Source organism: Triturus cristatus, chromosome 12 (genome assembly GCF_964204655.1).
Source record: "Triturus cristatus chromosome 12, aTriCri1.1, whole genome shotgun sequence".
In the NCBI taxonomy this organism is placed as follows: Eukaryota; Metazoa; Chordata; class Amphibia; order Caudata; family Salamandridae; genus Triturus; species Triturus cristatus.
This window is the reverse complement of record NC_140595.1, coordinates 802,857,351-803,001,529: the sequence shown is the minus strand read 5'-3', so window position 1 is coordinate 803,001,529 and position 144,179 is coordinate 802,857,351. Positions and strand designations below refer to the sequence as shown.

The 144,179-nt window shown below is 46.9% G+C and overlaps 1 protein-coding gene across 2 annotated transcripts; it reads left to right on the top strand.

The window, feature by feature from the left end:
• Positions 1–33,788: 33,788 nt before the first annotated feature.
• LOC146782902 (beta-1,3-galactosyltransferase 5-like) lies at positions 33,789–100,652 on the top strand. Of its 2 annotated transcripts, none has more exons than XM_085637832.1 (3): positions 33,789–33,979; positions 94,432–95,036; positions 99,707–100,652. In XM_085637832.1, the coding sequence occupies exons 2-3, from the start codon at positions 94,445–94,447 to the stop codon at positions 100,165–100,167; spliced, it is 1,053 nt and encodes a 350-aa protein (XP_085493958.1). In that variant the 5' UTR covers positions 33,789–33,979; positions 94,432–94,444; the 3' UTR covers positions 100,168–100,652. The 2 variants fall into 2 exon arrangements, with proteins under 2 accessions (XP_085493958.1, XP_085493957.1); XM_085637831.1 differs by lacking the exon at positions 33,789–33,979 and adding an exon at positions 70,293–70,426.
• The last annotated feature ends 43,527 nt before the right edge of the window (positions 100,653–144,179 follow it).

Below are 144,179 nucleotides of genomic sequence, written 5' to 3'. Positions count from 1 at the left end.
TAAATTGTTTATAAAGTGTAAAATGTTTCACCATTGCCGTTTGTGTGTCTCCAAGGCACAAATGTATGTCAAATGCGCTATCATCGGTTATTTAAAATTTTTAATTAATTGGACAGTTTGGTTATTAGTACTGCCTCCCACCCAACCCTCTCCCCCTATACACTGCTATATGCAGTATGGTCGCTGCTTCAGCAAACCGAGCATTTTGCATCACTTGGTGCGATGAGCAGGGAGGCCAAAGAGTGAATGAGCAGGTATTGTAACCAGCTATATGGACATGTGACTGTGCCCCCTTTTACAGTGTTATACTCAATTTGGTGTCAGCGCAAAAAAACAAAACAGGCCGCATTTCTTGGGGCGCTCAGCAGAGAGACAACAAAGTTAACGAGCAAATAGTCTGAACATCTTTACAGTCTGGATTACTTGGTACACTCAGCAAAAAGGCCAAACAATTAATGAGCACGTATTGTACACATGTATATCACCACCCAATAGGCACTACTTCACCTATGCAGCATAACAATGTACATACTTTATGCTGCTAACTTGTTTATAAAGTGGCAAACGTTTAAGCTTTAGTTAATTATATGGCTACAAGGCATACATTTATGACAAATGAACGTGTTCTTTGCCAAATATATACACATATTAAAGTAGAGCCAGGCAAATCCCCTAAACTGCAGCTTCTAAACACTTTAATTTACAGCATGCTAAAACACGTCGTTTTTTTTGTGTGCTAAGTTAGTGCCTGCCTTAGCGTCCTTTTTTAAAATATTATTACTGATTACATTGATGTTTATAAAATGTACAAGGTTACAGCCCCTGCTGATCGTATGCCTTCTAGACAGAAACACACGTCTTTATTAGCAGCTGCTTACAGTAGTTCCGTGTTTTACGAGATTACATTTTATTGTACTGTGATGTTGTTTTATAGCCTAGCGTGTGAAGTTGATAAAGTACAAAGGTTTCAGTCTTTGATAATTATCTTCCTTCCAGGCACAGACACAGGTATTTTTTTAAAACAAAAAATAAACCCTGCACCCAGGATAGCGGTGGTTTCATATCACCTTTTAGGGTGTATGTGGGTCACATCCTAAACCCGTTGCACCAAGACCTGCTTTGGACTTCATAGGCCTATTATTTTGGTAAAGTTTGGTGCTGGACCTGTGTAAGCTTTGACCCTGTTCGTTTGTATAACAGGTATTTTTTTAGCTGGCGTGATTTTTATACAGTTCAAAGGTTACAACCCCTGCTGATCCTGTGCTTTTTAAGCACAAACATACAGTTGTTCAATAGCAGCTGATTAGTGTTTGTCAATGTTTTTAAGGTTGCATTTTAGCGTACTGAGTTGTTGTTTTTTAAGCCAAACTCATGTTAATAAAGTACAAAAGGTTTCCGCCTTTGATCATTGTGTGCTTCCTAGGTACATACATATATAGTTTTGAACTTTTTTCCTAATTATTTTTCGACTGTGTAACTTTTGAGCCAAGCACAAAATGTAAGAAAAAGTACAAAAACGTTCGGCTTCTGCCCATTGTGTGCTTCTCAGGCACACAAAAACACGTTTTTTACTAATTTGTTACTGCAAAGCCTGCCAATCATATGCCTCTAAGGTCCATACATACATTTTTTGTAGGCGCTGCTTCATTTAGGTCCGTGCTGCATAAATACATATAGTTTTTCAGCATGTAACTACATTTATAAATAAGTCTTGTTATTATTCGAATCCCTCTAAGTATAGCTTTCTGCTATTTTACATTTTACCCCATCCAACAGTTTTAAAACACTACCCTTCCACCCCACCCCCCCCCCCCCTCCCCCCTTTTACAGTATTATACTCAGCCCGGTCTTGGTGGAAGCCGCCAGAGTCAGTAAAACTGTCGGCCAACCATAAAAAAATGCATCTTTCTTTTATTTTCGCCGTTACTCTAAATATCCTGCTTATAGGCTGCACACTTATACCACAACTTTGTGACTCAAGGGAAAGGCCAAGGAGGTAACAAACACGTACGCTCTGTTCTCGTAGCAAAACCACCAAACAATTAACGTGCAAATTGTCTAAATAATTTAACAGTCTGCACCATGTGGTGCGCTCAGCAGAGACGCCAAGCAGCTAATAAACAGGTATTTAAAACACCTATATAGACATGCAATGGCCACTGCCTCACCGATTTAGCACAGCAGTGTACACAGTTTATACTGTTTAATATTTAATAGGGAGACATAATATTACAAACACATCAAACACCGTGGATGAGAAATTTGGAGGCAAAAAAGGGGGGAAACGCATACCACACAGCAGCGTTACAATGCAGAAGCATATACACTTGTGCTCTTTTTGTCAGCTATGGTGCTTTCAGTCCAAAGAAAACTTTAGGGAATAATTCCCCTAACTTTCACAAGGGTTAGGTGTTTTAAAGTGTCTGCTGTTTGCTAACTTCCAGCAAAAGCTGTAGTGTCTTCTGAGCGTCTAGTGAGTAAAGATAAAGGCCAAAACAACCTAAAGTAGCTTGTTTAGGATATACCTTATACACCGGCAACTGATTAATAGTAAACAAGCAACTCATAGCTCCCTAGATAATATTAGTACACATAGGTACATCTTATTAACTTTAATGATTAACACATTTGCTCTTATGTACTTGGTGTCGCATCTATGTTTGCATTATTGCTATAAATTGCACTTTTTTATTACTGTGCTGTTTTAATAGGAAGCGTGATGTTATGGAAATACAAAATGTCTCACACACAGCTAATTGTATATCTCTATAGTAGAAACGCTTACATTTTTTAGTTACTGCTTACTTTGGGTCTACCTTAGCCAACTAAATATAGTTTTGTAGCATGTGCCTAGAAATCTGGAGCAGTGATCGTCTGATTAGTATCCCTGGAAGTACAACATCCGCGACTTTTTATTTCTGGCCTATTGAACAATTTTCACACCAGTACTGCTTCCTCTCTCCCGCCCCCACCACCCCTTTTAAATTATTTTACTCAGCCCCGTCTTAACACAAACAGCCGGAATCAGTAGCAGCCTTAAGGAACCATAATAGATGCATCTTCCTTCCATCTACACCAATACTCCAAATATCCTGCTTATTGGCTGCACACGCCTCCACTATCGCTCTGTATACTTAAAACAAAGCGTAGAGATACAAGGAAAAGATAATATTACAAACTAATAAAAAAAACACAGACGATAAATTTAAATCAATCAATCAATCAAAGACATTTCTAGAGCGCGCTACATACCCGTAGGGTCTCAAGGCGCTGGGGGGGGGGGGTGCCGCTACTGCTCGAACAGCCAGGTCTTCAGCTTCTTCCTGAAGGAGAGGTGGTCTTGGGTCAGGCGCAGGTCGGTCGGGAGGGAGTTCCAGGTCTTGGCGGCCAGGTAGGAGAAGGACCTTCCTCCTGTAGTCGCTCTTCGGATGCGGGGGACGGCGGCGAGGGCGTGGCTGGCAGATCGGAGGTGGCGTTTGGGAGCGTAGAAGTTGACTCGGCTGTTGAGGTAGCTCGGGCCTTGGTCGTGTAGGGCTTTGTGTGCGTGGGTGAGGAGGCGGAAGGTGACTCTCTTGCTGACGGGGAGCCAGTGGAGGTCTCTCAGATGTCCGGAGATGTGGCTGGTTCGTGGGATGTCGAGGATGAGTCTGGCTGAGGCGTTTTGGATCCGCTGGAGTCTCTTCTGGAGCTTGGCGGTGGTGCCGGCGTAGAGGGCGTTGCCGTAGTCCAGTCGGCTGGTGACGAGGGCCTGGGTGACGGTCTTCCTGGTCTCTGTGGGGATCCACCAGAAGATCTTCCGTAGCATGCGTAGGATGTTGAAGCATGACGAGGAGACGGCGTTGACTTGCCTGGTCATGGAGAGGGAGGAGTCCAGGATGAAGCCCAGGTTGCGTGCATGGTCTGTCGGTTTGGGTGCGGTGCCCAGGGCGGGAGGCCACCAGGAGTCGTCCCAGGCGGAGGGTGAGGAGCCCAGGATGAGGACCTCCGTCTTGTCTGAGTTCAGCTTCAGGCGGCTGGTCGTCATCCACTCGGCTACCTCTTTCATCCCTTCTTGTAGGTTGGCTTTGGCGGCGGCGGGGTCGTTGGTCAGGGAGAGGATCAGCTGGGTGTCGTCGGCGTAGGAGATTATGCTGAGGTTGTGTTTGCGTACGATGGCCGCGAGGGGGCTCATGTAGACGTTGAAGAGGGTGGGGCTCAGAGAAGATCCTTGGGGGACGCCGCAGACGACTTCGGAGGCCTCTGACTTGTATGGTGGTAGGCGGACTCTCTGTGTTCTACCGCCGAGGAAGGAGATGATCCATTCTAGCGCCTTGTCCTGGATTCCGACGTTGCTGAGGCGCCGTACTAGGGTGCGGTGGCAGACCGTGTCGAAAGCCGCGGAGAGGTCTAGGAGGATGAGGGCCGCTGTTTCTCCATTGTCCATCAGGGCTCGGATGTCATCGGTGGCGGCGATGAGGGCGGTCTCGGTGCTGTGATTGGCTCGGAAGCCGGACTGAGAGGGGTCGAGGGATCCGTTTGTCTCGAGGAAGGCGGCCATCTGCTTGTTGACGGTCTTCTCGATGACTTTGGCTGGAAACGGGAGAAGCGAGATGGGGCGGTAATTCTTGAGGTCGGTGGGGTCCGCTGTTGGTTTCTTGAGTAGGGCGCTGAGTTCGGCGTGCTTCCAGCTCTCCGGGAAGGTGGCGGTGTTGAAGGATGTGTTGATGATGTCTCGCAGGTGGGGTGCGATGACAGCGTCGGCCTTGTTGAAGACGTGGTGAGGGCAGGGGTCAGTCGGTGATCCGGAGTGGATGGAGTTCATCGTGCGGATGGTGTCTTCGGTACTGATCGGGGTCCAGGCGTGGAGGGTGGTGGTGGGGGGTGGTTGTTCGGTCATGCTGTGCGTTGGTTGGTTGTCGAAGCTGCTGTGTATGTCTGTGATCTTGTTGTGGAAGTATGAGGCGAGGGAGTTGCAGAGGTCTTGCGATGGGGTGATGTCGTTGTTTCCTGCGCTGGGGTTGGAAAGCTCTTTCACGATGTTGAAGAGTTCCTTGCAGTTGTGTGCGTTGTTGTCCAACCGGTCCTTGAATGCTGTTTTCTTGGCGGCGCGGATCAGCTGGTGGTGCTTCCGGGTAGCAAGCTTGAAGGAGGTCCTGTTGTCCGGTGTCGGTTCCCTTTTCCAGACTCTCTCGAGGGCTCGGCAGTTCTTCTTGGAGCTCTTGAGTTCGTCGGTGAACCATGGGGCCTTCTTGCTGCCGGGTCTGCTGGGCGCGGTCCTCAGTGGGGCGAGTTCGTCCGCGCAGTTGCTGATCCACTTCGTGAGGTTGTCGGCGGCCTGGCTGGGGTTCGCTGAGCTGGCAGGAGGGTGCTGGCTCAGGGAGGTGGCGAGCTGGTCTGCTGTGATCTTGTTCCAGCTTCTGCGGGCGGCCTGTTGTTGGTGATGGTGGGTCGGCGTTCTCTTGAAGGTGAAGTGGACGCAGCTGTGGTCCGTCCAGTGAAGCTCTGTGGCGTGGCTGAAGTCGATGTCTGTGCTGGATGAGAAGACGGCGTCGAGAGTGTGTCCGGCAAGGTGGGTGGGGGTGGACACCAGTTGCTTGAGTCCCAGGTTGGCGAGGTTGTCGAGCAGGGTGCTGGTGTTGTGGTCGTTGTTGTTCTCCAGGTGGAAGTTGAGGTCTCCCAGGAGGATGTAGTCAGCGGAGGGGAGGGCAAGCGGGCTGACGAAGTCGGCGATGTCCTCGCTGAATTGGGTGCGTGGACCAGGGGGTCGGTAGATCAGGGTGCCTCTGAGGGTGGTGGTCGGGTTGGTGTGGATCTGGAAGTGCAGGTGTTCGGCGCTGGTCAGGGTGTTGTCGGTGCTGGTCGTGAGACGGATGGTGTTCTTGTGGTAAATAAAATAAATATTACCTGACTGAATTTCGTACGGAGTCTTAAACTAAAGTAAAATAGCTCAAAATAACAAGAGGCAGAATCCGTGGTATAAGAGGTTTTCTAATGGGCTTTATTCCATTCAAAATGGCCGACTCGAGTCGCGGCCCTCAGGTTCCGTCACCACGAAGGTTCAGGAAGTGAAGTACAATAATTTATTAACAGACATGTATTTTTATAATAAGTACATTACAATGAAACGAATGTAGAAGGCGTAACATTTGATAAGAAAAATGACGTGACAGTGACATAATCGAAACTAGGCGTAATAAGGAATAAAAGAAACATGATTGGCTTGCATTATCAGACATAGGTGGATCTATAAGATAATACTTGGCATAGATGCGCGCGCAGCAGCATGACGTGTAATTGACGTGTAACTAGGGGGTGAAGGGGACTTGACATTTAGCTCTACATGTGGAGACGAGAAGTCTGGGGTCAAGTCATCCTAATCCCAGATCATATCTAACATCCTATGTTTAAAGAACTATGTTATCCACAAGGAAGAACTCTCGGACAGAATCTATTCTATACTGACTGTGTGCGTGTACAAGCGTCTAAGTGTCTATATGAGATGCGAGGGGCAGAAAACTTTCCATGGCAACAGGGCTATGAATCACTTGCAGGAGGACGGAGAAGCTGAGTCCTTTGCTTGTGAGCTAAAGGAAATGTTTACCTAAATCACTGGACAGGAATGCATCGGCTGGAGAGCAAAATAGATAATTCGAAGGTGAAATACAACTTCTTGGCAGACAAGCGAAAACTGGCCGAGGCAGGCACCGTTAGCTGCACAGGGAGTAGGACAAAGTTCATGGATACAGATGCGAGCTCAAACTGAAGCTGTCAGAGACAGAGAGCAGGGAAAGGCTTTGAGGACAGAATCGGGCCTACTCGCCTGAACTGTAAAAATGGAGTAACTTAGCCATATAAAGTCGGTGGCCTTTCATACTTAGGAATCGAATATCCAGCCCATTGATGGCGGGTCTGACAGAGAACATGTTGACGGTAGACACACATATGTTTGCGTCTTAGAAACTGGGACTGGAGGGAACATACATGTACTTGTAACATGCGTATAGAACCGTTGGGGTCCAAGATAGGGGACATAACTGACCAGGAAAATCCACATTTCCACATTCCCTCCTTGTCCCCTTCTTGCCCTTCACGAGACATCAATCTTCATCATTCCATCGATTTGCTCATGGAGCATCATTTCTTCTTCTTTCTTCTTCCGGGATCTTGAGCCAAAACCTTGATGTGGAATACACGATGTGGCACACAGACCACAAATCGCTGGTCCACATTGCAGGCATAGACAACAACTGAAAAGCATAAGAAGGCCAATACCTAGGAGGGATAGAACTCTCCATCCCCAGGCTGATATCACACTCCAAAACCACCCGGACCACGTCCAAGTGCCTGGATTCTCGTGTATCTGGCTTACAATCTTATGAAGGCGTGTTATAGCTTTATATACAGATGGCGAATTTTCTGGTATGAAAATGCAGCAGCTGGATCCGATGACCCTGCAAGCTCCGCCCCTATCGGCCAGGATGACGTCAAGGACAAGACGATTCTGGAGAACAACAATTCTCATCACTGATTGTTCCTCTGTCAGATTGCCTAGGGCGGCTATAGTCTCGTTTACTACAGCTTCAAGAGTCTTGGTGAGTCTGCGTATCAGCTTACTATTTGATATTGTACCTATATAGGGAAAGATACCTTTATTGAAATCTACATACTTGTCCCATGCCGTCTCAGTATAATCGACAACTGGGAGATCTCTTCGCTCTCTATTGTGTACTAAATGAACATTTCGATAATAATCAGGGGGAGCTAGGAAAACAGGTGGCAGAAGGAATGCTATATAACAGGTACCATCCCAATCTAGAGGCAGACGCATATATGCCGTCTGACCACATATAAAGTAAGAATGGCGAGAAGCTCTAAATGAAGATTTGCCTTGATCACTATATTCTACTGTAGTAACACATTGGCTATGGCCCATATGTATGGAACCAACTTTTCTTACACATAATTCACCCTTTACTGGAAATACTGACATAGTGGGCAGAATTAGTTCAACTTCGGATTTGACATTCAAAATCATAAGATTAGGCGTAAAATTACCTAATTTATACACTTCATTTTCTAAATCAGTTCCTGTTCTACTGGGGTAACCCTCCTTATTAGGGTGACAGACTTTGAATAAAACTAGATTCAGATTTCCCCATATCCAATGTTGTTGATAAACTGCTGTGTCTGGGTCTATGGATTTTAATAAACTAAACCATGCTCCACAGGAGCCATTGTGTGTGAACGGATGTGGAAAGAATGGCAGAACTCCTTTGTTATTCTGATAGGGAGGAAGTCTGCCACACACCCAACAATTGGTCGCATTACTAGTCTGATGGGAATGATGTAACATACTAATGAATGTGTTATTGCGCAGCGCAAGTCTATAGGACAACTCATGTGGCGGTAGGTCACTAAAAGAATGTTCATCAGTTATATTGAGAACACGTTTAGAAACAGGATAATACATATGCAACAATATACTTGCAATAACTATTAAAAAACTCAAGGAAAACAAAATTAATAAAGTCACAATACAGTGGTTACGCAGTAATTTACAATAAGTATGTCGTTTCATTATGATTCTGGACTCTACATCATTCAGACCTAAGGGATACATGTCGGGACAGATTCAACCGCTTCACCTTGGAGAGGACTTAAACAATCAAATCGTCCGACAGTTTAGATCTGGACCTGAGTTTCTGTTTATAGCACTGAGAGTCATTCAGTTCAACAAAAGGAAGTTTTGAATCAGTCTGTGAGGGAGTGCAGGGCACAGTGTCTATATCTGAAGGTAGTCCATGAAATTTTTTTATATGGGTGGAATGCACCCATCCTTTCCGTCCTTCGATCTTCACAGCTGTTCTGGTCGTCAGCAGGACCTGCTTAGGCAACTTCCACCTAGGATCCAATTGGCTTTTCCTATCAAAATTCCGAACCAGGACAAAGTCCCCGGGGACCACGTCATGGGGTTTCACCTCAGTGTTGTCAGGAAAAGCTGCAACCACCTGTGAACGAGAAGATTGTAGTGCAGACATCAAGGAAGCCAGGTAATCTGTCAGCATATTACAGTCAACATCAGTTATTTTACGGGGTATAGGCGTCCCCCACATATTCGGTGGTCTACCAAAGATCACCTCATACGGGGATAGCCCTGTTCGAGAGTGTGCTACCATTCTCATGTAGAATAGCGCAACTGGTAAGGCTACTATCCAGTCCACACCTTTTTCCTGACATATTTTAGACAATCTGATTTTTAAAAGTTGATTATGTCGTTCCACGAGACCTGCTGCCTCGGGGTGTCGGACACAGTGGAATTTCCACTGATATCCCAACAAAAGTGAGACATGTTTCATTAATTCGGATGAGAAAGGCTGGCCGTTATCTGAATATACAACACGTGGTAAACCGTACCGTGGGAAGAATTCTCGAACTAGCTGCTTGGCAGTAGTCGGGGCAGTGTAATCTGATACGGGATACGCCTCTGTCCAACGGGAGAGAGCGCAGACAACTACGAGGACATATTTAAATCCTCGACAACGTTCCATCTGAATATAATCCATCTGGAGGACTTCAAAAGGATGGTCAGGAGGCTGAAATCCACCCTGCTCTACGGGAACACTCTTTCCTGGATTAAACTGACAACATATCATACAGGTACGAACTTTTTGTTTAGCTGCTGCTCGTAAATGTTTGTTGAACCAAATGTGCTGAATGCTGTCTAGCATAGCCTTCTCTCCTAAATGTGCTGGACTGTGAACTGTAGCTATAATGGCTTGAACCATGGAATCGGGGAGAAACCATACAGATTTCTCCTTCGTCATCCATCCTTGATCTGTCTGGATCCCTCCTAATTCAGTCCATTTCTTTATTTCTTCTGCTGTGGCATGTGTCTGTATGTCAATTACGTCAAGTGCGGGATCCTTAATTGTCATACACTGTGTTGGTGTCTGAACTATTGGCTTTGTCATGTCTAATGTGCGATTCTGAGCAGTCTGTTTAGCTGTTCTGTCAGCTAAATCATTGCCTTGAGAAATGGTATCAGTAACCTTCGTGTGTGCTTTACATTTCATAATCGATATAGCAGTGGGTAAATGTATTGCGTCTAACAAGGCATGAATGAGGGACCCGTGTTGAATATGTGTTCCATGAGAAGTTAAATAACCCCTCTCCCGCCAAAGCACTCCGAAGTCATGTACGACTCCAAATGCATAACGTGAATCAGTATATATGTTGACTTTCTTGTCCGTGGCTTGAATACAGGCTTGTGTTAGAGCAACAAGTTCTGCTGCTTGGGCTGACAGAATATCTATACAATTTGTTTCAATAACTTCAGTGTCTGTTGTGACTGCATACGCGGCCACTAAATCTCCTTTACTTGTTCTCATGCATGATCCGTCTACATACAACGTCAGGTCTGGATCTAACAATGGAACGTCTGTCAAGTCTTGTCTAGGTTTCGTCTTTATTTCAATGATTTCAACACAATCATGAGCTAGTGGGTCGGTTCCAATTACAGGTAATAGTGTAGCAGGATTCAATGTATTACACCGTCGGATCTCTATGTGTGGTTGAAACAATGTCAGTTCATAACCAGTAAGTCTTGCTATGGTCAAGTGTTGTGTTTGTGTTCGGTTCACAAGAACCTCTACTGCATGTGGTACTTGTACTGTCAATGGGTGTCCTAAAACTATGGCATCGCTTTGTCTGATTGCTAAAGCTGTCGCTGCCACTGATTTCAGGCATGCAGGCAAAGCCTGAGCTACGGGATCTAATGTACTGGAAAAATAAGCACATGGCTTGCGTGATCCTGCTTGATCCTGAGTGAGTACTGACAAGGCAGTACCTTCGCGTTCTGTAACAAAGAGTGTAAAATGTTTGCAATAACATGGTGTTGCTAAAACAGGTGCTTGACATAAAGCTTCCTTTAGGCTTTCAAAAGCTTGTGTATGTTCCTGAGTCCAAGGGAGAACAGTCGATGTGGCTGCCTCCTGTGTGGTTAACTGAATGAGTGGTTTTGCTAGAAATGCGTACTGAGGGATCCACTGCCTACAATATGAAGTGAGGCCTATGAAAGCCCGCACCTCCTTTTGTGTCTGGGGTATTGACATGTTAGCAATTAACTGGATGCGATCTGGTGTAAGCTGCCTTCCCTCCTTGGACAGCGAGTGACCAAGATAAATAACTCGCTGAACACAGAATTGCAGCTTAGAAGGGGACACCTTGTGCCCCTTGTCGGCTAGGAAATGTAAAACTGTCAGAGAAGCTTTTTCACATTCTGGCTCGCTTCTCGCGGTGATCAGCAGATCATCGACATATTGAAGCAGTGCTGTATTGACTGGCATGTGGATACTGTCAAGTTCTCGTTTCAGTGCTTGGCTGTAGATGCTGGGGCTTTCTGTAAATCCTTGGGGAGCGCGTGAGAATTTAAAACTGCGCCCATTTAAACTGAATCCGAACAAGTATTGGCTTTCCGGATCTATTGGGACGCTGAAAAAGGCATTCTTGAGATCAATTACAGTAAAGAATGTTGCTTCGGAATCAATTGCTGTCAATAATGATGATATATCAGGGACCACAGGGAATTGTGGTACAATACACTTGTTTAGTTCACGCAAATCAATAACCAATCGGTACACTGGTGGAGCAGTAGGATCAGTTCGTTTAAGAATCGGAATTATCGGTGAATTACATACATTGGAGTCTGTTTCTACAACTACTCCCTGGGCAATCAGCTCATCAATGATTTTCAGCAAAGCCACTACAGCATCATGCGGTAACTTGTATTGTCGCATTCGTGGCAGTACCACTCCTGCTTTCAGTGTGACTCGATAGGGTGTAATGTTCATGCAGCCAACATCCGTAGGGCCTTGTGCCCATAGATGTACTGGTAAAGTCTGTAGTCGGGGATCCATGTCTCTAGACACATAGTGACCTTTAAAATCACGTAAAAACAACCTTACTCCTTCCGGAGAACAACATATTATGGCTCCTAGTGCTTTCAGAGTTTTAATTCCTAACAGATTTTCTGGGCATGATTTAGTAAGCAACAAATCTGTAGTTCGTGTCAAAGGTCCTATCGTAAGTGGTAGAGGCTTTGATACTTCATTAACAATAGGTTTTCCTGAAAAACCAAGGGAAACATTTTGAGAGCCTGAGAGGGGTGCCCCTGGAACTTCGCTACGTTTTATAGTTGTTCGACTTGCCCCTGTATCGAGTAAGAATTTTCTATCTTGACCTAATAATTCACTATGTACATAAGGTCCTTCTTGATCTACAGGAATCTCGATAAGTGGTAAGTCAATTTCCCTCTCTAGGCTGGTTCATGCGTAACGCTGGTATTCAGGGTATTCATACTGTGCAGTCTGATACAGTTGTCGTGTTGCGGTTTGTGTGGCAGTAGCAGGCAACGGTGGTGCAGCTGGCACAAACTGTATGGGTTGCTGTGAGGCTGGCATGGACTGTCCATGCTGCATAGCTCCTTGTTCATTCTGATCTTGTCTAACTAATCGTGGTCTCTCCTTTGTAATGCCTGTAGCTATATTACGTTTCAGGACTGGACAATCGTGTACATGATGGCCCAGTTGTTTACAGTAATTGCAGGTTCCTTTTACAGGAACTGCAGAATCACCAGAATGTGTCACACCCTTTTTGTGACCATCTGCTGGTACTGTCTGAGAAACTAGCATTTTCATTTTTGTATCCTTCATGCGTCTATGCTCGTGTTCTTGTTCATCCCTAATTCTATTGTGATGATACTGTAACATTTGTAGCATTTGCGACGGAGTGTTACTTTGCCAGGTACTCTCGAATTTCAATATTCTATTCTTTACTGGAGGTAATGCATTTTCCACTAATTTTGTCACAAATAAATGTGGATATGAGTCACTACTTGCTTTTATACCACTATTTATACCAAAACATTTTTCAAATCGAGCATAATAATCACTTGTGTCTTCATCTTGCTTTTGTTTACAGGCTGTGATTGCACCCCAATCTTCCTTTTTTGTAGTTAATAAACGTGGCAGTACCTGTACTAGTAAACCTGGTAATAGTTTGACTTTATCCCCGAGCCCTGAACCTGCGGCTCGGCCCCTTTCTTCCTCTGCTAATGCTGTCCAGTCTATCTTTTGGTCTCCCACTTCCCACTCTTTTTCTTTCAGTTTTTCATAAATGCCAGCAGGCAAAAGCACCTTTAATATCGTCATAATATCAGGAAAGGTGTACTCTCCCATCAGTAACATGTCTTTAATTTCTCGGTGGAAACCCGCTGGGTCTTTATCATGGCTAGGTACTACTTTCTTCATTTCTAATAATTCCATTTTTGATATAGGTGTGTAAACAAATACACGGTGAAACTCATTGTCTTCGCCTTTTATTGGGTGCACTTCTCGTAAAGGATTTTGTCTATCCATGTAGTACAGTGCTCTTTCTCTGGGGGCCAGGGAGAGAGAATCTGGACTTACAAAAAGGACATACTGTTTACGTGACACTAATATCTCTTTAATTAGCTTGTTACTAGAACCTCTCCATCTATACGTAAGTAGTTCCATTAATATATCAGGTAAAGGACCAGGATCAGCATGTTGGCTCTTATATAATATGAGGAGTTGCTGAATCATATAGATTCCAGCTAAACGTTGTTCATCTGTACTGAGATTGAGAAACGTTTGTGCTACGGTCTCATCACCATATTTTTCAGGACTAACGATCCAGTGAACGGCTGATCTGGCTAATTCTTGCTCATCCATGGAATCGAGGAGGTGGTAACCCCTTCGTTCTCGTAGTATTTTATCTGCGGCTTGAAACGAATGTTCAGGAGACTTCAGATTTATTACAGGCGTTGGATACGTTCTGCTATTATTTGGACATACAGAATGTATGGGATCAGAAAAACATCTAGTATTTTCACAGGATCTTCCTCTGCCTACATAGGCTATGGTCTCTGACTGTCTTGCAGAGTCCCCTGATTCGGACACTTCATCTTGCTCAAACTCGTCTGTTCCCAATCTCTCTTCATGAATACGCTCTATTTCTTTACGTATTTTTCGGCACATGGCTATTATACAATTTTGCTTATCGTGTCTCCCTTCTGATATATTCTGACTCCATCTTGTAAGAGTAAGCATTACGTTCATGTCTACCCCCGGACGATCTTGATTTCTGATCACACAGTTTATGAGGAAACGTAACAGTTCCCCCTGTATTTCTACTTTCTGGAATTCCATAGCTCTGTTAATACATCCTGGATCTCGTCCTGTTTGAACAAAATGATATATGTTATCCAGATGCGTAATCATCCCTGGTAACCTTGCTAAATACTCTGCGGCTCGCCTAATTCGCAATGATGCCAGAACCATTTCATCCTCTTTACCAACCACCGGGTCATATCTACAATTTACAAGGAGTTCCTTAAGCGCACGTTCACTTACGAACTTAGGTGTACGTGAATGTGCTGACTCTTGAAAGACAAGTTTATTTATTCTAGGTGGTGTAAAAGTACTGCTAGCACCTCCCGTGGCCCCATCTGGGGCGTCGGGTGTGAATGGGTTCGTTGAACGTGATACAGCAACTATGGGTGTCGATACCCCTGTAGAGTCGACCGCGGAAACAGATGCGGAAACAGATGTGCTTGCCGATGCTTGTATCGGGACTTGCTGTTGCACGGGGACAGATACCTGATCCTGACGTTGAATCCCTCCGCCAAACGGTCTATGTGGTGTGGCGTTAGCATACTCGGGGGCTGCATCATCTAGATATGAGGAAAGGAAAACATCTTCTGCGGTTCTGGGATGCCCCTTTGGATGTACCTTAATTGGAAATAACGGGGGTGGCAAGTCTTTTGGCACCTCCGTAACAGCCTTAGGTAGTCCTTCGGCTAGAAGGGGATACATACCATTCATAAGAGCATTTCTTTGTCTATTTACTTGTTCTGATTTCACTCGGATACCTTCCTCAATTAATAGATTTTCTTGAACTTTATTTGAACTTTCTTTACTCCTCTCTTCTTGTCTACGTGCTTTTTCTGTTCGTCTATGAGATTCTTTACGCCATAACTCAACAGCGTCTTTCTGTGACTGTCTGACCTTTCTTTTCCATAACTCTTCCTCCACTTTCATGATGCACTCTGCATCCCAGGTTCCCGTTGCGGGCCACCTTTGACTTTCCGGTAATCCCTTGGTATAATCTACCCATAGATCAAGAAACAATATGGCATCTAAGCCATGTTTATGGTACATGAAATGTCCTGGAGTGTCTCTAGGAGGAATAGGAACTGCTTCTTCAAGCACCCCTTTTCTGGTAGTAATCTGTCTTAACTTCGAGAAGAGCGGCATATTGACAACTGATCTGATACTTACTCTTGAACTTACTTAATACGAGAAACACAATAATGAACAGTGAACAATGAACAGTCATTCATACCACAATATGCAAGACATTTTCTGAATACTTTAAACATTAAACATTAAACATTTTAACAATGATCGACAATGATGACAGTCTGCCTAACTAATCACCACGCTGAATTCTTGACAATAACTGAATACTTCGGAATACTTGATATACTGCTAAACAGTACATATACACTGCTAAACAGTGCAGACCGGATTTGTGTACCCAAATCCGTCTTGACCGGCACAACCTATGTGCGCGTCAACACGCCTCCTCGGCGATGGTACTCACCGAGTAGCTCCTTGAAACGGAAGGCCTCAGAGAATGGACAGGACTCGATAACTACGGACATCGGACCCTCTGGACGTCGGAATTTCGGAAAACCTGGTGGGCCTCTGTATACCTCGGATCTTGCTCTCTCAGCTAGGCTCTGGTCGGGATACTTCGCACTTCTCACCGCCTCGTCTGGGTTGATCGCAGCCTCAGTCGCCCCCGCTTGACCGGAGGGAGCTTACAGGAAATCCTGCTGGTACGCGTTTATGGTCCGTCCAGCTGTGGCAGGAGACCGGGCCTGCAACGCACCGCCGGCGCGTGAGATGAGAAAGTGTCCCTGTTCGGGCGCCATTATGTGGTAAATAAAATAAATATTACCTGACTGAATTTCGTACGGAGTCTTAAACTAAAGTAAAATAGCTCAAAATAACAAGAGGCAGAATCCGTGGTATAAGAGGTTTTCTAATGGGCTTTATTCCATTCAAAATGGCCGACTCGAGTCGCGGCCCTCAGGTTCCGTCACCACGAAGGTTCAGGAAGTGAAGTACAATAATTTATTAACAGACATGTATTTTTATAATAAGTACATTACAATGAAACGAATGTAGAAGGCGTAACATTTGATAAGAAAAATGACGTGACAGTGACATAATCGAAACTAGGCGTAATAAGGAATAAAAGAAACATGATTGGCTTGCATTATCAGACATAGGTGGATCTATAAGATAATACTTGGCATAGATGCGCGCGCAGCAGCATGACGTGTAATTGACGTGTAACTAGGGGGTGAAGGGGACTTGACATTTAGCTCTACATGTGGAGACGAGAAGTCTGGGGTCAAGTCATCCTAATCCCAGATCATATCTAACATCCTATGTTTAAAGAACTATGTTATCCACAAGGAAGAACTCTCGGACAGAATCTATTCTATACTGACTGTGTGCGTGTACAAGCGTCTAAGTGTCTATATGAGATGCGAGGGGCAGAAAACTTTCCATGGCAACAGGGCTATGAATCACTTGCAGGAGGACGGAGAAGCTGAGTCCTTTGCTTGTGAGCTAAAGGAAATGTTTACCTAAATCACTGGACAGGAATGCATCGGCTGGAGAGCAAAATAGATAATTCGAAGGTGAAATACAACTTCTTGGCAGACAAGCGAAAACTGGCCGAGGCAGGCACCGTTAGCTGCACAGGGAGTAGGACAAAGTTCATGGATACAGATGCGAGCTCAAACTGAAGCTGTCAGAGACAGAGAGCAGGGAAAGGCTTTGAGGACAGAATCGGGCCTACTCGCCTGAACTGTAAAAATGGAGTAACTTAGCCATATAAAGTCGGTGGCCTTTCATACTTAGGAATCGAATATCCAGCCCATTGATGGCGGGTCTGACAGAGAACATGTTGACGGTAGACACACATATGTTTGCGTCTTAGAAACTGGGACTGGAGGGAACATACATGTACTTGTAACATGCGTATAGAACCGTTGGGGTCCAAGATAGGGGACATAACTGACCAGGAAAATCCACATTTCCACATTCTTGTGGATGATGGCGATGCCTCCTCCCATCTGGTTGGCGTTTCGGTCCCTCCGGACGATCTTGTAGCCCTCTGGGATGGCGATGGCGATGTCGGGAGCTGAAGAGGCGTTCATCCAGGTCTCCGTGAGGAAGGCAACGTCAGGGGCTGTGGCGTCGAGGAGGTTCCAGAGTTCGATGGCGTGTCTGTGGACGGAGCGGGTGTTGAGCAGGATGCACTTGAGGTGGGTACTGCTGGTGTTCGGCTTGGTGGGTGCGGGGCAGGATCGGATGCATGAGAACTTGCAGGCGTGGCAGCTGAAAGGTCCGTTGGTACGTCCAGGAGTGGCTTGATGGCATTCTGGGTGTCGGCCGGTGTTGAGAGCGCTGAGGGTGGCGGCTGAGTACGTCAGGCGTGTAGGTCGGGGTCTTCGAGGTCCAGGGGTCCTGGCACTGGGCGCGGTCCAGGCGCGGACGGGCGTAGACGGGCTTGCCTTTGGCGCGCCTTCGGCGCACAATCGGCGCGCCCGCTGCGCGTGACCGCTGCGCGTTCGCACGGTCGCCATATAAGGCGAAGTGCGCGGGTGGGCGGGGCAGCTGGGAGGCGGGAGCGGGGAGGGAACAGAAAGAAAAAAGGGGCGTGGTCAGCGGTGGTGGCGGGAAGCGGGGAGCGGGGAGGGAGGACGGCGCGGTGGGCGGGCAGGCAGGCAGGAGGGCGCGAAGGGCTGAAAAGACACGAACAAAATGCAGGCACAAATGTCAGGAGAAAAGAAAAACAGTTGACACGGGGAGAAGAGCAGTTTAAGCAAGCACAAATTTTTGACAAAACAAGCGAGAACAGACGCTATGAAAAAAAAAAAAAAATAGTTAACACGGGGAGAAGAGCGGTTAAGCAAGCACAAATTTTCGACAAAGCAGGCGAAAACAGACGCCAGCGGCGTCAGCCGGCAGCGAGGCAGAGGGCAGGCAAGGGGGCACACACAGCAGTTGGTGGCCGTGCGGCGCGGGGGTGTCCCACAAGTGGGTCACACTCACCTGCGTCGCACGGTCGCCATATAAGGCCAAGTGCGCGGGTGGGCGGGGCAGCTGGGAGGCGGGAGCGGGGAGGGAACAGAAAGAAAAAAGGGGCGTGGTCAGCGGTGGTGGCGGGAAGCGGGGAGCGGGGAGGGAGGACGGCGCGGTGGGCGGGCAGGCAGGCAGGAGGGCGCGAAGGGCTGAAAAGACACGAACAAAATGCAGGCACAAATGTCAGGAGAAAAGAAAAACAGTTGACACGGGGAGAAGAGCAGTTTAAGCAAGCACAAATTTTTGACAAAACAAGCGAGAACAGACGCTATGAAAAAAAAAAAAATAGTTAACACGGGGAGAAGAGCGGTTAAGCAAGCACAAATTTTCGACAAAGCAGGCGAAAACAGACGCCAGCGGCGTCAGCCGGCAGCGAGGCAGAGGGCAGGCAAGGGGGCACACACAGCAGTTGGTGGCCGTGCGGCGCGGGGGTGTCCCACAATATGGGCTCAAGAATTTGCGGTGAGGCATACTACGCAGCAGCGTCACTATGCACAAGCATATCCACGTATACTCTTTTTATAAACTGTGGTGCTTTGGGTCAAAAATAAACTTTAAGGAATAATTTTGATAGCTTTCATTAAGTAAAGGTATTTTAAAGTGTCTGCTGTTTAGTAACCTCAAACAAAAGCTGTAGTGTTGTGTAACAAGCATTTGCATAGCCAAGAGGTCTCGCCTTTGGGAGCTTATAACTGTTTAGCCATGCAACGGTTGATATTGTTGCACCAAGGATATTGTGCTGCAGAACTAAATACTTATAAGGTCCCAAAAGCGAGACCTATTGGGTATGCCAATGCTTGTTTTAATTGATGAATTTAGGGGCATATTATCAAGCACAGCGTTAAAATTATCGCCGCTATAGCGGCAGAAAACTGCCGCTAAAGCGGCGATAGTGGGCTTGATAATATGCAGCAGAGAATTCCAATAGAAGCCCATGTTGACACCAGAACATGGGCTTCTATGGGAATTCTCAAGGGCATATTATCAAGCCCATTATCGCCACTTTAGCAGCAGTTTTCTGCCGCTAAAGTGGCGATAATTTTAATGCCGTTTCTTGATAATATGCCCCTTCGTTTTTTAAGAAACTTGCAATTGGTTCTGAGTTTTTTAATCTTGTTGGATTCTGAAATCGCTGCTGTAATATATTTGTCTACACGCTATGCTTTTATGATTTTTCTAAATCGAATAACGTTTTTATGACTAACTGACTGAGCAGGAATAGTTATTGTAACTCCTTAGTATCCCCATAACCCCTAAAATTATTTAATTGGTAGTGGGAGTAGCAAATGTAATAATTTTAGTGTATAACATGCTGAATATAATATGTTATATTCTACTAGTATTGATAGATGTAAAACTGTAACTATTGTATTTTTCACATACATCATTATTATTGGTTTGTCATAGGATAGTAAATGCTACCATTTTTTTAGTCTTATAAGTTTCTTTATTTAGATTTTCATATTTTATTAAATGTATATGTTTTTTTAAAAACTTTTGATTGAGATTTAAGGCACCATTGCAAATAGCCCCAACGATGTCCAACGGCTCCCACCTTATGCGCACAACTCACCCCATAGGCATCACTCTGCTCTCAAAGAGACACTCCTTTCCCCAGTGCACACAGGATTCCGAGTCACTGTCATCAGCATTTGCCCCCAGTCAGTAGCCGCCGGTCTGGTGCCCCAGAACGTCATTCTCTCAGGGTTTCCATCCATGTCCTAACTACGGGTCTTTCACATGTCCCAAATTTTCGCGAACTTGTTTGCCAGGTCCTTGCCTTGTAGATCTGTTCTTTTGCCCTCATACACCAGCCCATATTATGTTTCCAGTCCTCCACTTTCGTGACTCTAGTACCATTCCATTCTTGGATCACATCCCGCCTAGCCACCATTTTCATCATATTGCAGAATAGAATGGTACATTTGTTAAATGATTATTCACCCTAGATTCCTAACATAATGAATTTTGGCGTAAAGTTTAGTGTGATATCTATGACCCAGGACACTTTGGGGTATATTCACAAGAACGTGTGATATCTACCGCAAGAGTAGCTTAACGCAACTCTGAACATCGCAGCCCATTGCGGGAAAATAACCCTGTGATAACGTGGAATTCACAACAAGGCGATACCATGCGATAGTCTGCCTCAACCGCGGACAATGTCCGCGATACAATCACCTTGATGGAGATAAAAACACAAACCACAACACAAAAAAACCTGCGATGGGCCAAAGCGCGAGGAGGAAATCAGCGATAAGCAGTGCCAGGCCTGCAACACACACCTGGCAGGCGGGAAAAATCACCATAAAAGTAGAAAAAACACCTAAACTGACCAACACCCAAGCACCATGGAGGTAGCCGGAGTAGACGCAGAGGACGAGTGCAGCACAAGCACCCCGGACGACCAGCCCGGGACCTCAGGACAGGGAAGGGCAAGGACAAGAAGAAGAGGAAGACAAAGTTCAGTTCGCAGGCGTACAGGATCATAGTCACGGAGGTGATGGAACATCATCAACAACTGTTCGTCACCTCCAACATGTCATTGGGCACCAAAACTGGAATATGGCGGGACATCGTGGACAAGGTGAATGTCGTTGGAGAGCACAAGAGGATAATGGGCAAGGTCAAGATGTGATGGAATGACATCAAGAGAAAGACCAAGGAGAAACTCGCAGCCAACCAGAAAGCAGCAATGCAGACTGGATGTGGGGACCCAGTGCCACAGCTCGTGCTGGATGACATTGAGGAGCTGGTGTCGACAGTCATCAGTGTGGATACTGTGGCCGGAGTCGGGGGACCGGACACTGCTCGACAGGACACAACACAAGCGCAACAGGGTGAGTGACCACCAGGTACTGGGGGACAGGTGGAGATGGCCACAATGGCACACATGCACAATAAATCAGAGCACAGTGCACACCCTCAATGACTCTGGGTCATCGCCCAGATCCATAGACTGTCACAATGTACAATGCCATGCTGTCTGAATGTCAACATGTACCATGTGGCTACATACATGTGGACACATTTCAACACACTATCTCCCCTTCACATTGCAGGGCCACCGTCAACACCCCCTGCAGAGCAGTCCCACTGATGACAAGGAGGATGACCCCAGCATTGACGCATAAGCTCTCCTAGACATCATTGACATCATCCGCGACTCACCTCCAGGATCAGAGCTGACCAGCTGCATCGAGGAGACCCCACCCACCACCCAAACCACCCAAACCACCCAGCAGGAGGCACCCATGGCCCGGCAGTCTCCCAAGACCCCCAGGAACATCACATGGCCTTCCAACGCCGTATGCTGAAGGCCCAGAAGGAGACGGCTGAGCAGGTGCGGGTGGGGTTCGACCTCATGGCCACCAAACTGGACACCATCCATGGGTGTCTAGGCCCGCTCCATGGTCTCCAACGAGCCCTGACTGACATTGCTGGAGTCCTGACGCGGAGAGAAGAACACCTGTCCGCTCAGAGGGGCACCAGCGATACCAGCCGTGAGCTGGCACACATGCGGAGGCTCATGGAGGACATGGTGCGGATGGAGGCGGAAAAGATGGCAGCCACCGCTGTACATCAGCGAAATGTAGCTGGGATCTACCATGCCCTGCAGATTATTATCATTGCCTTGCTGCCACAAGGTGTGGCGCAGATGAATGCTGCTGCCCCCACATCATCCACATATCCGCCCCCAGGTGTGCCATTGCCTCACAGTGCGGCAGACGTATCCACTCCGGCACCTGATGTGTCAGTGGCACACAGTGCCTCAGCCGGTACTGCAACATCCACAGGTGGAGCAGAGCACACATCCGGGGACAAGGACGTGGATGGTTTGTGATCAGGAGGCACTAGCATTCATTTCCGCCACCTGGCCTGTTTCTGCTTGGTGCTGCACATGGCCTCCTGACCGTCCACTGACCCCCGATACACTCCGATGCACTCACCTTGGACAGCGACATGGACTGCCATATCCTGTTCGATGACCAATGACACGGCGAACAGACTGCGGACTGTACCCTTCCTCTTCCGCAGTACTTGTCATTCCCGAATGGACTCTAGCTGGCCCTCCATGGGCCCATATTGTGTAGTGTGCTCGGCATTGCCCTGTACCGCTCCAGCTGCAGAACTGCACTGGATGTGCAATAAACATCCAGTGACACACTGCTGTGTCATGTCTTTCATCATTCATGTATGAATGTGTGGATGAATGTGGCGACAGTGATTTCCCTTGTGTCAATGATGCTCCTCCTGTGGGATGCCAGTCAGAGGGTGCTACATTGCATATTGTGTACCGGGTCCCATGAACACTACAACAGGGACACATGCATCAGTCACTTCCATGTCCAGACATGGACTGAACCATGCCCAGAGCCCATAAGTCATTTTTGCAGGCCCTATGCTGGTCCAGCGTACGGCAGGCCAGACCACTCCGCTTACGCTCTGAGGGGGGGCCCTCATTGCTACCCGTCGCAGGCATACACGCTGGTGGTGTGCAGGTCACTGGTCTAGTTTTTGTCCGCATGTCACAGCCACTCCCTGATGGCAGGTTTGCACGCACACCACACCCATCCGGCACAGGCGTCACAGGTCATGTGACTCCGCCAACATAAGGGGCCAACGATGTCACATTCCCCTCTGCCGGTGGTGACTGGATGACGGACGCTCCACGGTTCTCAATCATAAAGGGCACATGAGTTTTTGCACACAGGGTTAGTGGCACCCGAGGCCTTGCGGCCGTCATGGGCCTACCACCTCGTGGTGCTGACTGGCGTTGCACAGGGTTAGTGGCACCCAGAGCATTGCGGCCAGCATAGTCACCCCCCACAGGACGGTGACTTTGGGTGCACTGAGTCAGTGGCACCTTAACCGGCTGAGCGGGTTTGCAGCCTGCGATGATACCTTGTCCCGGCGGTTCAGACAGCTCAGGTTTTGGGTGCCCTGGTGGGCCACAGTGTAGGCCAGAGCCAGCGGGCAGCGCGGGCCTACCGACACGCGGTGTCGCTTCCGGGATCTCAGAGTTAGTGGCACCCATTGGGCTGAGCGGGTGTGCAGCCTGCGATGATGCCGGGTGCACTGGTATGTCCTATGCCATGGAGTAATCGAGACAGCACCAAACGTGAGACCTGGTGGCCTGTGGAGCGGGGCTGCAGGGTGTTGAGGGTGCCATGTCCGCGGGCCCTGGGCTTGTGGCTTGCAGCGGCACGTGATGGGACCTCCTGTCTACATGCCGGTGGTGGAAGGTGAGCAGTGAGGCCTGGGTGTGCATGGGAGGGCGTGCTCCGATGGGCAGCGGGAGGGGCTGGGGTGCCTCTGCCTGGCTGTGCAATTGTGTGTAATGTGCCAATCATGTATCTGGACTCTGTTTCAGATGACGGGTCTATCTCAGATGTGTGACCTGGTAGACATACCGGTAAGTGGTTGGAGACACACCGGTGGCAGCAGGTGAGCAGTGTGGCCTGGGTGCGCAGGGGCGGCACTCTCTCTCTCTCTCTCCCTCTCTTCTTCTCTCTCTATCTCTCTCTCCCCCCTCTCTTCTTCTCACTCTCTCTCTCCCCCTCTCTTCTTCTCTCTCTCTCTCTCTCTCTCCCTCTCTTCTTATCTCTCTCTCTCCCTCTCTTCCTCTCTCTCTCCTTCGCTCTCTCTCTGACCTTTGATGTGCGCAGGACACACCTTCTCATCATGATTTTTGTCTTGCAGGCTGTGACCTACGGATTGTCCCGAGGGGAGCCGCCATGTGTGTTCATTTCATTTCAGTGTTCATGTTAATAAAGTTTCATTTGTTGCTTCGAAAGTGAATGTGTGATGCTCATTTTTGTGAAGACACATGCATGTCACCAGTTGTGATTGTGCGACATCAAGCGGATTATTTTGGATGTGTTTAGGTGTAGTTGATGTGGCATGTCTTTAGTCGGGGGGTGCCAGGGAGGGGGGTCCTCGGGGTGGTGGTGGCGGGTGTTGTTGCCCTTTCGGCCCTCCGGGCTGCATGTTCAGTTGCCCGGGTGCATCTGTTGCCCTTCCGATGTGGCTATGGGCTTTGCTCCCTTTTGTGGTGCAGGCTGTGGTCTGACTTTGCACCAGGTCAGAGCAGGTGTTATTTTCCTGCTACTAACACACCTTATCACCTGTTTTGTGTTCCTTTCACAGTTCTGGCTGGTCGTTGTGAATGTTGTGGAGTGGTGTTGTCACTGCTTTTGGCACGGTAATGCCTACTCTGCATCTCATTAGCGATAGTTGCGGGGGTCATCTATGGCGATGTTTTTTGCAGCGGCTTTTGCAGGTAAACTGGTGATGTGGGCTGTTAACACCAGCTTGTGAATGGGGCGATCAATTTATCGCAACTTTGGCTGCGATAAAGTGCTGTTAATTCGGCGATAGATCCTTGTGAATATCCCCCTCTGTTTCCTACTTGCATCTAGAACAACCGCAATTCTGGACACTCCCATATCATGTAAATCAATTTGCCATGCATCAGGCAGCCCCTCAAGCACCTTTCAGATGAGCATTGTCCCATAGCAAAGAGATGCAGACCTCGTATAATATGCCCTGTGAAGTATTTTGAGTTGGACAAGTATAACATTCACCCAGAAGGCCACCACACCAGGGTAGCGACAGGCTTCTCCCCAATTGCTTTCAAGCCTACCTAGGTCACCTTCTTACCTCTCTCCTAGGTCCCGTGGGGGTGTGGTACTGTTTGTCAGCAGGGTATATTACACCACCGATATGGCATGTCTGTGTAGGGGGTTGCAAAGAACTCACTCTAAACTCCAAAGGGCTCACATCCGGGATTTCCTCGACCTGCCCTATACATCCCCTAACGCAGGTATTGGCTCCCCACTAGTTTGTATTCCACCTGTAGTGTTTGAAAGGGGATCGGGCCTCTGAGGGGACAGGTCCCCAAGCTTCGAGAACCCCAACAGGTCCCATTTAGTCCCCTCTTCTAGTCTCTGTAGAGGCATTGATATCTCTGCCTCCCATGGAGGAGTTTCCAGAGTGAGAACTGCCTGCAATTTGATACTTTTTGTGGCTCTTCTCGAAGCATTGACTACCATAGCTGTGGGAGGAGTGCATCAAGCGCCCTTTGCCATATAGTTGTTTAATAAAGTTCCCCAGCGCCATAGCTCTCCGATCCACCGCAAATCCTTCATGAATGACCAATTGTTAGCCAACACCAGCAGTGCTTCCCAAAAGTATAGACGAAGATCCTGGAGAGCAATAGCCCAAGCGAACACCTTTCTGGTCAAGGCTGACAGCAAAATCCTCGGGCACCCCCATCTCACAACAACAATCCTGTTGTGGCTACCATGAACTTGAAGAAGCCGTCCCAGACCTTAAACAAGGAATTTTTAATGAGTATAGGTATCTAGGTAAATAGATCATCTTATAAAGTGCTGCATGTCTCAGCAGTAATAGTGGTAATTTACGACATCTATCTACATCATCCCCGTATTCTCCCAACAGCCTGCCTACGTTATTGCCATAGTATAGCTGGCGATGTGTGGTGACGTAAATGCCAAAGTACCAGAATCTCAGCTCCTCAATTGGGACCGAACAGCTCCAACTCTTGCTGGACCACTATCCCCCAAGGGGGTAGAGACAAGAATTATCCCAGTTTTATGTGGAGCCCAGAGTAAGAGCCAAAGGCAACAAAAATCTCCCACATCCTCTCAAGGCATTTATCTGGCTTGGTCAAGTGTAATAAGACATCGTCCAAAAACAGTGAGACAAAATTTTCCAGGGCGTGTTCCCCTTGAAGGCCATGCCCGAGGGAATCTCTTTGGATCAAGCTCACCACTAGTTCCATGGTTATTACAAAGAGTAGCGGGGATAGTGGACAGCCCTGCCTCCTCTCCCTCTCCAATGCAAAGCTTGCCGAGATGGTAATGTTAACCGTGATACAAGCCGTAGGGCCAGTAATAAATAGCTGAACCCAAGCTCGAAAAAAGTGTCCAAAACCAACCCCACGTTTGGGCTGTCATCAACACTATAGCCTTGAAGAAGACCCGCCATGACATCATTGAATTAAACTGTTGTCAGGGTCGAAACGTCGGCGTTACACGTTGGCTCAGCTACTTTAAGTCTCATGGTTTAGATTAATGAGCATTCCTGCCATCTACCGGAGACATTGATATAATTTGTTCTGACCATTTTTCCTCATTTGTAAATCCAGTCCGATCATTTGTAAATATTTTATGCTTATACTTGTATATAATGCGTTCACATCACCAGTTACTGAGCACTCACTTCACTGTAATATATGTCACTGTTTGGTTTGATAGCCTTAAAATACTTAAAAACTTAAAAGTTAAAATAAATCTTCTGATTGCATTTTTCAGTAAAAAGTGAAACTGACAGTCTATGAATTGAAGTGAATTGTTTTGTATAAATTCTTTGGTTTGGTTTGTCTTCCATTGGCATCAAAGTTGAATGATATCTTTGAAATTGTTCATGACTTTGTGAAGAAATCATTCCTTTACCTAACAGAACCGCTGTAGCTTTTCTGATAAATACTCAGGTTCTGAGGCACACAGGGTTTCCCCATTGTGATTGGCAGCATTTAAAATCACTCAAAAACAACCCAATTTCCGTTTTTATCCACATTTAAAAATAAATACAGACAGGAAAATAATGGTTTTCTGTCTATATTCATCTGTCAAAATCAGTAAAAACTGAAAATAGGGAGCCTTAATCAAGATGCATGTCTAAGATTTAGAAAAGAGCTTTGAGTCTATGTTAAGAAGGGCAATCAGGCCGTAGGATGCACCTCTACTCGGCTCCTTACCAGGTTCTTGAATGACCATTACCACTGCCTTGCCTATAGTCTGCATGTCTTCTTTGGACTCCTCGCAGTGATTGAACAATTTTGTGAGTCTTGGTTAGGCGTTTTATTCGGGTTCAGGGATTTGATGACTAGTCTGACCTCTTCAGGTGTGATAGGGTTCTTGCCCCCTAGCTGATGGAGAGTGCAGGTAGTGTGTTGGGTGGGGTGTTGAAGTATTTATGCCTTTAGTTTCTGATTCTCAGTTTTCAGACTCTGAACTTCAATTTACGGAGTATAAACATACGCCCAACAGCTGCTGCTATGAAGTGGCCTGTAATAACTGCTTTGAAAGGGTCTCGGACTCTGGACGGGGGTCTTCCCCCTCCTCATTGAGGGAGAAGTATTCATCAATGTGTTTGACAATTTCCTGCTAGGTGACCATGTCCCTCAATAAAGCGGGGTGGAGCCATCAGCCTCTGTAACACCTTTGCTCTGATATGACAGGAGCATGATCTGAGACTGCAATGGGATCTATCTCCGCTGAGTAGAGCAGACCCAGAAGAGATGTACTCAGTAGTATGTAGGCAATAAAAGAATGAGTCCTATGGACATGGGAGTAAAGGTGATGTCTTGTGTTTCTCTCGCCAGACATCTCTGAGACTAAAGTCTCCAATGCTGTTTTTAAATCACTTCAACAAAAAGATTTCCTCCAAAACTGTATTAAAGTCCCTGGTGAATGCAATCTCACCCCTGTACATCCCTGTACTCCCCCAAAAGGTTCAAGAGGAAGGTGTTGTGCACCACATAGGGGGCATAGACCATTACTAGTGTGATGGGTCATCCCCCTAGTGTCCCCACAAGCACAAACATCTACCAGTCTTGTCAGCTTTGGAGTGTGAGAACGCCAGAAGCAGCCCGCATCGCACCAGGAATGCAATTCCACTCTGCTTCGTAGAAGCTGATGAGTGGTAGGCTGTCAGGTTTGCTGTGTGTTTAAACTGCCCCTGGTCCCACCAAAGAAGGTGAGTCACCTGAAGCCTAATTTTATCAGGGTTAGAGTTGCAAAGTGTATGGACCATTATGTTGTCGAGGAGAAGGGCTGTAGTGCTCCGAAAGTAGCTAATGTGATGTGTGTACCATAGTTGACAAAACACTGTGTTAACATCTCTTCCCCCTCCATGTCCCCATTAACTAAACACAAAACAGATAATAAGGAAAACACTAAAACAAAACATTAGCAAAACTAAATAGAGGGAAATAATTTCTAACAGAGATCGAAGGGTAGGACCAACCAGTGGTTCCTCATGTCCTCAATCAGGGGCAAAGAGGCTCTCCTGTACAGTGAGGGTTGCCACACCCAGATCAGTCCAAGGCCACCCAGGCATAGTCTGCCCACCATAAAGGGATTCTCCCCTCCATCTCTTCAAACCTTATAAATAAGGCTGTCAATGAGTTTCTCTATTCCCACCTTAGGTTTTTCTAACAAACATTGAACTTTCACCAGTTTCAAAGGAACAAGTCCTGCTCCAGGTCCATCAACTGACCATTTGGGCGGCTCAAAATCCTCCTTCATAGGTGGGGCATCCTGTTTTAAGTATCATTGTATCTGGGCCTTGGAAGGTAGATATTAGGTGGCAGTGGCACTGGAGCTGTTCTTGATCCCCTGGGTTAGTATCATGACTGCGATGATTGACCCCTTGGGCGGCTGGGCAGCCAGGGGCACTTCTTTGCCTAAGGCGTAACGGCCCTGTCAACCTACTCTCATCCTCCCATTATCATTAAACAGTGCTGATGCTCGTACAAGCCGGTTTGAGCCTCTGCACATGTTTAATAGAAACCTACCTGAGTCTGGCCCCCTGTGCATGTGCAGGAACATCTAGCACTGAGCCTTGTTCAGCCCTCTGATCCCTACTGAAATACATCAGGACCAGCAGCAGAACAGAATTTCAAAACCCCTCTGAATGCAGAGCTTCGCCACCCTGACTCACTGGAAAAGAGCAATCATCAGAGACTTGCCTTTCATGCTACTCTTTCTTTTATATTATGAGGATATCTTCAGGATTATAAGAAGTTGGTGTTGTGAACTGTTAATTGAAATGATAACAATATTGCTCATCATCATTATCAATAGCATTGTTTATGGTTAACTGCTTTTAATTTACCCAATAAACACTGTATTTTGCCCTGGGCAAAGAACCTCGCCTAAAAATGTCTGCAAAGTGAGTGTTTAAATACCCACTTAGCAGAGATTTTTATTTTCATGTCAGGTTAATTTTTGGTTTTCAGATGCACGCAATTTTCAAGAAACTTAGTTCAAAGATGGTTGATGGGTATAGAAACCATTAGACAGAGGTCATCTTTTTTCACTTACCTTTCCCTTGTCTGTTTTCTTTTGGTGTCTGCTGCTCGTAAGGCATGGCTGGAATGTTTGCTTGTGACTTCTCTCTCTTCTTCTCCTGGGACGGTTCCTTTTAGCCTCGGCTTGGGTCCCTCAGATTGCTTCACTTGGCCTTGAATTCAGTGAACTCCACTCTTTGCTTTATAATTGTTTCTCACACTTGTGGCCAAGGAGCCAACAGCCCCCGCAGCGGGTGAGATTACGGAAAGTGATGTTGCCTTTTGGCTATCCCGCTTTATACTGGGTAAAAAGTGACACTAATCCTCTCAGTAACCTCAAGGCTGCGGTGTGAACTCATAGCTCTCCTACCGCTTCTGGGGTCCAATAAGTGCTTCATTTTTTAAAACCATAAGTGCCAGGGCTCTCTTCATGAGACTACTGCAGCTCGCCCTACCCAGTGCTGTCAATGACAGTACCAACACAACTTCTAGCAATCACACTCCTATAAGTGTGACAATTTAGACTCTTCCAGGACCCAAAGCTATAAGAAAAGATTGGACGCAAAGTATTAGTCAGTTATAATGTATTTTGAATTAATAAACAACTTGTTGTGCTTATCTCTAAATCAGACAAACAGTGTCACCATATGCCAGACAGCCATAAGTGCCAGTGTTGACAATTAAGTGCTGATGCCAAGCACGGGAACCCACCGCCATATATTGAGCATTAGGTCCAATCCATGTTTGCAGCCCTCATGTTGTCGCTGCTCAAATATACATATTTGGCATGCATCCTGTTTCTTTATTAGCTTTAAATCTTCAGGCTTAGATGGTGGATAATGAGCCATGGGTTCATTCCTCATTTTCCCCTTGACATATTTGATCCTGGTAAAATCACACATTCATGAGTGATGTCAATGACCGTGTTGTGAGTGATGTCATATGTGAGGTCATAGGCAGTACATTGCATGGACATAAGTTATAGTTAGCTCGGCTAGCTAGAAATGCTGAATTTCACTGGTTTTGTACAAGTGAAATGTGAACCTAACTATAACGTTCCTTTAACCGTTGGGTTTTTCAGTGAATTTTTAAGGTTTTTTAAACTCTATTTCCTAACTATAACGTCCCTCTAACATTTAGTTTTCCATAGGGGTGGGTGGAGTTTGTGGAGTCCTCCTACGCAGAGTTCCGCTTGCGGGTGAATTTGCCAGAGCACCCGTTCACGTTGTGTTGGGGATGTGGAGTATCTACGCGCGTTCCAAAATCTCATGTGAACGGCCCTACGCAGTTCTCAAGTGTGTTCTCACGTTCTAAATCACACTCGAACAGCACCATGCATGGGCACGGCCATCTTATTTTTCTGCTCTCTTTATGGTGCTTGGGCCTAAATGTTATCTGTGCATGTGGCGCACCAGCCAGGTTCTTTGCACCACTAAGCAGCTGAAGCACCACTGGGAGGACATTCTGGACTGGGAACAGGACCTGCTCGACCTGCTAGATGTCAACCCTGCTAGGGTTCGGTGGGAATCATTTATTTGTTGTGTTTGCGTTCTGCAATGCTAACATTTTTTTTCCGAATAGCATGCTGCTCACACTCAGAGGTGAGTTACGTTTAGTTTACGCTGGTATATTATTTTGTGATCCAGTTTCTAGTTTCTGCTTGGCAGGTACTCAGCACTACCTAATCACATTCATCAGACGCTCGCTTTGGCTAATTAATTAAGGAGCCATTGCAGACTGTTCTCCTGTCACTATACTTTGTTTATGTAGCTCATACAGTTCCAGGTTATTATGAAATTGAATTCACAATGATGTGAAGTATGCATCCATGCACTGAAAAAAGGGAGACTGAGTTGGCTCACCAAGGGTGTTGAGAAATGGGAATCGATAGAATCAAAGTTCATTCACCTGCAATACATTACTTCCAAATGTAGTTTTTGTTAAGGAGATTTGGAATATGGATTTAACTACAGTTGATGGACTCGAGTCGAAAAATTAGTAGTACTCTAGGTGATCTGTTTTAGTGAATGCATTGCTTTTCATAAAACATTTTGTGCCGATTATTAATTGAATCACTAATCTATTTTTTTAAAAATTATTTTAATTGCTTTCATCAGCACCCAAGGGCAACAAGAGGGATGTTTCTGAGGGTCCAGGAAAAGCTAGTCAGCCGGCGCCGACCACCAGCACCGTTGCCGAGATGATTGTTCTGGATTGTTGTGTTCTTAGGTTAGAATCTTTGGGTATTGGAATGTTAGTGCTGCTTATCATGAAGATTCAGATAGCAGGCCCAAGTAAGCTAGTATTTTAAATAAAAAATCACCATATATGTTTGTTGAGAAATCTTTCCTTTTCCTGCTTATGCCCAGCTCTAACACAGTTCAGTTCAGGAGAGAGTGGCCATACTCATCATAGACCACCCACACCACCAACCCCCCTCCCAAATTAGTTTGCTGCAGACTGGTTCATTCATAGCTACAGAATACCTGCAGTTTCCCATGACAGTGCAGCAAGGGTAGAAAAAAATGTATGAGGTCCCACTCCCATTGCATTTGCCAGCCAATACCCTACGTGTTTTCATTGATCATTATTCCATGTCTGGCTTGTCTAACTTTGTGAACCAAGCAATCAAATGCCCAGAGTGATATTTGAAGATACTGACATGCTACAGGGATGGATGGGCGAAAGGATGGTTTGAAGAAGGGGTTGCTATTGAATGGGTGGATAATGGATTGGAAAGTTTGGCAAAAGACTGGATGAGAGAAAGTAAGGCATAATCATGGTGGCTATGGGTGAATTAGAATGAAATTAGAATGAAAGGATGAATGACTATTTGGATTAGTTGGATGAATAAGCAAGGCAGCTCTTCTTCTCATCATGAGGAATATTGCTGCTCACCTACTTTGCTTACTTGGTTGATGTAGGGTTATCAATATCATTCAATGCTATGGTTCTAAGTGGGGGTCATTTATTTTTATTCTTTGTTCTACACCATTGACTCACTGTATTTTTCAAGTGATTCAGATCTACCATACCTATCATTCATCATCCCCCCTCCCCACCCATGGTATTTTTGCCAATTATGATCGAAGTGCAGACTGAGTCAATCAATTTGTGACTGCAGTGATGGCTGTGTAATGTGTGTCTGCTCCAGTTAATGCGGCATTTACAATGTTTTCAATGCATTGCAAACCAAACACACAAGTTGTGTTGTCTCTTGGGCCACTCAGTAACCTCTTACTGCTTCACTCCTTTATTTTATCCTAAGTTCTTCCTTCCTAGCCTACCAAATTGTAAAATCTATTCTTGCCATGTGCCACATTTAATTCGATACCCATGTGAAGTGATTTCAGAATATATTTCATAGTTTCCTATAACAGATTTAATTTACACTTGTTCAGAGATTTTTCCCTTTCAAATTATACTGTGACTGAATAAGCCACAGATGATAAATTGATGATCAGTTTTGTGGCCCCTTTATTACGTATCTTAAAAAAGGCTCAACTCCCTCTCAGTAGAGAAAATCAAGTTTTCTTTCCTTGGTTACTTCCCAGCAAATTAATTTGTTGGAAATACATGGTGGCAGGCGAGGCCACAGAGTAAAGTGGGAGTAAGTGCATGATTTGATGTCAAGTTTGGCGTATAATAGGATACACAGTGATGAATGTGCCAAATAAAATCTATATAGCCAATTCCTTTATGTGTAGTACAGTCCATTAGATTCATTTTCCTCAACGTCTACTTATGGCAGACAGGATAATATACTAATCCACATTTCATACATGAGGTGTGTGACGTAGTATCTAATTTATTATTCATATGCCTCTTTGGCGACAGGGTAGAAAGAGAAATGCATTTGGCGAAAATCAGGGCCATTCAATTAAAAAACAGATATTTGTCAACTACAGCTGCAGACAGTAGCAAACTAGCAGACATGCTAGCTAGCAATGAGCTTGGCTTCCTAATTTTATCACAACACACAATTTGTACTCCATGTAGTGTATAATGCCATACACATTAATGAGAAGTTATTTATTTTTCAACTCAAATTGTTTGACTCTGTTTATAGTTACTTGATAAGCCTTTAGAAGAAGAAAACTAATGAAATCACAGTTTTTTAAAAATCCTGTGATGTTATTATCTGCCTGTTAATACTTTTGTGGCACACAGTCAGTGCTTGCATTATGTGTGGGTAAAACATAAAATTGGCCTTGTGACTCTTCTAATCACAATCACATCAAATACATTCCAATGGCCCTAGGGGACCAGCAATTTACTGCTACTATGCCAACCAGGAATTTAAAACAATTGTTTGCACAGGGCATTATTTACAATTTGTCTTTTTTGTTTTTCTCAATATAGCTGCTCCTGTTGGTCTAGCCAGACCACCCACAAGGCAGGAGATAGCAACCTGCATGCGGCGGCAGAGACTGGAGCATATCCATCTTGAATACCGGCAGCTGGTGGTCCTGGAAGAGGAGAAAATGAGTGCACAACAGTCGGGTTCCAGTGCAGCCTGTCCATCTCAGCCTCCTAGCTATCCCATTGCTGGCACCAGCCAACTGCTGCCACCCCACCACACTGATAACAGGCCATTTTGCTGCATCCTGTAGCGGCTGGACACCATCGAGGGCAAGTTGTTTAGGTGGAGAAGGTGGGTTTCTTTGTAAATAATTAAATGGGAAAACTATTTTTATCTAAATTTACGCAGCCTGTTTATTATGTGCTTGTAACTTAAGAGAGAGCATAGCACTAAGTTATAGAGTATAGACTTATACTTCTCTAACCATTACGGGGAATGCTGACAGGATGGCCTATTTTGTGTACAACTATCTAGATAAAAAAGTAGCAGTTAATTTATTTCTTACTAAGTTAAATTTCATCCATACTAGTTGTCTTACCTGAATATACATGCAGCAATAACAGGGGAGGCATCACAACTCCACAAGCAAGGCCTCGCTTCCTATTCCACCCAGGTGAGCTCCAACTGTAGGATTGATCTGAATGATTGATTGATTATCCATTAGGCAACGAAATGGAAGTAGAAAGACTGAGTTAGTTTGTTATATATTTATCAAAGATTTACAAAGATTTACACCACCTAAGTACAAATGTGATGACAAAATGAAAATGCCTGATTGTGCTAAAATAGAAAAAATAGCAATACTAATAAGATATGGCTAATGTAGAGCTAGCAGTATTATTTGTGAAATCCTCAAGTAAGAAAAAATGGACTCAAAGTCTGGAGTAGACAAGCTTAGGTTAGGCGTTTACGGTTAGGCAACATAAGGCCTGAATGATGATGCTGACGACTGATGTTATTCATGCTATATCTAAAATATGGAAAAATTTTAATGTGCGGGCTGTAATGGGTAGGTGTGGGCTACTGCTTTGAAGATTCTACAGTAAGTTGGTATTGCTTTCACCACATCCGCTCCACCAAATGTGTGATACAGTGATGGTGACATTCAAGCCACACCTCAATAAATCACATAGCTCGGCGGAAGACGGTTAGGAGTTTGATCAATGGATGAGTAAAGGGATTTGAAAAAAGGTTTGACAAAGACAAACACTACAACACAAGGCCATCATTCATCTGGGCAATAAGCAGCAGCACATCATTCACCATCAGTCTGTTGTTAGAAGGAAACAAAGGAATGAGTATGAGAGAATACAGATAAATGAATTGCAAACAGTCCTTCTGCCCGAGACCCAATTTATCAGATATCTAAATGTTCTGTCTTCTAGGTTGGGGAGTAAACCCACCCACCCACTACTCTTAGTCAATATGATTGTTAAAAGGAAATGATACTCTATTGCGAAATTGGGTGGTGCATCTGCATTCTCCTCTGGAATGTCCACTCTTTGAGACCTGGCTCCACTGGTCTAGTAGGTAAGCAGGAGTGTTGTTGAGTTCAGCTAGCTTTTGCCTTTTGTTCGTGAAGGATACTAGAAGAAGTAATGTGGTTTGTAAAAGAAAAACTGTATTTTAGAGAAGGACAGAAGGAAGGTAAGCTTCATGAGAAGAGTATCAAGAAGACTTAAAGGCAGAGCAAAAAAATATAAAAGGGGGACTCCGAGTATCACTTTTGCCACAAGTCCAACATACATACACAGAGCAGGATTTCACAAACGCACCCCTCTCTATTCTACACAGCTGAGTACTGGGCCTCAGACTCTTGGTTTACCCTTGATCTGAAGTCGATAGATACCATATAACTTATTGCTTCTAGCTGTTGACGAGGTAGTCCTGCAGCTACAGTCCCGCCATGAGTTCTTCCATGAGCCTCCTCCTGACTCCGAGTAACGTCGTCCTAGACCAGTCATCCTCATCATGAATCATGATGACCCAGCAAGATAGACATGGAGTGCACTGCTTTTGAAGATCAAGTAGAGAAACAGAATTGCAGTATTTTGGAGAAGTTTTTGTTTTTTAACTAAAGTGACTGTTCTGGTCTCTGAAGAACCATGAAAAAAAGAACACCCTACAACTAAATCTGGCTAAGTGTGAAAGGTTTGATCACCTACAGGGAAAACAAATGAGCACCCATCACTCAAGCCACAAACAATGCAAATCAATAATCATCTCAAGAAATTTCTCATATTACATTTCAAAACACCCTCCCTCACTTTCCACCTCCACATCAATCATCAACCACAGCCACTCAATAATCTGATCACTTATTGGTGCAATGGTTGGTTACCTGTTCCACTCCAAGCTCGGTGGGAAGTACATTTTCTCCCCTTTAATGCAAACAACAGATTGGAATTTGTCAGTCTTGTAAGTAAAACAATTGTCTGGGGCAGCCATCCTAGATGATGAAAAAAACAGAAGAATCATATGAGCGTACCATTCAGGTTAATGCATTTTTGCTAAGTAGCTTTGTGAAAGTCAATCACCTCCAGGGAAAAAATGATCGCCCACCCCTCAGGCCCCAAGCATTGCAAATCAGTCATCTCATGCAAGTTCCAACGTTACAGTTCAACACAACACCCTCCCTCATTGTCTGCCACCACATGAATCACCAATCAACTTAAATCATCACTCACACAGTCAGTCACTTACTAATGCAATAGTTGAAGTTACTTCTTCCAATCCAGGCACAGGCCATAATTATCGATTTGAATGAAATAGAATTGCACAATGTGAAACCAGAAATCCTGCAATCAATACCGGTTTCCTCACCTGGCAAAATTAAGTGATCCTTACCAATTGTTTTTTTTCATTGTGTCTCCTTTTTCCTCATTATCACATGCAAGAGCATCTCAAAATACATACGTTCGGGATATGCACTGTTCAAAAACTTCCCTTGTGTTTGAATTAAGAAGCTCTAATGTTGTTCATGTATAATAACAGCCCAAGCCACCCAGAGGGTTCGATGTGATAACTGACTTCCCTCTAAGTTCACTATTGGCATTGTTGTAGGGTGGGAGTAGGCATGAATGTTTCTTCGTTAATTGTTGAAAACTATCACGTTAAAAAAAATGCTTCTCAATACACTGATATAATCAGATGTACTAAGGTGAAATGTTAATGAAATACACTTATTTTGCATTTTGAAAATAATTTGTCATATTTTTTTTATATTGCTGAAAGTTAGTTCTCTCTCAAGTAAAATGTAGTCCAGTGTGGTCGTTCAGCAGGTGGCCGCATGTGAAGGTCAGGAGGGCCGCATGCGCCCCAGGGCCATACTTTGAGTATCACTGATCTACACCAGTAACGGCAGTTTGTACTTGTACTGACTTGTAATTCTGGATAGAAATTGCCTCTATTGTCTACATAAGTCAATTTTGTTATAAGTTGAAGTTCTCTTGTTGGATCCATAGTGCACATTTGTTTTAGACTTTATTTTCAGTTTTACAACATCAAAAAAATGGGGAAAATCCTTATCATGAATGTAATTACAATATAACATTGATCAACTCCAAGGCAACAGACTGAAGTCAATCCTTACTCCACACAGTAACCAAAATTTCTCTTAATATATCATATATAATAAAGAGTATGGGTATTTAATGCAAGTTACAAACATTATAGTGCACCAGTGGATTACAGTGTACAGTGCAGTAGCGGCTCGTGGAGGGAGTGTTGCGGGGCGGTGGGGCAGGGCGGGGGAGGAGCAGGGTGGGGGGGTACTAAACTACGGAATATGGACAAACAGAGGTACGTAAACAAACAAAGAAATAAAACGAATTTCATTGAGTGCGCTGCATCACATTTGGCAATGCAGTGCACCAGGGGCGTAACACAGGCCCCCGCAGCCCCCGCAGTGCGGGGGGCCCCCGCGCTCCAGGGGCCCCCAAACTCAGTCTCAGCGGGGCCATCGAAGCAAGCCTCAAGTCTGTGCGCGCACCATTTAATTCATGATTGAAGTTCAATCATAAATAAATGGTGCGTGCGGCCCACGCCACAGTCAGCCGCACGACCTCTCCATTATTTAAATGGTACAGTGTTTGGTACCGCGGCGGCGCGGCCTCTAATTGGCTGGTGCGCACGCACACCCCCGGCCACCGAGGGACTTTCACTTTTTGCGCGCGCGGCGCGCGGGATAATAAAAAGTCTGTGAAGACTACAAGTGGAAATATAGCAAAAGCGGACTTGGGGGCCCCTGGAATTGCTACGCTTCACAGGTAAGCAGGCCCGGTTCTAGAGAGGGGAACGGGTGGGCCAGGCCCACCCCACCCAAACGTGAGCTTCGGCCTTCGTAGTGTTACAACAAACAAATGATGGACGGAATGCTGACAATGCAGACATTCTCCCCCAGTCAAGAGATCTGGGTTAAATCCATCGTTCTTTTGCCCACTACGCCACCCCAGTTCAGACATGGCCATATGCAAATTAGTCTTGACCCTGTGCCTCATGGGAACAGTCCAGACCGAACTGCCAAGCCATGTCTTCCCTGGACCGGAATCAAGCATCCTAGGACCGGTTTCTGGCTATCAGCCGTCATCAGCCAGGATAGCTTGACTCCAGTGGCGTAGTGAGCACGGGTCCCACGTCTGGGAATACCCATCCCACTTAGGGCGAAAAGCGTTACAACAAACAAATGATGGACGGAATGCTGACAATGCAGACATTCTCCCCCAGTCAAGAGATCTGGGTTAAATCCATCGTTCTTTTGCCCACTACGCCACCCCAGTTCAGACATGGCCATATGCAAATCAGTCTTGACCCTGTGCCTCATGGGAACAGTCCAGACTGAACTGCCAAGCCATGTCTTCCCTGGACCGGAATCAAGCATCCTAGGACCGGTTTCTGGCTATCAGCCGTCATCAGCCAGGATAGCTTGACTCCAGTGGCGTAGTGAGCACGGGTCCCACGTCTGGGAATACCCATCCCACTTAGGGCGAAAAGCGTTACAACAAACAAATGATGGACGGAATGCTGACAATGCAGACATTCTCCCCCAGTCAAGAGATCTGGGTTAAATCCATCGTTCTTTTGCCCACTACGCCACCCCAGTTCAGACATGGCCATATGCAAATCAGTCTTGACCCTGTGCCTCATGGGAACAGTCCAGACCGAACTGCCAAGCCATGTCTTCCCTGGACCGGAATCAAGCATCCTAGGACCGGTTTCTGGCTATCAGCCGTCATCAGCCAGGATAGCTTGACTCCAGTGGCGTAGTGAGCACGGGTCCCACGTCTGGGAATACCCATCCCACTTAGGGCGAAAAGCGTTACAACAAACAAATGATGGACGGAATGCTGACAATGCAGACATTCTCCCCCAGTCAAGAGATCAGGGTTAAATCCATCGTTTTTTTGCCCACTACGCCACCCCAGTTCAGACATGGTCATATGCAAATCAGTCTTGACCCTGTGCCTCATGGGAACAGTCCAGACCGAACTGCCAAGCCATGTCTTCCCTGGACCGGAATCAAGCATCCTAGGACCGGTTTCTGGCTATCAGCCGTCATCAGCCAGGATAGCTTGACTCCAGTGGCGTAGTGAGCACGGGTCCCACGTCTGGGAATACCCATCCCACTTAGGGCGAAAAGCGTTCCAACAAACAAATGATGGACGGAATGCTGACAATGCAGACATTCTCCCCCAGTCAAGAGATCTGGGTTAAATCCATCGTTCTTTTGCCCACTACGCCACCCCAGTTCAGACATGGCCATATGCAAATCAGTCTTGACCCTGTGCCTCATGGGAACAGTCCAGACCGAACTGCCAAGCCATGTCTTCCCTGGACCGGAATCAAGCATCCTAGGACCGGTTTCTGGCTATCAGCCGTCATCAGCCAGGATAGCTTGACTCCAGTGGCGTAGTGAGCACGGGTCCCACGTCTGGGAATACCCATCCCACTTAGGGCGAAAAGCGTTACAACAAACAAATGATGGACGGAATGCTGACAATGCAGACATTCTCCCCCAGTCAAGAGATCTGGGTTAAATCCATCGTTCTTTTGCCCACTACGCCACCCCAGTTCAGACATGGCCATATGCAAATCAGTCTTGACCCTGTGCATCATGGGAACAGTCCAGACCGAACTGCCAAGCCATGTCTTCCCTGGACCGGAATCAAGCATCCTAGGACCGGTTTCTGGCTATCAGCCGTCATCAGCCAGGATAGCTTGACTCCAGTGGCGTAGTGAGCACGGGTCCCACGTCTGGGAATACCCATCCCACTTAGGGCGAAAAGCGTTACAACAAACAAATGATGGACGGAATGCTGACAATGCAGACATTCTCCCCCAGTCAAGAGATCTGGGTTAAATCCATCGTTCTTTTGCCCACTACGCCACCCCAGTTCAGACATGGCCATATGCAAATCAGTCTTGACCCTGTGCCTCATTGGAACAGTCCAGACCGAACTGCCAAGCCATGTCTTCCCTGGACCGGAATCAAGCATCCTAGGATGCTTGTTTCCAGTTCAATGAGGACCTGGCTTGGCAGTTCGGGCTGGACTGTTCCCATGGGGCACAGGGTCAAGACTGATTTGCATATGGCTGGGTTCAAACTGGAATGGCATGGTGAGAAAAAAACGATGGATTTAGGCCCAGATCTCTGTACTGGGGTGAATGTATGGCATTGTTCTGCATTCTGTCCATCAATTGTTGTTTTTGCAGTTGTCACCCCGAGTGGGAAGGGTATGCTCAGACGTGAGTCCCTTGCTCTCCATGCCACTGGAATCAAGCTATCCTGGCTAACGAGGGCTGAAAGCCCGAAACCGGTCCTAGGATGCTTGTCTCCAGTCCAGGGAGGACCTGGCTTGGCAGTTCGGGCTGGACTGTTCCCATGGGGCACAGGGTCAAGACTGATTTGCATATGACTGGGTTCAAACTGGAATGGCATGGTGAGCAAAAAAACGATGGATTTAGGCCCAGATCTCTGTACTGGGGTGAATGTATGACATTGTTCTGCATTCTGTCCATCAATTGTTGTTTTTGCATTTGTCACCCCGAGTGGGAAGGGTATGCTCAGACGTGAGTCCCTTGCTCTCCATGCCACTGGAATCAAGCTATCCTGGCTGACGAGGACTGAAAGCCCGAAACCGGTCCTAGGATGCTTGTTTCCAGTCCAGGGAGGACCTGGCTTGGCAGTTCGGGCTGGACTGTTCCCATGGGGCACAGGGTCAAGACTGATTTGCATATGGCTGGGTTCAAATTGGAATGGCATGGTGAGCAAAAAAACGATGGATTTAGGCCCAGATCTCTGTACTGGGGTGAATGTATGACATTGTTCTGCATTCTGTCCATCAATTGTTGTTTTTGCATTTGTCATCCCGAGTGAGAAGGGTATGCTCAGACGTGAGTCCCTTGCTCTCCATGCCACTGGAATCAAGCTATCCTGGCTGACGAGGGCTGAAAGTCCGAAACCGGTCCTAGGATGCTTGTTTCCAGTCCAGGGAGGACCTGGCTTGGCAGTTCGGGCTGGACTGTTCCCATGGGGCACAGGGTCAAGACTGATTTGCATATGGCTGGGTTCAAACTGGAATGGCATGGTGAGCAAAAAAACGATGGATTTAGGCCCAGATCTCTGTACTGGGGTGAATGTATGACATTGTTCTGCATTCTGTCCATCAATTGTTGTTTTTGCATTTGTCACCCCGAGTCGGAAGGGTATGCTCAGACGTGAGTCCCTTGCTCTCCATGCCACTGGAATCAAGCTATCCTGACTGACGAGGGCTGAAAGCCCGAAACCGGTCCTAGGATGCTTGTTTCCAGTCCAGGGAGGACCTGGCTTGGCAGTTAGGGCTGGACTGTTCCCATGGGGCACAGGGTCAAGACTGATTTGTATATGGCTGGGTTCAAACTGGAATGGCATGGTGAGCAAAAAAACGATGGATTTAGGCCCAGATCTCTGTACTGGGGTGAATGTATGACATTGTTCTGCATTCTGTCCATCAATTGTTGTTTTTACATTTGTCACCCCGAGTCGGAAGGGTATGCTCAGACGTGAGTCCCTTGCTCTCCATGCCACTGGAATCAAGCTATCCTGGCTGACGAGGGCTGAAAGCCCGAAACCGGTCCTAGGATGCTTGTTTCCAGTCCAGGGAGGACCTGGCTTGGCAGTTCGGGCTGGACTGTTCCCATGGGGCACAGGGTCAAGACTGATTTGCATATGGCTGGGTTCAAACTGGAATGGCATGGTAAGCAAAAAACGATGGATTTAGGCCCAGATCTCTGTACTGGGGTGAATGTATGACATTGTTCTGCATTCTGTCCATCAATTGTTGTTTTTGCATTTGTCACCCCGAGTCGGAAGGGTATGCTCAGACGTGAGTCCCTTGCTCTCCATGCCACTGGAATCAAGCTATCCTGGCTGACGAGGGCTGAAAGCCCGAAACCAGTCCTAGGATGCTTGTTTCCAGTCCAGGGAGGACCTGGCTTGGCAGTTCGGGCTGGACTGTTCCCATGGGGCACAGGGTCAAGACTGATTTGCATATGGCTGGCTTCAAACTGGAATGGCATGGTGAGCAAAAAAACGATGGATTTAGGCCCAGATCTCTGTACTGGGGTGAATGTATGACATTGTTCTGCATTCTGTCCATCAATTGTTGTTTTTGCATTTGTCACCCCGAGTGGGAAGGGTATGCTCAGACGTGAGTCCCTTGCTCTCCATGCCACTGGAATCAAGCTATCCTGGCTGACGAGGGCTGAAAGCCCGAAACCGGTCCTAGGATGCTTGTTTCCAGTCCAGGGAGGACCTGGCTTGGCAGTTCGGGCTGGACTGTTCCCATGGGGCACAGGGTCAAGACTGATTTGCATATGGCTGGGTTCAAACTGCAATGGCATGGTGAGCAAAAAAACGATGGATTTAAGCCCAGATCTCTGTACTGGGGTGAATGTATGACATTGTTCTGCATTCTGTCCATCAATTGTTGTTTTTGCATTTGTCACCCCGAGTGGGAAGGGTATGCTCAGACGTGAGTCCCTTGCTCTCCATGCCACTGGAATCAAGCTATCCTGGCTGACGAGGGCTGAAAGCCCGAAACCGGTCCTAGGATGCTTGTTTCCAGTCCAGGGAGGACCTGGCTTGGCAGTTCGGGCTGGACTGTTCCCATGGGGCACAGGGTCAAGACTGATTTGCATATGGCTGGGTTCAAACTGGAATGGCATGGTGAGCAAAAAAACGATGGATTTAGGCCCAGATCTCTGTACTGGGGTGAATGTATGACATTGTTCTGCATTCTGTCCATCAATTGTTGTTTTTGCATTTGTCACCCCGAGTGGGAAGGGTATGCTCAGACGTGAGTCCCTTGCTCTCCATGCCACTGGAATCAAGCTATCCTGGCTGACGAGGGCTGAAAGCCCGAAACCGGTCCTAGGATGCTTGTTTCCAGTCCAGGGAGGACCTGGCTTGGCAGTTCGGGCTGGACTGTTACCATGGGGCACAGGGTCAAGACTGATTTGCATATGGCTGGGTTCAAACTGGAATGGCATGGTGAGCAAAAAATGATGGATTTAGGCCCAGATCTCTGTACTGGGGTGAATGTATAACATTGTTCTGCATTCTGTCCATCAATTGTTGTTTTTGCATCGGCATTCGTAGTGACATCGCAAAGGCCAATACAAAATGACATATTTAATTTAAACCGTTACTCCTAACATTGTTTTCTTTCCTATTCTGGGGGTTGAGTGATTTGGCCTGGGCTCTTTCTCACACCCATGCCCAATCACCCAACTCCTTTTAGAAAGGTGGGCTGTGTCCTGCATGTAAGGGGCATAGCGAAGGGGACAAGTTCTTTATCTGGCACTTTTGTCTACCGTCCTGCTGTGTGGATATTTCCTTTTCTGTTCAGCGCTAGAGAAAATAAGTTTGTTTATTCCTATTCACGTTTCCTGACCCTTGCAGCTGCATATCAGATCAGGCTGTGACAAAAAGTGTAACCAATGGAGTAGGTAAGAGAATGTCTTACTATTTGCTTTTATTTTTTATATCTGCACATGCTTCGTGTTTTTATCATCATCATGGCCATGGATGCAAGACAACAATAAAAATGTCCACATAACTGGTGATTAATGATCCTGCTGGAGAGCAATCCTTTGCCTGTTGGTAGTTTTAGAATGCAGATAGGCTGTATTTTATGTGGATAGCTCAGTGGGATACTGCCTTTGTCACAGAGATTCTTGTGTAAAAAGAGTTTGGGCCGATATACATTTTTATTAGTAAAGCCAACCCCCAACCACTAGGGTATGCTTTAAATCCTGGGTTTGTGCCTCCCCAGCCCAAACCCTCTTTAAATATACTACCCACCAGTATGGATGACATGTGATTCCTACACCTTGTAATCCTCATTGGCTTATGTGGCATTCCCTATAGACTGATTTACATATGATTTTTTGTCTCTGTATAATGTGTGCGTGGTGTAAAGTACTGTGACACCCTACACTGATATGAGTAGCGCTATACAACAAATGAAATGCATATGAGAGAGGCATCGGAAAGATGAATGGCACTGTTGGAGGGTGGTAGTAATGGTATCTGCAGAGAAAGAGGTCATTGGTGGGGCGCCATAGAAGACTTTCGCACTAGCGCTAAAGCCGGCGCTGTCATGGCCTTTCTGGTTTTATTTAATTAGCAGTCAGGTCATTAGTGCAACTGTGGAACATGTTAAAGTGAGTGCTAATTATATTTACTACTATAGTCAATGTTTTTCAAGTTTGAAGGTGATTTTACTAAGGTTTTATATGGAAATAAGGCAAGTGGAGCTGGATGGTGGCTGATATGGGGCTGGGGCCCAAGGTCAGCTGTGAGATAAGGTGCACTGGAGAGTGATGGTAGACAAGTAGATAATCAGGCCTGGAAGTACTTGTGTTGAAGCCTGGCCTGTTGGAATTTGAGGGTTTGCTCTTAGGTTCAGACATTGCTCTTACTTTCAAATTACTCTCCACATGCTCTGTATACACACAGAATCGATCCATTGTATCATGGTGACTGTTTGCAAGTAGATATGATGTAATCTATGGCATGTAGGCTACCACAAGAAGCGACAAATTGGTCCCGCAGTGGGCCCACCCAAATGCATCCTTGGCCCACCCAAAAAAAATCCTGGAGCCGGGCCAGCAGGTAAGACTGTGGCTGTGGCTGATGTGTCGCTTTCGACATCTACCGCTGGCTGCAATGTCCGTGTCCTGCTACTGTTATGTACAACCGTTGCTGCTGTGTTGCCACGAAACTGTAAATTTCTAGAAAAAACTCGCCAGGGTTTGATGTTATATCACCTTTACGCCCTTTAGAAATATAGTTACTCCATTGTCTGTGCAATCAAATATCTCTTAAAAAAATTCCGGCCTGTAAAAAGGATCTTTAAAAAAAAAAAGTTTGGTTTGTTCTGCAATGTGTAGTAGGCGTTAGCATGTATTCTTTCACTCTTGCTTCTATCAGTGTAAACAGAGCAGATGGTGCAAAAAATGTGCGACATCAAGCTGTTTCTTGGTTTACTGACTGTAGTGTGGACAGTATCAACCCATTCTTTCACTGGCCACTAAAGACACTATCACGTGTGATGCAGGAACAGGGCTACTGTAATTCTGCAAAAATTTCCAACACTGCAGGTGTTCAGTAATTCTGTAATGTAAATGTAACATGATATTACAAGTCTTCGACCGACGAATGAGGAAACAGAGGATGTGGACCGAGATTCTGACATTTCAGATATCATTTATGGACCCATTCTGTCAGGTTTCATCTGGTGAAATGTGTGTGTGGAAATCCCAAAGTGTGTGGCATTACCGCACTTATAGTAATATCAGCGTGGGCAGAAACTCACATTTGCGCCCAGAACCATATTAAAACAAAACCGGGGATGAGGCCTGGGTCTGTTCCGGCTTCTTTCATGTTTGCTATTTGGACACTAGATGAAATTGGCCATAAAAGTAGACTCCTGCAGTGTAGACTTTATTTTCATCACCATGTGTGCCTTGAACCCTGTTGCCCGATATTTTCTAATTCCACAAGACTACGCACACATTTTAGCAGCTATTACACCCTTAATAAAAAAATTAAAAAATCACATTTCATTCAATTTGTAATTACCTCCCTGTGTAGTTGTAGCTCAGCTCTGAAGCTAAATTATATCCCTCACCCAATCCTACTTATCATATCATCCCCCAAGCTCTCCCACCTCCTTCCACCTTTACTCTCGCCTCTTGAGATAATACAGCACGTCAAGCCAATTCACTGTAACTATCTGGGGAAGGGCCTCTTTGCCCCTAGTAGATAATCTACTACACAATCTTTCAATTACTTGCTCCACTCAAAGGTATGATAATCTCCACGGAACCTGCTACCATAAAACGAAACGGAGAGCTCTGATTGGTAGATAGCTCTTCTGAAAACTACACTAATAGGAAAGCACCTGCGACAGATAAATGTCTAAGTACACTTCGGGTGTTCATAATTTTAGTGAGGGCAGCTCTGTGTCCTTTTGGTCTAAAAAAAAAGAAGCTTTTTATCCTGTTCCAGGAATATGTTTAAAAACGATCAAACCTGCTAATGCATACCTGTGGAATTACGTTGTATACATTGATTTCTTAGTTTTTTCTTTATTTTTCTTTTCAGTCAGCGCTAATAAAACCTCATGCCATTCCCGTGCAAAATCAATCATGTCTTTAAACAGAAAGCGTGATACCCGAAGTGCTCAAAATTAGAAAGGCAGGACATTTCTGGTTTTGCCGCTGGATTATGTTAGGCTGACACATTAATCCATGTTTTTTTTTTAAGCTGCTTGTCTGTTTAATGTGGAAAAGTTAGAGAGGTTGTTTGTGGCTCATCGTGTTGCAAGCTGTGCTCTTTGTAGGAGAGAGGCGGCTTTGCCCAGAGGCCCGCTTCATAATGCTGCTGCTGAGGAAATAAAAAGTCAAATCCTTACAGTAACAGTAGTAAGGTCGGCATTCAATGTGGTGAGAACGGGGGGCCTCTACATGCAGACATTCAGGCCAGCAAGCAATCCAGAGTAAGATGGGGTAACACAGGCAAGGTGATACCATGAAAGGAGGAGCAGAGAGAGAGAGGGGGTTAGAGACTGAGAGAGAGAGGGAGGTAGGAGAGAGAGACAGAGAGAGAGAGAGAGAGAGAGAGAGAGAGAGAGAGAGAGAGAGAGAGAGAGAGGGGAAGAGAGATAAAGAGAGATAGATATGTTGATTTCTGAGACATATGCAGGGTAATGCCGTGGACGAACATGAAAGATATAGTATCCGTACAACCAGGGTAGCCTCAACGAGTGCAGGTAGGTGGGAGTAGGAGAGCGTAGGCCAGTAAGGCATAACTAGAGAAGGCAAGCAGCACAAAACATGGGCCTGCGGCAGGTTGACACCCGGAAGCCTAGGCATGCTGTGACCAAAAAAAGAGGGCACACACTCTGCCTATTCCTTACATTTGAAATTTACATTTACTGCTGTAGTGTGAGAATGCATTTCATGAAAAGGAATATAAAGTAGGGTTGCCAAAAGAAAAATGCCAGCCATGTGTTGTTTAAGGACCCTGAAAGACCTCGTCTTGACACTAAATAGGGTTATAAATAAAAATGTATTTATTTATTTGTAATGTGACTTTTCTGTCTTGGTTCCCTTTAATTATCAGTCGTGGATCATTTGGGCAGCCCTAGAACACAATTAAAGCGCATCCTATTTCTATTTACTGTTCAAAGTATGCACAGATAAGTGCTGAAAATACGGCTTTAGGTAACTGCTTATTGTTGTCGGTGGGGCAAAGTAGTAGGTGGTGGGCCGGGCCCCTGGGGGTGCCCCCTCATTGTGCTCTGCAGGGGGCCCCCTCAAGTTTCGTTACGCCACTGCAGTGCACGCAATGAAATTTGTTTTATTTATTTGTTTACTTACCTCTGTTTGGCCTTATGTCGTAGCTTACTACCCCGCACCCTGCTCCTCCCCCGCCCCGCCCCACTGCCCCGCAGCACTCCCTCCACGAGCCGCTACTGGTACAGTGTAATACTTCAGAGGTAGTTTTGCAGCGGTGTCCATATATCTCTTGGGTGGGATGCTGGTGGTAGTAGTTCACTGTATACAGTCTCATGACAGTCTTATGTAGCCATTTCATTGTTATTCTACACTTGCCTAGCAGGACAGCAAGAGCGATCAATTTACGGGTCGATTTAGGGATATTCTTTACATATCATAGAGTGCCGCAATGGGAGATCTGTAATTCCACACTCGTGATATCGAATATAGTTGCCCATATTTCTTTCCAGTACACCTGAAGCTCCTGATAGGATTTCACTGATGTCGAGTGTCATCAATACTCAAGGTGAGGGTCAGTTGGGATAAGGAACTCAACTATTTTCCTTCCAATGTAAACATCTTCTCTTCTTTTATACTGCTGTTTAAAATTTTCTGTCTGTTTATGATTAATTGTATGACACATTTATATCATTTATCGGGGTCTCAAGGTAGTAGCCAAAGCACTACTATCCATAGGGTGACTACACACTTAGTGTGCTCACCCCACGTGGGGGAGTGTGCACAATCACTGACCCTGATTGGAGGGTGACTGCCATTTGCAAGATGGTGGGCCCTGAAGAGTGGGCTTCACCTGAGGGGTGAGGTTGGCAGCGGTGGGAACACCTTCTGGGCTGGTCTGATTTTTCCCGCCTGTCTTCCCACCGAAAAGGGGGTGAGACAAGAAGGGGGCCTGCTCCTGATAGCAGGAGAGGCTGGGGATCACATTGCAAAGGTGGCAAGGCCTTTCAAGCTCCCCTGCCACAGACAGCTCTACCTGACCTGGGTAGGTGTGAACACCTCTGCCCAGGAAAGGCTTTGTTTCTGGGACCAGGGAGTGAAGGATCCCACCCCAGGGGTCCATAAACTTGTCTTGTGGTAGAAGGCTAGTGTTCACCAGTCAGGAACCCACCAGCGGTTGGTTTGCTTCAGGGGTCCCCTTTAGAAGGGGCCCCTGAGTGCATGGAATAATAAATCTGACACTGGAATCAGTGCAGGTTTATTATTCTGAGATGCTTGATACTCCCAGGATTCAGTAAAGCACTTATGGTGCTAGGAAACTCGGAATGAGAAGTTTCTAGAACATATACTCAGGATGGCTGTACTGGGCACAATATTTAAGAATGGCCTTAGATATTATAGGGACATATCTGCTTATGCAGATTGGTCCTCACATGAGGTATAGGGCACCCTGCCTTGTCTTCCCACTACATTTGGAGGAGTGAACCAAAAGACTGGGTTCAGTCTTCAAAGACATAATATCCAATGCGCTGAAACTTTGAACTGGGGTGGCGAAGTGAGCTAAAGTACGATGATAGATTCAACCCAGATCTGTGACTGGGGGTGAGTGTCTGAAATGTTTCAACGCTCCGTCTATCATCTCTTTGTGTTTCCATTGTTCGCCATAAGTGGCCGGGTATGCCCAGACAAGTGTCCCTTGCTCACGTTGCCATTGGATTCAAGCTGATGTTACCCCAAAACCGGTCCTATGATGCTTGTTTGCAGTCCAGGGAACACCTGGCTTGGCTGTTCGGGTTGGACTGTTCCCATGAGCAACAGGGCCAAGACTTATTTGCATATGGCTATGTCCGAACTGGGGTGGCAATGTGAACTAAAGAACGATGATGGATTCAACCCAGATCTGTGACTAGGGGTGAGTGTCTGAAACTTTTCAGCTCTCTGTCCATCATCTCCTTGAGTTTGCTATCTTCATTACGTTGGCAGGGTATGCCCAGGCGTGGGTCCCTTACTCACTTTACTACTGGATTCAAGCTGGCCTTGCTGATGAGTGGTGTTACCCTGAAACTGGACCTAGGATGCTTGTTTCCAGTCCAAGGAAAAACTGACTTGGTAGTTCGGGCTGGACTGTTCCCATGAGGAACAGGGTCAAGACTGATTTGCATATGACTGGGTCCGAACTGGGGTGGTGAAGTGAGCTAAAGAACGATGATGGATTAAACCCAAATCTATGACTGGGGGTGAGTGTCTGAAAAGTTCCAGTGATCCGTCCATCATCTCCTTGTGTTTATCTGGAATCAATCTACATATTTGCCAATCTGTGACTACAGAACAGGTGCTCAGATGGGCCAAACATCTCTACTAGGTGTAGCATCTGTCTTGGAAAGTTGTGTTCGTAGTGGCTGTTACATCTGCACATTGGGATAATGGGAAGCAGGCTCTTTGCTCTAAAGAACCTCGGGCAGCGTTCCATCGGACAAGTACCTTTGAATACTTTACCTGAACTTCCTCCATAAAGCCATGTGATAAATTACATATAATAACTTTGGCTATCTATCAAAATCGTTTTTCGCTATCAGCAAAGTCATTTCAAAGCTGCAATATAAAAGTTGTTCCTTTTTATGCTTACCAGAAACACAATTGATAAGCAAGTCCAAAGAATATTTTCTCACTTGTGTTTCCACCTGTGCATGGTTACCAATGCCTGGATAGACCGTTGCCCTCCTGGTTGCGTCGTACCTTGCACCTTACTATCAACAGGCCAACAAATACCTTTTAAAAAACATCTAGGGCTCGGTAAACCTGGGGAAATGTTCAACACAGTGTAATACAGCCCTTCTTAAAGATGTCTCCAATGCAGAGATACGAAGCCCTACTTTCTATCTCCTAAATTTTGACTCCAGAAGAGAAGCTGAGTAGATTTTAGTAGTTACCTTTCTCTCAAACATTTCAGCCTCTTATTGCAGTGTTTCCTGCTCGGAAGACTGGGGTGGGCTTGCAATCCTGTTCTCAGTTAATGAATATCAGTCAAGAGCTGATAACGAAGATAAAAAAAGTTATTTACTTGGAATCCTTGCAGCGTACCCAAAGGATCATCCCTCAGCCTGACCCTCTTCAACATCTACATGGCACCGCTCGCCAACATCGTCCGAGCACACCAACTCAACATCATCTCATACGCCCACGACACTCAGCTGATTCTCTCCCTCACCAAGGACCCAGCCAGCGCCAAATCCAACCTTCACGAGGGAATGAAGGCCGTCGCAGAGAGGATGAAGACCAGCAGTCTGAAACTGAACTCTGACAAGACGGAGGTCCTTATTCTGGGCTTCACCCCCTGTGCTTGGAACGACTCCTGGTGGCCAGCCATTGTTGCGAGATGCCCCGACACTCACCAATCACGCATGCAACCTGGGGTTCATCCTGGGCTCAACGCTCTCTATGACCCAACAAGTCAACGCTGTCTCCACCTCCTGCTTCAACACCCTCCGCATGCTCCTCAAAATCTACAGATGGATCCACACCCAAACCAGAAGAATGGTCACCCAAGTCCTCGTCAGCAGCAGGCTGGACTACGGCAACGCCCTCAACGCTGAAACCATGGCCAAACACCAGAAAAGACTCAAACCCATACAAAATGCCTCCGCATGCCTCATCCTCGGAATCCCTCGCCACAGCCATATCACCGCCCACCTGAGAAACCTGCACTGGCTCCCAGTCAACAAGAGGATCACCTCCAAGCTCCTCACCCATGCTCACAAGGCACTCCACAATGCCGGACCAGCATACCTCAACAAATGACTCACCTTCTACACCCTGAACCGCCAGCTTCACTCCGCTGACCCGACCTCGCCACTGTCCCACGCATCCACCGAACGACCACCGGCGGCAGATCTTTCTCCCACCTAGCCGCCAAGACATGGAACACCCTTCCCATCCACCTGCGACAGAATCAAGACCTGCTGACTTTCAGGAGACTTCTCAAGACCTGGCTGTTCAATCAGTAGCTGCTTCATCCCCCACCCCCTCTAGCGCCTTGAGACCCTCACAGGTGAGTAGTGCGCTCTACAAATGTTTGATTTATTCATTGATTGGAATCCTAGTTCTCCATCCGAGAAAGTACCACAAGTAAGGAACAACCCACTCGCCTTCCAGGGAAACCGAGAGAGTGGATTTAAGTCGGTAGCCGTCCAATGCAGTTGTAGCCTTAACCGGAGGTCAAAATAGGCGGCCATTAAGCTGCAAATTCTAGCCCTCTCGTGTAGAATGGTCAGCCTGGATGCAAAAGGGCAGAGGGCAGTCTGTTTTCTTGTTTTGTTCATGTAAGTCTGCTCTGCCTATCTCCTGACTTTCTTACATAGGAATATGCTGGCAAAACCCCACAATTTTCACTAGGGGATGGTAAAGTTAGAACAAAAAATTTAAAACTCCGTAAACTGTCCAGTTGTGGTCAATGCCACCAACTCCATGCCAGTACCACTGAAATCAATGTGTGTTCCCATTATAATTTATACACGCATAGATGCATACAAGAGTGGCAATATATTAGCTATTGAATCGAAATGAAATTATCTTTTAGGCCCTGTGTCACAAACGGGGTGTTTTGTGACATTGTGTTGCAGCACTATCATATGACAGGGAGGAAAGTAGGGTGTGTTTTCTTGACTGTCATAAATAGAGGGCCTCACAGGTCCCTGAGTCAATGTCCTTATTTTGGCTTTGCCAGGAACTGGATCTGGCTGGCTCTGGCCTCTGGCACTAACTACAGCAGAGAAGTAGTGGAAGTAGTCATACAGCACTGGTATGATCCATACGGACCTGGGTAATCTGCTAGGCCTAGGGATCTGTCAGGCAGATGCTGTGAGCACTAAACGAGGGTGCTGTGCCTTTCCTGCCACCAGCCCCACAGGGTTTGCGTTTAAAGGGATCAATAAACAATATTTATGTACACAATATCAGAAAATAGCTATTGTTAACAAAAATAATGGCTTCCTATACTTAACTAAGAAAATGACAAATGTTGACAACAAAAATAAGGCTGTTATAAATATAGGTTTTTGCGAATATTGAAAATAAAAATATTGGAAACGTATTTCATAACCTTTAAATAAACATATAAGTAGTCAAAAATATTGCTCATGCAATATTGACTATATTAATATCGGCAACATAATTAAATTATAATTACAAACATAAAAATAACAACCTTTTAAAAGAAACAAAATTAAAAAGGCATTAAAAAAACATCTGAGGAGGAGGAGCCTAGCGCGCAACCAAGATGGCCGCGTAGGTGCGAGGCTCCCGAGGACCTCCGCGACCTCCTGAATTAATCCTGCCGATATCCTGTTCTTGTTGAGGGGACTGTGTCGGTGAACCCGAGCTGAGGCGCCACCCGTTTTTTGGGCTCGAATCGGACCCCGAACGCCGGTGGGAGCATCGATTGAAGGTTGCGGCCTTCTCCTCGCGGGCCCCCCGGATTGGAGTAGTGGGGCGATCCGGGGACGAAGTGAATAACAGCGGCGAGCGGGGCTGGGCGACTCGCGTACCCCGCACTTTCACTTTCGCTTTTGCGCCCTCCTTGCCTCAGGCGGGGTCGGGCTGCGGAGCGGGGTGCGGTGGTGTTGCCTTGTCCAGGTGCCCGGCTGACCCGCCGGCGGTGGGTTGACCCGCGGCCCGGTGGTCGCCCCCGCCCCCCCCCCTGACACCCGTGATTTGGTGTGGCGGCCCGTTTGGAGATCTTGGTACGACGGTGGAAGGGCCAGCATGTCCACCAAACAAGATGGCGACCGGGCGAAGATGAAGACAACCCGCCGTGGCACGGCGCACCAGGCCAATAGTATGGATCGCTATACGCTCCAGAAGGGTTCTCCGGAGACATCGCGGTCATCCCTGGTGGGCCCGACGGAGGCGCCTGCCCAACCGGTGGATCTGACCCTCCGGGACGTCATGGGCGCCATCGCAGAGATGAAGGCCTCAGTGGACCAGCGTTTCGACACCTTGGCGCAAAAAATTGACTCGGTCCTGGTGGATGTGGGCCTTGTGAGGGCAGACTTGTCAAAAACGAACGACCGAGTTGACTCCCTGGCCCACACCACAACGAGCCTCACTACGGACGTGGTGGCCCTCCAGAAGGAGGTGCGCCGGCTTGGCCAGGCGAGCGCCCTGATGGACCGGCGACTGGAGGATTCCGAGGGTCGGGCCCGGAGGAACAATGTTCGCATTATTGGTGTGCCGGAGGGCCGAGAGGCGGAGGCGGCAGATCTCTTCGTGGAAGAACTGATCCTGACCCATCTCCAGCCCCGGGGGCTGAGTAAGCTTTTTGCGGTGGAGCGTGCTCACCGGGTCCCTGGGGGCCGCCCTAAGACCGGTGCCCCGCCGCGGCCTATTATTGCCCGGATTTTTAATTTCCGGGACAGAGACGCCATCCTCCAGACCTCCAGGCAACAGGGACCGGTCAGGCTGGACAACATGGATGTACACTTCTACCCAGACTTTACTCCGGCGGTCCAGAAGCAGCGACAGAGCTTTCTTGGTATTAAACGTCGCCTAAGGGACCTAAACCTCAAGTACTCAATGCTCTTTCCGGCTAAGCTGAGGGTGGAGGTGGATGGCCGTACGCACTTCTTCGACCGGCCCGAGGTGGCTGGGGACTGGTTAGATACTTTGCCTGGAGATCGGGGTGGGGGGGGCGCGGCTGGCGGGGAGGGCCCGCCGGATCAGAATTGAGGGGTGACTGTATAGGCCTTGCTCTGGATATTGTTCCTTTACCATATATTGCTTTCGTATGTTCCCCTCCCATGGAGGTCGGGTGGGGTCTGCTGGGGGCTTCCCTCCTCCTCGGGGGGACTAGTTAGTACTTAGCTATGGGGCGACAGGCACACTGCACTTTGGGGGGGCTGTCTGGGCTCATGCAGGGGTGCAGGGAGGGGGGAGTTTTGTTGGGACCGGGGGGTGGGGGGGGTGTGTTGTTTGTTAGCACCGCAAGGCAAACCCGCAACCGTTTTGTTGTTTTTAAGATGCTCGGTGGGGGGCGACCGATTGTTTTGACGTATGATGGGGGGTAGGGATTTGATTGTGTTGTCATGGAATGTTAACGGCCTGGGGGATAGGATTAAGCGTGGTGTGGTCCTGCAGTATTTAAAACGTATTTCTCCAGATGTTGTCTTCCTGCAGGAGACACACCTTATAGGTAACACCTTTCATGCAATGAATCGGCGGGGATATCGTTTGGCGGCCCACTCCGGCTTCACTTCGGGCTCGCGGGGGGTGGGTATTATGGTCAAGAACTCGCTCCCGTTGGAGATTGACGAGGTGCGCCATGATGAGAGGGGACGTTACACTGTTCTGGTGGGACGAATGGAGGGTAGAGTGTTTATCTTTATATCAGTGTACGTCCCGCCTGGGTTACAAGCCACTACATTTGCGGACCTGGGGCGCCTCCTTCTGGACCTTCCGGGTGGCCTGTTGGTGGTTGGAGGGGACTTTAACGCGGTTGCCTCTGGGTCTATGGATCGCCATCCCCCTAGGGACCTCCCCCGGGCACAGGCGTGGCTGCCCGGCCTTTTAGACACGCTGGGCCTGGTGGATTGCTGGCGCTTAAAGCATCCCGTATTGCAACAGTACACCTTCCACTCGGGGGCCCATGGTAGCCTCTCGCGGCTTGATTACATCCTTGTCCCGGCGGCCCAGGCAGGGAGGGTGGGGGAGGTGCGCCATTTGGCACGGGGTATCTCAGACCACTCCCCATTGTTGTTGCATTTCGATGTCTTCCCGAGGGGGGATGGCAGGGTGGCCCCGATCAATGCATGGTATTTGCGCGACCCCACCATTCGTGCCGACTTGATCAAAGCCTTACAGCGCTATTTCGATGAGAATGTGGGGTCGGTCCCGTCTGCCATCTCCCTGTGGGAGGCTTTCAAGGTGGTTCTTAGAGGGGAGGCTCTCTCCTTTATTTCCAATGCCCGGCGGCGCGAGCGGGAGGAGGTGACCCGGGTTGAGGCCGAGATTGCAGAACTGGAGGGTGACCTGGGGAGCGGGGTAACAGACGCCAAGTTGCATGTTTTGCACTTAAAGCAGGCGGCCTATCGGGCCCTCGTCACGGAGGCGGCCAGGGGCCTCAGTAGAGAGCAGCAGGGGCGATTGTATGATGTGGGTGACAAGGCTGGCAAATTGATTGCGTGGTTGGACAAGAGGGAAAGAGCGAGCCGCGTGGTGCCTTTGATTGAGAGCGTGGATGGTGTGTGCGTCACTGAGCCGGAAGCCATTGTCTCCTGCTTCGCGGATTATTTCCGCGAAGTCTACTCCCCGGTTTCTCCCTGCTCGGAGGAAGATTCCCATGCCTTGCTTCGGGACATCGCACTGCCCTCCCTTACGGTGGAGGACAGGGATTCGCTGGATGCCCCGCCCACCTCGGACGAAATTGCCTCGGCTATTCGCTCGGTTGCATCCGGCAAGGCCATGGGCCCCAATGGTATTCCCATTGAGCTATACAAGCTACGCCCGGATGTGTTGGCGCCCCACCTGCGCGCGATGTTCCTTGCGGCCCACTCGCAGGGCTCCCTCCCGCCGGACCAGCGTCTGGCTACAATTGTGGTGATCCATAAGGAGGGGAAGCCCCGTGAGCGGGTCACATCCTATAGGCCGATTTCGCTCCTGAACGCGGAGCCCAAAATCCTCGCCAAGGTGTTGGCCAACCGCTTGGTTGGCGTGGTGGGCGATTTGGTCCACCAAGACCAATCGGGCTTTATACCACACCGCAACACGGCGCTTAATCTGCGGCGCTTACACGGGGTGCTCGCGCGTGTCCCATTTGTGCGGGAGCCGGCCATCTTGGCGTCCTTGGACGCCACCATGGCGTTTGATACGCTCGAATGGCCATATGTTTGGGCGATGCTGGCGAAGTTTGGGTTCGGCCCGGGTTTCGTCAGCTGGGTCAAATTGCTATATTCGGGCCCGTTGGCGCAGGTGGTGGTGAATGGGCGAGTATCTGCCCCATTCGCGCTGGGACGGGGCACGCGACAGGGTTGTCCCCTGTCGCCTCTCCTGTTCGCCCTGGCCATGGAGCCCCTGGCGGAGTGGTTGCGGTGGCACCCTTCTATCCGTGGTCTCCGCTGGACCCCAGAGCATGAGGACCACGTGTCCCTCTATGCTGACGATATCCTTTTGTATCTCGCCTCCCCGCGCAAGTCACTGATCGTCCTGGTTGATGTTTTGCGCTCCTTCGGTCGCAACTCAGGCCTGGTCATCAACTGGGCGAAATCCTGTGTCTATGTGCTCTCCGGGGAGGCCCCGGTCTTGCCACGGGACTGTCCGATCCAGATCGCCTCCCAGGGTTTCCGGTACCTGGGTATATATATCACTCTTGACCCGGAGGCCCGCTATGAGCGGAACTTGCTGCCCCCCCTCCAGCGTCTGAGGGAGGACGTGGTGCGCTGGCGGCGTCTGCCGCTCTCGCCGCTCGGCCGAGCGGCCTTATTTAAAATGATGTCCCTGCCGCGCTTCCTCTACGCCCTTCAGAATACCATGGACCTGGTCCCGGCACGCTACTTTCGCGAGGTGGAGGGCCTCCAGCGGCGCCTGTTCTGGGATGGGAGGCCGCGTATTGCTCTGGCTAAATTGACGCTCCCGTGGTACGATGGAGGGGTCGCCCTCCCGGACATCAAACGGTATTACTGGGCCTCCCAACTAGCTGCAATTAATCATGGCCTTTACGGGCCCGCCTTGAACCCGGCATTTGAGATGGACAGGACGCTTCTGCCCGGTGCCGATTATAATCGAGCGCTCTACTCTGGCGCGCCCGACTCCCGTTTGACGGGACCGACGCGTGTCATGGTGCGTGTCTGGCACGCGGCTAATGCAGCTATGGGGTGGAAGGACCGTTTGACCCGAGCGTCTCCGCTGTATGCATCTGAGAGGCTGGGCTCCCTGTGGACGTCGAAGGGCTTCGAGAAGTGGGACACGATCGGAATCAGCACGGTGGGAGATCTCTGGACGAGGGGGGGATTCAAAACTTTTGAGACGCTGCAGGCGGAGTTTCAGCTGCAGGGCAGTGAGTACTTTCGGTACCTACAGGTCCGCCATGCGCTGGGCTCCGTCTTCCCGGATGTTGCATCCATTCCGGAGTCTTCCCCCCTGGAGGACAGAGTGCTAGATGGCCATGTCCCGGACAGCACGATCTCCCTCATATACAAAAAATTGATTAACGATAGATCGTGTCTGCTGACTAGTCTCCGCGAGGCTTGGGTTGCCGACGGGCTGGAGCTGGACGACGAGGATTGGATCTCCGCGGTGGCCTCTCCGAAAGAGGTGGCCATCCCGGCTCGCCTTCGTTTCGTCCAGCTCAAGATCCTTCACCGGGTCTACATGACGGGGCCAAGGCTTTTACGTATGGGTTTTGCCGGTGATGGAATGTGTAAGCGTGGCTGTGGTGCGTTGGCGACTTTCATGCATATACTGTGGGAGTGCCCGAAGGTGGAGCGATTCTGGTGTGGTGTGCATGAGGTTCTACGCATGGTTACGCGTGTCGCGCTGCTGCCTGAAGCGAGGAGATGCTTGCTGAATGTCTGGGAACCAAATGACTACTCGGTCCCGCAGGCGCGGTGGGTGACTCTGGGATACATGATAGCCAAGCGTGATATTGCCCAATTGTGGGGATCCCAGAGGCCCCCTGCGGTGTCGGCCTGGAAAGAGCATATGGATTGGTGTATGTTTCGTGAAAAGGTGGTGTATGTGGCGAGGGGTAAGCCTGGGGCGTGGATGAAACTCTGGGGCCCCTGGAACGCCTACCGCGGGGGTATTTGTGAGCCGCCGCTGCTACCGGCGGCCTCGCCGGCTCCGTCTCCCTAGATGGCGCCCCTCCCTTGGCCGCGGGCGCGCGGTCCCCCAGTCCCTGATCTACTCCCGTCCCCCTCTTCAGAATTTTGCTGCTGGTTTGGATCCCCCACTTATGGAGCACGTGTTGTCACTTTGGATCGAGGGTTGCCTTGCGGTTGTGGTTTGTTCACGTTGTTTTGCTTTAAGAAAATGGAACCGTACTGTGGGCATGGAGCTGTGAGGCCTGCACCATTGATCACTCCTGTCTTCCTACTGTGCACCGCTGAGAAAGTTTTTGCTGTATGTATGTAATATGCTTTTGATGCTCTAGCGGCCGGCCGTGTGGTTGTAGGCCCATACCTGTAACTTCTATAAACTGCAATAAACGGTTTCAAAAAAAAAAAAAAAAAAAAAAAAAAAAACATCTGAACATATCTTATCAACACAGTATGCATATAACATAAATGAAATAAATATAAATCCTCTAAAATTAAAATTAATATATAAAAAAATCATTAAAAATGTATTTCTAAAAACTAGAAACATTTAAACATCATTTAAAATATATATAAATATATATATAAATATCTATATATGAATATATATTTGTGTGTGTGTGTGTGTGTATATATATATATATATATATTCAATTCAATCAATCTTTATTTGGATAAGAATAAATCCATAAAAGCACAGGTCAAATAACGTCAGTAAATTGCATAAAACTTTGAACGGTACACAGTTCATGGAAATATTTCCCAATTCGGAACCTGTAGACATAGATCAAATGGCGACATGGTAATATAATAGTTTATAAAATACAATCAAATAAAAATGATAGGCATCCTAAAATAATCCCAAAGATGGATTTAAAAAATATGTATAAAACTGTCAAAAGTGAGTATAGAATTTAGTTGATAAAACGATGAGTCCAAGTGTTTAGCAATAAGCATGAAATAGCAGGTTAATACACGTGATAGGATGACAGGCAGCCATCATTGAGTGAACATTGAGGCACGTGAACGAACTGCCGCTTCAAGAAGGAACCCACACGAAAAACTAAATCATCCTCATCTAACCTAAGAATTTTTGTGTTTTTGTATAAGCAGCTTTATAGTTAATAGTGGCAGTTTTCTTAAAAAAAGGAATCAGATTTGACTGCTGTGGACTCCTTCTGTGCCGTGGATGCTCTGGTTGGGGAACTTCTGCCAAGTTGTTTTGACGATATATATATATATATATATATATATATATATATATATATATATATATATAGAGAGAGAGAGAGAGAGAGAGAGAGAGAGAGAGAGAGAGAGAGAGAGAGAGATAGATATATAGATATATTACCTACTGGCGGTCGCCAGTAGGTAGTTATAGTTAGGACCACGTTTCCATAGGAAAACCTCAACATTCTATTTTGAATAACTTTGGCGCCGGTCGACGAATCCTCGCGAATTTCTCAAAATAGGTGGGGCGCTACGCTCCGCTCCTAACCTGAAAGTCTCGGGGGGATTCGTCAAGCGGGGGCTGAGATAAAAGGGGGGTCCCAAAACGCATTTTTCCCATGCATTTTTCCATAGGACCTTTAGAACGAGCTACAGCCCGAACGGCTGAACAGAATTACTAGAAATTTGGCAGAGAGGTAGTCCCTAGGTCAAGGAAGTGCCTTTTGTAGGTTTGGTGTAAATCTGTTCAGTAGATTCTGAGAAAATAGCCTTTAAATCAATATATATATCTGAGCCCGCTTACGGTACGCTTACCGTACGCTTACCGTACGCTTACCGTAAGCTTACGGTGGCGTGCGCGAGCGCGATTCTGATTGGCTCTTAGATCTTAGTAAACATTCGAATCGGCCGAAACCAGGAAGCGGCGTCCGCCATTTTGTCTCTCGCACTGAGTGTTGTTTATCAAACATGATGGCCAAAAACATGTAACGGGGCTGTTTTGACAACTCCCTCCCACATAGTCATGTTGAGGGAGTCCCCAAACATCCCCCAAGAGCAAAAACGGTTTTATTTTTTTTTCGGCAATTTCGCGGGGTACGCTTACCGTACGCTTACCGTAAGCTTACCGTACGCTTACGGTAAAAAAATAAAAATAAAAAAAACACTATCCACACTTACCCCACCCCCTGTGCTTTTGGTGGCCGCAGGCCACCAAATGTGCAGGGCTTATTAATAGAGAAAAAAAACGTAATTTTGGCAACATGAAATTATAAAATCGAAATAAAAAAAACACTATCCACATTGACCTCACCCCCTGTGCTTTTGGTGGCCGAAGGCCACCAAATGTACAGGGCTTCTTAAAGTTGATAAAAACCGTGCACGGAACGAACTGCGTTAAGTGGGCGCGCACGCCACAAATGGCGTAAAGTAACTTAGCATTTAAAAAACCGTACAAATTCACTGAAAAAACCATAGGTTTCACACACGTTATAGTTAGGAAATAGCATTTAAAAAACCTTGCTAATTCACTGAAAAAACCATAGGTTTCACACATGTTATAGTTAGCTGGACATTTTACTGATAAAAAACCAATGAAATTCCCCCGTTATAGTTACTGTAGGCAACTATAACTCACGCGACCGTAATCCTCTGCTGATGACATATGTGTCTTTATGAAAAAAAAATATTTGTAATATATGTATAGCTAAAATTTAATGGAAGAAGATATGGGCAAATAAGTGTCTAAATACAGTATTAGCATCAGCAGAGGATTGCGGTCGCGTGAGTTATAGTTGCCTACAGTAACTATAACGGGGGAATTTCATTGGTTTTTTATCAGTAAAATGTCCAGCTAACTATAACATGTGTGAAACCTATGGTTTTTTCAGTGAATATAGATATATATATATATATGGGAAGAATTTTTCCGTGCAAACCCTCAGAAATGATCACCAAGTCCCAGAGGGTCACAGAAAGGCAGATCCAGGTTAGTTTCAAGTTGCTCACTTCATATTTATTTCCTTTTTTTCTCTTCTTAAATTTCAAACATGCGAAGTGCAAAGTGCATCAGGTTACAACAAAACGACCTACGCGTTTCGGCCAAAGGCCTTCGTCCGGGTCATGTGATAGTCAGTGAAGGGTGTTTAAAAAGGGGTTGGTTTGACCCGCAATTAACCAAAGATCCCAACATTTTGAAAGAAAGAGTGTATCATTAAAGGGGAACAAACAAGCACATTCAGTTTAGGCTTGAACATTAAATGTCTGCCAAACTAGTGCACAGATTCTAATACACATCATGTTCCTAACTCCCATTTGGTCACCTTATACAACACTTTAAAATGCTCTAGATGAAGAATATATATATGATAATTGTTTCAAACTGGCCACAATAGTTCAGTTGACTCAAATTGGCCACCATAAATCTGCTGGGTTTCAACTCTTCTTACATTATCTCAAAAAATGACAACAAGCTCATAAGAACATATTACCAAAAAAAACTAAATTGTTAAATTCTCTAATGTGTGTAACCTAGTCAAACAGACATTTTTCTTTTTTTTTTAAATCTTTTTATTTCCACGGCAGTTCTGGTGGCAGCATCAATTACATACATACCCTTACAATAGACAGTGAATATGACAATTGAATTCATACAATTAAAACAATTATAAAAGAGGTACATACGAAGAAAAAAAGAAGAAATGATAGTGCTTATTCAATAATCTTTGGTCATTAACCAATCACAATAAAGATATATCGGATACTACTAAATTCATCCAGCGTCAAGGTAATTTGTAAGCGCACCCCAAATTAACAATCTAATTCGTTTCTGCCGAACCCCCTTCAACGCATACAAACTCCATTCTATTTCATAAATACGATACAGCTTGGCTCTCCAAAATTCAAAAGTCGGAGCCTCAGGTGATAACCATTCTGTTGCGATGCATAAACACGCTACAGTCATTGCAAGATATAAAAAGTATTTATGCTCAGTTAGTATAGGATGGTTGCATGTTTTTTGGCCTACTCCCAATCACATAAGTGTAGAAGAAATCTTATAAGGGCGCTGCAATACCATTACTATAAATGCTTCAATGCTATTAAAAAAATGGACAACTTAATACAATAAAAAAAAATATGCGCCATATCGGCTTGAGAATCCCCGCATCGAAAACATTTCCCATCATATTTATCCCCCCACGTTGCCATCCATTTAGGGGTGTAATATAACCTAAAGACCGACTTATAAACTTGAGCTTTTAGATTAGCAGCCAAACATATCTCCTTAGCCAGACACAGAGTTTCCAAAATATCAATTTGAGAGTCTCCCAGCTGATTTTGCCAATACAGATTATATGTTTGAGTATCATCCTGTCTAAACTCCATCAAAATCAGGTAGAGTGGGCCAATCCTTTTTTTAAGGCGAATCCCTTCTACTAAAGTATTAGGAGAAACCTTGATCTGATTTTTTAAACAAAAATCTCGAACTTGAAGATATTTGAAAAACAACGAATGTGGCAGCTGATATTTATCAACCAATTTTGCATATGTCACCAATATTGCATTATCATCATATAAATCACCGATTTTGGAAACCCCATTTCTAGACCAAACCTTTGCAGTATTGTCCCAAAAAATAGAAGGGAGTATTTTATCAGCATCAAAAGGGGTATAATATGTAATTTTACCCAAATTAATCAATTTTCTGACATTTCTCCATACTTTAAAAGCTGAAGCTAATACCTTGAAGCGGGTGTGCTTGTAATAATTACCCTCCAACTCCTTTAATAAGCATCCCTTTGCCTGTTCTCCTAATAACAGAAAAAAGATTGATGGGGCATCCGCTTCCTTCTCCGGAGGCTCACCTATCAGAATAAACCTCATTCTTTGTAAAAAACAAACATAATAATACATTAAAAAATCGGGTACACCACGTCCCCCTCTTTCTTCGGGTAGCGTCAGCCATTTCATAGCTCGTCGAACTTTACCCGGGGCCCAAATAAACTGAAGTTGCTGTATATATTTACATGGAAATTCCAGTGGAATACTCCGAAATAAATATAAGATCTTAGCAAGAACGTTCATCTTAATGATGTTCCCTCTTCCTATTATTGATAATTGCAGTCGGCTCCATCTCTCTAATGATTGCTTGACTTGATGTATGATCTCTTTCCAGTTACTATCAACTATCTCTTGCATTTGAGTTTTAATTTTAATACCTAAATATATAACTTCATCTGTTACCCGTGAATCATTAAATTGTATATTCTTTGTGCACAAACTTGGGTTTTTGCTGAATTTAATTTATAACCGGACATGGCTCCAAAATCTCTAGCTAATAATTCAATCTCCCCTATTGCCTCTCTAGGATCGGTTGTTGCTATAGCTATGTCGTCCGCATATGCGAACACTGAGTATGCAATTCCTTTAACAAAAAATGGTTTAATATAATAGGAAATTCTGTAAACTAATGATAAAAGGGTGAATAAATAACGCAAAAAGCAAGGGGGAACGAGGACACCCTTGTCGTGTACCTCTAGTTATGTTAATCTTTTCAGATTTTAAACCCATAGCAGCGATTCTAGCATTGGGTGTCTTATATAAGACCTGAATTGTGGTTAGAAAAGCTTTCCCGAATCCCATCCTTCTCATCGCTTCCCATAGATATACCCACTCCACGCAATCAAAAGCTTTTTCTGCGTCAAGCAGTATCAGCGCTAAATCCCGCTTTTCCACTTCTGCTATATCGAATAAGGTAATAACTCTATTAATATGTGTGACCGTACCTCTTTTTGGAATGAAACCATGTTGGTTTATTGTTACTAATGATGTTATAACCTTAGATAGACGATTCGCAATCATTTTAGAATAAAGCTTACTATCACAATTAAGCAAGGATATTGGCCGATAGGATCCTGGTAACTCCGGGGGCTTCCCTTTCTTACTAAATACAACAATTGAGGCATCATTCCATGTGGTTGGAGCGGTTCCCCTTTGTGCCATCCTAAAAGTCTCTAACATCACCTTTTTCAATGATTCAAAAAAGCATTTATAAACTTCCCCAGGGATGAAATCAGGACCTGCCGCCTTGCCATTCGGTATGCTTCTAACCGCGATCTCTAATTCTTCCATGGAGAAAGGGCTATCCAAAAATTCTGACTCGATATTATTTAATTGATTTAACATGCCTTCTTCCCATATCTGATCTAGTGTGGAATTTGGCTGCTGAGTATATAGTTCCGAATAAAATTGATGAAATATGTTTAATATTTCCATCGGCTCCTCATGAACCACCCCACACTGATCCTGCAATTTGGGGATCAACCGAGAAGTCGCCTTCATTTTCAATCTTAACGCTAAGGACCGGCCAATAAACTCTCCATATTCGTAGGTATGCCGTCTATTTACTAAATATTTCCGGGCAATCTCTTCAGCCCATACCCCAGTTATAGTCGCCCTGACATTTTTCATTGTGGATCAGTATTCTCTGTAGTTAAGTTGTTCCAAGTTCTCATAGGAAATTGTGTAATTCAGCATCTGCATTTAAACCCCATGGTATCTCTGTTCCTTTTAAAATAATCCATCTCGATTCAGCTTGTCTCAAAAGACGATCACGATCTACACCTCTGATGTCTTGAGGGATGTGTTTGGCTCCATAGTATTTTAAGTTGTCAAAATTGCCACCATGTACATTCCAGATGTGTTTTGCGATTGCATAGGAGAAATCTTTGTTATTTGTAGCCCTTAGATGTTGCAAAATACACAGTTTTAGTTTATTTACGGTGCTACCTATATATTCCTTCTAGTATTTACATTTTAAAGCATAGACAACATGCGTGGTTTCACAAGTAATCCTCTCTTTGATCACCTTGTGCTCACCAGTCATGGTGTCAATTTTCTGTATGTTCAAGCCATGGCGGCAGGCTTTACATTTTGAACATTTGAAAAACCCCATTGCTTTTAGCCATTGCGTTTTACTTCCACCTCGTTCACTCCTTTGATGATGGCTATGTACAAGGATATCATTCAAAGATGGAGCTTTTTTGTATGTAATGTTGAGATGGTCTGATGTCATTTCTTTTAGGTCATCATCTCTTCTTAGGATTTTCCAGTGATCTTGGAGTGTGTTTCTGATGGTTTTGCTGGATGAATTACATTTAGTAATGTATCTTATTGTGTTCCTATCTCGATTCTCAATCTGTTCCATAGTTGTTCTTTTAGGCAATACTAAGGCTTCTCTCTTCTTTTGTAAAGTTCTTAGTTTGGCATTGTCCAACACTATTGCTGGGTATCCTCTGATTAAAAATCTCTGATACATCTCATCAAGTTGTGAAAGAAATTCCTCTTCTTCTGAGCAATTTCTCCATGCTCTTAAGAATTCTCCATATGGAACACTCCATTTTAAACACTTGGGATGTGCACTGTTAGCCGATAAGATGCTATTACATGAAGTCGATTTACGAAAAAGTGTCGTACAGATCTTCTGATTTTTGATATAGATATGGATATCAAGATAGTCAATCATTGTTTCACTGATGTTATTAGTAAATTGCAATTGAAAGGAGTTATTATTGAGACCCTTGAGGAGGGTGTTCAAATCCTCTGTGTTTCCCTCCCATATCAGGAACAGGTTGTCTATATAACGTACCCAAAGTACAATGTGCTCCAACATATGTTAGTTTCTTTCCGACCAAATTTGTTCTGCCTCCCACATGCCCATGGTGAGATTAGCATATGTGGGTGCAAAGGAAGTCCCCATGGCTGTGCCTTTGCATTGCTTGTAATATTTCTTATCAAAGATGAAAACGTTGTTCATTAGGCAGAAGCGACGCATTTCTACTAGCATATTGGTCTGTTGGAGTACATTCAATGACTTTGATCGGAGGAACGACTCACAGGATTTAATCCCATCTTCATGCCGAATTGAAGTGCACAATGAAACAACATCAATAGTTATCATTGTATACTCATCCTTCCACGGTATATTCGAGATCCTGTTAAGGAAGTCCAATGAATCTCTGATTTAAGATGGTAGACCTAATACAAATGGGAATAGAAAGATATCCAGGAATCTCAAGGTGTTTTCGAGTAAAGAACCGCATGAACTAACAATAGGACGACCAGGTAGATTATCTAGATTTTTATGTACTTTTGGTAGTACATAGATTGTTGGTGTTTTCGGATGTTTGATCAGTAGATAGCCCAGTTCATCCTCATCAAGTAATCCATCCTGGTGCCAATCTTGAAGTTTTTGGTTGAAGATTTTCATTATTGATGGTGTTGGGTCCTCCTTGAGCTTTTCGTAGTTGAATGGATCATTCAGTTGACGTTTAATTTCTAAATAGTATTTTTGTTCATCCATAACCACAACATTTCCCCCTTTATCAGAGGGTTTAATTACAATCTGATCATCCGATTTTAGATCGTTCAGTGCCCATCTATCATCTTGAGTCATATTCCTGTTATCATGATTCTTTCTTCTTTCTTTAATGTAGATTGTCCGTAGTTCCTCAGTCATTAATTCCTGAAATATATCAACTCTATTGCCCGCTGGTAGTTGTGGACAGAATTGTGACCTGGATTTGCATTGACTGCTGACAGTTAGATTTGTTGCAATTGCTACAGTTTCACAGATCTGTGTGTTCGTTCTGTCCACTGTGTCCACTGATGTATTAGTATCATTTTCAAGTAGTAGATTGTGTGCTGTTGTCAAGGGCACAAGGTCATTCAGAGTGAGTGGTGTTAGGGGTTCTTGAGTTTGCCGGGCCATCATTTTTATAGGTATTGAAGCGAAGTGTTTTTTTAGTTTCAATTTCCGGCAGAAAAGATATAGATCTACCCTGGACATTGCCAGGTCCATATTGTTAGAAGGGCAGAATGTTAGTCCCTTATTAAGTAGATTAAGATGCTTGTTGGTTAGTTTTTTGGGAGGAAAGGTTGACTACTAGATTGTTCTCATGATGTTGGGGGATCTCTATTTCTTTTGATCTCTTGTTTTTTTGGATTTGTTTCTTGCGCCCCGTCTGGTTCTTTTAGTTGATTTTCCGTTTTCTGGGGAGGCCTCTTCCCTTCCCCGTGTTGTCATTCTCACCAGACGCATTTCCCCCAAAAATCCAGTCCCAATCTCTTCATTGGTAATCCCTCATCTCCTGAACTCACTTCCGAGCGCTCCGCACTTGACATTCTCACAGTCTCCTGATTTGTTGTTGTCTGGTCTGGGGCTCGACCCATTGATTGTTGCTTATAATTCGCATCATATCTTCTTGCAAAGGTATAAACTCTTCCCGTAGCGTAATCTATTTTATCACACTGAAACTTCTGAATTTTCTTGTTCTGTATCTCTTCCTCATGTTTATTCAATTTCTTTTCCATGTCCTCAAATGCTTTTATACCTTCTGGTGTCTTCTTGAAATCTTCCAATGTTTTTTCCAAGTCTTTGATTGTTTCCATAGTTTGTGATAATCTCCTTTCAGCGTGTATTATTAGGGTGTTAATTAATTTCATAGAGCATTCGTTTGTGTCTGATTGCCATTTTAAAAGCAGGTCTGGATTCAAGTCACTTGAGATTGGCAAAACGAAAATTCGTAGGCCTCTAGGGACTCTTTTACAGTCGATATACTTTTATATATATATATATCTATATCTATATCTATGTATATATATATATATATATATATATATATATATATATAATGATCTCTGTGGAGATATCTCCTGTGCTATTGTGACCCCACTCCCGTCTGACTGGATTTGACCACTTGTACTGGAGTGTTGTGCTTACCCACCTGTGCGTGAGCTCTTTTATCCACTTTCTGTCCCTTGTAACACCTCCAGGTGTGGGAGGTGACTGGCTCCCGTGTTTTTAATTCTCAGCCCTTTTCATTTCCTTGTAGTACTTACAATGCTGGGAGGTGCCTGGCTTCCCTCTTTTTACCTTGTTAACTTCTAGTTGTGTGCCAAATGCCTCCTAATAGAACTTGCTACCTACCCCCTCCTGCTTCCTTGGTTTCCTTACTAAGAGTGACTTGAGCCGCATGCCGCCTAGTGACTGAGGGGAGGACGGGGTTCGCCCATCATGGGGGTGTAGGATAGTCTGGGTGAGTTGAAGGGTGGAGGGAGGGTGCAGGTGCTAGGCTTCATTCCAAGCGGTACCGGTGCTTACTGGAGCAGGCGGAGTGGTATTACCTCCCAAAAAACCATTGGCCTTGCGAGGGGGGACTTGTGTCCATTTGAGGAAAATAGTGCTTTGTGTCTTCTTTTTAGCTTCCCATTTATGCTTCGGATATCTTACAGGGCTTTAAGGAAACACACTATTAATACTGCGAGTTGTGACAAGTCAGAACTGGTAGTAATTTGGTTTATAGACGGATTGGGTTCGCCCCTATGACAAACCCTGTGTGTGCCCTGGGTTGCAAATAGTTATGAGCGAGTCTGCAAAGAGTAAATAAAGCGTCAATAAAACATGCAGAAATCTGATTCTCAAAGTGATTGTGCACCTGCGACAACGTAGGTGTGCACCTTTCTTGATTTACTGTAAATTCATGTTTGGTAATGACAAAGGGAAAATTTCACCTTCAAATGGATTTATTGAACCAGACTGGTATAATGCTATATGTAAGCACAAGGGAATAGCCAGAAAATGATGTCCCCCCACACTCCTGGAGCCATTTCCAAGTTATGTGAGTGAGGCGAGCTATTGTTTGGTTGCTTCCATGAGGGAACTCTGAAGACAATGAGACTGATGGGTGCCTTTCGCACCTTAGTTCTCAATAACCTTGGGCATCTGTCCATCCAACCTTCCATCCATCCATCCAACCTTGAATCCATTCATACATCCAAAAATCCATCCATCAATCCATCCAACCTTCTGTCCATCCATCCATCCAACCTTCCATTCATTCATCCATCCATCCAACCTTCCATCCATCCATCTGTCCAACCTTCCATCCATCCATCCTTCCATCCATCCAACCTTCCATCTATCCATCAATCCATCCAACCTTCTGTCCCTCCATCCATCTATCCATCCAACCTTCCATCCATCCATCCAACCTTCCATCCATCCAACCTTCCATCCATCCATCCAACCTTCCATCCATCCATCCATCCAACTTTCCATCCATCCATCCATCCAACCTTCCATCTATCCATCCATCCATCCAAACTTCCATCCATCCAACCTTCCATCTATCCATCCATCCTTCCATCCATCCATCCAACCTTCCATCTATCCAACCATCCATCCAACCTTCCATCCATCCATCCATCCATCCAACCTTCCATCTATCCATCCAGCCAACCAACCTTCCATCCATCCATTCAACCTTTCATCCATTCATCCATCTAAAATTCCATCCATCAATCCATCCAACCTCTGTCCATCCATCCATCTATCCATCCATCCAACCTTCCATCTATCCATCCATCCAACCTCTGTCCATCCATCCATCTATCCATCCATCCAACCTTCCATCTATCCATCCATCCATCCAACCATCCTTCCATCCATCACCTATCCCATCCCACAGCTGAATCTTAATATTTTCTTTCAATGGCATTCATGTTTGGAGACCAAGGGAGCCAAAAGAAACATTTTAAACGTTTTGTTTAAGAAACACTGCCCAGAGGGTCTTAACTCTCATTCCCCATGCCCCCTCCGGAAAACCATTCCCTGCCCCTCCACCCACTGCTCCAGCGGTTAAACTCGGGGTGCAGTGCTTAATTTGTAAAAGTACGAGTAGCGTGGTGCTCGGACCTCTGCTCAAAAGCCCGAAGCCGGTGCATTTAAACATCGGCGCCAAACACCAAGGCCGGTGGTCTTCACTCCGCTCCCGGACGGACCCTTTATCTCACCCCTGCGGGCTCCTGCTTTCTCCCTTGGTGACTGTTTTACCTCTGTCTTCCTCCCTCTTTCCGATTTGTGTCTTTTTCCCTCCCTTGCTCTTGGTAAATGTCTGTCCAGGAAAGACAGGTGCGGTCCCTAGCAATAGCCACTGGCAAGCAGCGGCTCCACTAGGCACGGGTGGGGCACTGATGACGCCTGGTGTACTTCAGCTCCCAGGAACGGAGGGTGGCCCTTCCAGGCTATCGGGCACGGACTCGACGCAGGTGTCAGCGAGGAGTTTCACTTCTAGATTGTGCTTCCTTCAGTGACAGACGGAGTCTGCAGCAGGCGAGACGCGGCGCCGGGAAAGAGGTGAAAGAGGTGAGTGTGAGGCGCCCCCGGGGAGGGGGCACTGCCAGTTCAACCATCCCCACCACACATCACCCGAACACTGCAAGACAACAGGAGTTAAGAAGAAACACATCTGGAAGTTTTTCTCCTCCTTTAGAGGACATCCTGGAACCGGGAGGGCGCTTCGAAGACTAGATAAGGCCAGGGGAGGCAGACGCTGGCGCTTTATTTGTTTCCAGTGAGCGCTCCAGCTGGAAAAATGCACTGAAAATCCTCGCTTCGTTCTTGACAGTACAGATTTCTTGAGCTGACAACAGAAAGGACAATGGTGGGATAGAACATATCTGTGTTTATGAAGCAGGGTTCTGGCCAGACAGCAGGCAAAGGGCACAGGAATTGATGGGGTCTCCTTACACGGGCTTCCAAGGTTGAGGCTGCCCCCTGGTGCCTGCACACAGATGCATGTCAGAGTGTGGTCAGTCACACACACATGCACAAGAAACTGAGCCTGCACACAGATGCATGTTGGTGTATGATGACATGCATGCTCCAGAGGCTGAGCTTGTACCCTGGAGGTGGTTGCACACAGATGTATGTTGGGCGTGTGGTCACACGCATGCACCAGAGGCTGAGCTTGTGCCCCGGAGGGGGCTGCACACACATGCACGTTGGAGTGTCGTCACACCCACATGCACCAGAGGCGGATCCTACACACAGATGCATGTTGGAGTATGGTCAGGGCACAAGTCCTAAACAAGCATTGGCATAGCCAATAGGTCTTGCCTTTGGGACCTTATAAGTGTTTAGCCATACACCAGTTGATGTTGTTGCACCAAGGATATTGTACTGCATAACTAAACACTTATAAGGTACAAGGTTGAGCCATGCAACAGCTGATGTTGTTGCACCAAGGATATTGTGCTGCATAACTAAATACTTATAAGGTCCCAAAAGCGAGACCTATTGGCTATGCCAATGCTTGTTTTAGCTAGATCCCGCGAATTGATGATGTTATACCCTAGATCTTACATTGTATCGCCTTCGATCATTTGTTATTATATAAGGCCCCATAATGAAGGGTCCTGAAGAGCGTTAATCATTGCAAATAATTGAGTCTGCACTATATGTTGTAAATACATGTATGTCTGAAGCGGGCTCCCGTGTAGTTTCACCGATGTCAGCTTTTCTCCTGAGAATACTGACAAGGAATGGTAGAGCTGAAATTGTCTGCAAACTTTTTCCTTGCACAGTTTTAAACTAGGATTGATTTTGGTTTACAGCAGTAATGATTCTGTTAAAACCAGTCATTAGCACAGCTTAACGACTAATTTGTCGGAGTGTTAACTGCCGGTGGCTGTGCCTCAGGCTGTTGGCAAACAGCCCATTATCCGCAGGTGGCCATTGATTTCCTGGATATTGCAGCTCAATTCATTAACTCAGAGATATGACGCAGCTCATAAAAAAGAAACAGAAGCGTTTTATTTATTTATTTTTTGCGAGTGGAATGGATTATTGCTTTTTAGGTCTCGCCTACGCAGCGCGCATGCGCTGCATAGGAGTGACCTAATGCCATCGGCACAGCTTTGGGGACAAAAACGTGCACGCGTTGCATTGCTTGCAATGGCAACGCGTGCACGTCTGGCGATTTCTTTGCGGGAGCGCGCGGCGCCATATGGTGGTGCCATATGGTCGCACGCTCCCGCAAGGGAATCTCGCAGGCCCCCTCCCCTGCGCGGAAAAGTAAACAAGCATTGGCATAGCCAATAGGTCTCGCTTTTGGGACCTTATTAGTATGTTTACTCATGCTATAATCGCGGCGTGTAAAGCACGGGTGCCGCAAATATAGCAAAAGTAAAGAAATAGATGTTTTTTTCTATTTCTTTACTTTTGCTATAATTGCGGTACCCTCGCTTTACGTGCCGCGATTATAGCAAAAGTAAATATACTTATAAGGTCCCAAAAGCGAGACCTATTGGCTATGCCAATGCTTGTTGAGCATGAGGTCGTCTCAGCTACTCCTACGGAAAGTGGCAGGCGTCATGGCCTCAACCGTCTTTTAAACTAGCCTGCTAATGAGATTTACATGACAGTAATCAGTAAATTACACTGTATTCGATATACTGATTTCTTTAAACTCACCAAGAAACCACAGACTACAAAGAAATAAATATATCTCTGCAAATGTTTGTGTTTGCTAAAATCGATATAAGTAGGAATATAGACGCCATTGTCTAAATCTATTTTTGTAAACGACATCTTATTGCATGGCAGAAGAATCCAACTTTCAGAGAGCATATATATTGCACCCGAGGGAAGTCTGTACTGGTGGTGTACGTAAAAGTGACTCGGGGCGCTGTGGCAGAGCCATGTGAGGAAATGTGTTCGATTCAAGGGGGGGTGCCGTATTTGCTCAGCCATCCCCCGCACCCTTCCTTTGAAGCACGTAGAGGAGAAACGCTGCGCGCCGGAAAGTCACGACAATTGAGGGTAGCCACTGCTCTGAAAACCACCCCATCTGCATGCAAACCCTGAAATGATGGAAAACAAAGGTGTTTGCCTGTGAAAAGGGGGTCTGCGCGCTCTGTTTCAATAGCTTGCCACATACAGGAAAAGGCACGTCTTTGGCCGAAAAACTGAATCGATTCCTAAAGGTCCCCTCCTATGCAACGCATGTGCGCTGCATAGGCGAGACCTGAAAAAGAAGTGGAGGGACTAACCAAGTTAGGCAGTATGCAAGCGACATCATGCCGCATGCCATCAAAGCACATGACGTCACGACACGTGACATTCCACGTGGCATCATAGAAAGTGACCTCACTGGAAGTGATACTCTGATATGTGTATGTTATAGCAAGTGCCAACTGAAACTGAAAAAAAATATGTTTAAAAATAAAGTTGCCTCCTACAAAGCATATCATGTAACATGCAGATCATAGATTTTTATTTTATGTAGATAGGTAAGTGGATTACTACTTTGAACACAGAGATCCTTTTGTTACTTGCAGTTAACAATTTGTAATCCTTCTAGTAGACCACAGTGAGCTATGAAGGGTATTTGACTCCCATACTTTGTAACCCTGACTGTCTCATATAACACATCTTGTACATTAATGTACACAGTTACATGATTTATTTCAAATGGATAATGTGTATGTTATGTAAAGCACTCTAACACTCTGCATTGGGATGAATAGTATTATAAAATATATAAAATAGTGCTATTTAAATTGTTATTTGTGTAAATATTGGGACAGACCAACCCATCTGACATTCTTACAGTGCATGCACTTATCTACAATAAAGTAAGCAGCCTGCATCTCTTAAGTACCTGTGAAGAGATAACAAGCTGTGTGCTTTTTTTACTCGCTGCCTCTGCCTTTGCATTTGTGAGGTTCCAGGAGGCCTCCAGTCCAAGACTCCATAAAAAGAAGGCCTAATAGCCCATTAACTTCTGTCTCTATCTTTGCCCAGCTGGAGGTGAAAAATGCCCCCTCGCTACCTCCACGTTGCTGCAGACAACGTGCAGGAGCTGCTAAATATGTCCCAAAATTACACTTGGACAAGTTCAACATATTTCTGTGGGGCTCAACTTCTTAACAGCGTGGACGGCGTATACCCTGTGAAAATAGTGGGTGGACTCTGTGTACCCCCGTATACCCTGACTCGTACCCTGAGTTTGATCACATGCTTGCACCAGCGAGGCTGAGTCTGCACACAGATGCACGCTGACGTAGGCTCACACGAATGCACCAGAGGCTTACCTTGTACCCTGGAGGTGGCTGCCCACAGGTGCATGTTGTAGTATGCTCACACACATGCATCAGAGGCTGTCTGCACACAGATGCATGTTTGAGTATGTTGTTTTTGATTTGAGTATGCTCACACACATGCACCAGAGGCTGAGCTTGCACAAAAAAGGTATAAACAGAAACAGTGGTTCCTGTGGGCTAATACAATGATATTGGTTATTATATGCGCAATCTTAATAAGATAGGGTTAAGTCGATATCCAAAGGAGAAGAAACCATATACCACTCAATGTTTGGTAATGACAAACGTTACTTATTACCTACTGGCGGTCGCCAGTAGGTAGATATAGTTAGGACCTATTTTCCATAGGAAATCCGCAACATTCTATTTGGAATAACGTTGGCGCCGATTGACGAATCTTCGCGAAATTTTCCAAACTTTTGGCCAGCTCCGGTTCGCTTCTATCCTGAAAATTTCACTGTGATTCAAGCGGGGGCTGAGAAAAAAGGGGGGTCCCAAAACGCGTATTCCCCATGAATTTTCCCATAGGACCTGTTGACGCAGCTACAGCCCGAACTGCTGAACGGAATTACACCAAATTTGGCAAAGAGGTAGTCCTCAGTTCAGACTCGTGCCTTTTGCTTAAATGGGGTAAATCCGTTCAGTAGTTCCTGAGAAAAATAGAGTTAAAAAGATAGATATATCTATGGCCTCGGAGGATCCGCGCATCCTCCCTGCACCCTGCTGTGCACGAGCTGAATGCTAAATGGCTGCCAACACTCTGAATCAGGAAGTGCTGGCAGCCATCTTGTGCCTCAGTAGAACCGAGGCACAAGAAAACCGAAAAAAAGGCACAAAACGCGACATGGGGGCAGGGTAGAAACAGCCTGACCCCCTAGGCCTGCTCAGGGGGTCCCACAAGGCTTTTGTGAAATACGTGGGGGGGGCTCTCAGCCCCCCCAGCCCCGGGGACCACCACCCCGGGGCTTCATTATAGATGAGTGGGGGGGCTCAAAGGCCCCCCAAGCCCCAGGGACCGCCACACCCCGGGGCTTTAGGTCAATGTCTGCGGGGGCTCATGGCCCCCCCGCAGCCCCGGGGACCACCACCCCGGGGCTTGTTTGTTTTTTAACCAAAAAAAACCTGTTTGGGGGGGCTCGAGCCCACCCCCACGTCCCGGGGACCGCCACCTCCCCGGGGCACTAATTATTTAAAATAGGGTGTCTGTTATGGACCCCCAAGCCCCGGGGACCACCACCCCCCGGGGCTTTAAATTATGTGGGAGGGGGGCCGTGCGGCCCCCTCCTGGAGCCAATGATGGCCCTGGGGACCGCCACCCCCCAGGGCCGGCTCCTGCAGTGTCCCGGGGTGCCCACCCCCGGGACAATGCTGTTTGCAATGGCAGGGCGGGAGCCTCACGGCTCCCACCCTGCTATTGCAAACTGCTTTGCTTCATTGAAGCAAGAGCAGGGAAACCTGCTCTCGCTTCAATGAAGCAAAGCAGATTGCTTTTCCACATGGGGAGCAGCATGTTAGCTGCTCCCCATGTGGAAAAGCAATGCCGGCTCCCGCAGGAGGCGGGGAGCGGGCTGGGACCATGGGGGGATTGGGACCCCCCCACGGCCCCCAACGGAGGCCAGGTCCCGGGGGATGGGGTCCCCGGGGCCATAAGTGGCCCAGGAGGGGGGCCCCCCTCCCCAAAATAAAGAAAAAAACGGCCAAAAGAGGCCAAAGCCATGCCCTGGGGGATGGGGTCCCCAGGGCCAATAAATTAGAAAAAGAAGGGGGGCTACAAAGCCCCCCTTCTAAAAAAAGAAAAAAAAAGAAGGGATCGGGCCGGAGGCCACGCCCCCTCCTTGCACCACTCTGCAAACGCGCCCCCTGGCGCGTTTGCAGAGGGGGATCTAATTCTCCTTGAATACTGGAGGTCCCTGGGGGCCAACTAGCCCACCAGGAACCTCCAGTATGCACCAGGGGGCTGCGTTGCACAGAGGTGTAATGAGGCCACGCCCCTTTTTACACCTCTCTGCAACGCAGCTCCGTGGCGCTTACTGGAGGTACCTGGTGGGCTAGTTGGCCACCAGGGGTACTCAGGATTCAAGGGGACTTAATCTCCCAACTTAAAACGCGCCACGGGGCGCGTTTCCACAGTGGTGAAGGTAGGGGGCGGGGCCTGAGGTGATACTGTGCAAACACGCCCTGTGGCACGTTTTAAGTTTGGGAATTCATTCCTCTTCAATCCAGAGGTCCCCTAGGGGACAACTAGCCCACCAGGTACCTCCACTAAGCGCCACGGAGCTGCGTTGCACAGTGTTGTAAAAATGGGTGTGGCCTCTGAACACCTCTCTGCAACGCAGCTCCCTGGCACATACTGGAGGTACCTGGTGGGCTAGTTGGCCGCCAGGGGACCTCAGGATTCAAGGGGACTTAATCCCCCAAATTAAAACACCCCACGGGGCGCGTTTGCACAGTGGTGAAGGTAGGGGGCGGGGCCTGAGGTGATATGTCTGCAAACATGCGGTATGGTGCGTTTTAAGTTGGGGAATTAATTCCTCTTCAATCCTGAGGGTCCCTGGGGACCAACTAGCCCACCAGGTACCTCCAGTAAGCGCCACGAGCTGCTTTGCAGAGTGTTGTAAAAAGGGTGTGGCCTCTGAACACCTCTCTGCAATGCAGCTCCCTGGCGCATACTGGAGGTACCTGGTGGGCTAGTTGGCTCCCAGGGGACCTCAGGATTGAAGAGGAATTAATTCCCCAAATTAAAACGCGCCACAGGGCGTGTTTGCACACGTCACCTCAGGCCCCGCCCCCTTCCTTCACCATTGGAAAAATATTCCTCCAAAATCAGCCGAACTACGAATTCCGATTTACTCACCTGTTATCAGAAGAGAACCCAGGGCTGCATTTTTTAGATCAGCAGTGACCCTGAAAAGTAATTCTAAGCGTACTTACCAGTAACTTGTATTTCCTTCTATAGGAATCCATTGTGTGGTTTTCACCAGAAAAGTTTCTAAGTGTCCAATTTTGAAACGTACAAATATTCCTCTAAAATCAGCCGAACTACGAATTCCGATTTACTCACCTGTTATCAGGAGAGAACCCAGTGCTGCATCTTTTAGCCCAGCACTGACCCTGAAAAGTAATTCTAAGAGCACATACCAGTAACTTGTATTTCCTTCCCTAGGAATCCATTGTGTGGTTTTCAGCAGAAAAGTTTCTAAGTGTCAAATTTTGAAACGTACAAATATTCCTCTAAAATCAGCCGAACTAGGAATTCCGATTTACTCACCTGTAATCAGGAGAGAACCCAGTGCTGCATCTTTTAGCCCAGCTCTGACCCTGAAAAGTAATTCTAAGCGTACTTACCAGTAACTTGTATTTCCTTCCATAGGAATCCATTGTGTGGTTTTCAGCAGTGTCTATTTTCACAAAATAAAAATATTCCTAAAAAATTGTCTGTATGACTTAAACACATTCTTTCAACTGTTTACATGAGGTTGGCCAGTGCTGGATCCAGGATCCACCGCTGAGTAAGAAAAAGTAACGATAACACTACTTACATGCTAAGTGAATTTTCTGCCATAGGATAACATTGGTGATTCTATGTCAAAATGTTTTAAGTGTCAACTTTTAAAATACAATATTATTCCTTAAAAATTACTACTGGAACCAAAACGCTTTTACTCAACTGTTTACAGGAGACGTCCAAGGACTGAATCTAGGATCCAGTCCCGTGGTTAGAAAAGTAATTCATAAAGTAACTAATTGCATTTAACTAGAAATTCACATTGAGCTCAATGTTGCTTTGTGTTTGAAATTGTGTTGCCCATTGCAACAACTGTAACTACTGTACTTAAAAGTCTGTTGCCTATTTGCCAAGTATTTAAACTAAAGTAATTCATTCTGAGAAAGTATATTTTGTATTGTAATGTATAATGTAATTATAATGTAATTAAAAAAAATATCTAAAAATAAATAGTTTAAAAAATGTAGTAAATCAGTATAAAAAAAATCAGTATAACAATTAATACATATAAAATTGTCATTTTCAAAACCTCTGAAATTCACTGAAAAAACAATAGGTTTCAGGCCTGATATAGTTAGGAATTAGCATTTGAAAAACCTTTGAAATTCACTGAAAAAACCATAGGTTTCAGGCCTGATATAGTTAGGAATTAGCATTTAAAAAACCTTAGAAATTCACTGAATAAACAATAGGTTTTAGGGGTGTTATAGTTAGCTGGACATTTCCCTCGAACAAAACCATTGGTGTGTCAATGGTTTTAAATCTGCACTCTGTATTTTACAGTGAGTGATGAAAGGTTATACTAGTGTATAATGAGGTGTATCTGATTGTCACGTGGATGATGCCATCAGTGATGTCATCAGTGATGTCATTTGAGATATCATCAGTGATGTCACTGACCATGTCATGAATGATGTAATATGTGACATCATCAGCAGTGGATTGCAGGCGCGCGAGATGTAGTTAGTACAACTAACTATATCGGAGGAATTTCACTGGTTTTGTTCGAGCGAAATGTCCAGCTAACTATTACACCCCTAAAACCTATTGGTTTTTCAGTGAATTTCTAAGGTTTTTTAAATGCTGATTCCTAACTATATCAGGCCTGAAACCTATGTTTTTTTCAGTGAATATATATATATATATATATATATATATATATATATATATATATATATATATATATTATATATATATATATATATATATATATATATATATATATATATATATATATATATATATACACAATGTAAATCTACACAAAAATACATTCGCATATACTGCTAAGTGTCCCCAGTGAAAATGGGACCTCCTGAAATAGTGACATATTGTGACATAAATAAATGGTTTCCAGAATACAGATAAAGTCGACCATCAAAAATGATAAACAATAGGAGCAGCCTCCTTATACAATAATAGGGACTGTTGAATGGTTTGCTTTAAAATATTGTTGACGGCGTTTCGACCCCTATTACAATGAGGACCTATTGCTGTAGGGACAGCTATAATTAAAGAAAGAGAGGGATAGCATAAGTGTGATCACTGGAACAACTGCATGGTAATGAGAAATGGGTGGAAAAACCTGTACCTGAGAAGGGAATGGTCTGTCAGCGTGATAAAAGTGCACCACAAGGAGGAGAAAGAGTAAGAGGTTTACTCACATAGAACCCAGCTGGGCGCTATACATGGAAAGAAAGAAAAGGAAAATGTTACAACTGTCTATGTTAGTTCTGCTACACAAGGCAGAAGGTGAGATGAAAAACTTACCCCGGTGAGGGGAACTGACAGGTGGAAGTCAATGGTAGTAGTCCTCAGGATAGCAGGTGAAGCGTGTGTAACTACTGGAGGGTTCACACCAATGTGTGTGTCTCTGAAAACAAGCGAGGAATGTATCAGAACAAGGAGGGGAATTGAGTTGAGGCAGCCCGCAGGAGATGAGCTAAAAATGCGTCCTTACCAGAGAATTAGCAATTGGTGCTCCTTGCAGTGATGAAAGCCACTCCGACCAGCGGGAGTACTTAAACGATTAATGACTGAGAGGTCCGTACATGTCGTTCCGTGTAGACCTAAAATGTGGGGAGATTGCTGATAGGAATAATCTCCAGTGTGCTGGAGAGTGACAGATATCCCTAAATGAAAAGGAAACAAAGAGAGACTTTTCAAGATTTTGGCCAGAGAGTGGGAGTGGGGTTAAGTCTCTTCTACAGAGACATCCAAATCTGTTTAAGAGCAAAAGCAGAGTGATGCTTGGTAAAAGTAGGAACATTAATGCCACCTAAATCTTTGGGTTGTTGGATCTTACACAGTGATATATGTCCTTTCCTTTTGTTCCATAAAAATGTGATCAACAGACTGTTTATAGATTTAAAAAAAACATTTTTGGGGATAAAATGGAAACACAGATAAAGCAAAAAAATGATATCAGCAACAGAATCATCCTTATGGTGTCTAGTCTACCTCACAAAGATAAGAACAGAGGTGACCATTTCTTAGAAATGTTATTATTTTTTGTTTAACTGGCCCAAGAGAGATAGAGATAGTGCCTTTAAAAGAGTTAGAGTATAGGATACTGAGACATCTGATATGTTTGGAACTCCGCTTAAAACCAGATTCTTTAAAATCTCTTTGAGACAGTGCATATCAAAGGTCATGACTTCCGATTTGTCAATGTGCAGCCTATAACCTAACATAGTAGAATACTATTTTAACATCTTAAAGAATTCAGGCATGGTTGAATGAGTATCAGGTATGCAAAGTATAAAACTGTCTGCATAAGCAGTAAATTTGACCTCAATATCTTTATACTTTTATCTTGAAAACGGACATGAGCAACATATGTTTTCTTTAAAAGACTAAAAAGCGCATATAAATAGTAAGGAAGATAACGGGGACCCCTGTCGAATGGCTCCATGCAAATAAAAATATGGGAATTGTAAACTAAGAAAAAAAATTGAAGTTAAGATGTGGAATAGAGCAAACTAATATATTTGAGAACTTAAGAGTTAAAGCCACAGGAACCCCCTCGGATATACAGATAAAATAGTAAAGGAAAAAGAAGATAGAAATAATAAGCAGAAAATACATATGAAGATTATAAAACTGCAGATCATATCAACAAAGACACACAATAAACACTAACCAACAATGAGTGTGACACTATACATATGTTGAGATGAGGGAAAAGGGACATGGGAACATAGAACATATCAATCGAGGTCAGGGATACACAAGGCACCTATAAAGAAACTGTTAAACAGCTGTTAATAATGAACGATAAAAATGTGTTCAACAAATGAAATAACAAACTAAAACATGGCCTTAGTTAAATCATTTGCAACAAGGGTAATCAAAACTTGCCAAGATCCACCTCCTCCCCTTTATGGAAATGATGGATTTTTTTTAAATCCCCGGGATTTTGAAAAGTGAAAGTTTTGTTCTTGTAAGTAAGGGTGGATATGGCCAAATCTGGCATTCATGGATTGTAAAGCCGGACACAGATCCAAAAACTCCTTTCCTCTATTAGCTGTTGATCCAGCAACATCCTGAGTAAAGAATATCTTCTGCCCTCACAAGAGCACTTGTTCTCATTGCTTTGAAGCCGAGAGTGCATTCATAAGATCCGAGTACTGTAGGCAACGATATCTCTTGGACGAGTGACCCTCGTTTTGGAAGGCGACATAAATCCAACTATGTGGGCTCATTCTATGTTTAATTCAGAGACATCATGCTATCATGTCAGAGCCTTCTGTGCCTTCAGGAATCCCACAAATTATCAGGTTGGTCCGGCTGTTACAGTTTTCCATGTCTTCAGGGTTTTTTTTTAGAAGAAGAACTTCTTGGAAAACAAATTGACTTTGACCACAAAGTCCTGATCGTCATTAATTCTCTGTTCAACCTCTGAAATTCTTGATTCCAAGTTTGATCATCTTTCTTCAGTTCATTGAATGGCGCCATTCATTTCCACAACAAAAGTCTTTAAATTCTTAATTTAGTCCATAATATCCTTCAACATAAGAAGAAACTGAGATTTTGTAAGAGAAGATGTATCTTTCTACGCCCTTTTATAAACATTGCCATCAATAGAAATTGCTGCATAAGAAACAATAAAAGTAGTAAAGTCGGCATGAGCTACCTTCAACTTGTCAATAAAGTCTTTAGACTGAACCTAAACAAGAGAGTTGAACAGGAAACTGCAGTGACAAACGTGAACAGCAACATGGCAGATTTATGAGGTGCTAGACACGCACTCAAATATTGAACAATAAAGCAGCATTACAATCCTGGAATGGCTCCATTGAGAGGGTTCCTTAAAATGGCACATCGGAATTAACACAAGAGAAGCCATTCAGACAAGTGCAGCATCCTACAGTTGCGGTACGTGCTGAATTCAAAGTGCAGGAGGGAGCCGGGATAAAATGCAGCTCAGACGGTGCAGTGTGAGGATCTGCTGCGGTCGAGGAAGACTTGCTTAGCCGCTCCTCCACTGTTCCTCATGGCCCCCCCGCAGCCCCGGGGACCACCACCCCGGGGCTTGTTTGTTTTTTAACCAAAAAAAACCTGTTTGGGGGGGCTCGAGCCCCCCCACACGTCCCGGGGACCGCCACCTCCCCGGGGCACTAATTATTTAAAATAGGGTGTCTGTTATGGACCCCCAAGCCCCGGGGACCACCACCCCCCAGGGCTTTAAATTATGTGGGAGGGGGGCCGCGCGGCCCCCCTCCTGGAGCCAATGATGGCCCTGGGGACCGCCACCCCCCAGGGCCGGCTCCTGCAGTGTCCCGGGGTGCCCACCCCCGGGACAATGCTGTTTGCAATGGCAGGGCGGGAGCCTCACGGCTCCCACCCTGCTATTGCAAACTGCTTTGCTTCATTGAAGCAAGAGCAGGGAAACCTGCTCTCGCTTCAATGAAGCAAAGCAGATTGCTTTTCCACATGGGGAGCAGCATGTTAGCTGCTCCCCATGTGGAAAAGCAATGCCGGCTCCCGCAGGAGGCGGGGAGCGGGCTGGGACCATGGGGGGATTGGGACCCCCCCCACGGCCCCCAACGGAGGCCAGGTCCCGGGGGATGGGGTCCCCGGGGCCATAAGTGGCCCAGGAGGGGGCCGCACGGCCCCCCTCCCCAAAATAAAGAAAAAAACGGCCAAAAGAGGCCAAAGCCATGCCCTGGGGGATGGGGTCCCCAGGGCCAATAAATTAGAAAAAGAAGGGGGGCTACAAAGCCCCCCTTCTAAAAAAAGAAAAAAAAAGAAGGGATCGGGCCGGAGGCCACGCCCCCTCCTTGCACCACTCTGCAAACGCGCCCCCTGGCGCGTTTGCAGAGGGGGATCTAATTCTCCTTGAATACTGGAGGTCCCTGGGGGCCAACTAGCCCACCAGGAACCTCCAGTATGCACCAGGGGGCTGCGTTGCAGAGAGGTGTAATGAGGCCACGCCACTTTTTACACCTCTCTGCAACGCAGCTCCGTGGCGCTTACGGGAGGTACCTGGTGGGCTAGTTGGCCACCAGGGGTACTCAGGATTCAAGGGGACTTAATCTCCCAACTTAAAACGCACCACGGGGCGCGTTTCCACAGTGGTGAAGGTAGGGGGCGGGGCCTGAGGTGATACTGTGCAAACACGCCCTGTGGCACGTTTTAAGTTCGGGAATTCATTCCTCTTCAATCCAGAGGTCCCCTAGGGGACAACTAGCCCACCAGGTACCTCCACTAAAAGCCACGGAGCTGCGTTGCACAGTGTTGTAAAAAGGGGTGTGGCCTCTGAACACCTCTCTGCAACGCAGCTCCCTGGCACATACTGGAGGTACCTGGTGGGCTAGTTGGCCGCCAGGGGACCTCAGGATTCAAGGGGACTTAATCCCCCAAATTAAAACACCCCACGGGGCGCGTTTGCACAGTGGTGAAGGTAGGGGGCGGGGCCTGAGGTGATATGTCTGCAAACATGCGGTATGGTGCGTTTTAAGTTGGGGAATTAATTCCTCTTCAATCCTGAGGGTCCCTGGGGACCAACTAGCCCACCAGGTACCTCCAGTAAGGGCCACGAGCTGCTTTGCAGAGTGTTGTAAAAAGGGTGTGGCCTCTGAACACCTCTCTGCAATGCAGCTCCCTGGCGCATACTGGAGGTACCTGGTGGGCTAGTTGGCTCCCAGGGGACCTCAGGATTGAAGAGGAATTAATTCCCCAAATTAAAACGCGCCACAGGGCGTGTTTGCACACGTCACCTCAGGCCCCGCCCCCTTCCTTTACCATTGGAAAAATATTCCTCTAAAATCAGCCGAACTACGAATTCCGATTTACTCACCTGTTATCAGAAGAGAACCCAGGGCTGCATTTTTTAGACCAGCAGTGACCCTGAAAAGTAATTCTAAGCGTACTTACCAGTAACTTGTATTTCCTTCTATAGGAATCCATTGTGTGGTTTTCACCAGAAAAGTTTCTAAGTGTCCAATTTTGAAACGTACAAATATTCCTCTAAAATCGGCCGAACTACGAATTCCGATTTACTCACCTGTTATCAGGAGAGAACCCAGTGCTGCATCTTTTAGCCCAGCACTGACCCTGAAAAGTAATTCTAAGAGCACATACCAGTAACTTGTATTTCCTTCCCTAGGAATCCATTGTGTGGTTTTCAGCAGAAAAGTTTCTAAGTGTCCAATTTTGAAACGTACAAATATTCCTCTAAAATCAGCCGAACTAGGAATTCCGATTTACTCACCTGTAATCAGGAGAGAACCCAGTGCTGCATCTTTTAGCCCAGCTCTGACCCTGAAAAGTAATTCTAAGCGTACTTACCAGTAACTTGTATTTCCTTCCATAGGAATCCATTGTGTGGTTTTCAGCAGTGTCTATTTTCACAAAATAAAAATATTCCTAAAAAATTGTCTGTATGACTTAAACACATTCTTTCAACTGTTTACATGAGGTTGGCCAGTGCTGGATCCAGGATCCACCGCTGAGTAAGAAAAAGTAACGATAACACTACTTACATGCTAAGTGAATTTTCTGCCATAGGATAACATTGGTGATTCTATGTCAAAATGTTTTAAGTGTCAACTTTTAAAATACAATATTATTCCTTAAAAATTACTACTGGAACCAAAACGCTTTTACTCAACTGTTTACAGGAGATGTCCAAGGACCGAATCTAGGATCCAGTCCTGTGGTTAGAAAAGTAATTCATAAAGTAACTAATTGCATTTAACTAGAAATTCACATTGAGCTCAATGTTGCTTTGTGTTTGAAATTGTGTTGCCCATTGCAACAACTGTAACTACTGTACTTAAAAGTCTGTTGCCTATTTGCCAAGTATTTAAACTAAAGTAATTCATTCTGAGAAAGTATATTTTGTATTGTAATGTATAATGTAATTATAATGTAATTAAAAAAAATATCTAAAAATAAATAGTTTAAAAAATGTAGTAAATCAGTATAAAAAAAATCAGTATAACAATTAATACATATAAAATTGTCATTTTCAAAACCTTTGAAATTCACTGAAAAAACAATAGGTTTCAGGCCTGATATAGTTAGGAATTAGCATTTGAAAAACCTTTGAAATTCACTGAAAAAACCATAGGTTTCAGGCCTGATATAGTTAGGAATTAGCATTTAAAAAACCTTAGAAATTCACTGAATAAACAATAGGTTTTAGGGGTGTTATAGTTAGCTGGACATTTCCCTCGAACAAAACCATTGAAATTCCTCCGATATAGTTAGTTGTACTAACTACATCTCGCGCGCCCGCAATCCACTGCTGATGATGTCACATATTACATCATTCATGACATGGTCAGTGACATCACTGATGACATCTCAAATGACATCACTGATGACATCACTGATGGCATCATCCACGTGACAATCAGATACACCTCATTATACACTAGTATAACCTTTCATCACTCACTGTAAAATACAGAGTGCCACATTTAAAACCATTGACACACCAATACAAGTTTCTAAACACCCACTCAGTGATTCCTAGATCTATACACACTTACCTATAGATTCACTCATACATGCTGTCAACGATCAATAGAACACTATCACTTATACACCTATATCGACATTACTCACCAGCACACATCCTAATCACTTATGAAGTCATCCTACTCACTTATGCAAACAATGGATCATACTTACTTTTACTCACCTATACACTTATAAAAACACCACTTCATCTATTCATATAGATAATAAATCATACTTAGTGTGTTATAAAAACACTATTACAAGTATACAGTTGTCCATACAGTCACTCATACAATCATTGAGTCATATATATACTTATTTATATACAACAACTGACACATACACTGCCTTTTATTTTCCTAGTTTGTTGGACATGTGCCATTGAGACATGTATTGGCTCATCACCACACCCATAAAGATATTCACTCACCCAAACAACTGTTATAACATGTAGTTTTAACTTCATATACCTACTGAATCAACTATTCACACATCTTTGGGCAGTCACACACCACCCACCGAACCACACACACATTCACTCTTCCATACAAATACTCAGTTAACTAATCAATCAATAATATAGACTTTCACGTAGCTAGTAACCAACTGGTGCAGCAGTTTACACATAACTTACAAAGTGATACAGATATTCACACAGTTTAGTCACTATCCAATATATTTAGTGAGGCACTATAAATTAGTCAAGTAAACAGTTAATCACACTGCTACTAAATCCTCCATCCAGATATTTATATTTATATATCCACTCATTCTTCAATGCAAATTGCTATATATATATATAATACATATTTAAATAACGAACCAAACCACATTCACTGGATGATGTCATCAGTGATGTCATTTGAGATATCATCAGTGATGTCACTGACCATGTCATGAATGATGTAATATGTGACATCATCAGCAGTGGATTGCAGGCGCGCGAGATGTAGTTAGTACAACTAACTATATCGGAGGAATTTCACTGGTTTTGTTCGAGCGAAATGTCCAGCTAACTATTACACCCCTAAAACCTATTGTTTTTTCAGTGAATTTCTAAGGTTTTTTAAATGCTAATTCCTAACTATATCAGGCCTGAAACCTATGTTTTTTTCAGTGAATATATATATATATATATATATATATATAACACAATGTAAATCTACACAAAAATACATTCGCATATACTGCTAAGTGTCCCCAGTGAAAATGGGACCTCCTGAAATAGTGACATATTGTGACATAAATAAATGGTTTCCAGAATACAGATAAAGTCGACCATCAAAAATGATAAACAATAGGAGCAGCCTCCTTATACAATAATAGGGACTGTTGAATGGTTTGCTTTAAAATATTGTTGATGGCGTTTCGACCCCTATTACAATGAGGACCTATTGCTGTAGGGACAGCTATAATTAAAGAAAGAGAGGGATAGCATAAGTGTGATCACTGGAACAACTGCATGGTAATGAGAAATGGGTGGAAAAACCTGTACCTGAGAAGGGAATGGTCTGTCAGCGTGATAAAAGTGCACCACAAGGAGGAGAAAGAGTAAGAGGTTTACTCACATGGAACCCAGCTGGGCGCTATATATGGAAAGAAAGAAAAGGAAAATGTTACAACTGTCTATGTTAGTTCTGCTACACAAGGCAGAAGGTGAGATGAAAAACTTACCCCGGTGAGGGGAACTGACAGGTGGACGTCAATGGTAGTAGTCCTCAGGATAGCAGGTGAAGCGTGTGTAACTACTGGAGGGTTCACACCAATGTGTGTGTCTCTGAAAACAAGCGAGGAATGTATCAGAACAAGGAGGGGAATTGAGTTGAGGCAGCCCGCAGGAGATGAGCTAAAAATGCGTCCTTACCAGAGAATTAGCAATTGGTGCTCCTTGCAGTGATGAAAGCCACTCCGACCAGCGGGAGTACTTAAACGATTAATGACTGAGAGGTCCGTACATGTCGTTCCGTGTAGACCTAAAATGTGGGGAGATTGCTGATAGGAATAATCTCCAGTGTGCTGGAGAGTGACAGATATCCCTAAATGAAAAGGAAACAAAGAGAGACTTTTCAAGATTTTGGCCAGAGAGTGGGAGTGGGGTTAAGTCTCTTCTACAGAGACATCCAAATCTGTTTAAGAGCAAAAGCAGAGTGATGCTTGGTAAAAGTAGGAACATTAATGCCACCTAAATCTTTGGGTTGTTGGATCTCACACAGTGATATATGTCCTTTCCTTTTGTTCCATAAAAATGTGATCAACAGACTGTTTATAGATTTTAAAAAAACATTTTTGGGGATAAAATGGAAACACAGATAAAGCAAAAAAATGATATCAGCAACAGAATCATCCTTATGGTGTCTAGTCTACCTCACAAAGATAAGAACAGAGGTGACCATTTCTCAGAAAAGTTATTATTTTTTGTTTAACTGGCCCAAGAGAGATAGAGATAGTGCCTTTAAAAGAGTTAGAGTATAGGATACTGAGACATCTGATATGTTTGGAACTCCGCTTAAAACCAGATTCTTTCAAATCTCTTTGAGACAGTGCATATCAAAGGTCATGACTTCCGATTTGTCAATGTACAGCCTATAACCTAACATAGTAGAATACTATTTTAACATCTTAAAGAATTCAGGCATGGTTGAATGAGTATCAGGTATGCAAAGTATAAAACTGTCTGCATAAGCAGTAAATTTGACCTCAATATCTTTATACTTTTATCTTGAAAACGGACATGAGCAACATATGTTTTCTTTAAAAGACTGTAAAGCTCATATAAATAGTAAGGAAGATAACAGGGACCCCTGTCGAATGGCTCCATGCAAATAAAAATATGGGAATTGTAAACTAAGAAAAAAAAATTAAGTTAAGATGTGGAATAGAGCGAACTAATATATTTGAGAACTTAAGAGTTAAAGCCACAGGCACCCCCTCGAATATACAGATAAAATAGTAAAGGAAAAAGAAGATAGAAATAATAAGCAGAAAATACATATGAAGATTATAAAACTGCAGATCATATCAACAAAGACACACAATAAACACTAACCAACAGTGAGTGTGACACTATACGTATGTTGAGATGAGGGAAAAGGGACATGGGAACATAGAACATATCAATCGAGGTCAGGGATAAACAAGGCACCTATAAAGAAACTGTTAAACAGCTGTTAATAATGAACGATAAAAATGTGTTCAACAAATGAAATAACAAACTAAAACATGGCCTTAGTTAAATCATTTGCAACAAGGGTAATCAAAACTTGCCAAGATCCACCTCCTCCCCTTTATGGAAATGATGGAGTTTTTTTAAATCCCCGGGATTTTGAAAAGTGAAAGTTTTGTTCTTGTAAGTAAGGGTGGATATGGCCAAATCTGGCATTCATGGATTGTAAAGCCGGACACAGATCCAAAAACTCCTTTCCTCTATTAGCTGTTGATCCAGCAACATCCTGAGTAAAGAATATCTTCTGCCCTCACAAGAGCACTTGTTCTCATTGCTTTGAAGCCGAGAGTGCATTCATAAGATCCGAGTACTGTAGGCAACGATATCTCTTGGACGAGTGACCCTCGTTTTGGAAGGCGACATAAATCCAACTATGTGGGCTCATTCTATGTTTAATTCAGAGACATCATGCTATCATGTCAGAGCCTTCTGTGCCTTCAGGAATCCCACAAATTATCAGGTTGGTCCGGCTGTTACAGTTTTCCATGTCTTCAGGGTTTTTTTTAGAAGAAGAACTTCTTGGAAAACAAATTGACTTTGACCACAAAGTCCTGAGCGTCATTAATTCTCTGTTCAACCTCTGAAATTCTTGATTCCAAGTTTGATCATCTTTCTTCAGTTCATTGAATGGCGCCATTCATTTCCACAACAAAAGTCTTGAAATTCTTAATTTAGTCCATAATATCCTTCAACATAAGAAGGAACTGAGATTTTGTAAGAGAAGATGTATCTTTCTACGCCCTTTTATAAACATTACCATCAATAGAAATTGCTGCATAAGAAACAATAAAAGTAGTAAAGTCGGCATGAGCTACCTTCAACTTGTCAATAAAGTCTTTAGACTGAACCCAAACAAGAGAGTTGAACAGGAAACTGCAGTGACAAACGTGAACAGCAACATGGCAGATTTATGAGGTGCTAGACACGCACTCAAATATTGAACAATAAAGCAGCATTACAATCCTGGAATGGCTCCATTGAGAGGGTTCCTTAAAATGGCACATCGGAATTAACACAAGAGAAGCCATTCAGACAAGTGCAGCATCCTACAGTTGCGGTACGTGATGAATTCAAAGTGCAGGAGGGAGCCGGGATAAAATGCAGCTCAGACGGTGCAGTGTGAGGATCTGCTGCGGTCGAGGAAGACTTGCTTAGCCGCTCCTCCACTGTTCCGATGCTGGGACCACTTGCCAGATCACATCAGGAGTGGATTTATCCACAGAAATTCCCTAAATGACATCTGGGGCGATCAGAGCACTACGCTTTTGCAGCCAAATTGTGTGCACTCCCATACGCCTCATTATCATAAAAATCTTGTTTTAAATAGCATCTACAAAAGGCTCCATTGATGTTAAAAAAAACTCTACACCCATTGTGACAATAGTTTTGTAAACAATATTTAGAACATGATGATTTTAGCAGAAAATATTCTGTATATGATGATATTCTGACGTACAACTTTATCCACTGTTGTAGTGCGGATCTACCGAAAGGATTCAGTAATGACGCACTACAAACTCCAAATCTGCTGTGTTGTCCCAGGTCATTCACAGTGGGATAGTAGCAAAGGTAAAGAAGAAAAGGAGCTAGTAACCGGGGGGGGGGAAATTTACTACAATGTGACACAGGGCAGTGCGGCACATCAATTTGCTGTGCTGCGTCAAAAGAAAAGGGCAGGAATGCACCGTATCTATGAGATAGAGCAAATTCCAGTCCCTTCCCCTTGCTATGGTGCACAAATGGCTGCCTAGTGCCAATGCAGGCACTCTTGCACCATAGTGCAGGGGTGTCTGCATTGAAATCAGGTTGTTTTTTGTAGAGGAAGGGACATCTTCACAAAACAACCCTTACGCCACCTCTGGGGAGGCACTGGGTTTTGACGCATTCCCAGATTCATGCTTTGTAGTAAAAGTCGGAATTTCTCAAAAGCCATGGATACTGAGTGGGAACACCCACCGCAACATCCATGGCACACCTACAGCTATATCATTATGGCTGTAGGGACAGTTAGAAGAGTAGTTGACCAGAATATTATTCTACAACATTTTCAAAATGGTTTTGGCAAACAAAAGAAAGAGCTGAAATTCTGGTTTGTTGTTTAGATGTATACAGGCATTTCACTGCCTTAGGAGAAGTAAACTGTGGAAAAAAGCTGTTGAAATTGTGAACGGGTATATCATAAACAAAACAAAAGACCTCTCTATTATGTTTGAAATGCGAGATACTATGCTTAACTGAAATAATTCTACCCATTGGTTGAGAATAACCCAGTGACTGCCACAGTGAATGATGCATTTATCATTATATACTCCATCACATCAAAACAAGGCCCAGCAAGTTAAGAAGAGAGGAATCAGCATCCGGTGGCAGGGGAAATTAGCCTCTTCAGAAGTGTTCTTGAAGCAAGATAGGCAAAGGTAGCTTTTCAACCTTTTAAAGCAAAACTACAGGGGCCCTATTATACATAGCGTCTCGGGGGCACTACAGGCGTGTGAACCTGCATAATCCACCCCAGGTCAATATTGTATTAGAGAAGGGGGCACATTAGCTTGTGCATCCTCTTCTGTAATACTGATAATGCCGTACACATGTAATGCCAACTCTATCTTCAGAGTGGTCCCATGCAATTCAGGGAACCACTATGGCTCTGCACTCCTGCTCTATTACAGACTGGGACGCGGATGGGGACACAGTCACTCACTACACCCAACTGCATTTGTCCTCTCTTTACATTGCAGGCAGACTGTGAAACATTGAGGTGCCGATTACGATCCGGTAAAAACCGTGTACGAACCGTCGGTCGGAGCGAATTCCCCGTCCGACTCGTACCCGGTCGTAAAACTTTACAAACATGGAATTACGATTCGCACGGAAACACCATTTCCGTACGAATCGTAAAAAACACCGACCGACGAAAATATACATACGAATGTGATCCGGGAATGCTGCGACGTGACGTCGGGACGCTTTCAGGCAGCGTTTCACGACCCAGGAATTACGATTCGAACCGACAGCAGTCCGGACGGCAATATTTTCACGGCACCCAAAAAGTGCCGCAAAAGCGAAGTACGGCGCGAAATGACCAGAGTAGGTGGCCCGGTACGTGCCGTACCCCCCCCAGCCCCCGTAGGTACGCGCCGACCCCCCCCCCAGCCCCCGTAGGTACGCGCCGACCCCCCCCAGCCCCCGTAGGTACGCACCGACCCCCCCCCAGCCCCCGTAGGTACGCGCCGACCCCCCCCAGCCCCCGTAGGTACGCGCCGACCCCCCCCCAGCCCCAGTAGGTACGCGCCGACCCCCCTGTATGTACACCCGTGTACGTGTCGAAACCCCCCGTGTACGTTCGAGTCGTACCCCCACCCGTGTATGTACGGTGCGTACCCCCCGTGTACGTTCGAGTCGAACCCCCCCGTGTACGTTCGAGTCGAACCCCCCCGTGTACGTTCGAGTCGAACCCCCCCGTGTACGTTCGAGTCGAACCCCCCCGTGTACGTTCGAGTCGAACCCCCCGTGTACGTTCGAGTCGAACCCCCCGTGTACGTTCGAGTCGTACCCCCCCGTGTACGTTCGAGTCGAACCCCCCGTGTACGTTCGAGTCGAACCCCCCCGTGTACGTTCGAGTCGAACCCCCCGTGTACGTTCGAGTCGAACCCCCCCGTGTACGTTCGAGTCGAACCCCCCCGTGTACGTTCGAGTCGAACCCCCCCGTGTACGTTCGAGTCGTACCCCCCCGTGTACGTTCGAGTCGATCCCCCCCGTGTACGTTCGAGTCGAACCCCCCTGTGTACGTTCGAGTCGTACCCCCACCCGTGTATGTACGGGGGGGGTTCGACACGTACACGGGTGTACATACAGGGGGGTCGGCGCGTACCTACGGGGGCTGGAGGGGGGTACGGCGCGTACATGCGGGGGCTGGGGGGGGTACGGCACGTACATGCGGGGGCTGGGGGGGGTACGGCACGTACCGGGCACCTGTTTGGACGTCTCCATGGTTGTTATGGGAGTTCGGTGCGGACGGTCTTTTAACCATACGGTTGTACATTCGGACGCCCGGGATGGATCATGATTCCTCGGTCGGACTTCACCTTTCACGTTTGTACGGTAAATCGTACGAGGACGTGTCGGACACATTTTCCGACCCGAGGACGTGTGGGGAATGATTCCGAATGCGGTTCGTATGGACTTTTTACCATGCGAATCGTGATTGCCAGTTCGTACGGCACTTGTACGATTCGTACGGTAAAAAGACCGGATACGAGTCGCACGGGGATATTTTTTACCGGATCGTGATCGGCACCTGAGTGTAGGCCGCTGGTCCGTGTTTCACTGAACGCGCTGACCCAGGGCAGAGCAGTTTGCAGCTGCCCTGGGGGCAGTGTGATGATTGTAATAGGGTGTATTGTTCTTGTTTCCGCCCAGCACACTTCTGCTTAAAGGTGCACCCATTAAGTAATATGGGCCCAGGTGTGCATCTGTGGGATCAGTAGCTGAAGTCCTCTCTTAAATTTAGGCATGCCAGAGTATAATATTTAAAATAAGTGTTGGGAACCCTAAGATTCCACTCATTTTTCAAATCCTTCCATAACTTGGAAGAACCACAGGAAGCAAGAAGATGGGAGTGAAGAGATACAAGCGGATGGAAGTAGAAAGTATGGAAAAAATGGAGAACATTATTGGGAAGAAAATATACACAGAGCAGAAGAGAGAGAGTGAACGAGACAAGCGAGTAGTAAAGGGATAAAAAGGCTGGGGAAAGATACTGTGGGGAATGGAAAATGGAATGGAGAATGGGGCACAGAAAGATAGATGAAGTGAGTAAGAATGAAAGATGTAAGGCAGCATGATGTGGAGGAAAAGCAAGAGTAGTAGGGGTTGAAGATGTTTAAGAAAGATGAAGGAGCAAGGTAGTAAAGCTGTACATTGTAGCAGGGACACAGGTATTATTAGTGCATTAGGTGCAGTGGCACTGGGGCGCTGTGGTGTAACAGGCCCACTGCATACCAGTTACAGCTATTTTTTGCTTCCTCATGAGAGCAGTGGGGACCATTTTTTTTGCTTGCGTAAAAAGTCCATGGCACTCATTCTAGGCCTTGGAGCACACATTTTCATTGTGGAAGCTTTCTTCATGGACTGCTTCTGATTTGGACATGGACACCACACTGTTTCAAGTGCTAGTATTTGATTAATGGTTTGCAACCTCAATTTCGGTCACAAACCATTGATATATTCTATAAGGAATTGCAAGGAGTGAGGCGCACCTCTTTTGTGGCCCTTTTTACTGAAGAGTTGTTCTGAGCCACATATTTGGTACATTGTGACTTTGGGTTTGCAGTTCCAAAGCCTGGAAGTTTGAAAATCACAACCCCTAGATGCTTTCTTATGTTACGTCCTCACCTTGGAATTTCTTAAACGAGACTGGATAGGGTTTCACAGTTTCTTTGTATGTTTGCTTTAGGTACATCAACCCAACAATTTCTTGTGATTCTGATAATTCCCAAATCTAGTATTATGTTGTATTTGATATTCTTTGAGATTTTATAACTATGTTGTGTTGTATTTCTTGTAGAAGAGAGGTCAACATGAACAGAAAGATGAAGAGCCTTCTGGGACTGTGCTTGTTCACATTTATAAGTGTCTGGCTGTTCTCAAAGAATGGCAAGAGTTGTTGGTCATTTGGCTGCGTGGGCGTTAGCAAGCCATCACCAGTCATGCTGAGCCAGCCAATTCTAACAAGGCACTCCATCAGGCTCACGTACGCCATGCTTACCTACCACCTCAACCTCACTCAGCACGAGGCAGAGTTTCCGCACCTACAGAGCTACAACTGCACCCTCCTGCAGGACAGACAAGGTCACTGCCACACTCCTGCTGGTAAAAAGCTGCTGCTGTTGGCTGTAAAGTCCCACCCGGCATCAAGCGACAGGAGAGCAGCCCTTCGCCAGACCTGGGCGGTGGAAGGGGAAGTGTCAGGCTACTGGGTGAAACGTCTCTTTTTGATGGCCATGTCCCCCAGTCTGGGGCGCATGAGGCTGGTAAAAGAAGAGGTCAAGGAGTTCCAGGACATTCTGCTGTGGGACTTTACTGAAAGCCACCACAACCTATCGCTGAAGGAACGCTGCTTCCTGGAGTGGCTGCATTACAACTGTAAGGAGGCGGAGTTTATTTTTAAAGGTACAGCTCTACATTCCATCTTACAATGGTGTACTTTGTTAACTTAATACATACATATTCCCAAAACCCTATTGTAACCACCTACTTTTTCTTAAAGGAACAATGTGCTTTGTTATAAAGGCAGAGCTGAGAACTGTAAAATTCCTGAAGAGAGCATACACAGGGCTCTGCAGCAATCTGATAGCATGCAACGGCGCAACATATTACATGTCTAGGGACAAGATTTCAGGCAGCACAATCTCAAACTAAGAGTAACTTCCAATTAGGACAAAGCTGAATTAAGGGTCATTGCCCTACTGCAATGAAGCAGATGGTTTGAGACCATTCCATTCTAAAACAATTCTCTTTGAATGTGGTTTGCAACTCACTTTAAGAGCAGCCTCTTCATGTAGCTCAATGTGTATTCAACTCTAAACAAACCAGGGTCATAGTTGTCTGCATCTCTGTAAAACAAAGCAGAAGAGTCAAAGGGTGGGTGGGTGTCAGGTGGATCAGTGACTCTGAATCTGGCAACCAGCTGATACAGATGAGGTGGAATGATGCACCCTACCTGGGAGGAGCCTCAATGAGGGGGATTCAAGGAAGGTACTTCCATGTGCAAGTAGTTAACACACGATACTGTACTCAGTTTGTGATCCCTGAGGTTCCATGAAACAGTTTAGGTGGCAGCTCGTGGCCATTTGCAACACTTTCTCTGTGCGTGCTGTGTTTGATGTCACATTGTGGCACCTGACACAATCACGCAGCATCCATTTCAAGCCTACTGACAGGTGGTTGTCAAAAGGGGAAACTCTTTTAGCTCAATGACCTATCCTTTTGTAATGTGTGCCTTTTAACATCATCCCCATGCCTATTGATAGGCGACTGTCAATGAGGGAAACTCATTGTAGTATGATGATCTATTGGTGTCAATATGTGAAAGTATTTATGCCACATTCAACCTCATCTTTATCAGAAGCCTCATGTATATCAAGTATAATGGCATGGGCAGTTGATCTACACTTTCTCTCCAATGTGTGATTATAGCAAGATACTACAGGGTCCAACGTTTGATTACAGCAAGCTACCACATGCCCCCTTCATTGGGGCCTATATGCTCCAAATAGGGTAAGCGCAATAATATTGCACTTATCAAAATAGGATATCCACTTACACTTTGACTGTATGCTGTTCCTGTTTTAAATCATACTTTGCAGTGGGGTGTCTTTGATTTATCACCAATGAGTGTATTTAACCTCTTACAATGACAATGTTGAGCTACCATATATATTCTTCTTCTACCTCCAATTTGATGCTGTCTTCCAATAGCTGATTGCTCAAATAGGGTCAAACAAACCCACAGGTACTGTTTTCCTTCCTTTGTGTGACATCAACACTTACATCTTACAACTCCCTAGTTTGATCTAGACTAATTAGTCTCAGGTCAAGGGTAACATAAATAGAGGTCTCGGTCCTGCAGAAAGCCATAGACCCCGCATGGGGCTTTAAATTGGTGGCTGAAACATGTCAACCAAGATAGGAGGGCCATTGTTCATCCTCATGGATCCCAACTCTCTCCAATGGTTTTTAACTTTACCATAGGCAACTAGAATAAACTGTTTTCCAAGTTGATTTATCAGTAGTTGTATTTATTTCTTTGTGTGGATCCCCTTATATGTTCCACACATTCAACAAAAACATTTCCAGGAAGAGCTCCAATAGATGGAGTCCATCAAGACTACCATTAAAGTAGTCAGGATGAGGAACTACCCTATGATGAAGCGTCCCACTTAGGTGGAGGAGCATTTCACATGCATTCAATAGGTACATCTAGGAGAAGAATGGGAAGTCCATTAATATCCATCTCACTCTATTAAGGTGGTTATCATGATCAACTTTGAGGTTCTTTTGGCCTGAAATATTCTACCTCTAGATACATGACATAATAAGGATCTACATCAGACTACTAGTAACTCTTACTCCCCTTCCCCCATGAAGAACACCAGGAAAACATGGCATGATGTTTCTTTAACTTAAACATAGTCAAAAGACAATGGACTACTGTACATGGTCAAAGACAGCATAATGTAATAGAGTAATAAAAGAGGAAGTTGGGTTGTGAATGGTTAATGCATTATTCTTCTTGAAAGGGTTGAGTCTTCAACTCTATCTTAAATTGTAGCAGGGTTGAGGCAGTCTGTATGGATACAGAAATGCTGTTCCAGATCTTGGGTGCATAGATAGAAAAGGTTTGCTGTCCTTTTTTTCCTTTTTACACTCCTTAGTCAGCGGTCTGGTGGTGTCCTGGCTGTGTGTTTGCCAAGAACCACCGGGAATGATGAGCTTGTCTGCAAGATTAGCAGGAGTGATGGTGATGATGCCTTTGTAATTGATGCAACTGGTTTTGAAGAAGGTGCTGGGACAGCAAGGGGAATCAATGGAGTGCCATCACGATGGGGGAGATGTGATCATATATCTTCAGGCTTTGGATGAGAGGTGCTTCAGTGCCTAGGATATCGTAACAGGTGCCGGTGAGGTGACTGGGAGGCCATGGAGTAGTGCATTAACAACATATAGATGAGAGTGTATGAGAGCTTGAACAGCAGTTTCAAAGTTGCTTTCTGGAAGAAACAATTTGACTTTCTTTAGAAGCGAAAGTTGGTACCAGGCTGACTTTGCTTTTTGACATTGTGTTCCTTGATGGTAAAGTTGGTGTCCAAGGCGAATGCAAATGAATAGACATTCAGTGAAAGTTGGGTTGGGAAGATGTCAAGATTCATGTGATTGAGCTAGGTTTGTACTCTATCTTGTTTTTCATTATTGGCAAATAAGAATTCTGTCTTGGTTGAGTTGAGCTTCAGGTAGGCGTTGGACATCCAGGTCTGGATGACGGCTGGATGCCCAGGCCTGGTTGATGTGCAAGCAGTGTTTGAAGCATTTAATATCTGAATCAGAGGAGTCTTTCAATTAGACTTGTGTATCATCAGCATATTGGTGACATGTGATGCTGTTATCTGTGACTAGAGCATGATGTAGCTCCATGAAGAAGCTGAAGATGACAGAAGACAGTATGAAACCCAGGGAGACTCAACAGGCGATAGGGTTCTTTTATGAACTGGAAGTGCCAATATGAACAACCCCTTTCAAGACTTCAGGGTGAGTATGAGGGTGAGATGGTCAACTGTGTAGAAGGCAGCTGAGAAGTCCAGCAATATCAAGAGACAGGGGTCATCTTCATCTGTGGTCAATAGGGCATTGTCTACGACATGTAATGTAGTAGTCTCTTTGCTGTAGTCTGGTCTGACACCAGACAGGTAGTCATGCAGGAGATGGCTAGCATTGATGTGATCTTGGAGGTAAATATAGATTGCTTTGTCAATGACCAAGCTGATATGGTATATCAGTGATGAGCCAGAAATTGGTTGGTTCATCGGGTCTAGTATAGGTTTCTTTAGGAGTGGGAGAATATGGCCTGTCTTGAGAGCTTCTGGGAAGATGCTTTGAGTGAGGGAGGCATTAACAATGGCAAATAGGTGTGAGAGAGCATCTCGAGAGAGAGCTTTAATGAAGGACAGTGGTAATAAATTATCTTCATGAAAAGTGGCTTTGAGGGAGTTGAGAATGTCATTGAGATCTGGGAAAAATAGGGCTTTGAAGCCAGACCATTGTGAGGTTCTACTTGAATGGATGGGTGTAAGAGACGAAGCAGGATTGGTATGGTGGTATGCTGTTAGATCCTCTGTATTTTTTCACTGAAGAAGAGGTTGATGACACAACACTTTTCTATGGTGTGAGGATTAGGTCGGTCCGGCAGGGGGGTAGATTGTCTTGCGCAGTGTTCTGCTTCAGTTGGTGCCTTCATTCATGGTGTTGTTATAGTACTTTACTTTTGATGATGTGGTGGGCTCTCTGAGTATTACAAAGAGGGACTTCAGCATCAAGAGGTCCTCAGGAATATGGTCAATTAGACAATTAATACAGATCTAAAAGAAGATTTGAAAAAATGTAAAATATAAAAAGAAACAGACGGGGTTGGTGGGTTTATATTAATGTCCACCGTTTTTTTCCAGTCCTTGCGCTGACCCCACACCATAGGAGAAAAAATCTAGGATCCCGGCTAATTAATCTTTTGTTTTTCTGAAACAAAATCCTGTTTTGGGAGTTTGTTTCAGAAAAACAAAAACTCTACAAATTTGGTGGACAGCTGTCAAAATAGGCCAGCTACCAAACTTTTTGTACATTGGAAAAAACTGTTGTGACAGCTGTTACATTCAATGTAAAGAGCTGACTGATGGATCAGTGATTAGCCATAAATTTGTAAGATGATCGTCCGTCAAGGTGTCAGAGGTGCTCTTCGCCCACCAAACTATAAATCAGGCCTTTAATATCCATCTTTACCTGTGGTACAGTATTCTAACTCAACATATTCAAATAAGCAAAAATGAATCCTTCTAATGCAGATATAAAGGATTTACAAAAACCTAAATAGATGAAGTAAGGCTAAGAAGTTTGATTGGTACAGATGCATGCACTCTTGTGATTGGGACAGGGCATTCTGGAGAAATCAAAATGGGGCATCGAAATAGGAACAAATATTTGGCCTAATGCTGGGGAATGTTTCATAGTCATAAATAGAGTGTACTCAGACCATGTGCTGTCACTTTAAATATTTAATTTATTTTTTATTGCAGGGGATGATGATGTATTGGTGAATCCTAAGGCCCTGGTCAATTATCTGGGAACATTTGCTAATCAATCCCAAAGCCTTCATGGACGCTTGCATCGCCATCCCATTGTAACGCGAACAGGAAAGTACGCAGTCACGCACTCGCTTTTCCCATATCCGGAGTACCCCAACTTCCTGTCTGGTGGTGGCTTTCTCATGACCGGAGACGTCATCCCTGGCCTGTATCGAGCCTCCATCGAGCTGCCTGTTTTCCCTCTGGATGATGTTTACTTGGGGCTTCTGGGATTGGCAGCCAATGTCACAATGTTGCACAGTCCCCGCTTCTACACGTTTGGTTTAAAGTATAACATTTGCCAGTACAAGGAGGCTCTGGTGATCCACCGGTTTTCATCAGACCAGCTGGTGAAAATCTGGCAGGAAGTGCATGGTGCAAAGTGCGACCCGGATGTAGCACAATCTTCCTGAGATATGTAATGGGCATATCTAGTCGATGTGATCGAATCCAGCTCCTCACAAACTCTAGTCCGGGTGCAGCGAAAGTTATGCCCCATTCCCACTGGAAATAACAGAAGGCGCTGGAAGTCGAGGTGCAGGGGGTGCTGCAGCACCCCCAGAATAACCATGCTGGAGTGCCAAAGGTGAATGAGCATTGAAGATGACCTTGCATTTTGTTTTTATCTTTTCACTTTTGTTTTGCGTTCAAAAACAGAGGTCAAATGCCAGTCTAGTCTTCTGACAAATTGCTGCTTATTCCTTTAACACGAAGACTGAGGTCAGTGTCTTCTGTCTCTTATAGCAAAGTGCCAAGATTTTGTACAATGAACTATGTGACTGCCTTGTTGGTATTAAAGGGAAGACTCCAGATGTCCTTTTCTTCTCACACAATAAATGTAAATACCTGTAAATGAACTGTACAAATATTTCCAAATAAACAAACAGTAAAGTACAAATTAAGCATTTTTTTCCTAATTTTGATGTGGGATGGAAACAAAAATTTCTGATACGACCAACACAAACAAAGACACTTTACTTTGTGATGGACAAATGATAAATATTCGCTTAACCCAAATTTCCACACATGGTTTGTGCGCTATACAGGTTTATCCGTAAAACTGCATGCCTGTTGCACTTTTGTGGCCATTTCAATGGAAAATGTGCTGTCTGTGAATGGCATTGTGCTACCACACAATGCTTTAGAATTATATGTGTGGCAGCATGTTCCTAATTGCATCACCAGCTACATACCACACCTTTACCACTCTCATGCTGAATGGGCGTGGCTTATTTGAGACACTTGTTCTTTAAATGATGCTTAACATTTTTAGAATCCCTATGAGTTCAGTGATGTGACATTGATGGTAGCACCCCAAGTCTGAATATTCTTCTAGCTCCATGGAATACAAGGAGGCCATACTGCTCAGTGTGGTTACTGGGGTGTGGTACAGAGCACAAGGTTTGGCTCAGCCAGGTCCTGCATCTGGCACCCGCTGGGCAGGATGGAATAAAGTGCACGGCAGGGCCTGGATTGTATTGTATTGTATTGCGATTTTATATTGCACATAGTTGCCCAATGGATTCTCAGCACTGCATGTGTCAGAGCATGCATCCCTGATCCTTAGATAACTATGGCTGGTGGTGATATTGCCAAGTTGTAAGCATTTTTCAGAATCTAGTCTGATTGGGTTCATTTCTTCACTTAGTCTGCATTGAGTTCCATATTTTAGGGGTCCGGTGAGAGAACGATCCCCCCATCTGGTCTTTTTAATTTGCGGGACCCTCAAAAGTCTTGTGTTGGAAGGTCGCAGAATCCGCTTGGGGGCGTTAGGTGACAGAAGGGCTGTGATGAGGGGAGGTCCCTCATGGTTAATTCCCCTGACTGTCAGACTGGGGGCCGGTGCAAAGTCACCAGGGCACTTTTTGTGGAGGTGCATTTAGGCAGTTTAAAGGTGGTCCTAGATGCTGCTTTTGAGGCTTCCTGGAGTCCCTTGATAACCGATTTGAATGATCCAATAAACAGGAAATTCTCATAGTCCAGGTGTGCAAGAATAAGTGCCTGGACCGCTATTTTCCTAGATTGTGTGGGTAGCAGGTGCAGCATATTGTGCAGAGCTCTCAGCATGGTAAAGCAAGAAGTGGTCACGTTTTTGCTTGGGCTTCCATGGATAAAGAGCCATCCAACCAGACACACAAGCTTTTTATGGAGAAGGATGGAGTTGGCTGAGCTACCAGGCACTCTGGCCACCCAAGCCATGTTTGCAGATTCTACTTATTCCTCAAAAACATCAGCTTGGTTTTATCTCCATTCAGTTTCAGCGAGCAGTTCACCATCCACTATGTCACTTTCTCTAGGCCAGGGGACAGTTGCTGCTGTGCACCTGTTTCTTGGGCAAGAGACACGACCAATTGCATGTAATTCGCCTAGGCGATGATTGACACCCCAAATTCCTTGATGATGTCTGCCAATGGCTGCTCATAAATGTTAATAAGTGTAAGGCTACGTGCAAATCCCTGTGGAACCCCACACTTAAAGGGAAGGACCTCTGACCAGCAGGAGGGTTCCCAGAGCCGGAAGGACCTATCCTTTAGAAATGAGGAAAGCCAGTCTAGACAACCATTTCTTCTTCCTATTTCCTTCAGCCTGAGTACAAGAATCTCAAGGTTGACCACGTCAAACGCTGTTCTCAGGTTGAGGAGGATAATGGCTGCAGAGCCTCCTTTGTCCACCATTGTTTTTAGCATCTCAGTTATTGCTAGTAGTGTGGATTCCTTCCATACTGTGTTTTGGTCGTAAACCGAATGCGGTGTGGGGCCAGGTCCAGAGGGAAGCATGACGTAACTTTTGCGAATAATACTGGGAGTGAATTTTTGGTGAAAATTTAAGAGACTGCTTGTCTCCTCAGGCATAGTATGTGTTTCTGATAGAGTAGGTAAAACTTTCTTTGTCTTTTGTAAATCATTATAAATGGGCAAAACTTTGTTTTGAAAATGTGTTGCACGTTTGTTGCAGTGAGCTTCTGTGGGAGTGAGCAGCGAGTAATCTGCTTGCCGAGTAGTGAGAGATTTAGCAATCCGAAAGAGCCAGCGGCTAGGAAAGTTTCAGAGTTTCATCGTAGTTTTGTCTCCAGTTTCTCTCTAACTTTTTGCACTCTTTTTTGGGAGACCAGGTGGGTGGTGGACCAGATTGCCGATTTCTCTTTCTTTCCCCTGTTTACGGTGGTAAAGGGGGTGGTGTCATCTAATGATTTTCTGATCCGCTCTTCTACTGTGGAGTTTGCTATTGAAGGGTTATTTCCTGTGGCTGGTTGGACTAAAGCTAGGGAAGTCATCCAGTCCTTCTTGTTCAGTTTTGACCATCTTTGGTCATTACTAGAAGGCTTCTTATTGCATGATGATGGTGGGAGGCACTCCAGAGTAAATACAATCAGGGTGTGGTCTGTCCAGGTCATCAGGCAGGATTTCTGAGCTTTCAAGCTAGTATCATTGCTTAACACAAGGTCCTTGTTCATGGGAGGTTCTGGACTTAATACAACGTTCCATTACCAAACCGAAAATAATCTCTGGAGAAAAACGATGTTAAAGTGTTTTATGGTGTGATATTAAAAGGATTACATTTATACCATCATTATAAAACACACACATTTGTAGAAATAGCTTCGATTCAAGACACACTGGGGCAGATTTATGAGCCCCTTGCGCCACTTTTGCGTCACTTTTCCCATGTTAAAAGTGACGCAAAAGTGGCGCAAGGGGCTCATAAATCTGCCCCACTATGTTTATGGTCCAAAATGTAAAACCACAGAAATTCTCCACTTATATCGTGGGAAGCCATGACATGATACATCATGCAGCCAACAAGGGCATTATAGCCATATTTATTATATTCCCATAAAAAGTCCAAATCAGCAGTGGGTACAAAGATGATATGACAACATGGCTGTAGTAACTGTTCATAGGTGTCTTTGAACATCTAAAGTTGTCATGAGATGGCAAGCAATAGATTTATTTAAAAAGATTACTTTGAGATGAAAAGTTGCAGAAGCTCTGACCATTATAAGATGTCTGTGCAGCTGCTAATAGGCACTGAAAGGCCACAACATCCTAAAGGAGACCATAGTAACAAAATGTTTATATCTTTTCTAAAAGTGCCTTAAATGGTGCATAATATTTACATAAAGCCATGAATCTTTAGTCATGATCACTAACATTGTGCCAATATCTTTATATACTGGCATCCTGTATTCAACAAACTCTATTTATATACCAGTGTGCCTAGGATACACAACGTATAAGGTATACGCCTCACAAAGAGAGTCCAGACAATCTGTTTCCTTTGCAAAATGCATCTTTACACAGGAGGAGATCATCCTTTCTGACAGCTACTGTTCTGCTTTAGTGACTCCAGTACTAAACCACCCTCATCACTCCCAGTAGGCCGCATGCAAAGAAATCCTTTTCTACTTCACACACAGAATCAGTTGCATCAGGGTTTAAAACAATCACCCAGCTCAACTCTCGATGAACTAATTGTGATGGGAGCAAACATCACTTGGAAAACAGATGTGCAGATTTCTTCAAGCTTTATTGTACACATATCACACCGCATCATCCTTTCTCCCAGCTCTCCACCTCTCTGTCTCAACCGCAGCCCTGCCAAGAACCACGCATCAGAGGTTAGACTAACGCATTTTAGTGTGGTGGTATGCATCACCACAATTAAATGCATTAGTCACACATTATTAGCACCTCCTGACACCACTGACCAGGCCAACTAGAGGCGCTGCATTGATGTTTGATTTTGGATCCCTCAATTACGCCAATGCTGGCCTTTTCTACCTAGACCATGCCGCATATTTCACGATGACTTACAATGCTGGCTCTTTCTACTTCACTTACAGCGCTGTTCCAATCCTGCACAATTTAAACGTGGCTGTTAGCCACTCGTTATTGTTCTGAGGATTCATTTGTTTTAGTTGAGTTTTTGTGGGAGATTGAGCATCTTTTCTTGCTTGGGTCGGCAGCAGCACAATGCGCATACTCTAGCTCGGAAACCAGCGGGAAAGAGAGAAGGTACCTGGTAGCATCAATGGAATTGAACGGAGACTGCGCCAGGGACCTGTCTGCTATGCGCTTCTGGGGACTGAGCAACTGCTGGAGACGGACAACCTCGGTACATCGGCACCAGCCATAGGAAGAATGTCAGCCAGAGACCCGTGTTTAGCAAAATAAGAGATAATCAGAGGCAGACGAGATGTAGTTGTGGGATAATCTGAGGAAATTGTAGACATAACAGTTTGCAAACCAGTTTGGGCTTTCATTAGTAAAACACACTCTGCAAAGAGAAACGTCTATTACAACGCAGGCATTACAATGTAGTGCCTGTACAACACAGTCAGTACCACAACTGCAACGTTAGCATGAGTTCCATTACAACTCAAGTCATTGCAACAACTTGCTTTAGAGAATGCGGTGTTGGACTGGTGTTGGATTTTAAGTCCAACACCTTCCCTACTGATCCACCAACTGGAGTTGGAATAGTATTTTAAACTGTGTGGTATTGACTGCGTTGTTAAGCTAAACGTTGCATTGGCATGTGTGGTAACAGATGTTATTCCTCTGTAGAGTACAATTTGAAGCATGACTAAAAAGATATCACCCTGGAAGGTTAATAAAGCAATGCAGATCATGAGCCTCATAATCTCTTGATCTTCTGGGATTTGCATAGCTGCTCACCTGACGGCCTTCCATAGCGCCATGCACATGGGTACACGTTTTCTTCGTGCACTGGCAAAGTAAGACTAGGTCCTCGAGGGAAAGGCCTGCGATCTGGTGCATGGTCCTGATCACACTGTGCTGAGTTAGAATGTGCTTGGAACAAATAGGGACTATGTGCCTGGAGTGATTACTGGTGTCGTGTCTCCTCCGTTGAAGTTCAGACCATGCACCTAATGCACTTGAGGAATCTCACAAAACAGGTTGTTCCAGACGTTTCATTGTGGCAGCAAAAGAAGTCCTTAGCTGTGTTTCTGCATCCTGCAACGTGAAAAGTTGTCTGTCATTCGCGCAGGGGCCGCTCTCATTCTGGTTGGTACAGTCGGATCCCGCCGTACCCTTTCATTTCTGGTGCTTTCAGCAGTTCAAAGATCATCTTATGGTTTCTCCTTACTCAAATGGGTGCAAATTCTGATATTTATATGCTCCCCTCCTTTTAATCGCTTGATTTTGTTTCCAAAAAAGTGTCACTCATAGTCGTTGAATGTCACTCATAATTACACTGAAATTATGAAATGTCACACATAAGCAATCTGAAACCGTGGCAGCTATGCAACTGCCACTCGTCTTACACATACCTCAGGCAACCTGTAAAATCCCATCCCCAGCAACTATCCCACATTCCACAAGAACTCCTCAGTACATAGCATGTCTCCCTCCTCAACAAAACAAGACAAGACAATTATAGAAAATAACGCGTAAACATACATATTTATCAAAATTAAAATTGATGGAACAAATAAGGCTAATAACGCCTACAATATAAAAACAAACATTTGCAATGCAATAGGTCTCGCATTTGCGAGAGTTTGTGCTATTGACATTGTAAATGACACTGCCTTTTATTTATGTGTTTTGAAAACCTGCAAGTGATGCGCGTAAACACACACTTTGCAGGTTTTCTTAACGCATACATAAAAGGCATTGTCATTTACAATGCCATATTGCATTGTAAATGCTTTGGGCACGTTCACGCTACATAAAACTGCTATAAATATAAATAAATACTATAACATTGCTGTGCCCCTTACCGTGGCTGCAGCGTATGCAGTGCTGTGAGCATGGTAGCAGTGCTGTGCTGTGCCCGTGCCTGCAGGGTGTGCAGTGCCCCTTACGATAGCATAGCTGCAGGGCATGCAGTGCCACCCCACGTGTTCCCAATCTGCTGCTCTGGTCCGGGGTTGGGCTCTGCCGGCCTCTGGTTCATGGGGATCTTCAAAGAGAACCTGCTCTTCCAGTCCAGGTCTCATTAGCCACCAGTGAAGGGGGGTTGGGCAGGGGCGGTGTTAAATACCCCTGTCTGTGGGGGGGGGGCTTGTGTTTACTGCCGGAGAGGAGGCGCAGGGACAGAGGGGCAGCTGGAGACAGGGGCCACTGGAGAACACGTACCGAGATTACAACTTCAGTGCAGTGGGTTTAAGGCACCATTGTTTGCGGAGCTGTGCATTTCCACATGTGGTTTTATACTGGAATGGAAGTCACTTGTGCAGCGCACTGATGTCCTAAGAGTGCTTTGGCGCTAGACACATATATATATTTCATTTATTGTTACCTGCCAGAGCTTTTTTTACTGTTTATCACAAAAGCAGAAGGGGCCTGATAGAGGGAGAAAAAAATGTCACACCTAAAAAAGCTCAAAACTTGGCAGCTATGGCCCATAATTTCAAATGCTTTGGGGAACACAACTGAAAAACTGAACGTGTCTGCTGCACACCTATATAGAGAAATCAAGTCAAATCGCCACCCTGTTTTAGCACAGAAACAATGCTGTTCTCGTCCGCCCCTTGCTCTACCTTGTAACATTGTGCTGTGCCGTCAATCATGAGGAATTAACATCACCTTGCCTCATGTTCACAGAAGTGGAAGAGATAGGAAACCAACATGACGTCGAGCTGCACGTTCCCTAATAGTCAAAAGTACGCATCCATCCGCTCTCTATTATGTGCTAATTCCGTATGCAAATCATCATCCTCGCTATGTTTTAAGTTATTGAAATACTCGAAAGTTATGTTTGTAAAAATTCAACTAAATAAAAGCAAATTCTACTCGTCGGTAATGCTATATTCTGCATATTATTAGTTCTTCAATTTACTTCTACTTCAGGAACAGATAAGGTTATAAACGCGGATTGTGGTCTGTTTACATTTGGAAGACGACCCTGCGCCATTGCCATACGCTTATGGTGGGCATCATTATATTCATGAAAACCCTTTTTTTAACCAAAAGTGGCACCATGTTGTTCACCACTGCTGTGCCGGTTAGCTGGTTGTGCTTTCACTGCCAGAGCTCTCACAAAGTTTCCTATGCCAGGGCATACTTGAATAGCTCTTCCAGGCCAGGTATTTTCCTTGCATCATGGGACTTGAAGTACCCATGTCATAAGGATTAGAAACCACTGACTGCAACGTTAAATACCTGAGCTGGATAAAATACGCCCCTGACCAAGACGGTTTACAGGGCTGCTGAAGCATCCCTTGGATTAGGAAGCCAGGACACCACGCACTAAAGATGGTGTAGGTACTGTAGAAACACATAAGAACCCACGCGCGATTGTTTCAGGCTCCACGGGTATCTTTCTCCGAGAGGCGGTGAACCCGCCTTAAAGCCTGTGAGTGGCGGTTTAACCAGCTTCAGCAGTGAAAACCAAAAAAAACATTTGATATTACAAATGCAGAAGTAAACAACATTCCGATGCTATTGGAAATACCATGCAGAATGTTTTCAATTAAATGTTTTCCTCCCCTCTGCCTATAAGCCTGTTTTATTTAGTTAGTAAGCGCCATATGCACAATACTAACAACATAGCCTCTCTGTGTGCAAACACACATATATAGATTCCACATAATTAACAAATATAACATAATTTTATGTAGAGTTGAAGGCAATATTTAAACAAGCAATTGCGCCAGAGGAGTGAGGGTGGACGGGAAAGCAAATACAACGGCAAAGCGGCAGTGACGAAGGGAAGTAACATATAATAAGCATGGATAACTGCCAAAAGACCGATTAAGCTTTGCAATGCACAGCTGCTCTGTAGCTGAACACAATACATCACATCTGTGGACTATAACAAGCCCACAATAAGCCACACCCAGGGAAAGAAACCGGAACAAGCCCACCCCCAAAATGACGTTATTATGATATAGATGTGGCTTAACATACAGAGCTGCCGACTTAGTGACTGGGGAACCAGGTTCAAGTCTCGGCTCTTCTGTGCCTCCAAAAAAAAAAGGCCAATTGTGAAAATAAAATTGAAGAATGGCAGACTTAGCGGCAATGGTTGAACTCCCTTTAAATAGTAAACTAGGTCAGTGGAAAGCGAATGCCGATCGTAACAAACAAGCGTTGGCCGCGCGCGAGCGGCCGGAGACGCAATATGTGGTGGGGGAGGGGGAGAAGTGGGAGTTGAGTGTGCGCGTGCGTCATCGTGATCGCGATCGCTCTGAAAGCGAAAGTGATCGCGATGACGCACGAGTTTTCAAAGTGCTGCTGGCGGCCGGCTACGCGCGTGCACGATCGCGTGAACGCAAGCGTTAGGCCAGCCAGCAGCACTTTGAAATTCCCACATACAAAATGTCTCTTCGAGCCTTTGGCTCAGCGAGACCTAATGAGGGTGGAAAAAATGAGGCACGATCAAAAATAGAGGGGGAGACCACCCTAGGGCTGACAGGTCTAACAAAGACATACTGTTATTACACCATCACTCGAGTGAAACATCCAAACACACCTCTGACTCACTTGCCAGACATGCAGGTGGACCCACACATTGCAACACATGCCACACAAGGCTCAATGCGTGCGCACTCAGACACTGCAACTCACCACTAAGCAAAGAAGTTGCGCATGAGCCGACTCCGGATGTCCTCTTCCTCCTCCTCCTCAACATCACTTGCCCCGTCACCAAGCCCCTCGTCCTCCATGGGTGGATGTTCCTGCTCATCCGGATCCAGGATGAGTGGCACAGCTTTCTCCACTGCCATGTTGTGCAGCATGCAGCACACGAGGAAGATTTTGCAGACCTTCACCAGTGCATATGGGAGTGCGCCGCCGGTCTTGTCGAGGCACCGGAATCGGCTCTTCAGGAGGCCAAAGGTCCTCTCTATTACTCGCCTGGTCTGCCCATGGGCATTGTTGTACCGGTGATCGGCAGCCGTTCTGGGGTTGCGGAGAGGTGTGATCAGCCATGGCATGTTGGGATAGCCAGAGTCCCCTACATGGAAACATCATGGACAGAAGTGGGTCAGGAGAAGCAGTAAGACAGAAAGATGATGCTAAATACAGGAGTAACAGAGTATACCCACCAACAAGACATGCTCGTTCGTTGCTGAGCTGGATAAAATACGCCCCTGACCAAGACGGTTTACAGGGCTGCTGAAGCATCCCTTGGATTAGGAAGCCAGGACACCACGCACTAAAGATGGTGTAGGTACTGTAGAAACACATAAGAACCCACGCGCGATTGTTTCAGGCTCCACGGGTATCTTTCTCCGAGAGGCGGTGAACCCGCCTTAAAGCCTGTGAGTGGCGGTTTAACCAGCTTCAGCAGTGAAAACCAAAAAAAACATTTGATATTACAAATGCAGAAGTAAACAACATTCCGATGCTATTGGAAATACCATGCAGAATGTTTTCAATTAAATGTTTTCCTCCCCTCTGCCTATAAGCCTGTTTTATTTAGTTAGTAAGCGCCATATGCACAATACTAACAACATAGCCTCTCTGTGTGCAAACACACATATATAGATTCCACATAATTAACAAATATAACTTAATTTTATGTAGAGTTGAAGGCAATATTTAAACAAGCAATTGCGCCAGAGGAGTGAGGGTGGACGGGAAAGCAAATACAACGGCAAAGCGGCAGTGACGAAGGGAAGTAACATATAATAAGCATGGATAACTGCCAAAAGACCGATTAAGCTTTGCAATGCACAGCTGCTCTGTAGCTGAACACAATACATCACATCTGTGGACTATAACAAGCCCACAATAAGCCACACCCAGGGAAAGAAACCGGAACAAGCCCACCCCCAAAATGACGTTATTATGATATAGATGTGGCTTAACATACAGAGCTGCCGACTTAGTGACTGGGAAACCAGGTTCGAGACTCGGCTCTTCTGTGCCTCCAAAAAAAAAAAGGCCAATTGTGAAAATAAAATTGAAGAATGGCAGACTTAGCGGCAATGGTTGAACTCCCTTTAAATAGTAAACTAGGTCAGTGGAAAGCGAATGCCGATCGTAACAAACAAGCGTTGGCCGCGCGCGAGCAGCCGGAGACGCAATATGTGGTGGGGGAGGGGGAGAAGTGGGAGTTGAGTGTGCGCGTGCGTCATCGTGATCGCTCTGAAAGCGAAAGTGATCGCGATGACGCACGAGTTTTCAAAGTGCTGCTGGCGGCCGGCTACGCGCGTGCACGATCGCGTGAACGCAAGCGTTAGGCCAGCCAGCAGCACTTTGAAATTCCCACATACAAAATGTCTCTTCGAGCCTTTGGCTCAGCGAGACCTAATGAGGGTGGAAAAAATGAGGCACGATCAAAAATAGAGGGGGAGACCACCCTAGGGCTGACAGGTCTAACAAAGACATACTGTTATTACACCATCACTCGAGTGAAACATCCAAACACACCTCTGACTCACTTGCCAGACATGCAGGTGGACCCACACATTGCAACACATGCCACACAAGGCTCAATGCGTGCACACTCGGACACTGCAACTCACCACTAAGCAAAGAAGTTGCGCATGAGCCGACTCCGGATGTCCTCTTCCTCCTCCTCCTCAACATCACTTGCCCCGTCACCAAGCCCCTCGTCCTCCATGGGTGGATGTTCCTGCTCATCAGGATCCAGGATGAGTGGCACAGCTTTCTCCACTGCCATGTTGTGCAGCATGCAGCACACGAGGAAGATTTTGCAGACCTTCACCAGTGCATATGGGAGTGCGCCGCCGGTCTTGTCGAGGCACCGGAATCGGCTCTTCAGGAGGCCAAAGGTCCTCTCTATTACTCGCCTGGTCTGCCCATGGGCGTTGTTGTACCGGTGATCGGCAGCCGTTCTGGGGTTGCGGAGAGGTGTGATCAGCCATGGCATGTTGGGATAGCCAGAGTCCCCTACATGGAAACATCATGGACAGAAGTGGGTCAGGAGAAGCAGTAAGACAGAAAGATGATGCTAAATACAGGAGTAACAGAGTATACCCACCAACAAGACATGCTCGTTCGTTGCGAAGCTGCAGCATAATTTCAGGCACCCTGCTACGCCTCATGATTTAGGCATCGTGTGCTGATCCTGGAAAACGAGCACAGACATGGGAAATCACCATGTTAGCAAGACACACCACAAGGGCATTAATGGAGTGACTCCTGTGCCTGTGGTGGTACCAAAGCCACATGTGTCCCATCAATAGACCCAATGACATGGGGCATCCCTCCCAGGGCATAGAAGTCACCCTTGACACCTGTCAACTGCTCAGGAGTTGGGAAATGTATAAACTCATCCAGGTGAACCAACATGGCCTCTAAAAAATCATGCAGGACACGGCTGAACATGGTCTGGGACATGCCACCAACATGACCAATGGTATGTTGGAACGTACCCGTGGCAAAGAAATGTAGGGCTGCCATCACCTTCATCTTGGGTTTCAGTGCAGTAGGATACCTGTGTAGCGGTTGGAGGTGTGGTGCCAGCCTTGCTGTCAAGTTCAGAATCAACCGTTGGGTGAAGCGGTAGCGGCGTATACAGTCAATTTTCAATTCCTTTATTCGATATTTTAAAAAAATATCATAAAAGTACAAATATACAATTAAAAAACAACATTCAGTTCATTACAAATCTAGTAACTACACAGACCATTATCATCAGTTCATTCCAAATTCACAGTTCGTTCAAGGAAGTCCCCTGGTGTTCCTAAGTCTTATTGCAACTTTGATAAAGTTTAAAGTGCAAGCCAGTGCTAGTGGGTTCTCCGATCTTTGTAAATATAAAAGAGCGACCTTAGCATGTCTAAACTTCATTTGTTTAAGAATCCTTACTAAGTATTTGCGTCTAGGTATCGAATAAAAAGGGCATAGTAAAACGAAATGAAGGGTATCCTGCGGAGACCTATTGTCGCAGCCGCAGGTACCCTTCTGTTCGACTGTAACAGTAAAACCAAGCGGGTCAGCCAGTAGGTGATGGAGAAGGTTGAACCTAAATCGTGTAATTAGGAACCTGTCCTGTGCATTATGTATGAGGGCAAGGTACGGTTCCATACCTTCTACTGTCTTTACCATTAAATGGGCGCGGACTGTAGGCTTGCTTTCCTCAAGGACCGCTCTTCGTGTAGTCTCTTTTTCGAAGAACATTCTTTTAATTCTAATTTTGTCCTCGGGAATTATTGTTAGTGGGTTATAAAAAAGACCCTTACACCCTAAACTCTCCAGGGTGACCCTAACGTAATTCAGCCATGGTATGCACATTCCCTTATCCCTATCCATGCAGTCAGTGACTATTTGTCTACTCAGTCCCGCCTCTGGATTGGTCCAAATTTTTAGCCAGGCCATAATAGGTCTGATTTTGATCAGATCTTCCATGTATGCTCTACCCAATTGGTCATGACAAATATAGGCCGATGTACTTTGTGAGGTTTGGAGAATCTTTCTCAGAAATGTATTCTCCTCAATCTGTATTTGCTGGATACCTACGAAACCCCACACTTCTGCCCCGTATAATGCTTTGGGGCAACAGATTGAGCCATATAAGTGCATAACCTGCTCAGGGGACCACCTGCCCAGCCTGCGCCCATAACTCATTATGGCCCCTGTAGATACCGCTAACTTTGACCTCCACTCTTCAGTTAAAAGTTTAAAATTTAAAAGCCCATCAAAAAGTATACCCAGATAAGAGAAGGTTTCAACCTTTTCCATTTTATGTGTGCCTATTTTATATGAAAATCTTTTACAGGGTTTGGACCCAGCCAGCATCACATAAGACTTGGTTAGGTTGGCCGATAGATCTAAGCTGGCCATAAAGCTAACGAACCCATCTAACAGGCTTTGAAGACCTTTAGGTGTGCGGGCTAAAAGTACCGCGTCATCAGCGTACAATAGCACGGGAACTGGTCGGGAACCTAGTCTAGGGGTGTCCACATTCAATTCACACAGTGCTCGATCTAACTCATTTATGTACAGCGAGAACAGGAATGGGGCCAAGATGCATCCCTGTCTCACCCCACTTGTACAAGGGAAGGATGCTGTCGTATCACCCTCCAAGTTAAAACGCACTTTAGCAGAAGTGTTCCAGTGAAGTGCTCTTAGGATATCCACTAGGCCCTGCTCAACCCCTAATCTAATCATCAGAACCCAGAGCTTTTCCCTATTAACATGGTCGAAAGCGGCTGAAAGGTCCATAAACCCCAGATACACCGCCTGATCACTTGCAATAGTATATTTGGCCACTATTAAATAGAGGTTCAGGCATTGGTCTGTTGTTGATTTTCCGCTCCTGAACCCATATTGCAAATCCGTGATTATCTGATGTTCAGTGGCCCAGTCTAATAGGCGATTCAAAACTACACGCCCCAAGACTTTAGCTGTCACATCAATTAGGGATATGGGCCGGTAACACTGCGGGTCGTCCTTTTTCCCTTTTTTAAAAATTGGAACTATTGTCGCCTCGGACCAGGATCGTGGCAAACCGGTTGCTATTCCTGCATTTATTACTCTTGTGAGGATTGGGGCCCAGAGCTCAACCCTACTTAGATAGAGGTCAGGAGGGATTCCATCCGGGCCAGGGGCTTTATTTTTTGTAAGACCTTTAATGCCCTCTACTATTTCCTCCAATGTAAATTCGATATTAGATGCCCATGGGCAAAGATTTCCATCGCCCCTCGAGTTCGCATTCGAGTGATTGTACAGTTGTTCAAAGTGTTTGGACCATTGCTCTGGGAGAATAGATGTGCCAATTACTGGGGCAGCGGTGTCCTGGAAACAGGGTTTATTAATTATTTTCCAGAATGCACTTGAATCTCTTCTATCAGCTGCATCCCACAAGTCTTCCCATGCATGTGTTTGCAATGCCAGTTTCCTTTGTTTGATTGCCTTTTTATATGCAATCCTACACTGTGCAATATCCCTCTTATTTTTTGGAACTATTTTTAAACATTCTTTTAGCTCTTTATGGGCCCGAGAACAGTTTTTGTGAAACCACCTAGGGAAAGTCTTGACTACCGGGTTCGAAGATGACTTAAGTAAACCATCTATAAGGTGTGCCATAGACTCAAACGCTTTGACCACAACAGGACCTTTAAGTGATGGCTCTAAGCACACCCCAAACATCTCTTTGCCTTTCTCTATTAGGGATTTATAAAAGGCCTCCCCATCCACTTTTGCCCATCTGAGGCGTCTCCCTTGGTCAGTTGCCCTCACTGTGCTAATGACCTCGGTCCTTTTCTTCACATTTCGGGCGAACCAGTTCTTAATATTCAGTACTAGTGGATTGTGATCACTGAATATGCTCCATTCAATTCCTACTTCATTTATCCAATCCCTAAATTGGTGAGAGACAACTATGTAGTCTATGATGGAGCATTGCCCTCTTCCCTTGAATGTAGGTATGACCTCACAGCTATCTTTAAAACCCACCAGGTCTAATGTATGCCTCAACATGTGGTTTTCCAGGACCCTCTGTAACTCCCGCCCTCCCGGTGTATGCTCGAAGTGCGCCCCTTTTGACAGTGTGCAACCGGTCCAGGCACCCTTCGATGGACTTAGATTTGGACACAGATGACAGTTTAGGTCTCCTGCTAAGACCACACATGGCTCCCTACCTATCTTCCTTTGGCTCATTTCACGGGTCAGATAGGTATCCAGGTCGTGTGTTATTTGCCCCTTCCCACTCCCTGCTATAGCATTGTAAACATTAATCAAGACAACATTTAGCCTGCTTGCTTTAAACCCGATAGCTTGTATATTAGGTGAGTTCCAGTTTAAGTTTAAATCAGTCCATGATCCTTCTAACTGTAGGTCCACATAGGTGATTAACCCTCCCATTGCTCTTCCCGGGGCCAGTTTTTTTGCAGGAACAGTGAAGCATTTATATCCTGCTAAATGATAGGGATTATGATCCACCACCCAAGTTTCTTGCAGGCAAATTATATGGAATCTGGAGATGTATTGCCTCCACTCCTGATTATGAAATTTGGAGGACAGTCCAGCTACATTCCATGAGACCATTTCAGTCCCCTCCTGCACTTTTCTCCCTATTAGGACGGATTTATCGGGGGTATTGTGGTCAGACTCTCCTGAATTTCCATCTGTGTTAAGCACTAGTGAGGTCTGGATAACTTGTGGGTGCTGTGTGTGTGAGGCCACATGAGCTGGTTCCTCATTAGTCTCATCCTCCTCTTGTCTTTGACCTAGGCAATCCAACCTATTAACTGTTATATGTTTGTTTACAGTAGTTTTCTCTGGAGACCTCCCTCTAGTTAGATGATGAGTGCAAATTTTGCTCCTCATAGGGTGGCAGGAGGTCATAATGACGGGAATAATTTGTGCAGTATTTAGTTGTGCCGGTTTTTGCTCAGCATAATCTTTAACCCCGTTCAGTCAATCCACCTCCTCCAGAGACATAAGGGGGTCGAATCTGTTCCTTAAGGCGATTCTGCCTTGGCTCCCCGGAGGGGCATATGACTTTGTTTCGTGATGATCCCTGCCATCCCACCAACACTCATCTTTATCGTGATTGGCCCCATTCCGGCGGTATGTGCTTCTGACAGTAGCGTAAAAGAACCCTAATGGTAGGGAACTTATGTTACTGCTTTGAGCCGCCGGACCCCAGCTTAATATGTGATCAACTATCCTATAATCCCTAAAATTCACCACCACACAATCACCAACTACATTCTTTTGCCTATTCCCCAACCATCTCACACTTCTTACAAGTAGGATTTCCCCCTGTGCGTCCCTCGGCAATGGCCTGTTCTTATTTAGCCAATGTGTGACTTTGTTCTTGAGTTCATCATGCGATTCTGTGTACCCAGATTTTAACTCTGGGACCCCTGTAAGTATGATAACATACGGGGCTGCATCCGGGGGCAGATGTATACAAGGCCCAATGGGAGTAGGTTTGAATGGGGGTAATTCTGTGCGGTGTGGCAATTCCGGCAGACTTTGCGGCAGTGCCGAGTTCGTGTGGGCTGTATTCGCAGAGAGGCCTGTGTGTGTCCTGTCAGTTTGTAAATGAGTCATGTTTAGCAATAGTGAGGATCTTGTAGTGACATTAGAGGGCCCTGCTGCGGTGTTATCAGGTGGTATGATAGGCATATTTTTATTAGGCTGATCTTCAACTCCAGGTTTAGTTATTTGAGCGGTCGATGACTCAGTCATGTTCCCTCAGGGCAGCCAAGTCTGGGATTGGTCGGGGGAGAGGCGGAGCCCTGCAGTAATTTGGAAGGGACAATGAAGAGTGAGTACAGTACAACACTGTCAATGTACTGAGCACATGTTGAACAGCCAATACACATATGCTACATGCAGAGTCAGGTCTGTGCAATATATCCTGGACACGTATGCCAGGCAGGTGACACTCCTACCAAGAGCCATCTACAAACGTGGATTCACAAGCTCAACATGACATGGCATGAGACTAGCTGTGGGCCAGTGTAAGTGAAGACGCATTACAGGAGTGACAGACATCCACATGTGTGCAGGAGAAGGATGTTTATCATACAGACAGGTTGCGGAACACTAGAGGCACAGGTCACATGTCCCTGCAAAAAGGACAGACCACACACCTTGCCATGAAGGGGTACATGTCAAAACTGATCACACATACATTGATACTACACAGATATGTCCTTGTCTCGCAAGTCCATGTTCGATGCATACATACACACGTTACGTCTGATTCCACATGTGTCCTGGTGTGCATAATAGTGTGACATGCCCATCCACACACATGCACATGTTGGATGCAGCAACTGCAGATGCATTTGACGGAACACCAACAGCAAGCTTATGGGAACACATGACACACACATGACATACTCACATCGTGCTACGCCGGTAGTCACATGTCAGGTGTCATTATCCGTGTACCTGGCATCAGGGGACAGTTGTGGGTGTTGGCGACTGTGCCATGCCAGTGACGCAGTGCTCAACAAGTCTGTACTACATGCACACATGTCAAAGGTGTGAAGGGGATGTGTGGCACATAGTGCAGCTTGACACATGACATGTGTACACAGCTCATCACACATCTACTGGGTTCAAACATGAGGAGATTTGTGCCACATCACAGCCTGACACACCTAGGCCCGAGACATGTAGGACTGCACTGACAATGACTTGATGTCCAGCCTCGGCCAAGTATGACAGCTCAATTCCTTTCTGTGTGCCGCCTGTCACCAGTGTAAGGTGTGAAACGCACTGTACACACGCTCTGAGGGCGTGTGTAGGGTCCTTATCACTATGGTAGTGCAGCCGTAGGCGTACGCCTTAATGATACGGTCCGTACACGCGTGTGTAGGGTCCGTTCCACTATGGTTGTGTCGCCGTAGGCGTACGCCATAGTGATACGGTCCGTACATGCGTGTGTAGGGTCCGTACCACTATGGTTGGGTCGCCGTAGGCATACGCCATAGTGATACGGTCCGTACACGCGTGTGTAGGGTCTGTACCACTAAGATTGTGTCGCCGTAGGCGTACGCCATAGTGATACGGTCCGTACACGCGTGTGTAGGGTCCGTACCACTATGGTTGTGTCGCCGTAGGCGTACGCCATGGTGATATGGTCCGTACAAGCGTGTGTAGGGTCCGTACCACTATGGTTGTGTCGCCGTAGGCGTACTCCATAGTGATACGGTCCGTACACATGTGTGTAAGGTCCATATCACCATGGCGTATGCCTACGGCGACACTACCATAGTGGTACGGACCCTACACACGCGTGTACGGACAGTATCACCATGGCGTACGCCTACGGCGACACAACCATAGTGGTACGGACCCTACACACGCGTGTACGGACCGTATCACTGGAGTAGTGGTGCCCTAGGGGCGTGGAACGCTCCGTACCTGTGTGTGTATAGTGAAATTACATAGGGGACACATGAGGGACAATTATAAGGGCCTAAATGCATGCTGGTTGTCATGGAGACCCAGTTTCAAGTTCAAATTTTTTCATCAGGTGGCCAGCAGAAGTCAGTTGGAGACAATATACAAAGTTGCAAAGTGGTTGTTGACTTGACATCATGCTCATTTTTTATGACATGCAAAGGCACCCACTGGGGTAGGTTTAAAGGGATTGGAGGAAACGTAGGATGCAAATGAGATTGACCAATCACTCTGTACTCCTGTAAATGAAACATGGCAGCAAGGCAAATATAAGGCAGCCAGGCCCCATTAGAGAGCACTTGCCTGCACAACCTTTCATTCCACACCACTGCTGGTGCTCGTGATTCCTCTGGCACCATGTCCAGGTCTGTGGAGAGGGCCCAGCCATTCACCCAGGAGGAGAACCAGGCACTGCTGGACGTGATCCTCCCACAGTACCCTTGCCTGTATGGGAGACCAGGGGAGCAGGTGAGTGCTGACTCCATTAGCTCAGACTGTGCCCCTGTTTTGTGACTGTCACTTCTGGCATTGTGTCCAGGTGTGACAGAAATGCAATGTTCTTCAGAGTGGGTCCCACGGGGGGGAATGCCTCATGTCTCCCATGCAGAGCATGCTGTAGTGCATGTCTACACTCCTCACTTGCATGGTGCTTACTGTGACAATCACTGCATGGTGCATGCCACATTCAGCCTGGCTAATCCTCTTGGGAATGTTGTTTCTACAGTCCTGATGTGATTCTGTGGTCCCCCCAGTGTGACAGGTGACTGTACCCACAGATGTGTGTGAGTTGAGTGTACCTGTGGTGAGAGTGTCCAAATGATGTGTTTGTCCCCTGGACATTGGTGTGTGTGTAAGTCCCCTGTCATGTGGGTGAGTGTCTATGTGGAGTGTTGCACCCCAGCTGCATGAGGGATGCATATACCCTACCCATCTGATGTGAGCAAGGAGCAGTGCTGTGTGTCTGACGTGCTGAGCCTGCCCCAAACCTGTGACACCCCCCGGTCTAGTGCCACATGTGCAGAGTGATGTTTGTACCCGCAGTTGCCAATGGCAGGTGATTGTCCTGTGCCTGTGTGTGTCTGTGTACCCTGCTGAGGTTGCGCCAGTGGCCTGGGGCATGTGACTGCTTTGAGGTGCTGTACATAATCGTGGTGTAGCTTGTGATGCACAGTGTGAGACGGGATCAGTGATTGTATTGCACCCCTCATTCCACCTGTGTACTTTCAATGCCACGTCGTGCATTTGGCCTTCCCCAGAGGATAATGTCCCTATGATGAAGATGCAATGATTTTGCTGCATACTATGCCCTGTTCAAACCAGCCAAATTGTTCAAATGTGTGTCTCTGTGACATGTAGCAGGTGTATTGATGTTGTCTCACTTTGTCATCCTCACAGGTAGGCGTCCATGCCAAGGGGGAGATCTGGAGGGAAGCCGTAAGTGCCGTGAGGTTGGTGGAGGGTCGGTGGCGGCGCCTGCCCCAGGTGAGGAAACGCTGGCAGGATATCCGGTGCTGGACCAGGAGGATCGCCCGGGTCCTGCTGGGGGACTCACCTGAGAGCCACAAGAACCGTGGGCGCCGGCGCCTGACCCACCAGATGAAGCATGTGCTGGCAGTGGTCTTCCCTGACTTGGATAGGCACCTAGCGGAGAAGCAGCAGCAGGAAGGGGGTAGGTACATGTGTGTTTGTTGTGTGTCACCAGCTTTTGGAAGTGCGCAGTTGCATGGATACACTGCCAGGGTTCATATGTGCAGTACATATCCTGTTCCCCAAAGTAAACTGGTGCTGTTCTTCCTCCCTTCCCCTCCTTGACACGTGTTCCCTAGTCTGTGTGTAGTCACTCTTGCACAAGGTCATCTAGGCTGCCAGTTAATCCAAGTGCCCAATGCTTGCAGCATCATGTGTGGGGGGGGTGTATAACATGTGTTGGGACATTGCCTGTGCCCTGGCCAGTTCAGTCAATGTGGGGTCCATGTTAGTTGGCACTGATGCTGAGTCCCGACATAGGAGGGTGTCTGAAAAGTGTACTGCCTTACAGCATGCATGACCAATGTTGTGACCTCAGACATGATGTGCATGAGTGGGAGATGTGCATAGTGCAGGGACGTTTGCTTCTGTTGCAGTCATATCCATACCGGACCATGGAGGAGTGTGGCCACTACAGTCCCCTGGGGCACCTTTTCCTAGGTATCATGTGTGTCATCCAACAATGTGGACATTCACTGTGTCTTCAGCATAGGTTGGGCTCTGTGGCATTGTACCCTGGCCTAATGTGTATATACGTAAAGTGTGCTACATGTGTCCACTGTACAGGGTGACCCAATTTGGCTTGTGCATACTCACAGTGGCCGGTGCCAGTGTGTTTTGGTACCACTATCTGATGATGGTTGTTTGTCAATTTTATGTGTGGACAGGCGCACGAGGGTTAGTTCGTGTACATTCAGGATTTATTGAAGGGCATTTTAGTAATCCCTGAGTAAGAGGTGTAACTACTTCCTCTGTGTCACTCACATTGTCTCAGGTAGGGGGGGGGGTTTGTGCGGGAAAGGCCTACATGTCCAAACCGTATGTGTCCTTGCCAGGTCTGGCCTGTGTGTGATGATTTTCTGAACATACACTCAACATGCAGTGACCCAGTCATGTTGGGCAGGGTTAAATGTATTTGCTAAGCAGCATGTGCCAAAAGTTACAAGACATGGTTCCTGCTCATCCCTTTTTTGGCTACGGTGTGTGGTCCAGATGCTGTACTCGACTGTCCCCAGAGACTAGCTCCTCAGTCTAATTTGATATCAAGTTCTTTGCTGTTGTGTCATGCTCTCCATTGTTTCTCAGTGGCATGGTGGGTCAACCAACTGTGTGATGCAGGGCCTACATATGTGCGTAGTATTGTAGATGTTACTCATGTTGCTTTTCATGCTATGCACTGTGACCTATGTAGTTTTGAATCATGTGTCATATATATACAGGTGTCTGATTATTTCCTGTCTCTTCACCTTGCCCACAGCATCGTCGGGGGAAACCGAGGGAGACACTGGCACGGAAATTGAGGAGGGATCCAGCAGCGGTGCCACCAGTGCTGGCGTGTCTGGCTCAGCGAGTGGCACGGCGGCGGAGGGGAGTGCGGCGGAGGATCTGTCCAGTCCCACCACCGACTATGACGCTGACGGGTCCGAGGCTGAGCTCCCTGAGAGGGCGGACGCTGCTCCCAGAGCTGAGAGCAGCACTCCATCTGTCGCCGCCGCCCCCACCATGCCCATCACCCGCCTCCCACCTGCTCGGGTCCCTTCCCACCGTGCTAGGCGCCAACAGGTCTCCTTCGTGCCAGGCACCGCACCCCCTGCCCCTGTCTCCCCTGCTGCCGTCAATGCTAAGTCTGTGGACATTCTGCGGCAGTTGCAGGTTGGTCAGGCATCGATGCTTACTGTCCTCCATGGCCACATCACACTGCTGACACAGATGCAGTCGTACATGGAGGGCATGTCAGCAGCGATGTCTGATCAACGGATGTTGCTGAAGTCCATAGACTCCTCACTGACTGCAGCAGTGGATTTCCAGCAGCGCTCCGTCCCCCCCTACCCCTGCACCATCCACACTTCCTAATCCCATGCCTGTCCCACGCACACCCAGACGTCCCCATGCACGCACCCCACCAGACACAGGCAGCACACCACCAGGGAAGGGAAAGCGCACTCCTCCAGTCATGCACACACAGGGGGAAGTAGGCACACCCACTGGGTCTGGGGGCAAACGGCAGGCACGCAGCCAGAGTGGGAGTCCACATTCCTCAAGACCCACTTCCTCCAAAACCACTCCCCTTAGCTCTCCTGGCCAACTGTCACTGAATGAGTCCTTGGTGCCCAGTGTGTCCCTCAGCCCCAGTGTGGCACCACCCCGCAAGCGGTGGAGGCAGTGCCCGGCCACGGGAGTAGAGTCCCCCCCCTCTCCACACCCTCCCCCGGGAGCGCTGCAACCCATCCCTCCACCCCCCCCCCTCTTTGGGGCCTGTGGTTCATTCGGGTGCAGGGGAGACGCTGGGCGACCTGGTAGTAGTGTGTAGCGCCGTGCTGGAATCCACCTTTGGGGCTGCCCCACCCTCTGTGGTGGAGTCGTCCGTCCCTGCACCCACAACACCTACCCTTGCCCCTCCTGTCCCTGTGGTGCCTGGTCCTTCCCCCCCACATGATGCCCCCCTTCTGTGGATGAAATGGACATGTGAACTGTGCAGGCAAGCTAGGGGACACACGTCCCGATGTGTACCCCCCCAGGACTTTGCTGATGGCCTGGCCCATGGGCCTTATAAATAGTGGACATTTAAAACAATTTATTTTGAATGCTGAATAAAGCATTTTGTTTTTCTTTTGCACACTAATGCTTTCCTGGACTTGCTGTTGGTGGTGCTGCTCCATGATTTGGGGTGGTGATAATGTGTTAGGTGTCTGGAAAATGTTGTAGTGTGCTGCTCATGGGGTGGACCCTGGTATCTGTGGGCCATCACAAGGGTTCTGCAAATAATCTTTGGTCATGTGTGCTCTTACTGTATGGTGATATTGTCCCAAGGTGTGTTCCTTCCTCTGTGGACCCTGACATCTTCCCTGCAGGCTGTTTCCCAATTGTTGTGCTGAGCTGTGTCTACATATCCTGGGTGTGTGACGGATCCCTTCAACTTTGGCCATGCCTGCTCAACAATGTCTCCACCTGCATCATTTGTGGCATCCTTGGTGGTCACTGTACTAGTGTATGGAGTATATTGACATGACTTCATGTGGACATGTCCCTTTTACGCCCTATGCATGTGTGTACTCCCAGCCTCGCACACATGTGTTACGTGTTCTGCAGGGTCTTTGGTCACCTGACTGACAATTGTGGGCATTGTATCTGTGGGTACTCCACCCTTTTCCTTCCATGGGAGGCAACAACTTGTTGGCTGCCCCAGCACCTGTACATTCCTATCAGTCCTGGAATGTGGGTGACAGTGTGTGTTCCCTTTGGGTCTCTTAGTTTAGTAGGGTGGCACATGAGTATACAGTCTTGTTGCATGCTCTCATTGTGTGTATTGTGCTGCCAGCACCAGGGGTGGGTATGCATGTGTCATATGTCTGGGCACCGCTGGGGGGACTCTGCACCCACCCCTCATATGTCTGGGCACTGCTGGGAGGACTCTGCACCCACCCCTCCTATGTCTGGGCACTGCTGGGGGGACTCTGCACCCACCCCTCCTATGTCTGGGCACTGCTGGGGGGACTCTGCACCCACCCCTCCTATGTCTGGGCACTGCTGGGAGGACTCTGCACCCACTCCTCCTATGTCTGGGCACTGCTAGGGGGGACTCTGCACCGACCCCTCCTATGTCTGAGCACTGCTGGGGGGATTCTGCACCCACCCCTCCTATGTCTGGGCACTGCTGGGGGGGACTCTGCACCCACCCCTCCTATGTCTGGGCACTGCTGGGATTGATAGGCACCCACCCCTCATATGTCTGGGCACTGCTGGGAGGACTCTGCACCCACCCCTCCTATGTCTGAGCACTGCTGGGGGGACTCTGCACCCACCCCTCCTATGTCTGGGCACTGCTGGGAGTGATAGGCACACACCCCTCATATGTCTGGGCAATGCTGGGAGGACTCTGCACCCACCCCTCCTATGTCTGGGCACTGCTGGGAGGACTCTGCACCCACCCCTCCTATGTCTGGGCACTGCTGGGAGTGATAGGCACCCACCCTCCTATGTCTGGGCACTGCTGGGAGGACTCTGCACCCACCCCTCCTATGTCTGGGCACTGCTGGGGGGACTCTGCACCCACCCCTCCTATGTCTGGACACTGCTGGGGGGACTCTGCACCCACCCCTCCTATGTCTGGGCACTGCTGGGAGGACTCTGCACCCACCCCTCCTATGTCTGGGCACTGCTGGGGGGACTCTGCACCCACCCCTCCTATGTCTGGGCACTGCTGGGGGGACTCTGCACCCACCCCTCCTATGTCTGGGCACTGCTGGGAGTGATAGGCACCCACCCCTCATATGTCTGGGCACTGCTGGGAGGATTCTGCACCCACCCCTCCTATGTCTGGGCACTGCTGGGGGGACTCTGCACCCACCCCTCATATGTCTGGGCACTGCTGGGAGGACTCTGCACCCCCCCCCCCTCCTATGTCTGGGCACTGCTGGGAGGACTCTGCACCCACCCCTCCTATGTCTGGGCACTGCTGGGGCTGATGGCCACACACCCCTATGTGTCTGTCCACTGGCGTGGTACGATCCGTACCCACGTCCTACAGCCTGGGTACGGCCCGTACCACCATTGCAGTGGTGTAGGGGTACGCTTGGTACGATCCGTACCCACGTCCTTGAGGCATGGGTACGGGTCGTACCCCCATTGTTGGGGTGCCGTAGGGGTACGCACCGTACCCATGCCTTTAGGACGTGGGTACGGCTCATACCAAGCGTACCCCTGCATCAACACTGCAATGGTGGTACGGGCCGTACCCATGCCTGTGGGACGTGGGTACGGGCTGTGCCACCATTGTGGCGGTGACGTAGGGGTACGCGTGGTACGGGCCGCACCCATGCTCTGGGGGCGTGGGTACGGGCCGTACCACCATTGTTGGGGTGCCGTAGGGGTACGCACCGTACCCATCCTCCTTAAGAGCGTGGGTACGGGTCGTACAACGCCCACCCCTACGTCACCCCAAGAATGGCGGTACGGCCCGTACCCATGCCTTTGGGACGTGGGTACGGGCCGTACTGCCATTGTTGGGGTGACGTAGGGGTGGGCGTGGTACGACCCGTACCCACGCTCTTAAGGCATGGGTACGGTGCATACCACAATTGTTGTGTTGCCGGTTCGCGTCCATGTTGACTTCCGTTGTGGCGGACGCAGGCCTTGGTGGAGATGCCCCCACCCCCGAAGTGACCAGGCCCTGGGGGTCAGGTATGTACAGGGCATGTTTGATTTTGGACTTGGGTGGGGGTTATGTTTCCTGCCCCTGCCCCCCCCCCTTTGACCCTGGGTGTTGTTCTGACCTTCTGCGGCGTCTGCGGCGGTTCCTGTACACCAGGTGGACTGCAATGAGGGCCGGTATGACACGTAGGTTGGGGTCCATGGCTGTCCGTCGCGTACAGGTGCTCCTTGTGCACGTCGTCCTGATTTCCCGGCAGTTTTTTGCTCCTGTAAAATATTGTCCGTGCGGAGTGACGTCGGTACGAATCGTACTTGCTGGTTCGTGAAACGCTGCCTGACTCCGTCCGGACGTCACGTCCGCGGTGTCCCGGATCAGAATTGTGGGTATTTTTTGTTCGGTCGGTGTTTTTTACGATTCGTACGCAAATGGTGTTTGCGTACGAATCGTACTTGCATGTTTGTAAGGTATTTCTACCGGGTATGAGTCGGACGGAGAAAACGCTCCGTCCGACGGTTCGTACCCGGTTTATCTAGGATCCGAATCGGCCCCATAATGTTAGGAATGAGTGTTCTGGGGCCCAAACTGCCCAGTTCACATCTTTCCCGCACTCGCCGCACAGAAGAGTTCAGTGGTGCAGCGGGTGCCTATTTCACAAGCACCCGTGAGTCTTACTATGCTTGAAGAAGTAGGGCTGCCTGCGTCTCACATGGTAGGGCCCTGCAGCACAGGCTCTCTTTCCTGAATGGTGCTGCCAGAGTTCACTCAGTTGTTGGAACAGCTCCCAGCTTGTGAGGTTGTGGTAAGTTAGCTTTACCCAGGCGGGGGATAATCCTGTCTCCAGATCCCGAATGGAGCCTGCGAGAATGCGACAGCCTCCTCTGCAGTCCTCAGATGTAAGTCGGGGGCAATTCCCTCACGGTGCGGATCCACCCGCCAAGCGTATCCTCAGTTTTTCTTTCGAGCAGAAGCCCAAATCCTTTGTCAACATTGGTACTGGCAGACCCTCGTGGCATATGGGGTTGTCGTGGTACGGAATGATGCAGGCACAGTCTCCTCCAGTTCAAGCGACCTTGCCAATTGCAAGTCTCTGCACTTCACAAAGTACCAGCTGTACCGTAGGTCCCCTCTGTAACTTCTGGGCACAACCAGTTCAGTAGCTGGCTGTCAGTGATGTAGCTAGACATTGGGTACCTGTGGCGGTACCTTCATTTGCCTCCCCGATGCGGCCACACTGAAGAGCGAGGGTGGTGATTGCTCCGATTGCCACCCCGCAATGGCCGCATTGAAGAGCAGAGGGGGCGGTTGCCGCCCCTAGACGGCAGTAAGAGCGGGGGAGACCGCCGCCCCAAAAACCCGTCTATCCACCCCTCACGCCCCCCTGCAACACCATTGCTGGCTGTACAATCATGTGAGAGCAAGACATGAATAGCAGAAGATGATTTAGTAGGCCACCCAGAGCCCTGAATGAACACAGAAACACAGAGATATGGATAGAATTCCAGGTGATAACAACAGCCAGGGGAGAGGGAAAGTGGGAAAAGCACAAATGATAGTGTCCTAGAGTCTCTTCAAAGAGACTGCATCAAGTCTCTGCACTAGAGGTTCCTTCAGTGTTCTAGTATTGTCGCACATCTAAAACCAAATATAATGGACCTTTTTATAACCATCACCTCTAAAACCTGAACAACTAAAACATAACTTCCAACAGGTAAGTGCATTCCTACCTAATACCTCCCACTTTCCCGCTTGAACCCAATGAATCCAGCCAGTGTCTCCAGGAGTGCCTCAAAAGTCTTTGAAAAACAAACAATTGTCTCACACTCTCAATTACTGAGTTGTAGCAGGATAAACAACCATTAACAGTCTTTTTCTTCTTTGAAGAATGCTCAAATCAAAAACTATTAAGTTAATCGCATCCCAAAGCAGGACGGTAAGCTTACATATAGAATTTCTTGCATGCATACATCTTACCAAATTAGAAGATCAGTCAGCTGTTGGTAAAATATTTTGTACCCTTTTGTCTCCGCAGGTGCAAGAAAAATTGAATATTTCCCAATTTGAAAGCGTGTAAATCAGCAAAGCTTGAAGGAATGTGGAAATCCCCCAGCGGTTGCAGAAAAGGGAGAATCATAGCAGAAGTGAAGCCATTGTGAAGCAAGGTAAGTAAAAGCACCAAGAAAGGAATTACAGGCAAGGCGAGTTCCAGAGTACAGCTTTTATGGTTCCGCTGTTGAGGAACCCAACCGCGACCAGCGTGGCTTTTCGAGAGGAAGTCCAATGCAGGGGAATGCGTAGAGACTAGACTACATCTCTTGCCGTGGCTTCTCGTCTCACTTCTGGGTTTCTGACTGCACCACATACCTTGGACAGGGAAGTGCAGCTGCAGCCATGACACCCTCTAGCATATGGGGTTACTGCAGCATGATGGTACAGGCTTAGCATGACCCACACAGCACTCAGCACACAGCTTAGTCCATGGGGGTCCTCTCCTGGTATACGGTGGTTGACAAGCTGGCACTGCACATGGGCAGCAACCGTATGGATGCAAAGCCGAATCCTCACACCTCACAGAGTGAGTCCTCACAGTAGTGCTACCCACTGGACCTCACTCCAATTTCTTCTCTTCCTCACAGGGTACATTAATCTTGGCAAGCATGCAGGCTCTGGTTCTCCAGGATACAGGGCAGGAGATCTTGCTTTTCCATGGGTGATGTCCCCTTACCCAGCAGAGAAACTAGCAGTCCTTGGTCTCCAGTCCTGACTACAGGCCCAAGTCTTGCAGAGCTTCCCCTTCTCACACAGCCCATCTGGCTGTTTGGCAGATGACAAAGTTTGGGTTCTTAACCTTTCCTTCTTATAGTCCATTTCCAGACACCGAAATGTAAATGAGAGTCTGATGCTTGGTAGTTTTATTTTGCATTTCTGCTTCTTTTGAAGTGGGCACTTCTTTTTTTCTTATTTCCTCATGAAAGACTGTCTGTCGCAGCAAAGGCTGCAAAGTTAATGGACCCACAACACAATTCATGGGAGTGACCAGAGCTCACAGCTTGATGTCAGCCTCAGTGATATGTGCATTAAAAAGTCAATCCCAGTCCCTCATTCCTACTCTTCATGATTCACTTATAAGCCCCATCTCTTTCCTAGGTCTGGGCGGTGAACTCCGCTCTGTTTGTGGAGTTTGCAGAGTTATCTACACTCTGCGATCCGCCGAGCACGCGGTTCTCCCAAAAAATCTGCTATCCATAGAGGAGCACAGTTTTTTCCATGCTCGCGCTCCCCAACGCCAAGTCGAGGAAAATTCACCTCTCTACGAGATTTCTCAACGTGGGCGGTCAGATTTTTCAATCCGGGCGGTCACAGATGGTCGTGACTGTTTTCACTGAGAAACCTTCCGTTTGTGTTGAGAAACCTGCCCCTCAGGTAAACAAATCTACTTGAGTAGCAAGAAAAGAAACAGTGCCCTCTTGCGCTGTGCATGGTGCAGTTTGTGCCGATTTCACAGAGCAGGATAAACACCCGGTGCATGACCAAATGCACTCTGCCGCTTGTGGAACTCCGCATAGCGCGGTGGAGTTTTCTGGTCACTTCGCGGAGTTCTGTGTAGAGGACCTCCACGAACGCCGCCCAGGCCCTACTCTTTCCCTGAGATGTGTCCAGGCTCCTTTCTTGTGATCTTTCACTGAATCAAAGAACAGTCTTTTGCAGTGTAAAGGGGTCTCATCATTTTGTCCTCTACTGTGTGTCCCACCCAGCTCTCAGAAATTCAGTAATACACAAATCTGCCTGTGGGGATTCCTCTCTTCCTCTTGTCCTAACCAGGCAGGCCATGGCCCCCCCAAAATTGAACCCGGGGTCCTCTATGTAATGTGCCATTGCAGGTACATTTACTCAATGTACATCCACAGCACACTCTCTATCCAGCACTGTTCCTCCATGCCTGGTACCCTTACATGTACACATAGATTGAGCACACACCCTCTGTGTGCACGCACTGTTCAGCACTGAAGCTTTCCTAGAATGAGCCAGGCTGTGCTATTTACAAACACACTCACTTTCAGCACACACACCACGTGTACACTGCTCACTACACTCAGTATGTATTGTAATTCATGCAAGTACACATATACCCAGCACATACTTTTATTGCACGTGCACTGCACAGCACTACATCTCTCATGTAATGTATTTATCACAGGCATACATTTACCCAGTAGATGCACTAACCACTAATGCACTGTAGAGTATTGCTCTATCCCTATACAATACCCTTCCCAGACACACATATATCCAGCGGAGAGTCACAACTCCTGTGCTGTGCAGCACTCCACATGCACCGGTTTTAGGCCACAGTGTGGGTTAAGCACACAGAAGTGGAACTTTTAAAAAGGTGAGTGAGCCTGTAGGCCTGACTCCAGTGGTACTGGTAAAAAGGTCCTGTTCCCTACTACTGATCACTATGCGGTATGCCGCCACTACTGTGCTCGTGGTGCTTAACTCCTGGCAAAGGCAGTAGCCTTCCACCACTATGAGGATAACGATTTGGGTGACCCTCCCAGTCCAACAAGACCATAATCCGTGAGACAGGCCTATGTCTTGGTGCACACGCAGGATACACATTTGCCTATGATGTCAAAATCAGCATTAGGGATGCAGACAACAGTATATTTATGTATTTATGTGTCTTGTATAGCTCCTGAATCACCCCGTATGGGGTATCTCGGCGCTGAGACTGCTTGTGGCCATTCCAAAGAGGATTAGAACAGTTCCGTTTTCAGAAGTTTTCTGAAGGCTGGGAAAGTTGTACACTGGCGGATCTGTATAGGAGTAGATTCCAGTACCGACGCGCCAATTTGATGCGGGGAGTACAGAGAAGTGCTTGATGGCTAGATCTAAGGGGCCTGGTCGGTGTATATCTGACCAACTTTTGGGATATATAGCTGGGGCCCATGTTGTGTAATGATTTATACACCATGCAGCAGATCTTAAACTTGACTCTCTTTTTTATTGGGAGCCAGTGGAGTCTGCGGAGAAGAGGAGCAGAGGGTGTTCTAGGAGGTGCGTTGCTTACTAGGCAGGCAGCAGTATCCTGGACTATCTGAAGTTTATTTATGGATTTTTCTTTCGCTGAGATCAGTAGGGCGTTACAGTAATCCAGGCGACTGATAATCAGAGCCTGGGTTAGTGTTTTTCGGGTAGCTGATGGTAGTAAAGGAAAAACCCTTCGAAGAGTGCCAAGAGTATGACAGCAAGTCCTGGCTGTGATGTTTACGTGTTTCTCTAGTGTTAAATCCTGATCAATTCGCACTCCCAGATTTTTTACTGTCTGCTTTGGGGGCGGGGCCGGTCCTAATTCCTCTGGCCACCAGTTAGGAGACCATCTTAATTTTGCGTCTCCGAATAACATGATTTCTGATTTATCAGTGTTCAATTGTAGGAAATTATCCCTCATCCATTGTTCGATGCCTTTCATTCCTTCCGAAAAGATGTCTTGAATGTGTGTATTTGATTTGTCGAAGGACAGAAGGAGTTGAGTGTCATCGGCGTACGAAATAGGAGTGAAGCCTAGTTTCCTTAGTAGTCCTGCCAAGGGGGTGACATAGATATTGAATAATGTGGGGCTCAAGCAGAAGCCCTGTGGGACCCCCTTGGTGATGGTGGTGGTCTGTGAGGGATATGGGCCGAGGTTGATTGTTTGTGTCCTGTTGGTTAGAAAATCAGTTAGCCAGCTCAGGGCTTTACCCCTGATACCTATATTCCTAAGGCGTGTGAGCAAGACCTGGTGGGATATGGTGTCGAAGGCTGCCGACAGGTCGAGCAGCACCAAAAGCACTGCCCGACCATTGTCCGCTGCCATTCGGATGTTATCAGTAACCTCCACCAGTGTTGACTCTGTACTATGCTTTGGGCAAAAGCCGGACTGTGATTGGTCGAGGCGATGGGTGGATTCAATAGACTCAGATAGGTGTTTGTTTATATGTTTTTCTAAGAGTTTACTGTATAGAGGAAGCAGAGAGATGGGGCCGTAGTTAGTAACATCCTCTGGTGGGACCTTCGGATTTTTCCTTATAGGAATAATCTGAGCTGCTTTCCACTCGGATGGGAGGGTGCCTTCTTCCATAGAACTGTTAAGAATTGAACATATATGCCTAGCAAGAGTGTTGGACAAAGTGGCAGAGATCTTGGCCGGAAGAGGGTCTAATGGCGAACCAGATTTGGTGCTTTTTAATAGAGAGTCTACTTCGGTGATAGTGAGAACTGGGAAGGCTTCTAAGGTGTGGAAATCCGCAGCAGTGAGTGGTAGATCTATGTGGGGGTCTGAGTGACGAGCGGAAACAGAGGTGATTTTTTGGTATATTTGTTCAATTTTCTGGGAGAGGTGATTCGCAATGTTGTCACAGGGACTTTGCGATGGAGCGTCTTCGGTATTACATGCTCTAGGATTAGTGAATGAGTTTAGTATCTGGAACAAAGTACGGGAGGAATTTTCTGCTTTATTGATCTGTTGAGCAATGTGTGATTTTCGAGCAAGTTTCAAATTTTTGTGGTAGGCCGCTAATGTACTTTTGAATTGATTTTAATCTAATAGGTTGTGTGAGAGGCGCCAAGTACGTTCTAATTTTTTACAAAGACATTTTTCTGTTCTGAGGGTGGGGGAGTACCATGGAGCATGAGTGCGTTTGTGGGGATTCGATTGAGGCTTTAAAGCGGCTAAGTGGTTTATGGTGTCAAGAACGTTGGTAGTTAAGGGCAATAATTTTTCCTTTGTACTATCAGATTCTTCATAGAGGGGTGAGGTGAAAGAATCCTGGAAGGATTGTGGTGTGATTTTATGCCACTGTCTATATTTCCTGGTGGGTTTGGTTTTGTTGGGAACACTCGGGCAGGCGTACATGTTATCAACCGTACAGAAGACTTTTCTGTCCCAAGTGAGAGCTGCAGGACATAGGGCCAGCACTCCCCAGGGACAGCGGTATGGAGCTCCGCAGTGCCCAGACATGGCCTCGAGATTGGTGGCTATCTGCTGTGAATTTAGCCTGCCTCTGCTTAGTGCTGTCACCTTAAAGTACAAGATGCTGTATTACCAAAGGGTAAAGGTCTACTCTATTCCTCAGAGTGGGTGGGGGATCAGGCTCCCCCAGGAGAACACAATCTGCGAAGGATGCTCCTATTCCCAAATATCACTTAATAATATTCACATTCATTAGGAGGAGGACCCTCTCACGTAGGTCCACCACCCAGGGTACACCCATCACGATAAGTGGCACATGGCCCCTAAGAGGCTTCCTCCCATATGAAGCTTACCACATGATCTCTCAAAGTCAATAGCTTGGGACTCACCATATAAAGGTGAGCCCTATTTACATTGCCAATGTTTGTTTAGTACAGTTGCTCATGTTCACCCAAACAGGGGGTTCTGGATGGTAGGGGGGGTTAAATAGTAAAACAATCTCATCTTCTGATATGGATGTCCCTCTTTCCTACAGTAAACTGGAAGGCGAAGGCTGGATTTGTCCTCTCCCTCCCATGGGATGACCCTTTCCCTCCAAGGAACCCTCAACAACAATGGCCCTCTCTCCTCCAAGGACCCTCCACAACAATGGTCCTTCCCCCCTCCAAGAAGCCCTCCACAACAATGGATCTCCCTCCCCCACAAAGAAACCCTCCACAGAAATGGCCCTCCCTCTCCCTCCAAGGAACCCTCCACAATAATGGCCCTCTCAATCCTTCCAAGGAACCCTCCACAACAATGGCCCTTACCCCCTCCAAGAAACCCTCCACAACAATGGCCCTCCCTCCCCCACCAAGGAGCCCTCCACAACAATGAACCTCCCTCCCCCACCAAGGAACCCTCTACAACAATGGCCCTCCCTCCAAGGAACCCTCCACAATAATGGCCCTCCCTCTCCCTCCAAGGAACCCTCCACAACAATGGCCCTCCCTTCCCCTCCAAGAAACCCTACACAAAAGGGCCCTCCCTCTTCATCCAAGGAACCCTCCACAACAATGGCCCTCCCTCCCCCACCAAGGAACCCTCCACAACAATGGCCCTCACTCTCCCTCCAAGGAACCCTGCACAACAATGGCCCTCCCTGCAAGGACCCTCCACAACAATGGCCCTCCCTCCCCCACCAAGGAACCCTCCACAACAATGGCCCTCACTCTCCCTCCAAGGAACTCTCCACAACAATGGCCCTCCCTCCCCCTCCAAGGAACCCACCCCAACAATAGACCCCCGAACCCTCCATGGAACCCTCCACAACAATGGCCCTCACTCTCCCTCCAAGGAACCCTCCACAACAATGGCCCTCCCTCCCCCACCAAGGAACCCTCTACAACAATGGCCCTCACTCTCCCTCCAAGGAACCCTCCACAACAATGGCCCTCCCTTCCCCTCCAAGAAACCCTACACAACAAGGGCCCTCCCTCTTCCTCCAAGGAACCCTCCACAACAATGGCCCTCCCTCCCCCACCAAGGAACCCTCCACAACAATGGCCCTCACTCTCCCTCCAAGGAACCCTCCACAACAATGGCCCTCCCTGCAAGGACCCTCCACAACAATGGCCCTCCCTCCCCCTCCAAGGAACCCACCCCAACAATAGACCCCCGAACCCTCCATGGAACCCTCCACATCAATGGCCCTCCCTCTCCCTCCAAGGAACCCTCCACAACAATAGCCCTCCCTACCCCACCAAGGAACCCTCCACAACAAGGGCCCTCCCTCTTCCTCCAAGGAACCCTCCACAACAATGACCCTCCCTCCCCCACCAAGGAACCCTCCACAACAATGGCCCTCACTCTCCCTCCAAGGAACCCTCCACAACAATAGCCCTCACTCCACTCCAAGGAACCCTCCACAACAATGCCCCTCCCTCTCCCTCCAAGGAACCCTCCACAACAATCGTCCTCCCTCCCTCTCCAACAGAACCCTTCACAACAATGGCCATCCCTCCCCCTCCAAGGAACCCTCCACAACAATGGCCCTCCCTTCCCCTCCAACGAACCCTCCACAACAATGGCCCTCCCTACAAGGACCCTCCACAACAATGGCCCTCCCTCACCCTCCAAGGAACTCTCCACAACAATGGCCCTCCCTCCCCCTCCAAGGAACCCACCACAACAATAGACCTCCCGAACCCTCCATGGAACCCTCCACAACAATGGCCCTCCCTCTCCCTCCAAGGAACCCTGCACAACAATTGGCCCTCCCTCTCCCTCCTAGGAACCCTCCACAACAATAGCCCTCCCTACCCGACCAAGGAACCCTCCACAACAATGGCCCTTCCTCCCCCTCCAATGAACACTCCACAATGGCCCTCCCCAACCAAAGAACCCTCCACAACAATGACCCCCCAAAGGAAACCTCCACAACAATGGCCCTCCCTCCCCCCAAGGAACCATCCACAACAATGGACTGCCCTCCCCCACCAAGGAACCCTAAACAACAATGGCCCTCCCTCCCCCTCCAAGAAACCCTACACAACAATGGCCCTCCCTCTCCCTCCAAGGAACCCTCCACAACAATGGCCCCACCCTCCCCCACCAAGGAACCCCCCACAACAATGGCCCTCACTCTCCCTGCAAGGAACCCTCCACAACAATAGCCCTCACTCCACTCCAAGGAACCCTCCACAACAATGGCCCTCCTTCTCCCTCCGAGGAACCCTCCACAATAATGGCCCTCTCAATCCTTCCAAGGAACGCTCCACAACAATGGCCCTTCCCCCTTCCAAGGAACCCTCCACAACAATGGCCCTCCCTCCCCCACCAAGGAGCCCTCCACAACAATGAACCTCCCTCCCCCACCAAGGAACCTTCCACAACAATGGCCCTCCCTCTCCCTCGAAGGAACCCACCACAATAATGGCCCTCCCTCTCCCTCCAAGCGACCCTCAACAACAATGGCCCTCTCTCTCCCACCAAGGAACCCTCCACAACAATGGCCCTCACTCTCCCTCCAAGGAACCCTGCACAACAATAGCCCTCACTCCACTCCAAGGAACCCTCCACAACAATGCCCCTCCCTCTCCCTCCAAGGAACCCTCCACAACAATCGTCCTCCCTACCTCTCCAACAGAACCCTTCACAACAATGGCCATCCCTCCCCCTCCAAGGAAATCTCCACAACAATGGCCCTCTCTTCCCCTCCAAGGAAGCCTCCACAACAATTGCCCTCCCTGCCCTCCACAACAATGGCCCTCCCTCTCCCTCCAAGGAACTCTCCACAACAATGGCCCTCCCTCTCCCTCCAAGAGAACCCTACACAACAATTGGCCCTCCCTCTCCCTACTAGGAACCCTCCACAACAATAGCCCTCCCTACCCCACCAAGGAACCCTCAACAACAATGGCCCTTCCTCCCCCTCCAATGAACACTCCACAATGGCCCTCCCCAACCAAAGAACCCTCCACAACAATGACCCCCCCAAGGAAACCTCCACAACAATGGCCCTCCCTCCCCCCCACGGAACCATCCACAACAATGGACTGCCCTCCCCCACCAAGGAACCCTTCACAACAATGGCCCTCCCTCCCCCTCCAAGAAACCCTACACAACAATGGCCCTCCCTCTCCCTCCAAGGAACCCTCCACAACAATGGCCCTCCCTCCCCACCAAGGAGCCCTCCACAACAATGGCCCTCACTCTCCCTGCAAGGAACCCTCCACAACAATAGCCCTTCCCCCCTCCAAGGAACCCTCCACAACAATGGCCCTCCCTCCCCCACCAAGGAGCCCTCCACAAAATGAATCTCCCTCCCCCACCAAGGAACCCTCCACAAAAATGCCCTCCCTCTCCCTACAAGGAATCCTCCACAATAATGGCCCTCCCTTTCCCTCCAAGGAACCCTCCACAACAATGGCCCTCCCTTCCCCTCCAAGAAACCCTACACAACAAGGGCCCTCCCTCTCCCTCCAAAACAATTGCCCTCTCTCCCCCAACCAAGGAACCCTCCACAACAATGGCCCTCACTCCCTCCAAGGAACCCTCCACAACAATAGCCCTCACTCCACTCCAAGGAACCCTCCACAACAATGCCCCTATCTGTCCCTCCAAGGAACCCTCCACAACGATTGTCCTCCCTCCCTCTCCAACAACACCCTTCACAACAATGGCCATCCCTCCCCCTCCAAGGAACCCTCCACAACAATGGCCCTCCCTTCCCCTCCAAGGAACCCTCAACAACAATGGCCCTCCCTGCAAGAACCCTCCACAACAATGGCCCTCCCTCTCCCTCCAAGGAACTCTCCACAACAATAGCCCTCCCTACCCCACCAAGGAACCCTCCACAACAATGGCCCTCCCTCCCCCTCCAAGAAACACTACACAACAATGGCCCTCCCACTCCCTCAAAGGAACCCTCCACAACAATGGCCCTCCTCCCCCACCAAAGAACCCTCCACAAAAATGGCCCTCACTCCCCCTCCAAGGAACCCTCCACAACAATGGCCCTCCCTTCCCCTCCAAGGAACCCTCCACAACAATGGCCCTCCCTGCAAGGACCCTCCACAACAATGGCCCTCCCTCTCCCTCCAAGGAACTCTCCACAACAATAGCCCTCCCTACCCCACCAAGGAACCCTCCACAACAATGGCCCTCCCTCCCCCTCCAAGAAACACTACACAACAATGGCCCTCCCTCTCCCTCCAAGGAACCCTCCACAACAATGGCCCTCCCTCCCCCACCAAGGAACCCTCCACAAAAATGGCCCTCACTCTCCCTGCAAGGAACCCTCCACAACAATAGCCCTCACTTCACTCCAAGGAACCCTCCACAACAATGCCCCTCCCTCTCCCTCCAAGTAACCCTCCACAACAATCGTCCTCCCTCCCTCTCCAACGGAACCCTTCACAGCAATGGCTAACCCTCCTCCTCCAAGGAACCCTCCACAACAATGGCCCTCCCTTCCCCTCCAAGGAACCTCCACAACAATGGCCATCCCTGCAAGGACCCTCCACAACAATGGCCCTCCCTCTCCCTCCTAGGAACCCTCCACAACAATGGCCCTCCCTCCTCCTCCAAGGAAGCCACCGCAACAATAGACCACCCGAACCCTCCATAGAACCCTCCACAACAACGGCCTTCCCTCTCCCTCCAAGGAACCCTGCACAACAATGGCCCTCCCTCTCCCTCCAAGGCACCCTCCACAACAATAGCCCTCCCTACCCCACCAAGAAACCCTCCACATCAATTGCCCTTCCTCCCCCACCAATGAACACTCCACAATGGCCCTCCCCAACCAAAGAACCTTCAACAACAATGACCCTCCCCCCAAGGAAACCTCCACAACAATGGCCCTCCCTCCCCCAAGGAACCATCCACAACAATGTCCCTCCCTCGCTCTCCAAGAAACCATACACAACAATGGCCCTCCCTCTCCCTCCAAGGAACCCTCCACAACAATAGCCCTCACTCCACTCCAAGGAACCCTCCACAACAAAGGCCATCCCTCTCCTTCCAAGGAACTCTCCACAACAATGGCCTTCCCTCCCCCTCCAAGGAAGCCTCCACAACAATGGTCCTCCCTCCCCCACCAAGGAACCCTCTCAAAACAATGACTCTCCCTCCACTCCAAGGAACCCTCCACAATAATGGCCCTCCCTCCCCCTCAAAGGAACCCTCCACAACAATGGCCCTCCTCTCCCTCCAAGGAGCCCTCCACAACAATGGCCCACCCTCTCCCTTCAAGGAACCCTCCACAACAATGGCCCACCCTCTCCCTTCAAGGAACCCTCCACAACAATGGCCCTCCCTCTCCCTCAAAGGAACCCTCCGCAACAATGGCACCCTCTCCCCCACCAAGGAACCCTCCACAACAATCGCCCTCCCTCTCCCTCCAAGGAGCCCTCCACAGCAATGGCCCACCCTCTTCCTCCAAGGAACCCTCCACAACAATAGCCCTCACTCCACTCCAAGGAACCCTCCACAACAAAGGCCATCCCTCTCCTTCCAAGGAACTCTCCACAACAATGGCCTTCCCTCCCCCTCCAAGGAAGCCTCCACAACAATGGTCCTCCCTCCCCCACCAAGGAACCCTCCCAAAACAATGGCTCTCCCTCCACTCCAAGGAACCCTCCACAATAATGGCCCTCCCTCCCCCTCAAAGGAACCCTCCACAACAATGGCCCTCCTCTCCCTCCAAGGAGCCCTCCACAACAATGGCCCACCCTCTCCCTTCAAGGAACCCTCCACAACAATGGCCCTCCCTCTCCCTCAAAGGAACCCTCCGCAACAATGGCACCCTCTCCCCCACCAAGGAACCCTCCACAACAATCGCCCTCCCTCTCCCTCCAAGGAGCCCTCCACAGCAATGGCCCACCCTCTTCCTCCAAGGAACCCTCCACAACAATGGCCCTCCCTCTCCCCCAAATGAATCCTCCACAACAATGGCCCTCTCTCCCCCACCAAGGAACCCTCCACAACAATGTCCCTCCCTTCCCCATCAAGGAACCCTTCAAAACAATGGCCCTCCCTCCACTCCAAGCAACCCTCCACAATAATTGCCCTCCCTCCCCCTCCAAGGAACCTCCCACAACAATGGCCCTCCCTCTCTCTCCAAGGAACCCTCCAGAACAATGGAGCTCCCTCCCCCTCCAAGGAACCCTCCACAACAATGGCCCTCCCTCTTCCTTCAATGACTCCCCCACAGCAATGGCCCTCTCATCTCCTCCATGGAACCCTCAACAACAATGGCCCTCCCTCCCCCTCCAAGGAACCCTCCACAAAAATGGCCCACCCTCTCCCTCCAAGGAACCCTCCAAAACAATGGCCCTCTCACCCCCTCCAAGGAACCCTTCACAACAATGGCCCTCCCTCCACTCCAAGGAACCCTCCACAATAATTACCCTCCCTCCCCCTCCAAGGAATTCCCCACAACAATGACTCTGTTCCACCTATTTCCCCCTGTGAGGTACAAACCATGCATAAACAGCTGCATGCATGCAGAAAATACAATGTGCACAGTTCATAGCACACCTTTTCCTCCCCTTCGCAAAAAAACACAACGCAATGAACAAACACTACCACACGTTCTTATGTTGCACATCATGGTCCAATGCACAGTCTGTGTATACCACAGCACCCCATCTTACATTGCATATAATGGTCCAATGCAGTCTGTTAGTCCACCGCACCATAACTCCTGCCCTGCTGACACTCCAGTGGCTTCCTATGATGGCAAGAGTTCAAATCAAAACTGCATGCATTGTTCAAAAGCGCTGCACTTATCTTCTCCCAAAACTTTGGGTGCTAAGCAGGATTTGAGAAATGTCCAAATCCTTCTCTTCGAGCCCTCCCCCTTCAACAGGTAGTGATGCAGGAGCCAATCATTTTCTGGAAGTGCCACAATCTGGAACTCCCTCTCCCCGCCCCTCACTGGACCCTATACCAAGTCAGCTTCCTACAAGATCTTAGAGCTATTCTCAGTCTTTGATAGACACTTGGGGTTAGATCCTCTGGTCATCACACGCTGCTCTACTTACACTCTTATCTGCTGTGGTTGTTATTGTTTCTTAGAATATGATCACTTTGTTTTGATCCTATTGTAATTTGTTATTCACAGTGTGATTGTTTTATACTGGTCCTATTGTAAAGCGCTTTGATGTCCACAGCTAAGTCCGAGCTATTTAAAATCACACAAATAAATACATAAAAAAGGTACTCTGAGCATACGAAGATGAGGGACAACTTGGAACTGTTGCCTACCACACAAATGGCAAAAATGCTGTGAGATTCACCAAACTTTGCGATTGGATACAAGACACTGCACTGGGATTCCTATGCTCAGAGGTTTCCGGTCACCATCTGCTGCTCCTTTGAGCTCTGCCATCAAGGCTGGGGTGGGACTACATCCCCCTGGTTTCCCTGGGGCAAGGCAGGGACAAGAACCAATGGCACAATGCCAGAAGTGGGAGAACCGTCTACTAACGACCCACTGTCCTTATTAGATGAGGTGCCACAACCCCCCAAAATCAATATCATTCTAGTGTTCAATGCTCCAATAGGTAGTCCCCTTTAACAACTGATGAGCCATTCAGACAATTCCCAGCTGCATCCTCAGCCCAGCCCTCGGGTTCCTCTATGGCCATGGATAAAATTATTTCAACCGATCCAATTGGTAAAACTTCTCCAGCATTTGAAGGCCCAGAAGGTCTCCTTTCGCTCCATCGCAAGCTGGATGACTTAAAGTGTTTAGTCACCACGCTACTTCAATGAACTGCGAATGAGAGCAACAATCCAGCCAACCTCTGCTCTGGTAGGTGCCATGGTAGGTGCCCTGGTAGGTGTCATGGTAGCTGCCATGTTAGGTGCCCCGGTAGGTGCCATGCTGGGGTTCCCCGGTAGGTGCCATGGTAGGCGCCAAGGTAGATGCCCTGGTAGGTGCCATGGTGGGTGCCATGGTAGGCCGGAGATTAGGAGACAACAATTACGGCCTAGTGTGGGATCAAATCCTACTGCAGGGCATGACTGTCTTAACAGCATTAACAGCATTATCAGTCCCCAGCAAAGCAGTGCACTGGGCGTGCCTACACACTATTCACAGGAATCTAAATGTAAATTGTCGATAAAATAAACGTTTATTTATTGGTTACTCCAATGTGGGCCCTATGCTCATGAGCCCCCCCCCCCCCCCCACCAAGGAACCCTCCACAATAATGGCCCTTCCTCCTCCACCAGGGCACCCTCCACAACAATGGCCCTCCCTCCCCCTCCAAGGAACCCTCCACTACAATGGCCCTCCCTCCTCCTCAAAGGAACCCTCCACAACAATGGCTCTCCTTCTACCTCCGAGGAACCCTCCACAACAATGGACCACCCTCTCCCTCCAAGGAGCCCTCCACAACAATGGCCCACACTTCCCCTCCAAGGAACCCTCCACAACAATGGCCATCCTTCCCCCACCAAGGAACCCTAAACAACAATGACCCTCCCTCCACCCCAAGGAGCCCTACACAGCAATGTCCCTCCCTCCCCCTCCAAGGAACCCTCCACAACAGTGGCCCTCCTTCCCCAACCAAGGAACCTCCCACAACAATGGCCCTCCCTCCCACTCCAAGGAACCCTCCACAACAATGCCCCTCCCTTGCTCCAAGGAACCCTCCACAACAATGGCCCTCCCTCTCCCTCCAAGGAACCCTCCACAACAGTGGCCCTCCCTCCCCTTCCAAGGAACCCTCCAAAACAATGGCCCTCCCTCCCCCTCCAAGGAACCCTCCACAACAAAGGCCATCCTTCCCCCACCAAGGAACCCTCCACAACAATGGCCCTCCCTCCCCCTCCAAGGAACCCTCCACAACAATGGCCATCCTTCCCCCACCAAGGAACCCTCCACAACAATGGCCCTCCCTCTCCCTCCAAGGAACCCTCCACAACAATGGCCCACCCTCTCCCTCCAAGGAACCCTCCACAACAGTGGCCCTCCTTCCCCCACCAAGGAACCTTCCACAACAATGGCCCACCCTCCCTCTCCAAGGAACCCTCCACAGCAATGGCCCTCCCTCCCCCTCCAATGAACCCTCCAGAACAATGGCCCTCCCTCTCCCTTCAAGGAACTCTCCACAATAATGACCCTCCCCCCTCAAAGGAACCCTACACAACAATGACCCTCCCTCCACTCCAAGGAGCCCTGCACAGCAATGGCCCTCCCTCCCCCTCCAAGGAACCCTCCACAATAATGGCCCTCCCTCCCCCCCTCTAAGGAACCCTCCACAACAATGACCCTCCCTCCCCCTCCAAGGAACCCTCCACAACAATGGCCCTCCCTCCCTTCCAAGGATCCCTCCAGAACAATGGCCCTCCCTCTCCCTTCAAGGAACTCTCCACAATAATGGCCCTCCCCCCCCTCAAAGGAACCCTAAACAACAATGACCCTCCCTCCACTCCAAGGAGCCCTACACAGCAATGGCCCTCCCTCCCCCTCCAAGGAACCCTCCACAATAATGGCCCTCCCTCCCCCTCTAAGGAACCCTCCACAACAATGACCCTGTTCCACCTATTTCCCCCTTGAGGTACAAGCTGCATGCATGCAGAAAACACAATGTGCACAGTTCATAGCACACCTTTTCCTCCCTTTCACAAAAAAACACAACGCAAAGAAGAAACACTAATAGACCCGCAAAAGCACACTTTCTTACTTTGCACATGATGGTCCAATGCACAGTCTATGTTAGTCCACCGCACCCAATATTTCATTGCACAACATGGTCCAATGCACAATCTGAGTAAGCACACTACACCCAAAATTACATTGCACATTATGGTTCATTGCACACTTTGTGACTTTTCACAAGGAATTCACTCTATAACTCCTGCCCTGCTGACACTCCAGTGGCTTCCTATGATGGCAAGAGTTCAATTCAAAACTGCATGCATTGTTCAAAGGCGCTGCACTCATCTTCTCCCAAAACTTTGGGTGCTAAGCAGGATTTGAGAAATGTCCAAATCCTTCTCTTCGAGCCCTCCACCTTCAACAGGGAGTGATGCAGGAGCCAATCATTTTCTGGAAGTGCACAATCTGGAACTCCCTCTCCCCACCACTCACTGGACCCTATACCAAGTCAGCTTCCTACAAGATCTTAGAGCTATTCTCAGTCTTTGATAGACACTTGGGGTTAGATCCTCTGGTCATCACACGCTGCTCTACTTACACTCTTATCTGCTGTGGTTATTATTGTTACTTACAATATGATCACTTTGTTTTGATCCTATTGTAATTTGTTATTCACAGTGTGATTGTTTTATACTAGTCCTATTGTAAAGCGCTTTGATGTCCACAGCTAAGTCCAAGCTATTTAAAATCACACAAATAAATACATAAAAAAAGGTACTCTGAGCATACGAAGATGAGGGACAACTTGGAACTGTTGCCTACCACACAAATGGCAAAAATGCTGTGAGATTCACCAAACTTTGCGATTGGATACAAGACACTGCACTGGTATTCCTATTCTCAGAGGTTTCCGAGCCCGCATCTGCTGCTCCTTTAAACTCTGCCATCAAGGCTGGGGTGGGACTACATCCCGCTGGTATCCCTGGGGCAAGGCAGGGACAAGAACCAATGGCACAATGCCAGAAGCGGGAGAACCGTCTACTAACGACCCACTGTCCTTATTAGATGAGGTGCCACAACCCCCCAAAATCAATATAATTCTAGTGTTCAATGCTCCAATAGGTAGTCCCCTTTAACAACTGATGAGCCATTCAGACAATTCCCAGCTGCATCCTCAGCCCAGCCCTCGGGTTCCTCTATGGCCATGGATAACATTATTCCAACCGATCCAATTGGTAAAACTTCTCCAGCATTTGAAGGCCCAGAAGGTCTCCTTTCGCTCCATCACAAGCTGGATGACTTAAAGTGTCTAGTCACCACGCGAATGAGAGCAACAATCCAGCCAACATCTGCTCTGGTAGGTGCCATGGTAGGTGCCATGGTAGGTGCCCTGGTAGGTGTCATGGTAGGTGCCCCGGTAGTTGCCATGCTGGGGTTCCCCGGTAGGTGCCATGGTAGGCGCCAAGGTAGATGCCCTGGTAGGTGCCATGGTGGGTGCCGTGGTAGGCCGGAGATTAGGAGACAACAATTAGGGCCTCATGTGGGATCAAATCCTACCGCAGGGCATGACCGTCTTAACAGCATTATCAGTCCCCAGCAAAGCAGTGCACTGGGTGTGCCTACACACCATTCACAGGAATCTAAATGTCAATTATCAATAACATGAACGT

Bases quoted from the DNA above. Each gene is read 5' to 3' on its own strand.
- LOC146782902 (XM_085637832.1), top strand. From the start codon at position 94,445: ATGAACAGAAAGATGAAGAGCCTTCTGGGACTGTGCTTGTTCACATTT. The intron at 95,037-99,706 runs GTACAGCTCTAC...TTTTTATTGCAG, and splicing joins GGCGGAGTTTATTTTTAAAG to GGGATGATGATGTATTGGTG.